This window comes from Erithacus rubecula (assembly GCF_903797595.1).
Source record: "Erithacus rubecula genome assembly, chromosome: 10".
Taxonomy (NCBI): domain Eukaryota; kingdom Metazoa; phylum Chordata; class Aves; order Passeriformes; family Muscicapidae; genus Erithacus; species Erithacus rubecula.
Window position 1 is genome coordinate 23,599,477 of NC_136662.1, and position 143,141 is coordinate 23,742,617.

At 42.6% G+C, this 143,141-nt stretch overlaps 4 protein-coding genes across 10 annotated transcripts; 2 read left to right on the top strand and 2 right to left on the bottom strand.

Moving 5' to 3' along the window:
- The first annotated feature begins 223 nt into the window (after positions 1–223).
- PRG4 (proteoglycan 4) lies at positions 224–18,374 on the top strand. Its single transcript, XM_079314060.1, has 13 exons — positions 224–322; positions 829–927; positions 3,141–3,263; positions 5,319–5,438; positions 8,731–8,826; positions 10,312–12,533; positions 12,912–14,202; positions 14,813–14,902; positions 15,270–15,409; positions 16,061–16,217; positions 16,775–16,954; positions 17,084–17,209; positions 18,178–18,374. The coding sequence occupies exons 1-13, from the start codon at positions 307–309 to the stop codon at positions 18,279–18,281; spliced, it is 4,764 nt and encodes a 1,587-aa protein (XP_079170186.1). The 5' UTR covers positions 224–306; the 3' UTR covers positions 18,282–18,374.
- Positions 18,314–51,018, bottom strand: TPR (translocated promoter region, nuclear basket protein). 5 transcript variants are annotated; one of them, XM_079314587.1, is made up of 51 exons: positions 50,833–51,018; positions 49,045–49,149; positions 48,557–48,630; positions 47,576–47,672; positions 47,245–47,348; positions 46,454–46,618; positions 46,133–46,225; positions 45,951–46,031; positions 44,889–44,976; positions 44,264–44,404; positions 43,404–43,495; positions 42,452–42,649; positions 41,849–41,956; positions 41,102–41,328; positions 39,888–40,051; positions 39,669–39,808; positions 39,430–39,578; positions 39,007–39,169; positions 38,624–38,758; positions 37,780–37,920; positions 37,453–37,621; positions 36,837–37,003; positions 36,468–36,620; positions 36,214–36,330; positions 35,365–35,568; positions 35,088–35,272; positions 34,755–34,902; positions 34,297–34,434; positions 33,559–33,690; positions 33,174–33,304; positions 32,616–32,826; positions 32,316–32,462; positions 31,759–31,957; positions 30,919–31,124; positions 30,439–30,500; positions 29,349–29,557; positions 28,772–29,044; positions 27,840–27,988; positions 26,971–27,054; positions 26,452–26,652; positions 25,985–26,116; positions 25,383–25,470; positions 24,764–24,948; positions 23,784–23,852; positions 23,097–23,191; positions 22,361–22,467; positions 21,649–21,744; positions 21,340–21,496; positions 20,435–20,553; positions 19,442–19,540; positions 18,314–18,533 (listed from the first exon to the last, which is right to left on the bottom strand). In XM_079314587.1, exons 1-51 carry the CDS (start codon positions 50,981–50,983, stop codon positions 18,478–18,480), a joined length of 7,104 nt encoding a protein of 2,367 aa, XP_079170713.1. In that variant the 5' UTR covers positions 50,984–51,018; the 3' UTR covers positions 18,314–18,477. The 5 variants fall into 5 exon arrangements, with proteins under 5 accessions (XP_079170713.1, XP_079170710.1, XP_079170712.1 ...); XM_079314584.1 differs by having other exon boundaries at positions 23,097–23,206; XM_079314586.1 differs by having other exon boundaries at positions 23,097–23,188; positions 25,380–25,470.
- A 69-nt stretch (positions 51,019–51,087) lies between these two features.
- Positions 51,088–66,722, top strand: ODR4 (odr-4 GPCR localization factor homolog). Of its 3 annotated transcripts, none has more exons than XM_079314615.1 (14): positions 51,088–51,464; positions 52,343–52,476; positions 52,575–52,706; positions 53,073–53,168; positions 54,303–54,409; positions 55,347–55,383; positions 55,506–55,646; positions 56,179–56,274; positions 56,746–56,811; positions 58,106–58,234; positions 58,897–58,987; positions 59,939–60,124; positions 64,657–64,749; positions 65,602–66,722. In XM_079314615.1, exons 2-14 carry the CDS (start codon positions 52,378–52,380, stop codon positions 65,667–65,669), a joined length of 1,341 nt encoding a protein of 446 aa, XP_079170741.1. In that variant the 5' UTR covers positions 51,088–51,464; positions 52,343–52,377; the 3' UTR covers positions 65,670–66,722. The 3 variants fall into 3 exon arrangements, with proteins under 3 accessions (XP_079170741.1, XP_079170743.1, XP_079170742.1); XM_079314617.1 differs by having other exon boundaries at positions 51,318–51,394; XM_079314616.1 differs by having other exon boundaries at positions 51,318–51,368.
- A 4,243-nt stretch (positions 66,723–70,965) lies between these two features.
- On the bottom strand, positions 70,966–74,490 carry PDC (phosducin; the record flags this gene model as incomplete). Its single annotated transcript, XM_079314430.1, has 3 exons — positions 70,966–71,641; positions 72,620–72,780; positions 74,430–74,490. The coding sequence occupies 3 exons, from the start codon at positions 74,488–74,490 to the stop codon at positions 71,117–71,119; spliced, it is 747 nt and encodes a 248-aa protein (XP_079170556.1). The 3' UTR covers positions 70,966–71,116.
- Between the last annotated feature and the right edge of the window lie 68,651 nt (positions 74,491–143,141).

A 143,141-nucleotide genomic window follows, 5' to 3' on the forward strand; every position in this document is an offset into this window, starting at 1 on the left:
CCTGTGATGATTTTTTATTGCTCTGCAATACTCTCTAATGCCTTCCAGCTGCATTGAGGACAATTTGTTCATTTCTCTCAATAATCAAAATGTGTTTTGACTAGTAAGTTCCTATTTAGTTTTTCTTAATGGGAGTATTTTCCAGATGTTGTGTTAGTCTAGTCATCCGGGCCCTCTTCCAAGCCCTGTGGAAAGTTTGCTGTCATGAGCTGTCATTGGTGGTGTGTTTAACAAGCTGCCTAATTACCTGACCCCAGCACAGTTCCAAAGCAATATATAAGGACTCTGGAGCAGCCCTGCAAGCAGATGCACTCTCTGCTAGGTAAGTGCTACACCTGTCTCTATCCAGAGCTCTTCTTCAATAGGAAAACAAGCAACTGGGACAGAAAACCCAGAGTTTTCCTTCTGAAAGAAGATTGACTTTTAGCCTGTTTTCACTTGACATATTTCTGTCAGTATTTGGTTTTATTAGAGATTTTCTTTTATCAGTATTATAACTTTAAACATTGTTGTGCTGAAATGTACCCATGTCAGAAGACGACTGTGACTGTCATCTTCATGTAATAGAATTCTGCAAAAATTTATTTCTATTACTTGGTAATAATGAATTTCTATAGTCCTACTATAGAATTTAATGGCTAACTGACTAATAATCAAGAGGGAATTTATGGAGTAATAATAAATTTGAACAGTTTTATTTGAACAGTTTAATTATTTATTTTATGGGATTTTTTTATGAAACTAGTCATACATAAAGATATGCACTGCAATTTTTAAATGATGAATTAAGTGAATTGCTGATAGTGATGTGAGATTATTTCTTTTTAGGAATGATGTCATACCTGAAAGTTATGATCATATGGAACATACTTTGCTTATCCCTGGTGGTCCTTTCACTGTCCTTGATTCCAGAAGTGTCTTCTCAAGGTATTGTAACACACAAAGATGAAGGAAGGGTGTCTAGGAGTGTGAATCTGACACACATTAGGAATATTTCAAATGCATCTTCATAAAACTACTAAGTTCTAGAAGTTTATTCAGACAGGAAATATAATTCACTTTTATAATCGCTGAATATTTTCAAAAATAAATTTTAGTGTAGCATGGTCCTCTATTTTTGAGGAATAACATAAAAATATGAATACAATACAAAATGTGTATGAACCTATTACTTTTTCTGTAGACAATCTACAGAGCCTCTTGCCCTTACACTGATGTATTTAGCCCTAGTGATTTGCAGGTTGATTGAGAATGAACATGAGAATATCCACAAAGATTGGCTAGAAATATTTCAATAATATACCCTCATTATTACAGCACTGAGGCAAATTTGGGGAATTATTTGTCTAATAATACTCTGAGTCTATAATTGATTCCTAACTTAAGTAATACAGTTATGGGGAAGCAGAACATGCCACCTGGCAAATCCTGTGCTGTTGCAGCTCTCTGTTAGCTCCCAGATTTTCAGGAGGATAACAATGGGTTATTATTTGCTAGTAGAAAATGATTTATTACTACTTAATAACAGAAGGCACAATATATATCTGAGCATCTTCTCAGAACATGCCCCATGCCAGATAGGACCCTACACTGGCCCTTTGATAACTGATGCCTTCCCACCAGTTTCAGCAAAAATTAAGACACTTGCCAACAGCAACCAGGACCATTCAGGCATTTTCCTTACGAGAAACTCTGTAACTTACAAGTCATAAACTTAAAAGAAACAAATGAAGTGATATAAAAATTGGACTGTATATTAACTGTATAACTATTGGACTTATTTTCTTTCTAAAAAGGAAGAAGGGTTCAATATATTTGGCATATATTCATAAAGGAAGATGTCCATCTTGTCTTGTCAACTGCTGTATTAATAGCCCAGTAACTCAAGTCCATTAATGTCTCCAGTTATCCCTTGCTTTCACTTTTCTATTTGCAGTAAAGTGGTAACAACCATTACAAGTACTGGCTGAAAATCACAGTATAGGTAATAGATAAAATATTTGTTATCCCATGCTCTTCCTTCAGACACACAGATGTGGAATGTACACTGTTAGAAATTGTCTTTGGTGTTGTGTTGTGTTACATGTTATTTCCTTGTTGTTCCTCAATGTTTCAGCTGATTATCTGTTTGAGATTGCTGATTGTTCAGCTTCTTTGTTTGTATTTAGGGACGCTTCATTTGTGGTCCTGCATGTTTCATTTCCAGAAGAAGCTGTTAGCTGGTTGTGTTGGCAGATATTTCACAGAGGAAGGGGAGGGTTGCAGAGTGAATACCTGATTTGGCAGCAGAATGTAGCAAGGCACTGCTGAGCTGGAATGCTCACAGGTTAAAGCAAGACACCTCCTGACGTCTTGCTTTAGCACCTGTTATCTGCACCATTTCTTATTATCCAGCATTTCTCAGCAGTCTGGCAGTAAAGCCATTGTGGGATGAGCTTTTCTGTTAGTCTGCTAGTAAGTAATTTTCTAATTAACAAACTGTACTTCATAGGAGTTGCAGGGCTAGATCCCAACTGTTCTTAACCTTACAGCTGATAATAAATTCTTCCCTGACATCAGGGAAAAAAATGTAGTGTAGGGAGTAGGCAGATTTTGAAACTTCTGATAAAAATGGTTTCAGGGAGCTGTATTTATTATGACAATGCTCTCCAGTTTCCAAGCTAGCCTGATTTGATAGGTTAGAGGAACAGCATTACCAGCAGTAAAAATCAGACACCTAGGGGGTCTGTCAGGTATGGGTGTGGAGATGAGCACACATTACCATACAGAGGGTGAATAAAATTGGAGAATAAGTCAGCAAAGCTGACATACTGTCTAAGGGGCTAGTTTGGATGCCTATGGTTATACTACAGAACCAATCCTCAAGGATTCCTTCATTTTCAGAAGAAAGGGGTTAAGTTAGCTCAGTGGAAAACCCCTCTAACCTGAACACATGATGCTGCTGGTCCTCAGGCTGGCTCAGAGCAAACCTTCACTCCCCACACCTTCAGGAGGGGTCACACCAGGCCCTCAGCATCTGCAGTACTGAGTGAAGAAACCACATTCCGTAGGGGAAAAAAAACAAACTCCTTTTCCATTCAGCATTTGCTTAAAGACTGTTGTGGTTTGGCAATGCTTACACCAGTGTTGTGCGATTTTAGATGTATCAAGCTGTACAGGGAGATGTGGGGCAGGGTATTCTAGAGAGCATCACTGCCAGTGTGATTTTAACTGTCACCACTACATGGAGTGCTGCCCTGACTTCAGGAAAGTCTGCACAGTGGGTAAGTTCCCAAATACAGCCAGTTCTTCTCCTCAAAACTCCCCTCCCAACTCCCTACCACACCAGTGTCTTCTCTCTGAATGCTCAAATGTCTGTTTGTTTGCTGTGTCCTTGTTGCCTCTAATACATGTGTTGTCGTTCCCCTCAAGTACTCAGGATATTATTGTAATCCAAAGAAAGTTGTATATCCAGAGATTATTGCCAAGCAAAGAATTATGCTTTTTACAAAAGCATAACTATGCAAGATAGGCAAAACCAGTTTACTGTTTGTTTTCAACTCCTTAGTGCATTTGTACTGTATATGTCTGTCTCTTACACAAAGGAAAAAAGGTGGTAAAAGCCAATTCAGGGTTTTGCAGAAAGAAATTCTGACATACTCTAACTCAAATTTAAGAAGTATGGATGCTGTGGGGTCTAATCCAAAGCCAGGATGTCCTTCCATGGACAGAAATTGACTTTGGATCAGAACCATGCCTAGAGTCTTCTAGAAAAGGTGGTTGGATGAGTATTAATTTATGCTTTATTTATAGGCAAAACTGTACAATGTAAATAAACACAGGTTTTTCAAACTGCTTTACTGAGCATTAAAGGAATTTTCTTAGGAATCACCAGTGTCAGAAATGTCAGTGGTTTGGATAACAGTAGTTTGTTACACTACACTGTGGTTCCAGTAGGATTACACAAGTGGCAAATAATTCTCGGAATCAGCAACACCACGGAGTGTTGTTCAAAATACAGACCTAGCATTCCCTAAAATTCTATTTCTGCTGTTCCTGACATACACTGGGGACACTTTCTTCCCCATCCTCATTTTGCTTTGTGGGGAGACAGCAGCATTTCTCACAGCTGAAGATGCAGAGTGAGGCATTTTAATTATGTAGGCTCTTTATTCATTGTGGGTCAGATTCTAAAGGTATTCTGGCTTCTACACAACATTTAACCAAAAGTTTAAGGCTAGAGGAATTCTTCCCTGCTCTACTCTAAATCAGTGAGTCCAGGCAAGTACATTAAATGCCATCCTGAAAGAAAGCAGGCAGTTTGGCTAAGGACTGTTTACCAGTTAGTGTGGAATCAACACTGACTAAATGACAGAAATGCCAGACATCATTTATGAATAAAAATTTCTCTAAGAAAATAAAAATAATTCTCACCTGTGCATGTGGGATGGATCCACTGGCATCAACACTGATTCCACAACTACACTAATCCAAAGACATTCAGAATCTGCCTATACAGTAATCCTAATTTTTCTAGATAGTGATTAAACTATAAAACATGATTTTATCCCTTGTGTGCCACAGAGACAATGACTTCAATAGAGATTTACGTAGAGAAAGTGCTCTTTCTGAAGTCTTTAATAGCTGTGTATACTCTTTCTAACACAATGTGGTCATTATTTGATATGAAAAAGCAGTTTGGCCAGTGAAGTTTCACAAGTTAACCAAAAATTAAATATTAAAATCATGTGGTTATTAATCATGCCAAAAGATGGTATGTAGTCCTTTAATACTAATAATTTAAGAACTATAATAAACAGTTCCAAAGCAGTCTCTTGGGGTAACTTGGTTAACTTGTTCACACAATTAGGTTGCAGTGTTTGCCTGGACACACTACGTACACTCGGTTGTGGCCCAATTAGGCCAATTGTTTTTTTTCAGAAATGCTTTGGTAGACCCATCATTCTTATTGCAAAGGGATACCCTGGTGAACACCTTCCTGCAAACCCAGGCTAGAATTTAAATATTGCTTCTGCCACCACTGCTCTGTGGTTGGGGAAGCAGAAGCCTCTAACGGTGGGACCTGGCTAAAGTGAACGCGGCGGTCACGTTTTACTGCACTGTCAATGCAATGGTCTCGAGTCCCTGCCATGGCACAGTGCCCTGCTGGCAGTGCTGCCTGATCCAAACCCCAGTTACAATCCTGGGTCAGACCGGGATAAGCACCTGATTTTCCCGAGCTGCTCTTGGCAGCAGCTCGAGCACACGACTTCACTGTAGAGAGGTCCCAGCGTTCCAGGTGAGCTGGCCGCAGGCTGACTGTGTGCTCTGCCCCACAGCCGCCTCCTGCGAGGGACGCTGCTTCGAGTCCTTCCAGCGCGGAAGGGAGTGCGACTGCGATGCCGACTGTGAGCGATACGGCAAGTGCTGCCCGGACTACGCCAAGCACTGCAAAGAGGGTAAGACATTGCTCCGTTACTGCTTGTCAAAGATGTATTTAAACAGAGGTGCTTTGTTTTATCATAAACAAAGCTGTGTAGGCTTTGGTAACAACTGGACAAAAGAAAACACAACAAAAATGATGAACCCTCATTTCACAAACAAATCGGCCATTTTCTCAAGCATGAACACTTTATAAAAATATACAGCTAGATACCCTGGAAGACATCACCAAGATATGAATTCTGAGGGTAAAGTTGTATTTTACATTAGGCTCTTTTATCACTAGCCGTGCTCTAACTATCAGAGCCCTTATTCAGAATACCACATGTAAGGACAATGTCTGCTCATCAATAACATGATTCAATGAGAGAAGCTGGGGAATCAGAACAGTTTTGTTTGGAAAAGACTTTTTGAGATCATTGTATCCAAGCAATCCCCTAGCACTGCCAAAGCCACCACTAAAACACGTCCCTCAAGTACCACATTCACACAGCTTCTAAATCCCTCCAGGGATGGGGACTCCGCCCCTGCCCTGGGCAGCCTAGTAATCCAAACCTCCCCTGGTGTTCCTAGGGGTCAGTTCCTCTTGTCCTAGTCCATGTCCCCTGGGTGCCGAGCCTGACCCCCTCACTGCTGGCCCCTCCTGTCAGAGAGCTGTGCAGAGCCAGAAGGGCCCCCTGAGCCTCCTTTTCTCCAAGCTCCCCTTTCCCAGCTCCCTCAGCTGCTCCTGGTGCTCCAGCCCCTTCCCCAGCTCTGTTCCCTTCCCTGGACATGCTCCAGCCCCTCAAGGTCTCTCTGGCCATGAGGGCCTAGAACTGGACTCAGCACTCAAGGTCCCTCAGCTGCACCAGCACAGGGCACAGCCACTGCCCTGGGTCTATGGCCACACCATGGCTGGCACAGCTTGGTGGCCACTGGCCCCTGGTCTGCCTGGGTACACCTGGCTCACATTCAGCCACTGTCACCAGCACCCTCAGGGCCTTTTCCACTAGGCAGATGAATAAATGAATTGCAGTAAAAAGCTGAGTTCATCCTAGAAAAACAAGAGGGATGGTTCAACTTTATAGAAGGTTCAATTTCCTTAAAATCCCCACCCATCTAAAAGTGGGGAATGGCTACTCTGTGCCTGGGGATAGCACTACCTGGAACTCCAGACCACTTGCTTGGGGTCACCACAGTCACTGGCAGCATTCTACAGATGCACATCCTAGATTCTCTTTGTCTCAAATCCAATATAGGAAAAGCAGCCCAACACAAAAACCCACCCTGTGAGGCAGGAGGAAGGAACTGGATATTACATGTTCACACTGTAGTGAGAAAATTTAAGAAAACACACATTTTACCTTTAGGCTGCAAGTTCAGTCCAGGGCAGAATCAAACTGACCTGCAATCACTTCTTTTGTTCTATCCTTTTCTGCAGAGCCTGGTGGGGTTTCAGCTGAGCACAAAAAAGGCACAGACGTGGAGGTGCAGTCCTGCCCTCATGTAGCTTTAAGGACACCAGCAAATGAACTCTAAAAAACAACAACAGAATATGTTTAATTTCATCATGTCGTTAAACTTTCTCATAGCTACAGACCTAAACTAGCTTATGTCAACACACTTGACAAATGTGGCTTGGCACTGGGTCACAGAGCAGCCCATCTCCAAGGCAGCCAATTCCCAAAGCCTGCAGTGTAACACACAACATAAGTCACAATTATCATTTAGTTCTCTTCACCCAAGTGGTCCCCAAGAGCTGGGATAGTGGCTTAGCTTTGCCACACAACTGCACAGTTATTCAGACTGAAATAGAGTCTGTATTCAGCATTTTTGGCTGAATGTCTAGAGAAGTGTCTTGGAAGCTTATTGAAGTGAATTTGCTGCTTTTGAGGCTGCTTAATATTTCTTGTTTCTGTTGAGTTTTTCACACCCAAACACTCACAAAACACTATTAAACCCTTTCACTTCTTCAGTTAAAATATAATGAAGAATTAATCAACCATTCCTAATCTTAAATGGTTTCTTCTGTATTGTACTAAACTTGGCTATCAATTTTTGTCAAAAAAATCCAGCAGAAATCCCCACTGTACTCAGTATTTTACTATTTATACTATGTCTGAATAACTGAGAAATCTGTTAAACCTCTTGGAATAAATTTATTGTTTCAGCATCCTCTGAACATTTTTTTTCTGTACAGTAAAGCCAAGTGTACAATGTATATACAGAGCTTACTCTTATCTTCCCTGTCCTCCAGAAACATTTTATTTCCTGAAAACATAACCAAAAGGTTCTTCTGCCCAACAATTGGCTTTCAAAGGAGTCATTCAGCTTCAACAATAACTTCTCTCTCTTCCTCAATGAAGGTTTCAGGACGCAGTGCAATACCCAATCTTTCTTGCTTTGAACACTATCTCACTGTGAAAGTAAACCTTTTGACACCATGGTCATCCCTTGGAGACAAAAATCCTGTTCCTTTTGTAAAAAGCTGATTACACACACCTCTGGCAGTTACCAGTTACCCTTGGTTGGATCAATAATTTGGCCAGCTCCCTGAGCTCCATCACATTCTCTTCACAACTAACAAGTTCCTTCTACAAGGAGATGCTAGTAGTTCATTTCCAATTGTACAATTTGACCAAAAATTAATTACAATATATTATCTGGCTCTTACTGGATTCAGCTGAAATTCCATTCACTCTTCAGAGCTGGAAAATCTGAACACAACCTCCTATTTCTCCTAAAACTCAGTGTACTAGAAGTTAGCTTAATACCCATGTTGTTTCCTTGTTCCATGCTTGCTTTGTAGCTCCTGTCTCCTTCAAGGAAACAATTTCTTTTAAAATGTTTCCCAAAAACAATCATTTGTGTAGAATGATCATATCTGAAGAACAGTGAGGGGATTATCAAAGCAAATTCTTGCCTAATGTGACAACTCTCCTATTTCCGTTAGAGTTAGTTATCTGTAGTGAAAGTCAAGTAGTGAAGTCATCTGTACTGAAAAAACAAAAAAAGACAACTTTTCAGAACATAGAGCTCCACTCAGAATTACTTTATTTTCCCACCTCAAAATTGCCATTAGCTAATAATGCCTCACCTCAAACTTCTGGGAAAAATATTATTCCCATCTGTGATGAAACACTTCAGGATCCAAAGTGTATTTTTGCTCTTTTCCACAAAAATAATTGTGCAAAGAATCCTATAGATAAAAATAAACATACTTTTAAATGGAAGATAGTCACTGAAATTTTTAAAACACTCTTATACAGGTGACACTAACCACCTATAAAAATAAAATAATCTGTTAATGGGACCACTTCTCTCTTTCAGCACACACAGAAAAGCCAAGCCCAGAGACTCCTCCAGATAACAAATCTAAAAGGTCCTCCACAGATGAGGAAGAGTCACCAGAGGAACCTGTGGAAGGTAAGCAAGTATATGGATGTACCAGAATGGGTGTTACCTGAAGGAACATTCAAGACCATTTCCCTGCTCTGGAAATAGAAAGCTTATCCTAGACATTACCAGACAGTTACCAAGCTTGGAAGCACTTGGTTTATAAACTGATTACCTCACCAAGCCCTCAGGTCTTTGAAGAGTTCCCTCAGCACAGATGATGCAGAGTGGTAATGTCTCCTGTGTCCCTATTGGATTTTCACACACATCCTCCAAAAACAGGGTGCAGACCATTGTCAGTCTTGGACAGCATCCGTGGAACAGGAAGGGTGGGACAGTGGTGAACTGGCAGCACAGTAAGCACAGCACAGCTAGGTTCCTCTAGCTTTAATCAAGCCAGGCCTCACACTGCTTCAGAGAACACATCATTTATTCATTCTGACTGGAAAACATGCTGCTTTCCTGTGACTTTGGTACTGTGTTCCAGCATTTGAAGTGATAACTCAAGTGATAACTCAGTTTGGAATGCAGTTGAAAGGACACTAGAAGTCAGTCAATATTTTAATCCTCTCCCTATCTGTTTGTTTTAGATTCGGAGTATTTATTTTCTGGTATTCCAATTTCCTATTACAAAAAACAAAACAAAACAACAACAACAACAATAACAACAAAAAAAAACCCCAAACAAACAAAAAAAGTATAGTGGGTTAAATGAAAAAAAATCAAGGAAATTCAAATAAACATTAATAGGATCACAGCTGGCTTATGGTATTTCAGACACATGGCATGTGAGTGAAACCTGTTCTGCAATACTCTGCTTATACTAAACACACAACATTGGTGAAAGCAGAACTAAACTGCACAATCTTAGAGAGAATACTTAGGGAGAGATTGGAATGCAGAAGCATTTATTGTTCTTTTTGCTGAATATCAACAATTTGACTCAAATCAATGTAACTATAAATACAGGTAAATAGAGCCTTAAATCCATACATCACAATGAGGAAAACAATCCAAGGAATAAAGATACAACAGGAGATGCAGTCAGAGCTATAAGTTCAGGAATTCTTTTCCTCCTGCTTCCCTACCTCTCTCCCCCAATTCCAGGTTGTTGGTGCAGACTAAGTTATAATGTAGGGCAATGGAATAAATCAAATAAGACTGAGAAGGGAAGTGTTTTGTTAGAAGGACTATTTTGTATTGTGGCTTCCTTTCCATGGAAGTGGTGGGAAACCCCAGGCAGCCTCACCTACAAGCACCAAACTAAACCCTGAACCTGGGCCAGAGCCAGGCTGGCCAAAAGGGATTACCCAAAACTGAGCTGAGCTGCTGAAAAGTCCCATGCAGACAAAAGGAACTCCCATTTCACCCAGTCCAGGTTAGTTTGGTCATTCAAAAAAGATCTTGCTATTTGAAAGCAAGCATTTTATAGCTAATGGGTATAATACATTTATAGGCAATACCTACCCTTATGGTAATTTCAACGGCCAAACCGAATTTGTATTTGTTTTGTAGATCCTGAAATCCAAGTGACAACTCCTGCTCCAACTACAGAACCTGCAGAGACAACCCTTGCAGCCACAGAGGCACCAACTACCATGGAAGACAGTCCTACAACCCCAAAGGTAGAGGACACAACCCCTGATGACACTGAGGAACCAGTGACTGAAGCTGAACCTCCTACTCCGGACACGACAGAAGATGTGACCCCCGATGCCACCAAGGAACCACTGAATGAAGAGGATCCGACCGACCTGCCTGCAACACAGGACCCAACCCCTGACGCCACTGAGGAGCCAGCAACTGAGAGCGAGCCTGCCAGCACCCCCACGCCTGAAGAGACAACCCCAGAGGAGGTGACAACCCCCACACCAGAGGAGACAACCCCAGAGGAGGTGACAACACCTGCACCAGAGGAGACAACCCCAGAGGAACCAACAACCCCTGCATCAGAGGAGACAACACCAGAGGAACCAACAACCCCTGCACCAGAGGAGACAACCCCAGAGGAACCAACAATCCCTGCACCAGAGGAGACAACTCCAGAGGAATCAACAACCCCTGCACCAGAGGAGACAACCCCAGAGGAGCCAACAACCCCTGCACCAGAGGAGACAACACCAGAGGAGGTGACAACCCCCACACCAGAGGAGACAACCCCAGAGGAACAAACAACCCCTGCACCAGAGGAAACCACACCAGAGGAGCCAACAACCCCTGCACCAGAGGAGACAACCCCAGAGGAGCCAACAACCCCTGCACCAGAGGAGACAACCCCAGAGGAGCCAACAACCCCTGCACCAGAGGAGACAACCCCAGAGGAACCAACAATCCCTGCACCAGAGGAGACAACTCCAGAGGAGCCAACAACCCCTGCACCAGAGGAGACAACTCCAGAGGAACCAACAACCCCTGCACCAGAGGAAACCACACCAGAGGAGCCAACAACCCCTGCACCAGAGGAGACAACCCCAGAGGAGCCAACAACCCCTGCACCAGAGGAGACAACTCCAGAGGAGGTGACAACCCCTGCACCAGAGGAGACAACCCCAGAGGAACCAACAACCCCTGCACCAGAGGAAACCACACCAGAGGAGCCAACAACCCCTGCACCAGAGGAGACAACCCCAGAGGAGGTGACAACCCCCACACCAGAGGAGACAACCCCAGAGGAGCCAACAACCCCTGCACCAGAGGAGACAACTCCAGAGGAGCCAACAACCCCTGCACCAGAGGAGACAACTCCAGAGGAACCAACAACACCTGCACCAGAGGAGACAACCCCAGAGGAGCCAACAACCCCTGCACCAGAGGAGACAACCCCAGAGGAACCAACAACCCCTGCACCAGAGGAACCAACAACCCCTGCACCAGAGGAGACAACCCCAGAGGAACCAACAACCCCTGCACCAGAGGAGACAACCCCAGAGGAGGTGACAACACCTGCACCAGAGGAGACAACCCCAGAGGAACCAACAACCCCTGCACCAGAGGAGACAACACCAGAGGAACCAACAACCCCTGCACCAGAGGAACCAACAACACCTGCACCAGAGGAGACAACACCAGAGGAACCAACAACCCCTGCACCAGAGGAGACAACCCCAGAGGAACCAACAACCCCCACACCAGAGGAGACAACACCAGAGGAGCCAACAACGCCTGCACCAGAGGAGACAACACCAGAGGAACCAACAACCCCTGCAGCAGAGGAAACAACCCCGGGGGAACCAACAACCCCCACACCAGAGGAGACAACCCCAGAGGAGCCAACAACCCCTGCACCAGAGGAGACAACCCCAGAGGAGCCAACAACCCCTGCAGCAGAGGAGACAACACCAGAGGAACCAACAACCCCCACACCAGAGGAGACAACCCCAGAGGAGGTGACAACACCTGCACCAGAGGAGACAACCCCAGAGGAACCAACAACCCCTGCACCAGAGGAAACCACACCAGAGGAACCAACAACCCCTGCACCAGAGGAGACAACCCCAGAGGAGGTGACAACACCTGCACCAGAGGAGACAACTCCAGAGGAACCAACAACCCCCACACCAGAGGAGACAACTCCAGTGGAGCCAACAACCCCTGCACCAGAGGAGACAACCCCAGAGGAACCAACAACCCCTGCACCAGAGGAGACAACCCCAGAGGAACCAACAACCCCTGCACCAGAGGAGACAACCCCAGAGGAGCCAACAACTCCCACACCAGGGGAGACAACTCCAGAGGAGGTGACAACACCTGCACCAGAGGAGACAACCCCAGAGGAGCCAACAACCCCAGAGGAACCAACAACCCCTAAACCAGAGGAAACAACACCAGAGGAACCAACAACCCCTGCACCAGAGGAGACAACTCCAGAAGAGCCGACAACCCCCACACCAGAAGAGCCAACAACCCCTAAACCAGAGGAGACAACCCCAGAGGAGGTGACTACCCCTAAACCCGAGGAGACAACCCCAGAGGAGCCAACCACCCCTAAACCAGAGGAGCCGACAACCCCCACACCAGAGGAGACAACCCCAGAGAAGCCGACAACCCCAGAGGAACCAACAACCCCTAAACCAGAGGAGACAACCCCTAAACCAGAGGAGACAACTCCAGAGGAGGTGACAACCCCTAAACCAGAGGAGACAACAATACCCGCAGCAGATGAGCCAACCACCCCAGAGGAGTTGACAACTCCCAAACCAGAGCAGACAACCTCAGAGGAGCCAACAACAAAGGCAGACTCTCCCACTACCCCTAAACCCAAAGAAAAAACCCCAGAAGAAACTACAACCAAGGCAGACTCTCCCACTACCCCTAAACCTGAAGAGACAACACCAGAAGAAACTACAACCAAGGCAGACTCTCCCACTACCCCTAAACCTGAAGAGACAACACCAGAAGAAACTACAACCAAGGCAGACTCTCCCACCACCCCTAAACCTGAAGAGACAACACCAGAAGAAACTACAACCAAGGCAGACTCTCCCACCACCCCTAAAGCAGAGGATGCTGACTCTCCAACCAGCCCTGCAGCCCCTGAGGCCAGTACCCCTGCCAGTAAAGCCACGGCTTCTCCAAGCAATGCCGCAACCACAACACCTGGAATGGACTCCACCACACTTGAGGCAGGCACGATGCTTTCAGATACCACAATGGAGAACAAGGAGACAACAACAGCCAAGAAAGACAGAACTACTCTGCTTAAAGACATTTTCACAGCTGCAATTGGGAAAGACACGGTTACTGTAGCTATGGTGACAACAGCTAAACCTGCTGATTCTCCTAAAGATATGGATGACATTCCAAACACAGCTCCTATGACCGAGCAACCTGCCACCACAGCAGCTGAATCAGAAACAACTTCTACAGACACCAAGACTGCAACAGCAGCAGCCACAGCTTCCTTGTCCAATCCCACCGTGCTGGTAACAACCATCAAAGATTCAACTCCTCAACCCAATGAGGCTGTAACACCAAATGAAAAAGAGACAACTACAGACAATGAGCAGGCTGGGCCAGCAGCAGACAAAGAGAGTCCAGGTGCTACTTGTGTTATTGTGGAGATGACAACAGCTGGTAAAAAAGAGGTAACAACCATCAAAGAAATGGACACCACACCTGAAAAAGAAATGGAAGATGTCACTGAAAAGGCCCCTGGTATTGCCAAAGAGGAGGTAACTACAGTTACCAAAGAAACCACTACAAGGGATAAAAAAGACACAATAGAAGAAATGTATCTTGTGTCTAATGGGACATCCAAGCCAACAATACATTTCCAGGAGGTCACTGAGGCCAGGGAAGAACCTCACCCAACTGAGCCCCAAACTCTGCCAGAGAAAGAAGAGCCAGAGATAAACAAGCCTTTAATACAAGTTGGGGACCTGCCAATGTTCCCTGGAGAAACACAAGGTAAGTGCATTCCAACAGGTACAAAAGCATCAGTAACTCAAGGGAACGTGGCAGCATCCCATGGGCAGCCACAACCACAGCTGCCAGTGGAATACTGGAACCTCAGTTCTCAGCCGTGGAGTTAGTTAAATGCACCAGGTAGTTTAGAACATGATCTAAATTAATTGGTTTCAGTGATTGCTCCTACTGAAAATTGTTTACTAAGTTTCTCCTCCTCCTGTTTGCTATTGTAGAAGATGCAAACAGACAAAAAGTAAAGGTAAAAAGATGACGAATTTCTAAATCCCATGAAAAAATTGCTAGAAGTCAGGCTGCACATCCACTCTCATTCATGGTACCCAACCTGGTGTTTTCTAGCCACCTACTAAAAATGTCATATAAAGGAGAAAATAAGTTTCTTGCCTCTGTTCTTTTTGCCACAGCCTTTTTCATCCCCTCTCTTTATTTTAGTTAGACACAACCCACAGGTTCTTGGGCAATTTTTCAGTCTTACACTCAAAGATATTTTGGGGGGAAAAATCCCCGAGGAGGAATCAATCCCTGGGGACCAAGGGGGAAAGCTAAGGCCATTCTTAAACCTTTAACAAAGCCAGCTGGCTGTGTTTTGCAGAGAGCAAGAACGACGAGAAGGACCTGTGCAGCGGCAAGCCAGCGGACGGCATGGTAGCCCTGCCCAATGGCACCCTGGCCGTGTTCCGAGGTGAGGCTGCTCCGAACGTGCTCCAACCGCCCTCCTCCTTCTCCCCCATAGCGCCCGAGCTCCTCCCTCACCTTTCCCGACCTCAATCCCTCACCGTCACCTGTTCCTTCACCCGCCCCGCCTCTCTTCCTCCTCTTCTTCCTCCCTCCCTCGCCCCGGTGCCCCTTCGCCCCTCAGGAAACTCTCCCGAGCCCAGAGGCCGCCCCCCCACATCCCTCACGGCGCCGGTTCAGCCGCGTCCCCGGGGAAGAAGGACCTGGTCCCCCTGCTGTCCCCCGGGAAGGATGGCGCTGTCCCCTCAATGTCCCCTCGCTGTCCCCTCGCTGTCCCCTCGCTGTCCCGGCGCCCCTCACGCCTTTCCCCTCAGGTCACTATTACTGGCTGCTGAACGGCCGGACCCCGCCGACCACCAACCCCCGCCGGATCAGCGACGGCTGGGGCATCCCCTCGCCCATCGACTCCGTCTTCTCCAGGTGCAACTGCGATGGGAAAACCTTCTTCATCAAGGTGGGAGCACTGCCGGGGCTGCAGGATGGGGCGAGGCTGATGGGGAGGCTCAAGGGGAAACATTTTGGCCCTGCACAATTCCCTAACAGGAGGGTGCAGCCGGGGGGATTCTGGTTGTGTTCCCAGAGAACAGCAACAGGATTGACAAGGAATGGCCTCAGGTTGCACCAGGGGAGGTTTAGATTGGATATTGGGTGAAAAAATTGCCTAAATTTATTCCTAGTATGTTTCCTGGTATGTTTCCCAACCTGAAATAAAATGCTAATGGGATGCCCATGCCTGGTTAAAGCTGTTATGCAGTTATTTCCCAATAAATCACTCAGTCTTGGAATACAAGCTGCTTGTTGTATCTATGAAAATTTAAGAGATTTAGAAAGGAAACCCCTTTGTTCAGTAACCCCTCTTAAAAATTAGCTTCTAAAATACTCTAGCCTTATTCAAAGGTTAAAAGGCTGCAGGAGGTACTTAATGAAACTGTAGTAGTTTTATTGCATTTGTAATGGGCGTATGAGTGATTCCAGTCAGTTTTACAACATAGCTATCAAAGTGTTAGTGCTTATTTATGGTTTATTCTTCATGTTTGTTTTGCAGTTCAATAACCAGGAATTAACTTCCTCTAAAGTTCCTTTTTTTCCTCCCTTAAATGCTCAGGGTCCCCTGTACTGGCGCTTCACTAATGGTGTTATGGATAATGGCTACCCCAAACCTCTCGCAACTGGATTTGCAGGGTTAAGTGGGAGAATAGTAGCAACCCTCCCTGTGGCACGATACAACAGCAGACCAGAATCTGTTTATTTTATCAAAAGAGGTAAGTCTTGTGTACCTGAAATTCAGGGAACATCAAAAGCTGCTTGAATTGCCTTAGGAATAAAACACTGTTTCTCTTGACTCAAGACCTGTTTCTTTCAAAAACAGAAATACAAATGATGCCAGTGATCCAGGTGCTCAAAAATGGCTTGAAGCTTTAAAAAATTTCTATTAGTACTTGGAGGTCTTTCAGTGCATTTTAAACCAGGTCTGCAACGGTGAGAATCCAGGAATCCAGGACTATAGTGACTAAACATTGAAATGAGTTTTATCTGGTAATAAAGCGATTTTAATCTCAAGTTAATTAGATAAGGGAAGGCTTTAAGATTGTAGTTCATAACTATATGTGGAAATTTTCAAGTCAATTTCTGGTTTCCTATTTTAAAGTAATTTCCTTGTCCTACATGAATGCTATACTGCCACCACAAGAATGCTATTTGTTATTGATTTCCTGTGTGTGATACGAATATGACATTTTCATACCTGATCAAGCAGGTGGGGAGGGGAGGCGGAGTTGATTTATTTTTTTCAAACCAACAAAACAAACGTGTGTTTTAGATGGAAACATGCAGCAGTACGTGTACAGACAAGAACCAGCCAAGAAGTGTCAGAGAAGAGCCCGGGTCACCATCCGGTACCCAGCCTTTGTGCCCAGAGTCGTGATCCGGCGCCGCTTCCAGCGCGCTGTGCGAATGCCGACTGTCATCCGCACCGTCAGGATCAACCCCCACCCCTCTGGTAACGTGGGCACTGAGGGTCTCTTGCACAGATGCTGTCACCTCTGCAGGGTCTGACACAACCTTGTGTGGAGGGTTTTAATGGCTGTAGGTGGCACAGCTCTTCACGGAGGGTTCCCTCTGTTTGCAGGTGTTCTGCGCAAGGAAGTCCAAATGACAACGTACTGGAGAGGGCTCCCCAAAGTTATCCACTCAACTCTCTCCGTGCCCAACCAGAACAAGCCCGATGGCTACGATTACTATGCCTTCTCTTACAGTAAGTAAAAACTAAAGCACATCACTATAGACCTCAAAAGACATGGGGAGGGCGGGAAAGAAAGAAGTTCCTGTTACCTCTTGTGGTACTACTTTCAGCACTACTAAAAAGTCCTGAGAATTAAAATAATAAGCAAGAGATGCTTCTATTAAAATTCAGGAGTTACAGGACAACGTGCAGCAATGAAATACAGAGGTTCAAAGCAGACAAAAGGGGAATGCATTGACAGGAAGTTCACCCTTGTAAAGTGACAAACTTTGCACTTAAAGAAAGATTATGTTAATGATAGACTGAAATATTTGGATCACTACACAGCAAGTTTTTCAATGGCTTCTATGGAACTATGTTTCTGACAAAACACTAAAAGGAGGGAGATGACCCACTTGACTTAGCTCAAAAAAAATATTTATGAACCTAGTTTAGGTAGACTCATTCGCCAGCCAGGATCCCGTATAAGCATTCCTCAGAATTTTCTACATAAAAAAAAAAAAAATTAAAATCTTTAAGAACAAACCATACCCAAATATAGGCTATTAAAGATCCTGTGAGTAAGATCCAATTCCTCACCTTGGAGGAATCAGCCTTACAGGCCCATTCACACTCAGGGACCATGGACTTCCCACTTCTGTACTGAGTGCAGGACTGTTGTGGAGGTAGTTTGTTTGACTTCCAAATTCTTAAGACTCTTTCTATGTTCTAGCAATGCCAGAATATTCTTTTCTGCTTCTGCTCTTGGGACAGATTTAATTATTAGCAGAGCTATGAAACTTACTGCAACCAAGGGCACCTGAAAAATAAAGCTGAGGACAGGAATTTATTGACAGCCTCTCAGCTCCCTATATGCACATGGAATGGAAAATCTGTTATTCAGGCCTAAGTGACATTAAAATGCAGGCTTGAATTGGTGAATTCTTCCTGTGTATTAGATGTAGTTTCTGGAATTTAATCCTGACTTCTCTCCCTTTCAGATCGGTACTACAGTTTGGATGTTGGCAAAAGAATAGCACGACCTGTTACTGCTCTCACAGGAAAGACTGTATCCAAAGACTGGTACAACTGTCCCAGCAAGTGATGCACAGCAGAGAAGTTTAAAACAAGACACCATTTGAATGTCAACTTTTTTTCTAATTTTATTAATAAAAGACACTGAAATGTGTGCACACAACTCTAAGTATGAAATGCTGCTTCAAGCTCTGGCTTCATTACACTAAGCAACCACAGGCAAACTGGCACTTTGTATACACAGCTGGAAGTACTTTACATTTCATTTAACTGATGTTTCCTCTGTTCAGGCCTCCTCTGCCTCCCATGGCATGAGTTACACCTGTGCAAAGGAAAGAAAACAAGTGCATTAGTATAAACCCTACTTCCCCTTTTAATCAGCCATTACACAGATGATACTCCATCCTTCCCCAAGCAACTGTCAGGGCAATGCAGTGGTTCCTTTCTCATACAATTCAAAATCCCCTCTCTCCCCTAAGCCTGGTAACACATGTACACATCACCTGTGTCATACAAAAGGCTGGGGGTGACTTGTGATCCTGAGCCAAACCAATGACCAGAGGATTATTACCACACCTTAAATCAATTACCCCCTTCTTTTTGTTATTAAAAAAGTGGTGACAGATGGAAGAAAATCTATCCTAGTCCCACCTCCTTTTTTCCCCTTAAAATACCAGCTAATCTACATTTCAATGCTAACACTGAGTCTTCTACAATGTTAAAATAATGCAAAACAGAACAAAAATCCATCTGAGGCTTTTTCTTAATACAGAAGTTACAAAAATAATTTCTTGTCATGGTTTAATTCTATTGCACTGAAAAACCTGTAATACTTCCAATAAAGCTTTTCTTTCAATGAGTACACATTGATATAACTGGAACCCTTATGTACCAAATGGAAATTGCTCTAGTGCTAAAACCAGAAGTTTCTAAACTGCTATCCTAACAGCTTTGAAACGTTCTTTTAAAACTTTGAAGAGTAAGATCTAATCCTCTTTACTCTCTCTACTGATAAGAACCAGGTGTAGAAAGAAGATAGGCTGAGCAGGCAAACACACTAAACCCAAACTAGAGCTCTTAGCGTCACACACCAAACTCAAGGGCTGGGCAGCTGTGTCACTCCCTGTCTGCCAGCAAGGCCAGCCTGTCAAGCTTCAGCCGTGGTGCCCACGTGAGGAGAGGGCTGGAGCTGTTTGCAGCAGCCTGGCTGGAGCAGCCAGCAGCACTTACCCCTCTGCCTGTTGAACTGCCGGCCACGCACGCCCGTCCTCAGCGTCGGGGGCTGCAGCCGCACACGGCGCAGGGACTTGGGCTGAGTGCTGCTGGTGTCTGTGGAGAGAGCCAGTGCACAAAGGGTGGCTGAGCCTGCCAGCCTCTCACTCTGCAGCTTTATGTGTTTGGATACATGCTGTGCTTTCTTTACTTTACAATGATGAAGGTGCCTCCTTATTTAATTGACCTCTCCGCTAATATAAATAAAAGCTTCAAAACAAGTCTGGGATTTCTTTTGCTATCTATACAAGGGGTTTAATTGATAACTCAATAAAGATCAGCTTACTGGTGTTTCATAATTTAATTCAAAGTATTTTTAAAGCTGACATCAAATATGCCAGTGGAAAAATCACCAAAGTATCAGTAATGTTTTCTCCTTCAAGTATTACTTTTATTTGGCTTACTCCATTTACTGTGGTCCAAGGAAAAATGGTTTGCCAAAGTATCAATGAATTTATAAGCATAAAAATATGATCTTGCTCTAAGAGAATCTGGATTGACCTTAAAGCCCCTTCCAGTGATTAAAGGGGCTCAAGCAGAGCTGGAGAGAGACTTTGGACAATGGCCTGCAAGGACAGGACAAGACAAGGGAGAATGGCTTCCCATTGCCAGAGGGCAGGGTCAGAGGGGGTACTGGGAAAGAATTGTTCTCTGTGAGGGTGGTAAGGGCCTGGCACAGGGTGCCCAGAGAAGCTGTGGCTGCCCCTGGATCCTTGGAAGTGTCCAAGGTCAGGATGAACAAAGCTTGAAACAACCTGGGCTAGTGGAAGGTGTCCCTGCCCATGGCAGGGGTGGGCTTTAAGATCCTTTCTACAACAAACCATTCTATAAGTCTGTGATTCTAAGAGTTTTATCTTATTTTGTGTATCCTGGCTACCAGCCATAATGTTGGACAAAGGAATTCCCACTCTTAATGAAAAGGTATGAACTGTTATTGTGATTATCCTGTACCTGCAGATGAACTTGAAGGAGGATCCTGACTAGTTGAAGGAAGATCTGACTCATCAGATGCTTGAATAGATTCTTCTTCTTGCTGGCTATCGATTTCTAGACCTGCTTCTGAAGTAATGCTAGAAGGAAAAGAGGGGGAGGAGAACCATGTATTTGCATAGCTTTAAAAAGATCTGGAAAAAAATCCATCTTGGAACCCAAAGATTCAATAAAAATCAAAAGTAAAATATAGCATAAAGGGATAAACTGTCCCTTTTTAGATTTTCATCGTAATATAAAATATAGCAATTATTATAAATATAAAAAGCTGCAGTTGTAAAGCAAAAGACAAAATTATTTTTCTATAAAACTCAGTAAAAATTGCTTATTCCAGCCCTGTGCTTCATCTTTAGTACATGCTCTGTCTTAACTGTGTGACTTAATGATACATGTGTGCTTTGCATGAGGAGTGATTCTCTATATTACACAAGAATACCTTAATCTTTATTCTACAAACTGATCCTTCAACCTGTGCCTTTAACCATCAGTATTTGACTACTGCAGAGTCCTTTGCATTCTTAAAAAGTACTCTTTGGTTTTTTTGGTGACATGCACATTAACTTTGTTAAATCTTAAGGAGAAGATTAGCAGAAAACCATTGGTTTTGGATAAAGAGTCAGACTGTCTTGCTGCATAGCATTACAAAACGCTGTCCCTGGGTGACAAAGGGTCAGGCAGGAATGCCCCACAGCATTACAAAACGCTGTCCCTGGGTGACAAAGGGTCAGGCAGGAATGCCCCACAGCATTACAAAACGCTGTCCCTGGGTGACAAAGGGTCAGGCAGAAATGCCCCACAGCATTACAAAAAGCTGTCCCTGGGTGACAATGAAGGCCAGAAGTGCTGCAAAGCAGGCAGTGGTTTACCCCTCAGACTCTGCCTCTGCAAAGACCTCGTCGGCGTCGTCGGCGGCGCCGGGCTCGGTGGTGGTGGACAGGCTGCCGGTGGAGGTGGTGACCATGGGCACGGACTGGGACGCGTGCTCCGAGGCATCGGCTGAGGCGCTCTCCGTGAACACGGTCACTGGGGAGCACAGACACCCTCAGGCCCTGCCCACAGAGCCCTGGCGCAGCACAGGCACCTCAGACAGGCTGAGGAGCTCCTGAGGAGCAGCGGCACTGTGCTGACCACGGGGAATCATTCCCTGCTCTGCTCTGCAAACCTCTGCCACTTACCCGGTGCTGCCACCTGTAACGGAGTTGTGGGGACACTGCGACCCCCTGATTCCTCCTCGTGGGCAAGGAATAGTGGGGTTTCATACATCCCTAAACCTGCAACACAAAGTTCTAGTGACAATCCATCCAAATTAACAGTTTAAAAAGGATCAACTGGTGTCTTCCCTCTGGACACTTGATAAAATCCAGTCACGTGTATTTAAGCAGATTTTTATTATTTTGTTTTGACTTACTGTTAGAGCTGGTCATAATTTACTGGAAGGTAAAACCTTGATCAAAATATTACTGCTTGTTTTTTAACTTTCCTCCTTGCCTTATGCCATTATTTTGCTGTGAGCTTTCTTCACAGAACAGCTTGTGTTCCATGCCAACAAGGATGCCGGGAAAAGGGACAGATTCAGACCAAAAAAAAACCATAACAGTCTGGCCATCTCTGAGCAGATAAGGATCTATCCCAAAGATTTCTTTGCATTTGTTGTTTTCCCCTATTATTTCACTACAGGGAAGCTACCATTCCTTCAATATTTCATTCAATTTTAAAACCTTAACACAACTAGAAATGTAACAGCTGGAAGATAACACCTTCTCACTTTCTGTTATTCTGTCTTTGCTGACAATTATTTAAGAGTTGCAGGTTTCCACGCTTCAACGGTTTGTTGACTGAATTAACTCTTTTTCACTCAAAGACCCATGGAAAAGAGAATTGCTTTACCTCCTTGTGATGCCAGCTGCCCAAGATCAGAGTGGCTGGAGCTGGTTTGTGGCATATCTTCAGGGGGCCCAAATCTGAACCGAGGAACTCCAGCTACCTGGGGGGAACTGGCAAAATACAGACTTAAGTAATTCTGCAACTTCCCCAAAGATTGGGGCAGGGGGAAAGAACTTTCTGACCAAGAGAACAAAATATGCATGAGACAAAATGAGCTAATACTGACCATAAAAATCAGCTGAGCTACTGCTAAATAAACAGAAATTAGCTTCTCAAATCATTAGGAATGCGTTCAAAATCAACAAAACAGTCTTGAAGAGAATATTCTTTACTTTTCCATTCTATAAACTCTCACAATTTTAAGTGGATTGCTGGACATGTCCAGAAAAATCCCAAAAGCAAAAATGGAGGTAACTTTCCTACTTTCATTGCCAATATTAATGGGGAAAGAGGAAATTGGATAGAACTTTTTTTGTTTGTTTAATTTCTTCTTAAACACCGGGTTACAATACACTGGAGAATATTTACTTCCTAATTTGCTGATCAGTTACATGACACACAATTCAAACAACAATTACTTATCTGCACATGCAGTCATCTATCCTACTACCTAGCATGTTACTCCAATCACAAGTTCATTTAATTTAAATTTAATTTCATTTCACTGAAAAATAGAAAGAATAGAATAAAGAACAGAGAAAAGCCTTTTTATTCCCTTTTTATTTTCACATCTACTTACTGAATGGCTTCTGCAAATCCATCTGTACGATGTGGAACTACAAGAGTTGGTGTGCTTGGAACTGTTCTGTCCTCATCATCAAAGAAGTGCTGCTGCTGGAAAAAAAGAGACTGATATGAGAGCCTACAATGTATTTTCAGTTTATACCAGCTGAGTTAAAGGTTGAATTTTCCACATAGTCCAGCAAAACAAAGACACGTTTAGCTCTAACAAAATTCTTGTTTAATTTCAGACATCTAAAGCTGATGCCTTTGATCTCACAAAAGTCAGTCTCTCTCTTTTCTCTCACTGAACCTGCATTTGTTCTTCCAAATACAGCTGAATAAAGGGTTCAAAATTAGCTGATGGGGACTGCATAAATTAGCCTTGCTCCTTAGGATGAAACTGAACTTAGTATTATTTTTTCCAGCAACACAGCCACTTGGACTGACTCTAAAAACAAGCAAATAAAATCACCTTAGACAAAACCAATTGAGCCTCTTTTGAAACCTTTTGTTTTCTGGAGTTTTCTAGTCTTTGCTTTCCATTAATACAGGAATTAACAGGAGTAAGATATTTTCTGCAAGACTACAGAAACCATCCCCCCTGAAGTCAGCAGCCAAGCTTCCTTAAAAACCAAAATAAACCCCAAGAGTTAGGAATGCTCCATCAAAGCAGGTCTTTAGTAGTAGGTTCTGATACACTCACCATTCCACCTATCCCAGGGGTCAGCTGAAGTCCTCGCCCCACTGACTGTCTTCGAGTCATCTGAATTCTCTTTAAGGGAAAGAAAAGAGGGAAGTTGTGTGAATGGGGTCCTGGAATTCTAACAACATACAAGTGTTCAGTCAGAGCCAAGGATAGCAGCTAAACTAGTAAGTATAGCAATCACCATGGATTCACAGAATATCCTGAGCTGTAAGGCACCCACAAGGATCATCAAGTCCAACCCCTGCATGAAGGACAGGCCCAAGAAATCCAGGAAGAGCATGAGTGCATTCTCTAAACACTCCTGGAGCTCTGGTAGCCTTGGGGCTGTGCCCATTCCCTGGGAAGCCTGTTCAGTGCTCCAGCACTCTCTGGGGGACAATATGTATATTCTGGGCAAGTGATAGTAATATTTTACTCAAGTCTTTACCAAATACAGAAAACTTGCAAACAGAAATATTGTGATCCCAAGCCTCAGCACAAGTTAATGGTAAAGGATCATTTCAGTCAGGATACTTCTTAAGAATTCCTGTTGTGGTGTTTTAATTTAAAAAATCTACAGGCCTTCATCAAAGCATAATCATGGGTCAATCATTGACTGAGAAAGGTTTAACTTGGAAAATAAATGGCAACATTCCTTCGTGCCATCTACATTGGGGCAGAGACAGATAAAAACCCTTCCAATCTGAGCTACAACCTGGCCAAGAAAAGTTTTTTAAGTGGAAATATCATCAGCCACTGGCTAACACAGTACTGGTATAATGTATTAAGAATTCCAAGATAAAAAGCAGTAAGGAACTGGGGATGGATTTATATGTTCCCTGTCCAGCCATCATCTGCAGGATGACACACACCGAATTGCTTTGCTCAGCTACCACTTCTATGATGCCAAACAGCTGGCAACACTTTTCCCAACAGATTTGATTTTGCAATTCTTTTTCTCCAAAAAATTCTTCTGCGGTGCTGGAGCTGGTGTGTACCTGCACTGGGGGCCCCAGCTCCTGGGGAGGGGCGTGGATGGTGAGCCGAGGGGGCAGGGGGTGCGGGGGCCGGCGCGGGGACTGCGGGGGCCGCGGGCCCTGCCGCTCCGACGCCGACGACGGCTGCTGCTCCCTCAGGCTCTCGTGGGGAAACGTGGACTCTGCAGCACTCGTGCTCCCTTCTCCTGCAACACACATGCACAGGGGGAAACAATAGGAACCAAGTTCAAAACATGAGGGCAAATCTTCCAGTTCTGCCATGCATTATCACATTTTTCCCTTGCAAGCCTGCGGACAGCCCAGTATTGTTATTTCAAATCATTTAAGGAGGATTTGTGACAGCTATACCACCAGCATTGAAACAAAGTATTAATCATCCATTAATTAATCCACTGAGTCAATAAGTTTCCACAGGAACCAGAGCTTGCAGGATTTTCAAAGGAATTTAGCATAAATCCAGAAAACATTTCAAAAGAATCCATACTGCACATTGAAATGGCCTTTAGTATTTCAATTATATTTTTACTTTTAAGAGCAGATTTTAACACATAGGAAAGAGCATCTGCATTTCCCTCCCCCTATATACACAGACTAAAGAAACATGGAATAACTGTACCACTGTTTTGGGAATCTGCTGCCCTCTGGTTGCTTTCAGCTCCTCCCATGCTCTCTTCAGTCTCTGTACCAGGATCTGTACCATCAGCACCCTGAAATGCCACATAAACAGAGTATGACTAAACAAATTACAAGTTGTAAACAGAATATAAAAGCAGTACAAGAGTATTCAGAAAGTAAACAAAGTCAAATACATGACAATCTTATAAGTATCTACAGCATCAGGTAAATATATTCAACTGTATGAGATTTCAGGAGTTTTGAGTACTTGTGCATACACAAACAGGAACAATATAGCCACCATCATCTAATAACAACAGACAGTGAAATATCCAGCTCTTCAAAAGCCTCACCAGCTTTGCAACTACAGTATTTGCTGCTGGCTCCTGTACTTTGTATTTTCATTGAGTCCTTTTAAACATTCCAAGTTGATTTTTCTTGTGAAAACACCAGTTACAAGAAATTACCATCACCCAATATCAGTCTCAACCTTTGGGGATGAATTCATACCAAGATTTTCTCTTCCAAGCATTCACATCTGTGCATTACAGCACTGACTGGTTGCAAGAAATCTAACAGGTTATAAAAGAAAGGTACAAATCTCACCTCAGCATCATCTGCTTCATATCCATCATTGCCATCAGCACTACCAGTTCCTTCATTGCTGTCATCTCCTTCATCTCCCATCCCTGTGTCTTCATCATCATCCTCATCCTCCTCTTCCTCATCATCATAATCCTGTGATGAGACAGTAACAGAGCCTTAGGGGAATTCAGAAAGGGGAGTGGAATAGGCTGCATATGGTGCACAGATCAACACCCACTCAGACTCTCCCTCTTTAACAGGACAAGGGTAGGAAAGAAGGTGGAAAAGCCTGAGGGTTCAGATAAAGGAAGATTAAAGAAAAATTCAAGGTGAATTAGCAGATAGCTTTAAAACACTACAAGTTCAGGCAACATAAATACAGATCACTTATCCAGTCAAAAATATCTTGATTATGTTTAGTCCTGACTGGTGAGTTTTATGTCTGACGAAAAAGACAAAATCATAAAGGAATTCCATGATATACATACTTCCTGCTCCCCTTCATTTTCTTCATCATCATCATCTTCATCATCACTATCAATTACAATCACATCATCTCTCTTGGACTGGCCATCCTGAGATGAAGAAGTGTTTTGTTGGTCTGACTGAAGGGATCCGAGGTCTATTGGGATAGACTGGGAAGTCTCCTCACTGTCCTCCATGGCCACGTACTCCCCCTGTGTCACACCCTGCCAAACACCAAAGGCAATCACCAGAACAAACAAAATTCAAAACTACACCATATACAACAGCAAGAGAACCAGACTCTGATGCTTAGAGGACAGTTATTGCTGTTTCTTAAAAATGACCAGAGGAGAGGACAAAAGAGAATGTGACAAGTGACCATCAGTGGCTGAACAGTTCAAGTCTAAACTTTAAAACACTTTAAGTGATTTCCATGGGAAACCTGCAGGATTACATTTGAGATTTCACTTCTAAATAAACTGAGAATTTGGGGGGCAGCTGGCTATTTCTGCTGAAGATTTTTGCTCTTCAAATATGCTTACTTCTCCAATGGAGTCTTGTGAGTCTTGATTGTATGTTTGTGCCTCGACCTCTCCATCAGTGCTCTCTTCTGCTGCCACTTCCTCCTGGAAGAACAAACATTTTTCGTCATTTAAAACACATCATTAGCCTTAAACATGTTTAGAACTTTTTTTTTGCTTCTTTAATAAAAATTATTTTTTCCCATAAAGATTATGGGCAACATTTTCTCCTGCTTCCTTAGCAATGCTTTTATCAAAAATCTCACTTCCCTACCCAGGAGAAATACAACTCCCCCAGCTCACTGGACCTCAGCATATCTCAATCTTTTCAGGACAAAGCTTCTCATTCTACCTCCAACCTCCCAGATCCTTAAGAGGTTATGTTCTTACACAATCCTGCTCTTTTTCTCTTATGAACATTCCTCTGGCACAGAGTTAATAAAACATCTTTGGCATCCTTAACACTGTGAGGTTCTGTCTCAATTTCATCCCTTTTTCACAGCACATCCCAAATCCCTCACACCAAAATTCACGTGAATCTTTTATAGGCTCTTTCAGCAACTCATCTCCATTTCCCAGCTCCTAAACACCCTGCATTTTGGTCCAGAATTACGTAGATAAAGACCCTCCAAACCACACTGAAAGAAGTTTGAACTTCTTCCTTCTCAATCCTAGGATATGGCACTCTCTCTTCCATCCTACAGGTTAAGATTTACATCATTCATTCTAACTGGTTTAACCTCTGCCTTTTTAGATAATTGTTTCCTTCCCAATAGATTAGAAAATCAATTAAGAATTCACTGATTTGCTCTGAAGTAACACTTTTTTACTTCCCATTCAAATCCTACAAAGGGACAGATTAACTAGTAGCACTTTATATTTGTGCAAACCTCAGGCCCAACTCTCTGCATGATTCTCAGTTTCTTTGAAGTAGGTGCATCCACTGTTTCCTCAGAGATCTGGTCTGAGTTCTCCACAGTGTTGTCCTCCTCTTCCTCTCGGGAGCGTTTTGACAGTGAGGAACTGGGGGTAGCTGAAACTTCAAAGATCTCTCAGTTATTTTCAGAACAACATATATACAAACCAGAAATCAAAAGCTTTGGTATTTTCCTCTGAAGATCACTTTGATTCCTGCACTGAATGACAACAAACAATCTGACTGCACTAAGCTGTTTCCTAAGTCAGGAAAATATCAACCCCCTAAGTTACAAGTCTCAGGCTCTCAGGCCTTTATTCACAACTTAACTGACCTTAAATATAAGCTTCAGGGTACAACCCAAATATTTCTTCCAACATCTTTGCTATGGACAAGAACACCCAAAATTTTTACCAGAGTATCAGCTGGAAAAAGAGAACCCCAACAGTTTGCAGAAATGTTTTTTTGGGGAACAAATGTTCTATTTACACTGTGTGGGACAAACAGATGTGCAACAGTGTATTACAGTGAGTTGCTTTAGAGTACTTCCTAGATTTTAAGCTTAAGTAGCTTACTCATGGCTCCTAAAATTAATCTTGCTCATAGTGCTATGGAAACAGAGCCAGCAAGGTTTAATGCATTAAACTCCAAAGCTGCTCTGAAAAAAAACAAACACAAAGTTTTATTTTCTTTCTACTTTAAGGAATGCAGTGCCAACAGCATTTCAGAGGTACCATTTCTGACAGCTCAGGAAGGATGGCTAACTTCAAAAGTTCTTAAAATGTGCAGTAAACTAAGAGAGGGGAAAAAGGCCAGAACTGAAGTGAGGCCTGGTTGGCCAAGGGTGCAACTGGAGCTACTTACAAGGAACTATTGAGCGAGGCAGGACTACAAAATGACACCAACCTGTGCCAAACACGGCTGTGGAGGTGGAGGGCCTCTCTATCTGGGAGCTCTGCACCACCTCCACGATGGCAGGGGCTGGCTCCTGAGCTGCAGGCTCGATCTGAGCGTGGCTTTGCTGGGTGGGCTGCACAAAGGCAGTGGCCTGGGTCTGCTGCTGCACAGTCAGGATGGGCTGGGGCAGGGATGTTTGCACGTTGGGGCTGGTGGAGCGCACGGAGCCGCTGGCGCTCCCGAACACTGGGACGTGCTCCACGGGTCCTTCCGACTGCATGGCTGGAAGGCAAACAGCACTGCAGTCAGGGTCTTCATTCATCCAGAACAGCTCACATTCTCCTTCTCAGGATGCCCTGAACATGCACAGTCAGTGTTTGGCAGATGAATTCATGTTATGAACACCTCCAGCTGAGGAACCATGAACTTTGCTGCAAGTAGAATGGTCATGGAAGTGCAACGCTCCAAGAGATGCAGGGACAATGACACTGTCTGAGGCCTTTCCAAATTGACTGCCACCAACATTTCAAGACAAAGGTAACACTACTGAGTACTAAGGATTCTTATACTACACAAAAAAGCTCACCTTCCTGAGTCTCCACCTGTGTTGTTGGCATAACTGTGGCTGTGGGGGTAGTGGTGGGATTGGTGACTGTGGCAGGAGTCACCATTGGACGGATGCTGGCCCTTGGGGTAGACTTATTCCCAGCTATTGCAGCAGCAGTCACTTTACTAGGAGTTGACACAACAGGAGTTGGTTTAATGTTTGCTGTTGGGGGATCTGAAGTGCTGGCACTGAAAAAAAGGAGATTGGTTTCATCGTGGTACAGAAAGCAGATTTTAAAAATAACAAACAAATATATTTTCATAGCCAGAAATACTATTTTTTAAAGCTTTAAATTTAGAAGCCTGACAACAGCATAAAGAATTGTCTTCCAAACTTTTTATAGCTGAAAGAAGAGAGACACACTAAGCCATCAATAGATTTTTATCCAGCTTGGAAAACTGACAGGTTTCTTCCAAGGTAATCAAGTGGGAATCTAGTAACAGATCAAAGTGTTTGTACTGTTGGCTGTGCTGGGACTTTATTACAGTAAGTAACACATCTTACATCAAAACTGGTTCATTCAATACAGAGCAACATCCTCTATTGGCTGAGACAAGGGGCAGCCAAATTTTAGCAGACATTTTTGAAAGTCTTGCTGTCTAAAGGATGCATTTATAATGGCTGAGAGGGAATTTCTTATCCCAGCTCATCTGTATAGCATTATTTCCAATTTAAGAGCTTAGGCAAATGACTATTTTATGCGTCGTTAGAATTATCTGTTCAGTCCATTTCTCATTCTTGCACAAGGAAGATCCTTCCCAAAACCAAAAAATGTTAAAGTTAACAATCAAAATTATACAACTTCAAAATCTTGAAGTCTGAAAACAATTTTTTAAAAATCTTCCATGTTTCCCAGATACCATGTTCCTGGTAGTTAATATGAGAGTTTACAGCTTAAACCCCTATTGATTAGACGTAGCTGAGAAAACAGGATGAATGTATTATTGCCAGTCAGTATCTTTGCAGTTGTTTAAGAAAAATTATGAAAAGTCAGTGGTTTGCTAAAAAGAGGAGAACTACATAATGATAAACCCAAGAAATATCAACCACAGAAGCTCTGTGAACTCACATTCCTCTTTCACCTGAAGCTGGAGTAGACTTGAGTGAGATTTGCCTCTGCTGTTCTGGGACCTATTAGGTAAAAAACAGAAGTATCATGTCATGTACACATGAAGCAGAGCAGAGAACACAGAAAACACTTCAGCACTTTGCTTACAAGTCTGTGAGAGAACTTGTTGTTGGGTATTTACCTGGGCACTCTGCAATTATGGCGAATTCCCTAAACCAAATCATGACAGCCATTACAAGACTGAAAAAATAATTTGGTAACTGCTTGGGTATTTTCTCAAGTTTTGAGACATGAACCCATTACACTGAATGAATGAGTAAAATACAAAAATAGAGCGCAGAGCTCCTTGGCTGATTCACAGTGAATTTAAATCAAGTTCTGAACCCTTACTGAAGCCAACCTGTGTATTTCCAAGAGCTGGGCAATGGTGGCCTGGCTGTTGTCCCAGGGCTGCCTGGCAGGACTGTGCACACTCTGTACCTTGTTTGTGGACTCGGGGGGCTCATCCCGCTGCTCGTGGTGCCGCTCCTGCTGCTCCCGGAGCTCCCTCTCCAGGCGGCAGATCCGCCCCTCGTACTGGGACTTCAGGGCGCTCATCCGCACCTCCAGCTCCGTCTTCTGCTCCTCCAGGGAGCTGCTCTTCTGCTTCCACTCCTCATTTTCCTTTGTGAGCTGCTCCTTTGTACCTGGTGGAACAGGAAAGGATTCAGTGTGTGCTGAATTTGCACACTGAACACTCGAGTGTTTTAGCAGATCACTGAAGTATTCTGAAATCCTAAAAATGCTAAGCTGTCAAATAAAATCTGGGAGGCAATACGACCATTTTTTTTAAATTGCAATTAAATAAAAAGAAACTAAAGACAGAAAAGTAAGTAATAAATACAGATAAATAAAAATTTAAAGAAGTAGTCAGAACAAGATGTTTCCAGCAAGCTCTTACACCATCATTCCTCTCAGTGATGTTTAAAAACAGAGGAGACACTGTGTTTTTCACCTGTACATTTAGGGAAGGGGAGAATTACCCAAGCTGTTAGTAGGGCCAATCTGCTCTAATCAATGGAAGGATCAAAAATGAGAGTTATCATGCTGGCCAGCTAAAAGTAAGCAAAACTTTTTCTATGTCCAGTGTGCAGCTACTTATGTACTTATATTCCCTGGAGGAATTAAATTTTAAATTTTAGAACAATCCCTGCAGCATTTGGAATAGAAAACACTTTCAGTAAACTATGAAGCAGGCCATATTTTTCAAGTATCTTGTCTAAAGTTTTTTCGATAGAAATAATTGAAAATTTCTAATGACAGAAAAAAAAATTACAATACCAGCTAACTGTGCAATTTTCTGTTTGGCTGCAAGCAAGGTCTTCCTTGTTTTCTCTTCCTTCTCAGTGATCTGTTGCCTGAGCTGTTCTTCCTGCGTAGTCTTCTCTTGCAGATCTTGATGGAAACGGGACAGTTCTGCCTGTAACTGCATTATCTGCTCCTGGAGATTTCTAACTTCAGTTTCCTTTTCTGTTATTGTCTAGGGAGAGAGAAAGATTGCAACTGTTGGCCACAACCAACTACTTTGGCAAATATAGGGCCCAAGTTCCAAGGAGTTGCTATTAGCTGACCAGTGGGTTAAGGTTAAAAGGCAATAACAGTTCAGTTCCCTCTGAATGCAAGAGCTGGAGTACAGCAATCTCCTTCCCACTTATTCCAGGAAATAATGTGAGACACACTAGACACAGGATTTACACCAGGAAATATCCCTCTTTCCCAAGAAAGCAGAGGCACAATTGGTCATTTCCCACATTTCTGTGACATACATTAGAACACCCTCCCATTCTTCACTGTTACACACTTAGGATGCAGTGGAGAACATTACTCACTGTTCTTACCTTTTGCAAACTTTCAACCTGAGTCTCCAAATTCTTTGTCTTCACTTCAGCTTGACTGAGAGTATCTTTTAGCTCTTGTACTTCCTGGGCAGAAACTTGGTCTTCCTGTGGTTCTGCCAAGGGCAGAGTTGATGCTTCAGCAACCATCTGAAAGGCATCAAGGGGTACTAGGCTGAAGGGAACTATCTGATCACAATGTCACTACTTTCACAAGATGCTTTTGTGCATCAAGTGATTCATTTAGAAGTTCTAGGCAAACCCTAGGAACTCTAAGGAATGCTCCACTTCAGTTCTATCTACCTTATCATGCTGTGCTTTCAGCTCCTCATACTGAGTCTTGTACCTGCGACCAATTTTCTTGACCTGTGTTATAGTTTTCACTTTTTCCTGTATGTCGGCCACTTTAGCATCCAGTTCTTTCTGCAAAGTATCCTTTTCTGTTCTTATTTTAGTTACTTCATCCTTCAGGCTCTGAACAAGATTCTGACTTGAAGTCAAGGATGCATTAGTTCTAAGTGAAGAGATCAGAGGGAGATGCAAACAAGATGCTTGAAAACATATATACATTTCAATATCCTTTATTTACATTACATCACAGGCATTATCTGTAGTGGATTATGTTTTCTAGCACTCTGCAATACAGAACAGAAATTATTCAACAATATATTACTTTGGAATAATTTCAGCTAATAGACAGCTTGCAAAACAACTCTGACTTCACCTTACCTGCTTGTTATCAAGCCACAGAAAGAATACAAGTTTCACAGTCACCTGGAGACACTTAAGAAATTACACTTCCAGATACAGCTATAATTAGAATATTTTGCTCTGCACAAAACAAATTGACCAATACCACACCTGGCAACTTCTGCTTTCAGCCTGCCTGTTTCTTCACTCATCTGTTGGACACGCTTGGCATTTGCCTCCTTCTCAGAGAGCAGCTTTCGATACTCCTCGAGATTGGTGTCCTTCTGCTGGCTCAGTAAGTGCTGAAAGGGGAAGAAAACAGGGGAATTTTTGTAAAATATTTGTACACTTACAGCAAGAAAATCTCTGAATTAGAGCCACTGCTTTTGCATTTTGATATGGAATAGCTAACTTTGAAGCTGTGTGAACGATGCTTTATAATTTAAAACATATTTCTTAGATTTTATTCTTCATAAGAAAATTTAGCACTTTTAGTTGTTTGACTGGTAGGCCTTTTTTCCCACATTATATTCTTTGAAAAGAAGCATTTCCCCACCTGAGTACGGGCTTTCCAGCGTTTAACATCCTCTTCCAAGAGCTTTTTCTCTGCCTGCAGCATCCCACTCTTCTCACTGAGCTCAGCATTTGACTCTTGCAGAGGCAGGATGTCTGCCTCGAGCTTGCGTACCTGAAAAAACATGGTAAGGGTTACACTCTGCATCTCAGGAGACTGAAGGAACCCCTCAAGAAGAAGTCATGATAGAGCTTCTTTCCTAACTCTGCCTTCCAGTGGCCAGATAGAGGAAAAGGACAACAGCAGAAGATGATCCTACAGAATAAAAAAAACATTGGTGCAACATCCCAATCTTAGATGCTCACTCTGTACTTTGGTACAGGAGAGATTATTAATGTTAAAATCCAATGTACTGGATTCCATTAAAATAAACAGTATCTCCCTTTTAAACTCTTAATAAAACTGTAGTCTGTTTTATATGTATTTTGGTGCCATTTTTCATTTAATTGCTGATAATATCCTTGTTCCTGGTATACCTCTAGCCAAGGATAAACACTGACTCTCAGGTTCATCTAAATGGAACTGAACTTCAAGCTTTCCAACGCTGTAGATGGACCAATGTCTTTTAAAATTCAAAATGGAAAGCTTCCTCATTAGTGTATGAGTTCAAGGAATGATTATAATGTAGATCATGTACTTACTGTAATTAGCAACGGTTTATCCTGACATTTAACTGATGCACTGAATATCTGAAAGGTTTATGTGAAGCTCAGTACTAACCTTTGCTTGTATCTGCTGTAGCTCTTGCTCCAGCCTCTCCTTCTCCTCCCTTAACATCTTGTTGGTTTCTATGAGTATGTTCATGGTCTCAGTTTTCTTCATTAATTCTTCATGCTGTGCAATGGTTTTTGCTGTTACCTGGGCAAAGAGTCAACTCAGTCATTTGTTTTGCTTGGACGTGCACACATACTCCACCTGGATCTGGTATAACATCACCTTGGAAAGCAATCATGGCATTCATTATCAATGGAAAGCAGAAAATGGGGGGGAAAAAAATTATCTTTATTTTCCCTAATTATGTATTTTGGAATTGCTACTCCTTCACAAGACTCCATTTGGTTATAAGAAATCCCAGTTAAAAAAAAAAAAAAATCCTTTCAAGAACTTATTTTTGGCACAGGCAGCCCCAGAATAGGCCTGTACTCACTGAAATCATAAGCATTAACCCCCAGGCATACCTGCACCTTCTCCCTCTCAGCATTGAGGCTGTCCTGCAGCTCCTGGAGCTCCCTCTCCAAGTGCTCCACTCTCTGGCGGTACCGCAGGCTCTCCACCTGCGCCACCTCGAACCTCGTCTCTGCAATCTCCTTCTCCCGACGGATAAACCTGCAGGGAGGAGTCCAACACCACATCACACCAGGAAAATGTCCTCATGTAGCACAATCATCTCCCACCAGCAAAAAAAGCACTTGAATTTTTAACATTATCCTTCAAGGATAAAGTAATACAGAGCTATTTAAGTTAAATCGAATTTATAACCCGCAGGAGAAGGAACCCAGAGCTATGGTTACCTAAGAATTTCCAAGATTTGTTCCTGGGATTTGCCTTCCTCACTAAGAGAAACATTTGCTGCAGTTGGGATGGCTTCTTTCATAGAAGTCACCATCTTATTGCTCATGCTCTCCAGCTGCTCATGTAATAATCGATTTTGTTTTTCCAGATCCTCACAGCGGGATGCAAGTTTTGAAGCTTCATCCTACAACAAAATCATTCACTGGCTGTGATTTCTGTGCTTCAATTTCTGTTAATTGAATAAAACCCACTGAAACAACAAAGCCCATCACACACCTTGATCATTCTCTCTCTCTCTTCCCAAGAGGCCTTGGATTCCAAGAGCTCAGACTCTGCTTTCTGAGCAGCCTCCTCCAGCTGCTGCCTCACCGCTGCGTTCTTGGCGACTTGCTCTTTGATGGCCTGTAGTGCCTCCACATCAGCAGCATGAAGCATCAATTCCCGCTCATATTTGTTCTGAGCCTCAGAAGCCATCATAGCCTGCACAAAACCAGAATAAATCAACTCTGTTACCCTTATTTTGTATGTTTGACGTGCACAAAGAGACAAAATCAAAGCAAAAAGAAAGCCACTGCCCAAAACATCTGCTTTTCTCAAGCATAGGAAACATGGAAATGCCCATCTACAGCATTTGGGGCTGGATTAAATAGCCAAAAGTTTTTCAACATCCTTGACACCAATTAATGCTGCTGGAATTCTCCTCTGCAGAAAATTAAATTCCCTTTAAAAAACAGTTAGTAACAAGACAATCTTATCAGCTGTTGCTAAATATCACACTGCCCCATAGTCGTAAAAGATGACAATTATCTTTTGGGACAGAAAAATACTTTCCTCATTGTCTTGTTGGCAGCATTTTCAGCTCCCTTCTCAGGGCATGGAGGCAACAATTCATTAAAACCAGTTATTTACATTCCCAAACAAATCTTTTTACATAATGAAACAGAACTTAGAAACAGAAATCTATTGTATTCAATAAACAGCTGCTTCCAAAATAGAGAATGTGCTCTCCCAACGTTTTTCCTGCCTCCAGCAGCCCCTGAGTAACTAGTTTAGTTTTGAGTTGAACTGAAAGCCAACAGAAGCTTTGCTGATCTTGGCTAAAATAGGCAAACACCACAAACATACTTGTTCCTGGCAGTCCCTCCTGGCCTGTTGTTCATTATTCAGAGCTGTGCTGGCTCTCTGAAGAGCTTCCTGAACTTCTGCCTGCACAGCTGACAGGCTTTTCTTCAGCTCTGAAAGCTGCAGTGACAGGGGAACAACGAAAACAAAGTAAGAAGAAACCCAGGACTAAGTGGCAAGGCATTTGCAGAGTACTGAAGACAGTAATTCATAATGGTGATTATTTTATTACTTATAGATTAACAGTCAGTGCATACCTGTAGCTCCATGTTCTCCACAGCTTTACGCTTCTCCTCCTGCAACTCTTGTTTTTCTTTTTCTGACTCCATCAACTTCTTTTCCAGCTGTGCCTGATATTCTGAAGACTCCTTCAGACGAGTTTCAACTGTTGTACGAACTTCCTCTGTCACCTTCATTAAAATCCACAATGAAATTCATTTTTATCCAGTTAAATACATTATTCTGATACAAAACTGGAATTTTATTAACAATTTAAAGCCAAAATTAATATTCTCAGCATCTAATTTAGAACAACAACATTGAAAAGGTGGAAAATCACAAACAGCATCAAATTTTTGTTCTAACAAACAATTAAAGTAAATAAAAACAAGTAATTAACTGCTTACTTGTTTTTCCTTATTGAGGGATTCCTCCAGGCTAAGAACCATGGCCCTGTACTGTTCCACATTACTGGAACTAGTCTTGAGCCTCTCTCTCAGGTCATTGACTTGTTCCTCAGCTTGTCTCAGTCGACTTACAAGATCATCCATATCTTCATTTGTACTAGACTGACCTGCAATATCAGAACACATGAATTAACTGAAGTTTAATTTAGTTTTAAACCCACTGTTCTCTTGAAAACTGAATCTTAGGATAATAATGTAGTAAGAGCAATTACTTTCATAAAGTTTCCCTAAATAAAACTCACAAAAATAAAGGCTTTACAATAAACACTGTTGACTATTTAAAACTATATAATCTAAAACATTTAAGCTCCTCCAAATAAAAAAAAATGAATCCTTTAAGAAGTTTTGCATTATTTTCCTCTTTTGTCAAAGACTGCTTGGATGTGAATTTCATATTTACAAATCATGATGGTTTATCATCAGTCTGAGTATGTGACTGCAGTAAAAAGTGGTTTATTATTTAATGTACTGTTGTCCCAATTCTAATTATTATGGACTGTGAATTTTACCATGGCAATGCTTAGCATAAAGAGAAATTAACTGTAGAAGATTTTACCTTTCCCTGGAGGCCTCTGTGAGGACTGGGATGTGAGCTGGGCCTCAGTGTTGTTCAGCTGCTGTTTCAGCGTGGCATTTTCTTTCTGGGCGTTCTTCAGCAGCTCCTTTGTGCTGGTGTGGCGGTTGGTCTCTGTCTCCAGCTGCCTCTTCAGGTCCAGGATATGAACCTGCAAGCACAGGGTTCTTCAGTTTGCAACTATTCCCAAATGGCACAGAGGCCAAGTATTGTTCTACATGTCAGGTATGGAGAAGAACATGCTACACTCTGGCAGAAGCACCTGGGGCTGTATTTTCCTCCAAACAAGCGCAGCACATTTACACTCACCTCTTGATTCTTGGTAAGGGAATGTCTTTGTTCCACCTCACTTTCCAGTTTCTTCTTCAGCTGAGATATCTCACGCTCCAGCTTTTCTATCTGATTGTTGAGTCTCTGCTTTGTTTCTGTCTCAGATCTCTCAAGTATTCCCTGAGAAAACAGAACAATGCATTTTGTTTACAACACACCTCAATAATTTTCTTCTGAATTATTGCAGCACTTCATACAAAGTTGTCTCAACACTTCTCCCACCCCAAGAATAATTAAATAATAGAGACAGAAAATAATTTAAAATAGCACTTACAGTGTTTGACTTAGTTGTGAAAGGTTTTATTAATAATGTTAATACAATGAATATTATTAGACAAAAATCTATTACCCATGCAGTCTAATGCCATGGACTAAAACACCTCCAAAAGATCTGCTAGAGAAATACAGTTCAGTCACATGATAAAATGTGCATCCTTAAATACATTCTGAGTATCAATATACATTATAATAAATTTATTGTAACAACAAAATCAACTACCACAGCAGGCACTGTTAAATTCTGCTATCAAAGAAATTACCATTACAAATTTTTTCCTTTCACTTTGTTTCCATCTGGTTGTGAAAATCCTTCTCATCAACTCATAATTCTCAGGACTTTGTCCAGGTAAATAGTGTATCATAATGTAGGAAAAGAATCCCAAACTTGCTGAAACAAGTTGCTGAAGTATTTTATATTGTGTTGATTTGTAACCACATAAAAATCCACTTCAAGACTCAATCCCATGAGTCTTATTTGATTTTCATGGGTATTTATTTAAAAGCCTGACAGACCCAAGCTAGGCATAAGAACAGCACCACAAACCTGAATTGTTCTCAAATTGGTGAGCAGCAAGTTCTGTCCTCTTTGTTCAACCAGCAGAGAGTCACGTTGCTGAGTCAGGCGCACATCTGACATCTTCAAGATGTCCTTCTCTTTCTTCAAATTTTCTGCTCTCACCTTTAAGACAACAAATAAGAAAAACCTTGTTGTCAATCCCAAGTCGATCTATTGAATTTAATATTATTTTTAAATCCAGGTGAATTAAGTCAAGAATAGTAACAACAAAACTATTGGACATTCTGCTTTCCCTGCAGACTGAAACAGCTTGGAATGTTCTTACATCTCCACTCTTCACTTGGGACATTTCAGGATAACCATAAGGAAAACTCTTGTGCTACATTACAATATCCTGCAGTGTTACTGACCTCTGCCACTGCCAGTTTTTCATTAGCTCCCCTCAGGTCCTGAGTCATGGTGTTAATGATCTGCTCCTGCTTCTGAGTGGTTGCTGTGAGTTTCTGGGTTCTCTCGTGCAGGGAGGTGATTTCCCGGCGATAGCCTTCCACGTTATCCTGCAACATCTCGTACCTTCCAGGGAACACAGCAAAGCAAGTCTGCCACATTGCACTGTCCAGCTCAACAGGGGCATGCACACAGCTGGGTGTTTCATGGCTTTATGCTTCAGTTTGCACATACATGACTCACTCAACTACAGCTTCTGCTCTTGATCCCACCTGCACTTTCCTTTATGTTCTTACACAGAATAGACAGTATCAATGTTTAAGTGAGCAAACAATATCAAACAGCCAGGGAACATGAAAGGGAATGCTATTTTGTAGCTGAATTACCGTTTGGAGGCAAATTCCAGCTGTGTGGATATCTTGGCATTTTGTGACCTCAAGTCTGTGACCTGCTCCTGAAGCTTTTCATTCTGTTCATTCAGAAGTTTGTCGTTCTCTGCCTTCTCTTTTTTATAGTTCTCAAAAACTTCCTGCAACTGCAGCAAAGAACAGACACAAAAGTGCTTACCAAAAGCAAGTGAAAAGAAATAGAGACAGCTTTGTGCAGTGTCTACTGAAAAATATACCTGCTTAAGAGCAGCCTTGGCCTCCACAGTCTCCACAGACTCACTCATGGACACTGGAGCAGGAGTTGCCATGGACTGAGGTAAATTCGGACGCTTTGGAGTAGATGTAAGACACATCTCCTCTGGTAACATACCTGAAGCTACAGGAAGGTAAAGTGGGTTTTAAAGCAACACTCCTGCTTGCCAGAGAAGATCATACAGCCCCTGCAGCCTGGGTACCTTGCAGAGGAATGATGGCCCCCGTGGTCTGGGTGAGCAGGATGCGGAACAAGTCCCGCTGGCGGATGATGGACTCCACGAGTTGCAGCTGGTGCTGCCGCGACTCCCGCAGCTGCTGCAGTTCATTGACAGCCTCATCCAGCTGGCTCTGCAGCTCAGAGATCCTGAAACAACAACAGCTGCCTTCAGCATCCAGAGAGGCACATCCAGGTGTTCTGGGCCCCTTCCTTCTCAAAGGATGGTGAGGGGCTGGAGTGTGTCCAGGAAGGGAATGGAGCTGGAGAAGGGGTTGGAGCACCAGGAGAGCTGAGGGAGCTGGGAGGGCTCAGCCTGAAGAAAAGGAGGCACAGGGGGGACCTTCTGGCTCTGCACAACTCCCTGACAGGAGGGGCAGCTGTGGGAGGGAGAGTTGGGCTCTGCTCCCAGGCAATGAGGGACAGGAAAAGAGGAAATGGCCTCGAGCTGTGCCAGGGGAGGTTCCAGTTGGACATCCAGAAGAATTTTTTCACAGAAGGGGTTGTTGAGCATTGGAAGGAGCTGCCCAGGGAGGTGGTGGAGTCCCCATCCCTGGAGGTGTCCAAGGAAGGCCTGGACATGGCACTCAGCGCTTTGGGCTGGTGACATCTGGGGCACAACTGTGTCTTGATCCTGGACATCTTTCCCAAACTTAATGATTCTGTGAACCTATAACAGAATCCTGCAAATTTCTAGGAGACCAGACTTTGGGCTGCCATCTGCAGATGAAAAAGAAAGCAGGGCTCTTTCCTGGACAGCAGAATTCTGTTCATGTGAATAACTTCAAAAATTTCAGTAGCATGAATAGACAGTCTGGCTAAGAACCTTTCACAGAGAATTCACACCTGTGACCTTTACAGTAGTGATTTAGATATGCACACATGCAGTTCCTTGTTCAGCTAACAGGAATAAAAACTTATTTTTTTGAAAAACAGCTCTGTTGTGTGAAATCAGTCACTAGAAATTTATAATTCTTTTTAATTCAAATTTTGATGACAGGACCTATTACAAGATAAAAAGCTATAAAGCTATTTTAATAGAAACCTGAAGGTCCTGCAGCTTAATAAGAACTTGTCTTTATGAGTTACATAGCTGCTGCACACAGTTAATAATAATCAGAAGTAAAAAACTGAAAAACGCTTGAATGAATCCTTGTTACCACTCAGTACAAAGTTAATGAAAAGGAAGAGATGACCTACTTAGATGATGTTGTTTCTTGCTCCTCTTTTTCTCTTGCCTCCCCCAGCTCCCGAAGAGCCACCAGGAGACGCTGATTTTGCTGCTGAAGCTCTTGGATATTTCTGTAGGAGACCAGGTGTTGAGTGATCACTTCAGAAGAGCTGCTGATGTCAGCAGAGCTCACTGCTTCATCACGGATCACGTGGTTGCCTCTGGCTTCTTCCAGTTCCATTAACAGCACACAGATCTGAAAGAAAACAGTTCTCGTGTAAGGCCTGCACAGACTGACTAAAGTTTGCTCTGAAAAACAATATATTAGGAATAAAGGAGATGGTAATTAAGGGGTTTTCCCTACAATGTGCAAACAATTATAATCAATAAATCCTTGTAAGATAATTATATGACAGAAAAAATAGCACCACAAAAAGCAACATATCAGAAGTACATGAACTATTCAGTTCTGTGAACAGAACACAGGACAGTCCAATCTAACAAAGACATTATATAGGTGAGTTTTCCATGTCAGATGCTTAACAATATTATCCTAAAGCAGCACCACTTCTATCCAGCTAAACTTATTCTGGTTTTGAAAGTGGAAGTACCATGCTGTCCTGAGGAGAAGCTTTAATGTCACCAAGGTACTTAGGACAGCCAAAGTCTCCATGACTGGGGCTGAACACAACTTGTAAGCAAATATTTGAAATGCAGCAGCACATGAATATACCAACTGCAAACAGCACATTTAACCACAGCAACGTTTCTTCTACCTGCTGGGAGAGATCCTTCACTCTCACTTCCAATCTCTGGCTCTCCCTCTCAAAGAAGGAGGCGTGTTTGTTGGCTTGGTCGGCGCTGTCCTGCAGGCGATGGATCTCCTGCAAACACAACAACAGGAGCAAACATCATACCCCAACTGGACACATTCCTTTCTAGAGATGACAGCATATGCAAACAAGCCTGGGGAACCAAACCTCTCCTTAAAGTTACACTCTCAAGGTTAAACTCCAGGTGTTCCAGAATCAAAAGCCACATTCTTTTGTAATGTATTGGTGTATGCCTTAAAACCAGTAGGAAGTGAGCACTGAAGTCTAATTTTATGCCAAGTAAACACTAAACTTTACAGTGAACCTACTCTCTTAGAAAATCAGAGACTGTAAATCACCACTATAAAAAAACTATAAAATACATTGGTTCTACAAAATACTTTGTACAGTTCCAGAAATCGCAAGCCAGAAAGTCCAACACATCTTTTCCCATAAAAAAGTCAACTGAAAGATCCACTTCATACACTTACAACAGCAATTAGGATTAAAGATTTGAAAATTAATTTGTTTTCCAAAATTATACGTGCACTTGTATTTTATACCAACCTTCATAGCTTGTTCAAGCTTTGCAGACAGACTTGCAACAGCTTTTTGGGAACGCTCAAATTCTTCACGCTGACGTTTTAAGATTGGGGCTTTAGCTTCTACTTCCTGAACTATTTCATCCAAATATTTATTGATTCTCTTATTCTCCAGCTTCTCCATATGCAACTGATCCTGAGTTTCTACATAGGCATTGTACAGCTGCAACAAAAAAATTTTGGTTTGTTTTTGATATGCCTGTAGAGTTCTCTTTAAAAAGAATCACTGCTAATGATATAATTCCTACCTTACGGTGCTGCAATTTTATACAATTGAACTAGTTAATTCAGAAAAACAAACTGCACTTTTGAAATATGGTTCCAGGACTCATATCACAGCAAAGATGTCACACATATTAATTTTAAAATGGCAAACTTTATGATGTAACTCTCTGAAATAAAAGATTTCTAGGTAAAAGGCATAAGTTTTAAGTAAACTTGAGACAGAAATATCAAAACCAGTAACACAGCATAAAGGAATTTAATGGCTGGATGAAACAATCAGTAACAAACAATGACAACACAAATTGCATAAACAGAAGTGTAAAATCCCCTAGAACCTGTATGACCTATTGTTATGTTAATTTTTTTGCAAATATAGGCCAAAAGCACAGCAGTACAGATTAAAAAGTTATGTAAATAAGCAAAAAAAAGGCTGCTCCTGCCAAAAATGCATATAGAAAGTAAGGTTATATTAACAAAACCCACCTATTTATGAATTTGATCTACTAAAGAAAAGCTGTAAGGCATGTTGAAAAAAATCCCAGTAACTTAGCAAGAGGTCTGCCTCAAGTAAGATTTCCTTGCCTGCATCAGGCATGACCCCAAACCCAGAGAGTGCCCCTGAACCCATCCATTCTCAGTGTCACTGATGGCATCCAAGGGCTTTGCTGCTGGAGGGGTTTGTGCTCACTCACTTCAGTTAACTTCATGCCAGGCTTGACCACTTTGGCCACTGCTGCAGCAGTGGGAGACATGGCTGCCAGCTCGTCCTCGGACAGGATGGCTCCTGGAAGCACAACCCCACAATTACCATCCAAAAGCTGCAATAATCCCCACCAGAAACACTCTTAAATATCATATCTGACTGGCTCTATTTGAATTGCTGAAAAGCTGGTGCTACTGGGACTCCAAAAATTTAAATAATTTCAGAATATGAATATTAAAATAGCTGGAGTAAGGCTTAACCTCTATTTTTTTATCACACTGACAGATGTCTGGAGTAGCAGAGCACTGGTTTATTTTCATTAAATTAACATAGGATAGAGCAAATGTACTCCATGCCTCTACTCCTTCCTGCTCCCTATCCTTTAGAAACTATGGATATGTAGCAATCAGCATAAAAGACAGAGCTAAAACAGTGAATGTTAAACAAGATTTAATGTTAAACAGAAATGTAAAGGCCAGAAGTTACTGCTGCATTTTTTAAAGAGGAAAATAAGACTAGTTTATCATCTCCACTTCCCTCTCCAGTAAACCACTAAAAGCATGCTGATTCAACCTTGAAGAAAAGGCTCCTCTCCATGTTCTTTGAAAAGATAACAGATTAACAAAAGAACTCCAAATAACTATGAGAGATGCACTTTCTGCTGCGAGAAGCATATTTATATACACATATAAGCATATGCATATATATATATAAAGCTTCTAAAATATATTATTAGAAATTACCAAAGATGACAATTAGATTAATGCAGCTGGTTCTTACAGAAATTCAGCACAATATCCTTCCACAAAGCCCAAGAGTTTGTGTATTTCAGGTGCCAGCTTATCCCACCTTTGCGTTTGGTAGCTGACAGTAAATCATTGGCATTCTCCAGCTCCTTCTCCAGCTTACTGATCTTCTCTCTCAGCTCCTTTTCCATTGCAGCTTTTGACTCTTCCACCTCAGCCAAATGCTCCTGGGCTGCTTTATTAGCTAAAATTAAATCAGACAAGCAGCTTGTGTGTTGTGATTTTTATTTTAGAAGTATCAAAATTTACCTGTGTACCTTAAATTTTACTTTATATAATCTATAGAAGTTCATGCTGGTAAAAAACTCCGAAGTGTGAGCAAAGAATGAACCACTGCCTATCACCTTTGCTTAGAAAAGGGCAAAAATATGAACTGTCCTTAGCAGTGAAAAGGAACTAAAGGAACTAAAAAGCTAAAGTGAAGACATATCTTGCAAAATTAGACCCTTTCATCAAAATCCATAGTAAAAGTCCAGGTGTATTTGCAAATAGTTCCCCAACCATCAGTGAATTCAACTAGTCAGGTACAGTTTTTATTACAAAGGGACTGGTATTTCCATCACCCCAAAAGCCCAATGAAATTCCTTTCAGGAACACAAAAATCCCATTTTTCAGAACATTAAGGTACACCAAGGAGCCCAGCTGCTCTCCTCCCTTTGCCATCTTACCTTCACCTGCTTCCTTGAGGAGCTTGTGCAGCTCTTCCACTGCTCCTGTCAGCTCATTGCTCTTTGCCTCTGAGTCATCAGCAGCACTCTGAAGAAAGCATTTTAGCTGACCTTTAGTACACAGCAACAGCAGCCCCATGTTTACAAGAAAGCTTAACCTGACATAAATTATGAAGAGTTTCCTACATAAAATGCGTAAAGATTCACCTAAGCTGGTCAATCTTTTCCATGTGGATTGTCTCACTTTGATGCAAACTGCCTGAGAACAAGAAGCATCAGACACACTGATTTGATGTGACAATTCCTAATACCATATATAGCCTTTAGCTGTTTACAGCTGCTGCTGGCTTTTTCCTTCTTCTGACTAAAGAAAACTGGGAATTTTCAACACTTCATTTCAAACAGTCTGAAAAATATAGTATTTTTAGGGACTCACAGTACAAAGCAGTTTACATGTCTTTGCATCCAGCTTGAGATCTCCCAAGTGTAAAGCTGTAAAATGTTTATTTGGGCATCTGTGCAAGAAAGCTCACACAGCTTTCAGTAACCTGCACACTATAAAGTGCAAACCAAAGAGCAAGCAGTTCTACATTTCAGCAGACTTAGAAGGTAACAGAGTATTTTTCATTCTTTGAGCAAACAGAACAAATATTATTTGTTCAAATGGTGTGCCTTTGACACAGTACAGGACAGTCTTAACCAAGAAATGAACTTCTAACTCAGAAAAATCATTTCCACAGTCATACTTTCCACATAAACTCTTACCTTCCAATAGATCCTAAGACATGACCACATTTTTACAACATGAAGACTCAAAATAGTTGGCAGAAAATTACTATTTCAACCCCAGTTTTGCTCATTCTCCAAGATAATCCAAACAATGTAAGAGTAAATGCTGACTACTACAGCAGCAAAGAAAACAATGTTTTGCATGTTTCATGAAGTCCTGCAATGGAAGTCAGCCTTTCCACATCCAGATTTTGTGAGGAATAAAACTCCAAATTGGCTGCATTACATAAGATTTGGCCAATACTACAGCTGTAATGGAATTAACAAACTCACCTTATACAAGTTGGATAATTTAATGTGGGCATTCAGTTCATTGTGGAATCTCTCTTCCATGCTTGCCTGCTGCTCTTTTGCCTGGTAAATGGAATAAGAGACAGGGTAGGGGAGCATTCCAGTATTTCTGTTTCACTCATTTTATTGTTTGATTTGTAGAAGCAACTGTAATGCTGTCTCACCTCCTTCAGTTTATTCAAAAGTTCTTCAACATGCTTCTGGAGGTTTTCATTTGACTGTTTCAAGCTATTCACCTGTTCCTCCATTCTGGAAACCTATTCAGAAAAGAAATAAGAACACTATGTAAAAATTTTAGCTCCTAGTCCAGTTTATTTGGAAAATACTTGTCCCATTGTTTTTAACTAAAAATAAAAACAAACCCAAAAGTTGCTGAAAGAGCATAAAAGGCCTCTTAAATACAGTCATTAAAGTATTGGCTTTGTTTAATACAGTTAATCAGGTGGTACAATTTCTAAGAAATAACAACTCAGTAATTACATTACCTCCTCCTTTTTGTTCTCCAGGCTGCATTTGAGCTCCAGGATTTCATTGCCTTTCTCCCTGGCAGTCTGGAGCAGTTCATCTGTTTTGGCTTTCAGCTCAGCATTCAGCCATGAGTTCTGGTTCTGCAGCAGCTCTTTTTCCTGCTCCAGCCTCTTCTCCCGGTACTGAAAAGAGAATGGCACAGTGTGATTGTAATAGTTCCACAGAAAATAAAGCAGCCAATTTAACTATTCTATTAGAGGAGGACTTGCAAAAATGCACTGTAATTTGGCAAATACAGGCAGTGTTTCCTATTACACTGGTAGTAGGTTACAACTATCAAGCAATGAGAAATTCCTGCCATTTGAGTTAGTTTCCTCTGAGCTTACATTAGCTGGGAACATGAACTAGATTGGCAGCCCTTTAGAGGAAATTAATTATTATTTTGAGGATTTTGTCCTTTCTTCCTCTCTTTATGGAGTTTATTCTGCCCACAGAGTCATGGTACAGGTTCACAGCTAATTATTTTTCTCCTTTCTACCTTCCTTTATGGATCTGGAGTCCTTCCTAGCAGGGAGGAGCAGCCAACACTCCACCAAGAAAGCCTGGACATACTTGCCCAGCCTGATATCTCTGGTCTTCTAGAAACAGATCTCACTTCTAGTCACAGCCACCAATTTTATAATAAAATAATTTGCTATAAATAACAGGCACTCACTGGACTTACTTTCCAAGGAATCCTAACAAAATGATGATTCCATCACACACAAACAGTGCAAAACACACACTGTGCTTATAAAGCTCTACTCACCTTCATGGAAACATCTGATGTTTGAAGCTCATCCAACTTCAGCTGAAGTTTTGCCTTTTCTGTGTTTGCCTCTGTGAGCTTTTCATTTAAGCGTTTAACATCCTCTGGAGGAGGGAAATCAGTGTTAGAAAAAGCTGTTGTGTAACAGCTTTAATTACTAAATTGTAAAGAATGACAACAGGCAAGATGACTTTGTATGTAATTGTATGTTGGGCACTAAGATACTGTATAAGGCACATTTTTAAATTGAGGAAAACAAGCACCAAACTGCTGTTTTTCTGCTATTACTGTGTTATTTCCTGGTATTTATTGACTGTGTGTCTGGCTGTACCATTTAAATGTTCAACTTCCTGAGATCTCCTTTCAGTTGTTCGGACCAAGTCTCTCTTCTCAGCCTCCAGCTCTTCCTTCTCTCGACTTAACTGGCTCTGAAAAAGTTTGCAGAAAGGCAAAAAGGAAATGTGATCAGCTCTCTGGAACAGTTTATAGCCACTACTTACACTCAGAATCACACAGCAGTGAGCTAAACTTCATGAGTTATCCCAGCCAACTGAACACTGGGATAAGAGGCTTAAAGTGGGCAGATAAATCACAATGGAGCTATTCAAAACTGCATTTCAATTTAATATTCTTGGAAAGACAGCTGTGATAGTCAAGAATTTACTGAAACAGCTTTATTTGGTTAAATAAAAGGGGTAACAGAGTAAACAAGGAATGAACACATACATTAATGAAAAATCAAAGCAAAGTCAATAATCTCTGATCATTGACAAGCTACACTGTATCTGCCCTCAAGGTATCACTTCAGTCAGACCCTGGTCAGCTCCTCTGGGGAAACAATTAGATACATCTCATTGTGGAAAAAATCTAACACACTTGTTTTAGCTTCTGCTTCAAAATTACCCTTCTGCTGCATCACTCGGCTCAAGTGACTCATCCTGCAAAGCAGTGACTTTTGGGCATAACACAAGCAAAACATGGCCAGAGTGAGGGAAAGGAGGGGGAAAATCAGAACTCTTGTTTATATCTTTGTCTGAATTTTAGGGGTTTGGTTTAAAGTCACTTCACAAGTTTCAGCTGGAATAGAACAATCCATCCAAACTGAAACAAAAGCACTCGCTCACCTGTCATTCAGTTTGCTAAAACAACACCTTTTACTTGAAAAGTTCCTGCAGTTTTCCTGCACACATGCCCCAAGGACATGTAAACATCTCCATGAGCTCATACTGGTACTGATCCTGATATACTCCACTGGGAACTGAGTGCACTCTGTGCTGCAAAGGGCCAGGGGAACCACAAGGGCCAGCAGTACCTGAACGGCCGCATTCTGGTCCTGGGCAGCCTCCAGCTCCTTGTTCTTCTCATTGAGCACCTTCAGCTGCTCATCTGGGGGGAAAGGAACAGCACTGAATGTGACAGAACTCCCTCTCCAAATGCAAGAGTCAAAATTTCCCTGACATACCTTTTTAGCAAAAGAGAGAGAAGAATGCCAGACCTCACCCTGGATGGACCAGGGGTACTGAGGCACACTAAGGCAATCCTTAGAGCAGAACATCTTTTGTGAGGATCAATACACAGCCCACTGTACTGTTACTAGCCAGCAAGGGGCTTTTTTTCCATGAGAACAAAAGATTCCATTAAAAAAGGGTGACTTGAACACACCACCAAAACACATCTCTACAAATGCAACTGATGACAGATGTTCAGCTCCTGTCTAAACCTGAAATCAGTTCCCACAACATTGGACAGAAGGGTGAATATCCTGCCCAACACTTAAGGATGTTACACAGTTACACTTACGAAGCTTTTTAAGCTCCTCCCTTAGTGTTTGACATTCCTGGGTCTCATTTACAAGTCTTTCCTGACTCTGAGCCAGTCGCTTTTCCACTTCAAAGTACTGTTGTTCTGCAAAATAACAAAGTCATCTCAGTCATAGTAAGCATTTTTTTCCTTCTTACCTTTACCAAGGATCATTCTAAAGAAAATATATAAAAATAATAATAAGATGCAACAGAATTCGAAGAAAGGAAAAAGAAAAAAAAAAAAACAGCCAAAAAACCTCCAACATTTTTGAAAGCGAAAACCTGCATTTCCACATAGGAGGAACATGGTTTAAAACACTTTGCTAGCATGGCAAGTAATATATTTCCAGAAACTGTGATATGTTTCAGCCTGGTCTAGCAGAAGGTGTCCCTGCTGATGGCAGGAATGAGATGAGATTTAAGGTCCCTTATGTAGTGTGGGCTCATCAGCTTAGAACTCCTTTTAGTCCTGGGGTATTTCCATACATATACAATAAAATCCACATAGTCCCAGGCATCAAGGGATTTGATATGGGGAAAGTTTTAATGAAGACTTCTTAAAATTAATTCCTGGGCTTTATTCCCTTAGTAGTCGAAAAAAAAGAGAATTAGATGTGAATTTCTGTGATCTGGAATAGTAATAATGTTATGGAGCTTCAGTCTAAAACACTCAGTAAAAGCAGAACTAATCCCACTCTTGGGCAGGATGGGCTTCTAAGGAAGTACTGAGGGATGTTTGTTTATCTTCTTCCTCTCATACATTACAATTTCAAATAATGTTGCCCCTCCTGCCACACATGAGAAGAATGGATCTAGAAGAGAGTAACTGGCTAAAATCTGTGGGTCACCTTTATTTACACCACACCTTAGTAACATATTTACCAAGATTTCTACCATGAAAGAGACAGAAAAGCTAAAAGGGAGAAGTAAAGTTTACATCAGAAATGTGTCACATCCTCTACAAATTAACTCATATTCAGAACCTGCTCTCTGCTGGTATTACTGTTCTGTGATCAACTCATCTCCAAATCATTTTAAAAATATTGATTCCATCGGGGTCATTTTATGGAATGGAACTTAACAGTAAAGTGTAAACTTAATGCTGTTTGAGAGCTGTGTGAACAAAGCTGTATTTCTCCTCCACAACGAGGACCAAAGCAGACTGAAGCACAGAACTGTTTAGGTTGGAAGAGACACCTGAGATCAGAGTCCAACCATTGCCCAGCACTGCCAAGGCCACCGGTGACCCATGTCCCCAAATGCTACATCCACACAGCTTTAAAATCGCTCCAGGGGTGGGGATTCCACCACTGCCCTGGGCAGCTGTGCCAGGGCTGGACAGCCCTTTCACTAAAGGATTTTTTCCCCAATATCGAATCTGAACCTTCCCTGGTGCAACGTGATCCCGTTTCCTCTCACCCTGTCCCTGTTCCCCCCGGCTGCTCCCTCCTGTCAGGGTGCAGAGCCCCCCTGAGCCCCTCCTCATCAGACCTGTGCGTACCGATGGTAGGTAAAAACCTGACGAAAAGCTGTTCTTTAAACCCACTTCATATACAGCTTTAACCCTGAATCTCCCTTAGCAAAAGATAAACAAAAACAAGCAAACCAAATTAAACAAGAAACAAAACAAAACTCCAGGAGGCAAAGCGAGAGCTAAACACCGATCAGGTTCCACTGCAGGCCCCTCACAGCGCCCAGGGCACGCTCCGAGAGCCTCTGGAAAACCCCGCGTTCCGTGCGCTGCCTCCCCTGAGCCCGGGACCGCGGGCCCGCCGCCCGCACTCACCACTGTCCACCTTGAAGCGCTCATGACGGGCCCGCAGCCCGTCGATCTCGCCCTGCTGGTCGCCCAGGAAGCGCTCCAGCTTGCCCTGCACGGCGCGGGGCAGCTTGGCGAGCTCGGCCCGCTCCAGGAGCTGCTGCAGCACAGCCGCCATCGCTCCGGCACAGCACGGCCCGCCGCCGGCCGCGCTTCCGCTTCCGGCACGGCCGCGCCGGCCGCCATCATGAGTGTGGCGGTAGCGCCCCGTCACCGTCACGGCTGCCGCAGCCAGCATAGAAAACCACAGCGCCTCGTCGTCATGACGGATACGGAGCTGTCTGTGCTTCTAATGTGCCCCGTGTGCGGGACATGCCGGGGAACCGCTGCCGCTTCCGCCACTCCCAGCATGGCGGGAGTTTCCCCTCGCGCCCCCTTTTCCCGCGCTCCGCTCGGCACTGCCGTGCGTCATCTCGCTGCGCCGCGGCGCTCACCGATGACATCGCCCGGCCAGCTCAGTGCTCGGCTGGGGCGCGGGCGGCTGCCGGGAGCCGGGGGTGTGCGCGCTCTGAGTCCCGGCGCTCTGCAGGTACCGATCCCGGGGGCTGGAAGTGCTGAGCCCGGCTTATGGGGACCCGGCTGTGGGGGCATGAGTTGAGGTGTGTGAGCACCTTCCATGTGGAGGTTCAGGATGCCCTGTGCTTCCTCAGGGTTTCAGCTTTTTAATGCTTAATTCAGCTTGAGAGGGCTTTCCAGGCATGAAGGGGTTTTCAGACCAGCCCTACAGGGAGGGAGGGGAGTCTGTGGCAGCCCCCGTGTCCTGGATTCTGGGGGGATCTGCAAAGGCAGCTCATTGGGATGTCCGCAGATGCTGTGGACACTGAGTGCATGGGAATTGGAATGGAAGTGGTGCATGGCATGTTCAAGTACACGTGTGGAATTTAGCAAGTCCCTGTGTCAATGGAGCAGCACATCCTTCAGAACTGTCATGCTGCAGGATACGGTTTCTTGAAGGCATTTCAAAATTCAAATTCTGGGTTCGGTGTTGGGCCCCTCATGACAAGAAAGACATAGAGGGGCTGGAGAATGTCCAGGGCAGGGAACGGAGCTGGGGACCCAGGAGAGGCTCAGTATGGAGAAAAAGAGGCTCAGGGGGATCTTCTGGCTCTGCACAACTCCCTGACAGGAGGGGACAGCTGTGGGGTCGGGCTCTGCTCCCAGGAACAGGGAGTCAAGCTGTGCCAGGGAGGTTCATGTTGAACATTGGGAAAGGTTCTTCACTGAAGGAGCTGTCCAGCCCTGACACAGCTGCTCGGGGCAGGAGTGGAGTCCCCATCCCTGGAGGGATTTAAAAGCCATATAGATGCAGCATTTGGGGTCGTGGGTTAGTGGTGGCTTTGAGGGAATGGTTGGACTCAATGACCTTGCAGAGATTTTTCAATCAAACATTCTAAAGGATCTTTGTGTGAGACTTGTTCTCTTGTACCCATTGCAGTGTACATACCTTCTTTCACTTTATGCATTGTGTGTTTTATAGGTTGGAAATACAACACCTCACTTAAACCTGGAGCCATGGGTAGAACTTACCTTGTCGAGGAAGGTATTGGGCAGTACCTGACAGAACTCAGCACGAAGGTGAAGCCATATGTCACTGGCCTGTTGATAGGGCAGGTAAGTATGGAATTCTCCTTCCATTCATTCCTGTGGATTGGGGAAACCCCTGTTCACCAGTCTCAAGGTGTCTTTGCTGTTATTGATGTTTTGGCAAGTGTTCCCCACAACGGGACTATGTCATTCGGGCTGTGCGAACCCCTCCCAAGGAGCAGCAGCAGGAGGAGAGTGTGGGCCCTCCCAAGCTGGCATCCCTGGATGAGGAGTGGATCACCACACATGCTAGTCAGGTGAGAACTCACCCTGGGAGGTGGCAAAGGGGGGTTGGAACATGAGGGGAAAAAAAGATGGACACAATGATCTCAGCACTTGTGTCATCTTAAGCCTTCCTAACCATGCTGGGCACAGATGTTTTAAACCAGAAACAACCTTATTGTTTTCAGGTTTTTTGATGAAAGAACACTTGATATTACTGAAAGGAAAACAATTGCAGGATGTATTCCTGCATGGAGAGGGTCCTGTAAGTGAAAACCAATCTCCCTTAGTTCACTTCTGCTCTTGGTGCAGACTCGTCTCACCAGTAGTTTTTGATACCTCAAGTTATGTGGTCTCTAGATTGCCAGTCCTATTAATAAATGTCCCTTTTCATTTTCAAGGTGTCCAGAATGCTCCCTGGAGGGTTGCTGGTTCTTGGTGTGTTTATGATTGCAACTCCAGAGCTGGCAAAAGATGGTCAGAATGCTTTGCGTAAGGTAAGCGAGTTCCTGCTGGAAGAACAGCAGCATCTGTAGCTGTGTGTGTGAGGAATTTTCTGTTCTTGGTGTCACTAAAATACAGTTGTTTTCTTGTGTTATTTCACAAGTGCTGTGCTTTGATGTGTGGGTTGGAGACTGGAACCTCAGAAATCCTGGTCTTGTGGGACACTATTTGTTAACCTCTTCATTGTTACTGCAATAGCAAATCTGAATTTCTATTTACTGTGTTTATCTGTACTTACTGAATGTGGCTTCTGAATTCTGGCTTAGAGAAAACATTCTCAAGGTTTATGTTAAGCTAAATGCTTGTGGCACATGTGTTGGTGATGTTAACATGTTAACATCCTTGTCTGAATGAATCCATTTCTTGTCTGAATGAACTCCATTTAGAGGTGTTTACAGTAGTGAAAGGTCTATAATTCTGATTCTTTTAAGAGAAATTTCTTGTCTAGAACATGCACACTTGATTTAGGGGTGTGGGATTAAATTGAAAACATGCTCAGAACTATCTGATAGACTACAAATGTATTTTTGTTACAGTATTGGGGCATCTACTTCTATATTTGGTTTCTGTTCTGAAAATATATATTCATTTTATTGTTTTTCTAATATGATCATGGTGAGTATTTTAACCATGAGCAGGTTTGGCAGCCTGAGGTCCAATAGGCAATTTTGGCAGTTCAGTGTAATTGCATCTCAGTTGTGCCTAATGAAACTGGTAGCTGCCTAAAAGGTGAGTCCAGATGATCAGTGATTGCTGAATTAAAAATTGGAGGGGATTTGTTTTTTTATAATTAGTAGATATTTTGCACAGCTTTCCTGACCCAACTGATAGGCACAAAACTGTAATATGTCTGTAAGGGCAAAAGCATACAGGTTGGACACATGGGTGTGTATGCTTGCTTTGGTTTATAAGGGAGTTAAATTAAGAGTTCACAAGCCTCTTTCACTTTGGGGAGAAGTGCCTCTGAATCCCTGCAGAATGTTCTTTTAACATGACATTTTGGTGACATGTGAGCTGTGTTTCCTGCTTATGCATAATTTTGATATTGCTTGGACTTAAAACTTTAGTACAAGACTGTTTTCCAGGAATTGTAGTGCATGTTTTTGCAATGTATTTTTGGTCTTTAGCTAATCTTCTCAGTGGAAAAGTCCTTGAGTAAAAGAAGGCTCTGGCAACCTGCTGAGGAGGAGGTCTCAGACAGAGCAGCACTTCAAATCTGTTCTGCTACAAAGAAGTATCCTTTATGAGCAAGGTTTATTGATTGAGGCTTCTACTCCAACTTCTTTTATCCAATTACTGCTGAATAAATAAGAATTAGGGAAGAGGAGGCTGTGTAAGTTTAGCTAGACATGTATAAGTTGAAATAATTAAGATTTCTGATTAACCAAGGTTAAGACTATTGACCCTCTTGTCCGTGCAAAATTTCCATCATTTCATACGAGGGCTGTGTGTGTGATGGCATCAAATTACACCTTTCCCAGTCAGTCTTGACTTGCATAAACTGAAAAACACCATCTAAATTATTGTTTGGTATCTTGAATTGCTGTTACCAGTGGTGCTTGCATGGAATCCCACAGCAGGCCTGTGGGAGCAATACTAGAGCTGTAGCAGAATGCAGGAGCTGTTGTGTCTTGGTTTGAAAGAGAGGGGCCTGCTAGGGAAGGCAGAACCCTCCTTTGGAATGCAGAATATAAACCCCCTCCCTCCAAATTACTAGAATTTTGAAATTAAGGGGCTGTCAGGCAAAGATATGAGGAAAGGAAAAACAGTTCTTTACTAGTATGTATAACAAGACCAACAAACAACAACTATGGCATTAACAACAAGCAGAAGCAGGGGCCCCTGGGGGTGATATAATAGAGGAGAGAAAGCAAGGATTTTTCTCTGAGAGGAGAGGGAGATGAGGACAAATTACAAATTGGTGCCTTGGTGCTTCTCCTGTTAATACATACTGATCTTAATTTGTTTGTAAGAGATGGCACAGCATCACTGTGGTAGTTAGTGGTTATGGGCCAATGCTTTCCCACTTTTTTACACTGAGGAAAGGTAAGGACTTGCTCCAGAGCATAAATTAACTCAACAAGGAAGTTTAGTAGAGGACTAAGTTAATTGTGAACTGTTCTTAGTTGTTCCCTTGCTTTTCACTGGATCTTTTTCTTTAAGTAGCACAGAGTAGTTTGCCGAACCTACGACGTGCAGGACCCAAAGGTAAGCTCATCCTGCTGTGTCACATGCAGCTTTTAATGCATGGCAAATCGTGCTAACACCCAAAAAAGCCTCAGTACAGTGCTTTGGATAGGTGCTTTATGGCTTTTCTTTTCTGCTCTCAGAGTTCAGCTAAACCAGCAGACTGGAAATACCAGAGTGCTCTGACTTCTTCCTGGGTAGCTTTGGGCTGCACAGTAAATGTGAACATCCACATTCCACTTCTTGCTACTTCCCCCAACCACGACCTGGAGAAGAATACCAAGGTAACTCACTGCCTGCACCAGTTCCTGCACACCAGTACCCGCACCCATTTCTCTGCTGAAAATTAAATAAGAGAGAAAGAGTTGAACAGTGCAGGAGAGGAGTAGGAGTTATCAGTGGAGAATGATTAGCAATTTTTCCTCTTTTAAATTTAAGTGCTGTGCTCAGTGAGAAGTTTCCTTTGTTCAAATTCACTTAATAGTTGTCATGAGTATGCTGCCTCACCTGGTGAAAGGTTACACCAAATTCGTGCAGGGCTATGGGGTGCTTTTGCTATGAGTTGACTTTCAATGGGCTGCAACCCTCTCTACAACCCCCAAATCCTTGAGGGGGCACTTCAGTATTTTGCAATGCTTGTTTCTTAATGTGTTCTGAGCATGGTCCATTTAAGGTTTTTCAGAGTCTTTAAAACTCTCTGAGTAACTATTAAAACATAAATTTCAGCATGGTACCGTCCAACTCTTCAGTGAAATTCTTTCCTCTTTCTTGTGATTTTTTTGTTTGTTTGTTTGTTTGTTTTCACTTACTTTAAAGAATGGGTTAAACCGATGGTCAAAACAGATCGAAGACAGTGTTTTTCTGATCAATGGCCAAGTTAAAGATGAGAATACAGAGCTGCTGGAAGGGCAGGTGAGTACCAAACAAGGAGGAATTGAGCTCTAATGTACGGTTGGGACCTCTGTGACAAAGCATTGACTGAGACATCTCTTGTGCAGTATTTGTTGATCTGATTGACTGTCCCAGGTAACCAATACACAGAACTGCTCCTGTTCTCAGCTCCATTCCTGCAGGTTGCCTCTCCCTCCTCGGGCAGTGAGAATGCAGTAATTATGTGTGAAGTGACTGAAATGTTCCTATTACAGAGCACGGAATGAGGTGTGAATGTGGGTGATGACATTTCAAAGACCTACATCTGTCACCTCGGCTCATGCATTCATCTCTTCTTTTAGTTTTCTAGTTCTATTGTGGTTGGTTTCTAAGTGCTATTTTTCTCTCTCAAAGGCTATAAACTAGGGAACACGTTATGCCATAGTGAGAGGAGACTGCTTCAGGGACTTTTTTTTCGTGTTTCATGACACCAAGAATTTTTTTCCCCCTCAGAAAAAGTTCAGAGGAAATACTCAGCCCAGCACTCAGTTTTCTGATGTCAAGGTTCTCACACAGCTGGTAAGTTTTTAGTGGTTTGCCAAGTATCAGCCTATCTTTAAATTATAAAATAGAGCAAAAAATAAAATAACAAGGTTCTGAATTACTGCCTAGAAATCTTGCTTACTTATTCCTAAGACTTTTTTTTTTCCTACCAGGATATTGAATGTGAAACTGATTGTCAACAGATCTGCATATTTTGTGCCTTTAGGAATTCTTGTGGTGTGATAACCATGTTATGCATGAATTGCATAGTATTGAAAGACTGGAAAAGAGATTATGGAAAAGAAGTTCTGTGACTAATTCTATTGGTAGTAGGATACCTGTAGGTACCTGTGTACATTGATTTCAAATGACTTTGCATCTGAAGTTCATAGTCACCCCCACACTTCAATCCACAGCTTGCCTTGGCTAGCTTGGACATTCACTTGGATGCTTTTGTTAGAAGCTCAGCTGCCAGCTCTGGATTAAGGTACAGATCCCATGAGCTGAATCATCATTTGGAACTGCTGGATCTATGTCAGAAGTTTCCTCCCTATACCAGAGTTGTGAAGAACTGTGAATTTGATGCCCCAGCCTGGGTCCTGAAGCCTAAATATGTCCAGGCATTGTTTCATAGCCTTCTGTGTTTTGTCAGGTGGTTCCTGTATTCTCAAAGTTATGTTCAGCAAAACTAGAAGTGTTTCCAATGCCAATTTAAAGACTCCATGAGTATCTCAGCTTCTTTTGTTGTTATTGTCTGTTGTATTGAGCTTAGTTGCTGCAGGGAGAGGAAAACTTTTTTTTTGGCAGGAGTGGTTTGTGCAGTTGGTGTGGAAGTTGTGCATCCCAGTGTTTCCAGGTGTTGTCCTGGAATGTTTCATGCTCACACTTGTTGTGGTAATGAGGGAGAGTGTTTCTAGGCAACAGTTTGATGCAGCTCTCAATGTGACCATGTGTGTAATTTGGTACTGAGTGATGGGGTGACTCCCAGCACACCCTGGGTCACACTGATTATGGCAAATATGAAAACTTTATTGTTTAAAAAAAATCTGAGAAAGATTTGTCAGTTGCAATACTGTTATTTTCCACAAGCCTGGAAAGTTCTAAAATCTCATAGACACAAATGTTTGAAACACCTGGAGTGATAAAAGCATTTTCCGTAGAAGAAAAGAGATTTTCAGTCTTACCTAATCAAACAACTAAAATAAAATTAGTTATACATGATAAAGGAAACAGATTGTAAATGAATACCTGCTATCAGTTTGCTGGTCCTGGTGTTAGTGACTGCTGCAAGTGCCTGTTCTGGGATAAAAGTGGAGTGTTTGCTCCTCAGTGCCAGGGTGCTGGTGCCAGGTCCACGGCGACAGTGCAGGTGTGCAGCGGCTCCATCAACCTGCGGGGAGCTGTGAAGTGCAGAGCCTACATCCACAGCAACAAGCCCAAGGTTAAAGAAGCCATTCAGGTACTGAGCAGGGTCTTAGTCCATCACAAACAATCTTCTGAAATGCATGGGACTTGGCATACTGGTTTTTCTTTGCCAGAGGGGTCTAAACTGGGGTCAAAATGTTGGACGGTGGGATTATTTTAGAAACCATCCATGTGGGGTTAGTTAATTTTTCTCTTCTAGAGGATATGTGTGCTGTGGGTAAAGTTGGGCTTTGGAGAGTCTTTGCATAAATTGTCAAAGAGATTAGGCTTTGAAGAATTCTCTTAAAAAAAAAAAAGTTGCAGGCTATATTATTATATTTATAAAGTTCATATTTCCTTGCTCAGTAATTTTTTTTTTTCCCTGAGTCAATGCCTCGTGATTATTTTTATTTGGTTTTACTGATAAATATCTAGAGGTTGTCAGTTCTTATCCTAAAAATCCTAAAACTTTCCTCAGCTTTTCAATTATGTTTTGTGGTTTTCCTTCTTGAAACCAATTATTTTGATGTTAGCTTCTCTTTATTAGTAAATTATTATTTATTAGTTTGAAAATTCACGCTAGTTTTATTTTCTGGGATAGAACTATTCTTTCATCATGGGTTAATGAATGTATGGAGCTTCTTTGGTTATTTCCTCCTGGTTAAAAGCTTTGCAAGTGCCTTTGATATTCCTGATGATCTTACTGTGTCCTTGCAGGCTTTGAAAAGAGACATAATAAACACATTGAGTGATCGGTGTGAAATACTGTTTGAAGATCTGATTTTAAATGAAGGACCTCAGAAAAAAAGTAAGAAATGACAAACAAAAAACCTCACCAGCTTATATTTTGGTGGTAGTAGAAAATTCTGTTATTGTGAAGTTCCAGTATGGTTAGAGCAGAATAAAAAAATAAAATGTATAATTGCTGCTTGTCAGCCTTGACTTTTTCTTAAATCTGGAAATTTTTTGGCTAAGTGTGTCCTTTGGCATCACAACTTTTGCACCATGTTTGTGTTCAGTTCCTGTGACTACAGAATACAATCCCAGCTTCTTCCTGACTCATTAGAAATTTTGTGATTTTTAAAACTTCTATAGTTGGAATTCTTGTCTCTGAAGTTCCAACTGTACCTTGCACACTTTCAATTTTTATTTCTATTTTTATTTTTTAAATCAGTATATGGTGTTCCTGTTAATATTGAAGTGTGTTAAAAGATAGAGACCAAATCTCTGAGCTCGTGCCGGGACTCTTTAAACTTCTTTAAGTCAGTTCAGTGGTGTCATTGTCTTGTTGTTGTGTTTAAACCGAAAAATAGTTAATTGTCCAGAGTTAATTGGGCAGAGAGAGCCTTTTCCATTGCACGTAGTTCTTAGTGCACTCTCTAGGTGGCACCCGAACTTTGTGGCTCTGAGTTTTACACCCCTGCCATCCTTTGTGCTGGTGAAATCCTGCTCCTCGGGGAGCTCTTACCTGCAGGCTCTCCCAGAGCCCTCCTGCAAGTCATTCCAAACTGGAGAAAAGCTCTGCTTTGCGTTTATGGTCTGTTTTGGAGCTGCTGTGGGTATTTCTGGAGAGACTAATAGTGTATGGACATAAATCCATATAACAGCAGCCAACTAAGCCAGGCATATCTGAGAACAGGGTTTCTACACAGAGACCTTGAGGTCTTCTTTTGCAATTACTTTATCTTATGTTCAGAGATTATAGAAGAATCTTATCATAACTTTTATTGGGATGGTATGTCTCCCTCTTTCCTTTTAGATTTTGGGAGAGAATATCATGTCTTGCCTCAGAGGCTGTTTGTCCCAGTTGCTGGATCCATTGTGATGCTCTGTGATTATAAGTTTGGTGATGAGGCTGCTGGAGAAATCCAGGAACGTTTTGTGGAGATGTTGGATCAGCCTGTCCAAGCTGAAGATATGCACATAGCTGAGGACATTAGCACAGGTAAATATCTGAGAACCAGGGCAGGCTGGGTCAGGGGCTAATGGCATAAACCAGTTTTATCCAGATATGGATATGCCTAAAGTCAATTTACTTCTAAGGATTTATAACAATTAATTACAACTAAAATATATTGTGGAAAATGGTCTAGTTTCTTACAGTTTGTGTTTCATGTAACAGACTTTCCTTTCTCCTCTATGCTATGCTCTTTCTCCTCCAGCTATGGAAAGATGAAGAGATGGTTAACCAAGGTTTGTATGTGCCACTCTGCTCATGACTTAGAGGGGATCCTTTATTGACAAGTAAACTCTTAAAAAAGACCCTGTGAAGCTTTATTTTTTACATGAATATATTTTACATTTACATTCAATGTAGAATTCAAGTATGGCGTTGAAATGCACCCAAAACATTTCCCGAGGCCTTGTGTAAGAAATTTTACTCCCCCTTTTTCCCCCCATCAACATGCATATGAACTGCAGGTTCCAGTTTTATAATTTAAATAAATAAAAAATCCAACACTAATCCTCACATAGGAACTATGAACACTTTTTGATGTTGGTATTTAGGGACAAAAACTGAGCAATATAACCATGACTTGCTGTGCAGAGTGAACTGAGAGTATTGATATTCTCCTTGACTTGCATGTTAACTTGGAGGGAGTTTTGAGTTTCCTAATTTCAGAGCTAACCATAAATTCTTGTCTTTCTAAATGAATCAGCTCCCCCCAGGCTTTAATTAGACCTGTTAGCTGTGAACTGACTCATCCTTTTGAGGAGTAAGAGGCATACAGGAACCTCAAGGAAAACAGGAAAGCCAATAAAAATCTCTCTGGCATTATTAGAGTAACTTTAATACTCTTAAAACTAATTACTACTGAGCTTTAAGGCATCAGTGTAGCTTAGAAAAGCAAATAAGTATTGTTGTAGCAGTGGAGAGGTGTGGGAGGAGAGAGGTGATGATTCAGTTCAGCTTTATTGCTTATGTAAGGTTGTGTGAGCTGCAGGTAGGAAGGAAACACCTTTCTACTCACAGCAGGGCATCCCAAAGATTAAAGCCAACAATAGGTGTGAAGTGATGGCTACAAAAGGAGCCTGGGTGTTCTCCTAGTCTGCTGCTTGTAGAGTTAACTGGGGGGGATTTATATTCCATTTTTTTTAAAAAGAAAAGCAAATTAAAGTAGATGTGTATTTTCTTTTAAAAACCTACCAAACCCACAAATTAAAATAAGTGCATAGAAGAGGAGAGGAAAAATCATGCAAGGGGGTTTGGGGAAAGCCTGGCCTTGTCCTGGTGACCACCATAGAGTTTGTCCATGGAATGGGCTCTGTTAATAGCAGTGATATCACTAATGCTGTCAGCACAGCACTGTTCATTCTGGCAATTAATGTTGAGGCATCAGTCACTTGTGGTTTATTAAAAACACAAGTTATTTATACACTTTTATCACACCAGGAAGGTAATTTTAGAAAGAGTCCTGATAAATGCATACAAAGTGTTCTGCATTCTAAAAACAAACCCCCATTAATTATGGGATTTGATTTCTATTGTTTTGGTATGAAATGTCTAAGTATTGCTGCAAACATGTTTTTGTGTTACAATGAGAGTTGTGGTTTCTCTTGTGCAAAGGCTTTTCCAGTGCATTATTTTGACTTGGGAAGCATGTGTTATTTCTTGAAGCTTAGCTCTAACTTTGTTAATAACTTTGTCAATATTTGTTAATAACTTTGTTAATAACTTTGTCAATATTCAGTAATTGGCTTGTAGGGAATTTTGTCATCTGCCTTTCTGTTTGTGTCACAGTTCCTGTGGTCTGAGGCACCTACCTCAAATTAACTGGAAATGCTGTTCATACTGAGATTCTTGGGAAACTGATAAAAATAATTTTTTGCTGATAAAAAGAATTCTCTAAAATTCAAGAACACAAATGGGCGTTTGAAATAATTTGGGGTTTTGTTGCTCTTTAAAATATGCACTTTAGAAGAAGAGGATCTAATCAGTATAGGCAAAAGATTTATTTTTAAAGCAGCTTTTAGTCAAAACATGAATTTTTGAGGTCAGTTTTATGTGTTTACTGAACTTGGGCTCTCCTGCTGTCTCCTGCAGTTTTAGTCTTTTGACTCCTTGTACAGTTCTCCAGTGGGGACACCACTGGGTCATGCTTTAAAATTGCTATGTGGAAAACAGAAAGTAAACCCCAAGCTATTTATAAATGAAAGCCTTAAATAGCTCTAACACTGTAATTTCAAGCTATTTAGTGCTCTAATACAGGCCACTGAAAGCTCTCTGATTGGCTTTACTATATCCCTGCTCCTCCTTGGTGCAGGGGGTGGGCTGTTAAATACCCTGAGTGGATAGACAGAAATAGGACTTCAGCTTTGGTAATCACTTCCCCATCTTGGTTAGGAGACTGAAGAATTAAGGATTTATCTAATTGGTACTAGAAAGCATCTGCTATGAAAACTCTTTTGTGTGATTTTGCTGCTCCACATGCAAACCTTCCAGAATGTGACAGCATAAAAGCCTGTGATAACTAAATAGCTCAAGGGTGGCTATTTTTTCCTTTTTCCTTTATCTTTATATTTTTTTCCTCTCTGAACAGGTGAGGAATGTACAGCTGCTGTGATGTGCAGCTTCCAAAGGTCCCTTCAGCACAGGGAGGCACAAACCTCAAGTTAGAGGGCACAGGCCATCCTACCTGCTCATCAAATATACAGCAGAAAGGAGCCTGCTGGAGCTAGACTTCAGAGGTGGCCAAAAAAATGCAGTCAGATTATCCCAAAGTGGGATGATTTTCAGAATATAAAACTCTGTGCTAGTTAAGATACTTATGAAATACCTATATTGCAACAATTAATGATTTCTCTACCCTAGCTGAAGGCTTCTACTCAAATTTTAGGCAGCTGAGGGAGTATTTTTCTTGGCACAAAGAAAGTAATGATCTAGCCATGGCCTCCTGTGGGATTCAGGGATATTTGATCATTTCTCTTCAAAAAACACACTTTGCACTGAAATACTGTTATCTTGATTTTACATGTATGTGCTGCTTGCAGAGAGATCTCCAAACAATGTTTGTATATCTATATATCTCATTGTCCTGCTGAGTTTCATATCAGACAGTTTGTGATTTTTTCTGCTGCAGTACATCCTGTACCAGTGCACTGGGTTTAGGGATAAAAAACCTAAAGACAGGTTTTAAAAGCCTAGTTTGGGTGGGTTTTTTTTGTAACAGGTCTTGTGCAAGTTTGGCTTAAGGAGATTTTGAAGACAATTATCCCCATGACTCAACAGAAACAACCTTTCCAATCATGTCTAGATTATCCATTTCCACCATAACTAATGACAGAGAAAGTACTTCATGAATCATTTGCATATGAATCACACAAAGGATGTGCCTTATTACCCAAGTAGGTAATTTGTGATTTATTGCTGGTGGACAGCCCCTCTGTGGAAATGGAGATCTGGTTTTATTCAGATCAGTGTCCCATGGCCTTCTAAACCCTGATATCTGGTACTGCTGGGGGTTTCTTTGTCTCCTGAGCAGTCTGTGAGGTTCATTCTTTTATCTGAGCCTTCCTGTCCTGTTCTTTCCAGACACTTCCAGCTCTCACTTCCATGACAAAAACTTTGTCTTACCCTTTGCTTGTACAGAAGGTGCCTGTGGTTGTAGATACTGAATTGTAATCCAAACTTTTGGCAGGTCTTAGCAAACTCCTGGAAACAGGAATGCTGCAAATTGAAGGCCTTTGGCTCACCACCATCAAGCAGCCTTGTACTCAGGGGTGTATGGTGTATTTCCATGCTGCCTCTGTGTGGCTCAAGTTGGGCTGAAGGACTGGAGATTAATCCTCTTCTTTCCTGCCCCTCCAGCAAGCTGGATATAGCCAGGGGATTAGGGAGATCTTTGCAAAGGAAATAGATACAGGTTTGAGTCCCACCTGCCTGGAAATAGACTCAAGCTCTCTCACATCCTGGCTGGGCAGACTAAGGATTTTGTAATTACTCCAAAAATGAAGGAGTCCACCATGCCTGCTGTGAAAGGATATTTTTAGGGGATCTTCAAAAAGAAACTTTTGTGGTTGGAAAAATGCATCTCTGTCTGTTGGGTAGGGAAATGCTGCTGGGCTCATCCTGTCTTGGCAGTGGGATTTGCATGTACCCTGAACAGATGGCTCTGAAGGGAACCTTTGATCTTGGAAGGTGCTTAATGGTACATTTTAGTGGTTCTCTCTTGAGTAGTCAAATTCTCCCAGGCTATGCAAAGAGAGTAGGGAATGTTGCTCTGGAAGCAGGGTTTGGAAAATGAGTTTTGGAAGAGGAACTTCTCCTGAAATGTATTTTGTCTCTTTAGTTTTAACCTTCCATCCATACAGCATAGTTCAGCATTGTGCTATTGCTGTTGTACACTTCTACTGCAGTTAACTGGTTTTTTTCTACCATAAATAAACTTTATAAAGTTGATTTGAAGTTCTTGTCCTTTTGCATTAATTCACTGTAAAGCACAATTGTTAATTTTTCCCTTCTTGATTTCCATGCAGTTGATATTTGCCCAGTGACTGAGAGCCCAAGTGAAACACAACAGGCACAGCTGACAAAAGCAAACTTGCTGTTGAAGCTCCAACAAAATATGGGTATGTTCCTTCCCAAGTTTTTGTTATGCTACTCCAGAGCCTGCAGTGGGCCCTTTCAGGACTGTTAGCTCCCACAGCATCCTAATTCTCAGCTCAGGAATTCAGGGAACACCAGCCATGGAACTCTCCATTGCAGCCTCTCCACGGTGCTGCCTCATCCAGCTCTCAGTGATCTGTCTGCACTTAGTACAGCCCTCTTTGCTCTGGGTTTGCTTGTATCAAAACAAAGCAGTTACTTCTGGTTTCTATGAATTATTATAAATAGAATGCAGTAACTGGAAGATTAAATAGGAGCAGTAAATATGTGTTTGCTTTGAATGGAAAAATGTTTTCCCTTACATCATCACTGGGGTGTTTTGGGGTTTTCTGTGTCTCCTCAGCTGCATCAGTAATGAGAATACTGATAAAAGTAGTTTTTGATGTAGCACTTTTTGTTTCTTGTGCTCATTCCCCCTGACCCACTCTCCCCTCCCTGCCTGCTGCTGCTGCCTGTGCTGCTGTTCCCTCACAGCCTGTTCCCTCTGGATTTAGGGCTGGTTGTGCTGCTGTTCTCTCACTGCCTGTTCCATCTGGATTTAGGGCTGGTTGTGCTGCTGTTCCCTCTGGATTTAGGGCTGTTTGTGCTGCTGTTCTCTCACTGCCTGTTCCCTCTGGATTTAGGGCTGGTTGAGCTGCTGTTCTCTCACTGCCTGTTCCCTCTGGATTTAGGGCTGTTTGTGCTGCTGTTCTCTCACTGCCTGTTCCCTCTGGATTTAGGGCTGTATGTGCTGCTGTTCTCTCACAGCCTGTTCCCTCTGGATTTAGGGCTGTTTGTGCTGCTGTTCTCTCATTGCCTGTTCCCTCTGGATTTAGGGCTGGTTGTGGCAGCTGCTGTTGCAGTCCTGGCATCGATTTTCTCCTTCAACTACTTCAGTGATTGATCTGCAGTGATTAAACTCCAGCCACCACAGCTCCTGGGAAGTGTTGGCCATTCACAAGATGGAACTCACTGGGTTAATATATTAGTAATTAAGAATTGTTGCCTAAATCTCACCAGGCAGATGTGCAATGTGAACTGTAATGGTAGGTTCAGTTACTTTGTTCCATCATATATTTCTTAGATCAAGTAGAATTATGCACTTAGAGAATCAAGTAGAGGGTGAAGCAGGTTTACAAGAAACTAATTCTGTTGCTCTGTATAAATGATTATGACATTTTCTGGGGAGGTCCCTTAAACAAATATAGAACCTTCATTTTCTTCCTCTTAGCTCCTTTAATGCAAAATGCTACTCCTGGTGTTTCTCAGGGTATTGGTAAAACCTGCATAATGACCTGGAATGGCAGTTCCTGCTTTAAGGGTTCCTTTGCTAAGAGAATTCTTATTTTATTACAGTTAATTGGGGAAAAATTAGTATTTATGCATTGTATTAGATAATACTGGCTAGCTAGCAAAAAATGCATACAAAGAGTTTCTAAAAGTTTCAAGACCAAGGCAGCCTGTAAATAGCTTGGTTCAAGACTGGGGAACTCAGAAATCAATGAAATTGCTGAGCTGCTGCCTTTGACTCAGTGCCTCCTGATGAGGATTTCTTTATCCAGCTGCAATGCAATCATTGTGATCTTGGAATTTTAACTATTTCAGCAACAGTTACACCTAGGCAGGCTTTGTGGGGTATCTAGTAGATACAGTTAATTTATTAAAATTATTGCTAATCAGGATTTTTAGATTATAAACAGAGAGCTTTCCATTATGAGAGATTCTCCTGGGGATGTTGGCCAGTTATATGTTTACTTGACATGAGAAAGGTGGAAGGAGGGAATGAATTCTGGTAAGGCTAAAAAAGATAATTTGTATATGAAATGTGATGCTTACTTGGACCTGAACTACAACAGAAAAAAAATAAAAGCATTTTAATACCAATGCTAATTCCTTTTTTGTTTGAAGGCAATGGAACACAAAGAAAAAAAATAAACAGTTTGATTCAAAAGCATAATCAAGTATGTACTGGAATACCTTTATTAAAGGCAACTGAGAAAGATGTCTTGAGTACTGTTGCCTCACCTGTGTATTCTGTTTTTACATGCTTGGAAAAAAAGAGCTGCTTTTAGTATTTTAAGTATATTTTGAAAGACAGTGTTGATCTTCCATGCTCAGCATTTTTCAAGTGGGGCCTCCTGGAGGAAGGTGGTGAGTGTTGTAATGGAGGCACTGGGTTCAGCTGCTGTGGGTTTTATAATTGCTTTTTTATCAGTGACTGGAATCAATAGGCAGGAATCTGGAGGTAGGATGACAACCAGGGGAGGGTGAGAGTTGTCCAGAAAATGGGAGTAATTTTGTAACATTCAGAATATACGGTTGCTTTAAAAATTGTTCTGCTGCTGTCTCTGTTAGAAGGAGGAACAGGGATGTAATTAATAGCAAGGCACTGTCTTTTGGCTTTCTCTCTTTTTTTGAGAATAGGGTGTGTTTTTGGAAGTAAAATACAAAATTATTATTCTTTAGTTGCCTGTAACACAAAACTCAGCCACAGAAGTGAAGTACAGCATCTCTGACACCAGAGAAGAAAATTGTCCTGAAACACTCTTCCTATAGTTGTTCTTATTTAGTACATATGGTATCAAAAATAGTTTATTGGGATGTATTATTCCAGTGATCCCCTTGCAAAAAACTACCTCTTTCTTCTTCCTCTCTGCAGGTTTTTTCAGTGCTTAGTAAATGATCCTTTTCTTTGTGGTAATGGTTAAATTAATCCTTCCATTTATAACTAACTAGGTATTGGGGATCTAATTTTCCAGTTTGGGCTTGGAAGAAGGCAAAGAAGGAAGTTGCTCTGGTGGAGATTTCAGGTATAATATAGGAGAGAGTTGAAGTACCATCTGTGCAATAAAAAGTTAATCAACCCTGTCAAAGAAAAAATGAGTAATTTGATTTGTACCTACAGATTGAGCCTTCCAGTCATCCTGCCATGAGGAAATATAGTGGATGTAGAAGAAAACGGGTTCTCACTTGTCTGAGAGTTACAGGACTAACCAAGAGGGGGTTTCATTGTCCCATCCTTTCTTGTACCATTTTGTACCACTGTTAGCATAAGAAAATGAGGGCTTTAGGATAAATGAAAATGTGTGTGTAAGAGAAAAGGAAAACAACCCTTTAAAAATCTATTTCCTGACTACTGAATAACTAGCTCAGGTTTCATTGTAGATTTATTCTTTTCCTGTTTGTACAGTACTCTGAAGCTTTCAGTTTGAGAACTCCACTGTGACTGATACTGAGCTTTGTTAGCTCATGTCCATGATTGCAGATATATATTTATTTTAATATGTAAGTGTTCAGAGGAATGGTTTGGACTTTCACATCTGAAAATCAGGTTCTTTTAAGTTCAAAAATTTATGATATGAAATAGTTTTACAGAATCACTATTTTCTGTGCCATGGGGTTTTAAAATGTAGTTTTAAAAGCCTCAGTGGTCTTGGTCAGCAAGGTTTATAATTCCTCACATCTGAGGGCAGCACTTGCTGTGGTAAGTTGTGACAGGTTGTGATGGTTTGACCCCAGCTGGTAACTAAGGACCACACAGGGCTTGTTCACATCTCTGGGGCAAGGGGCAGGAGGGTTGGAACAAAGATAAAACTCTTGGGTTGCAATAAGAACAGTTTAATAATTGAAATAAAGTACAATATAATAGTAATAGCAGTAATAATAATAGTGAAAAGGGAGATAACAAAAAGAGAGAGGGGAGTACAAGCCAGACAGATGAGTGATCCCAGTGCAGTCCCTCCCCACCCACCCACTGATGCCCAGCCTGTCCCCCAGCAGCCTCCAGCCCCTCCTGGCCATCTGCCCCTGTTCTCACAGTGGCTGTGACATCCCCTGGTGTGGAATGTCCCTCTGGCCAGGGGATCTGCTGTGCTGGCCATGCTCCATCCCAGCTTCTGGTGCAGCTCCTCGCTGGGACACTGCAGAGTCCTTGACTTGGGGTGAGCTCTGCTCAGCAACAGCAACATCAGTGTGTTATCAAAATTATTCTGTACTGAATTCAAAACACTGCCCTATCCAGGCTGCTGGGAGGAAAAACAACTGTCCCAGCTGACAGCAGGACACTGGCATCTACCAGAGGCTTTGCTCTCAGTTTGGGCAGCAGTGACACCAGTGATAGTTTGCTCCCTCCTCTGCTCCATCAGAATATTTGGGGACTCGGGGTCTCTGTGACTTTGAATCAAAAAGAAGAGTAACCACAGCCCAGGGTAGCAGGAAGACTCTTCCCATGTGCTTATTGAAGCATTTACCCTTTGCTACTCAAAGTCATAAATGTTTGAGTCAAATCTTGCTTTCTGTTTTTAAGGTTGGGTTTTTTTCCCTGTAGAAACTGATAACTGCTGTGATCAGAATTTTATTTGTAACTTCATTAGTCATGAGCTTCTGTTGAGGCTTGGTGCCACATGTGTTTGCTCTTTGGTTCTTGTTTTTTAAATTACAGGTTGAAAATCCTGCTTAAGCACGTTCAATCTGTCTCTTAAGTTGGAGTTTCATCTTATTCCTTAGAGTAGCTGCAGGTGCAGCTTCTGTGGTGTTATTGTTGGGGTTTTGTGCTTTCAGCCTTGTTCTCAAATAAATGAAGTTTAAGTGATGAGGCTGCTGATGTACAACCTAATAGCTTTTAAACCAAGTTGGATAAAGAGGAAAAGTTCTCACAAAAGTTAATTTTCTACAATTTACATGGAGATTTTTTTGGTATGCAGAAGATAAAAATTTTTCATGTCTCTTCTTCAAAACATGTCATTAAGATAAATACTGTCTTGCTACTCAGGTAACTGGTGACTTTTATGATGGAAAAAGATAATTCAGTATTTTCTACCTAAACTCCTTTAAGATCATTGGAATTTCATGCTGTTGGGTGTATCTGCAAATAGTAGATCTGCAAATATTTTGAAGAAACAAATGAAATGTTAAGATGAAAGTGACTTCCTGAGGGGTCAACTTCATGCTTTAGTAAGGGGAGAGAGGACTGCTCCAAGGGAAAAGCTTTATTCTCCTGGAGTTCTATCAGAAAGACTTGGGACAATCTCTCACTCAGCAATTTACAACATGGAGATCGTGACATTTTGGGAATATACTATTTGAATTCTTGGTGTAATAAAGTAATGAGTTGTTCTACTGGTAAGAGAAGATTGTATGAGAGGTAAGGAACTTCATTTATACTAAGTGTACATAACATGATGTTTCTGGGCCTCTGTTAAAATAGTCATCCATAGCAAAACAACGTTAAAAGTAGCAATTCTTAGCATTTTGATAGTTTCTAAAAAAGAACAAAAAAAAAAAAGAAAAATAGTTCTTTAACATTCTGATAATCTCAAATATTATCAGATAATCTATGCTGTTAAGATTTTTAGTAAGATACAGATACTTCCATCCCCAGCCAAATCCAGCCTTTAGCTTTGTCAGTGTGCAGAAGTCACTGAAGTGCTTCCAATGTTTTGTATTAGAGAGGAATGTTTATAGTGAGTTTTCCCCATGTCTTCCTGTCAGTCAGACTGTTAAACTGTAGTTCTCAGCAGCTTCCCTTTAACAAAACTTAGAACTTTGAGTTTAGTAAATATCTGGTGAGTACTTACTAATATTTCACATGTTTGTAAGGGTAAGGTTATGTGCTACCAATATATTTCACACTTCCAATGGCAGGTTTTGAGAGCTGATGAGCTTTATTCAGAGTTATTACATAAGCACAACATACTTTTCCAGAAACTCACAGGCATTTTAAATGCTATTGCTCAGCATAGGGAGCACTGATGAACTGAAATCAGCTGATGCTGTGTCTGTGTCAGCTCTTTGGATGAAAAACTTATAGAAGCACCGATCTAACTTCTCTCTTTGTTTCAGTATTATGTGTTAAATGTGGAATAAAATAATGAGCTAGATACTTGAGCCATTTAGGAATGCAAAGAATTTGGGCTGTTTGTCTGTCCTTAAAATTGCTTGCTCTTGCCAAAGGTGGTAGAAATGAATCAGGACCCAGGACTTGCTGTAACTCCAGAGTATAGAGATATCTTTTAGTGTGCACAGAGGGATGGACCAGTCCTGTCCCCACTGAGATGGAGGACGTGTGCTTTGTGGAGACAGGGCCCTCAATTTTTAATTGTTTTTTCCTATATTTCTTAAATTCACTGCTGTTCTTCCTATTACTCGTGGCTGGCATAGAAATATGTACAAGACTGCCAGCTGTATGTGTGATAAGCAGAATCCACGTGCTAACAGTTAAGCAATTTTTATATCTTCATTTGTTAGAAGTAAGTCAGCAAAGAGAGCCTTCTCTAAGTGGGATGGGTGTTACTGACATTCATTTACAGCTGAATGAAGAGGAAAGGGAGGCAGTGAGGACTCTGACTCTAATTATTCAACATCTGGCTCATCCGTGCCATTTCCCAGCGCCGGAAGCTCCCTCTCAGGTAGCAGCCCATACTCATTTAGGAAAGCCTCCACATCTACAGCAAAGAACTCCTCATTGAACTGTTCAGAAACACTAATGAAATTGCTCAGGAGCTCCCCTGCCTTGTAGACCAGCAGGGAGGGCAGCACCTCGCTGGAGAAGCGATCCCCGGCGCCCGTGCTGGAGGCCTTGATCTTGCAGAACTTGACGGTGGGGTACTCGGCCGCCAGGCAGGTCAGGCTGCTGTTGAGCGCCTCGCAGCCCTTGACGCCGTCCTCGTAAATGTGCACGATCACCGTGGTGGTTTTGTGCTCCTTCTCCACGGCCTCCAGGAACTGTTCCCCGTTCTGCAGCTCGCACAGGAAGCCAAACTTGGGCCCGAAGCTGAGGCGCTGGTGCATGTCCTGCATGCAGCGCTTGCGGTACTGCTGTAGGCAGCTTTCGTCCTCCTGCGCGGCGTGGATCAGCTCGTACTCCTGCATGCTCATCTGTGACAGCCAGAGAGTCACGTTAGGGACTGGGAGCCCCCTCTCTAGAGAGCACCAAAGCTGGGCCAGAAGAGCCATCACTCCCTACTGGGACTCTGGGAGGTGTTGTGGAGAGACAGGTGAAGATCCTGTCTCAACACGTGATGTACTGAAGGCAGTGGCCACATTCGGCAAAAATTTATGGATCTCTCGGAGTTGGTGGAAATTTTGCCAGTAGTGGGGCAGGTTTAATTCCTGTGTTATCGAGGGGTTTTGGCTCCCCCCCATTTCAGAATTAGTAAATGGTGATAAGTGATGTTCAGGCTCAGAACTCTATCCTGACTAATAGGTTTTTAAAATGATAGAGCATTGTGGCAGGGAAGGGAGGAAGAAAGGTTGAGCTGTGCTGTGATAGATATGAAACACACTGCTGGTTTTACTAAAGTTACCCTGTACTTGAGAAAGGACAGGATAAAGAACATCACAGAGCTGCTAATTAAGGTAGGAAAAGCCCTCTAAGATAATCAAGTCTAACTATTAACCCAGCACTGCCAAATTTAACTCTAACCTTTGTCACTGAGCACCAAATTCCCATTTTTTTGGGATTCTGTCAGGAATGGTGATGCCATCAATGCATGGGCAGCCAATGTTTGACCTCCTTTATGGGGAAGGAATTTTCCTGATATCCAATCTGAGACTCCTCTGGAATAATTTGTGGCTGTTTTCCTCTCATCCTGTCTCTTTTCCCCTGGGAATAGAGCCCAACCTCTGTCTGCCCCCTCCTGTCAGGGAGTTGTGCAGAGCCAGAAGGTTCCTCCCTGAGCCTCCTTTTCTCCAGGCTGAGCCTCCCCAGCTCCATTGTTTTGCATATGTGTTCTGTCTGCTTTGTGAAAGCTCTGCTAAAGTTATACAGAAATTGAGTGGAAAATTCAAGATTTCCCATCTTAAAACAGGCATGTTTTATATGGAGCCAAAGTTAATTCCTTTTGCTTCTCTTACCTTACGGCAGAATCTCTCTCTGGAGTCTTTATCATCTCTGCTGAAAGATCTGTGTGGTGAAGACATTTGTCTAAGTATTTCCTTCTTACTTGGGGGTAAGGAATCTCCATCTTCACTCTCTAATTTGAACTTCCTCCAGTCACTGATCACACCTTTGGGCCCTAAGAGAGATGAAATTGGTTGAAAAAGTGGCTTTAACAAGAGGTTTCCTGAGAAATTTGTGGTTTTGCTGGTTTGTCATTCTGTACCTGAGCATATCTGTCCTTACTCTTTCCAAAGAACTCTGCAGGAGTGCTGAGAAACCAGAGCTTTTGGATCAATGTGTCCCAGAAGAAAAAGCAAGAGGGTTTTTCTCACCTGGATCACTTTGGTGATCTGGTTCTCATCAGGATATTCTGGAAGGATTTTGGTGAACTACATGAGCATTTAATATGGATGAGGATGTTGAAACATGATAAAACTGCCATGTTGGCCAAAGGTGGTGTTTTGTAGACAAATATTTGATTTTTATATAAACAGGGTATTTAAATATTTAGTTAAATTTAAATATTAAATGTGCATAAGGACTCAATAAAACTAAGAATGCAGGAAATTTGAGATTATTTTAAAAACCCCAAACAATACATGTTGCACTGGAAGAGTAACCCATAAGGGAAATGCTTATTCTGATTGTAATGCAGATCTCAGTCTTTGGAGCTGCTTGATTAAACTGCTTAAGCAAAAAAATTCAAAATTCCAGTGCTGTTTTCCAAAATGAAAACATTTAATCTGCATCTCAGACTATAAAGCAAAACCAAAGAATATTTCAGTGTTTTCAGAGGTGAAGTTTCCTATGGAAAATTTAGTAAAGGCTGGGAAAGCAGCTCTCATTTTCACAAGGAAAATGTGATGATAGTGAGATGTCGTATGTATGTGTGTGTATATATTATATATATATATATGTATGTATGTATTTTTCATAGAATGGTTTGGGTTGGAAGGGACCTTAAAACTCATCTCATTCCAGCCCTTGACATGGCCAGGGACACCTTCCACTAGCTCTGTTGCTCAGACCCTCATCCAGCCTGTGTAGATATCATAACCTTGGCCAACAGCAGCAAGTTGGTTGGGAAAGCACCCTAGAGTTATTACAAGAACTGCATCCATTACAGCTCCAAGGAAAAGAAGCCCTTGGAGCAGAGGGAGGGAATGATTGGCATCCTGTTACCTGGCAGTAACAGGAGCTGTAGAGTTGAACACAGTATCAGTACTTGTAAAAATCCTGATGATTGAGCACTGGATTAAAAAGAATGATCATTTTGAGGGAGACTTCTTTTAAAGCTTCTAAATGCAGTGCTGTGTTTGCCACAAGGGACATTTTTAGCACAGAATGTTTCTTCTGTAAGAAGAAAAAATAATTTTACCTTTCTAGTGAAACGTTATGACCTAATTCTAATGTGGGAGAGTGGGTTTTGTTGCTCTTTTGTTGTCTTCTCTCTTCCCCTGGAGACCAAAGTGAAGCAATAAACCACAGGAGTGAGGCAATAAACCAACAGGAGCCATGCTGGGCCATGACTCTTGGTGGCTTTTGTCAAGTGTCCCTGCATTTGCCCTTTGCTTCAGGTTTGAGGAGGAGGAGCAGCACAATGTTTGGTGTTACCTGCCCCCCATGAGGGCTGTCACTTGCCCCAAAATACCTTCTCATTGCCTTAGGAACCTGTGTTTTTGTGTAAGAGGCTTGGCCACTGGAACAACTGGAATTCTGGGCTTCCCCAGTGAACACTTACAGTTTATCTTATTTTTGGGAAGAAAACCCAGTTAGTTTCCTTGCCTGTGTGTGATGCTTGTCCTTCAAAGTCTTCTTCCAAGCTGGTGTTGATATTTTCTTCCATTTCAGTGGCTGGAGTAGGAGATGCTGCAAGTCCCAAAGGGAGAACAGTTAATAACAGGATAGTAAAGGGATAAACTTGCAGCAGGCACAGCACAGTGTGTAATTTCCTGTAGCTGGTGAGTATCAGTGAAGATCAAAATACACATGGTAATTATGGAGCTTGTCATTGACCCACAGAAAACAATTGGAATATATGTCAGTCTCCTTAAAAATGTGTCTGGCCTGATTCTCAGGTGAGGGTTCCTTTATTATGCTGTTCCTTCCCAGTCACTGGAGAATATCAGGGACATGGTGATGGGAAATAGTGGGTGTAAAACTTCCTGCCATGGAAATGTGTACTGAGCATTTTGTTACTTTTTTTTTTTTTTTTAATTTATTTATATTTGTCTTGGCACTGGGGCCCTATTAATTTTCCAAGTGCTCTAAGTATTTCTTTTTAAGGGTTGCCCAAATTGCTCATTTCACATACAGAAAATGGAGCCAAGTATTTGAACCTGTTGTGCAAGAGACCTCTGAACATCCTGGAGCTGTTTGGGCCATGTTTGTTGCAAAGCAGCAAGCTGATAGTGGTTATAAATCAAAATCACTTTCTTGTTCTACTCTTTCCATAAACCAGGCAACCCAAAGAGCCAGATGACACTCTCAAGGCACTGTGATTCACCAACACCCTTTTTGTCTCTTACCATGGAGTTTTTGATGGAGAAACACATTTGTTTTGAGTGTTCCCACCGAGGACATGATCCCAGATTGGTAGTGCCAGAGCACTACAGAGCACCAAGAACCCTTAAGGGTTCCCATTAAGTCTAGATAGTTTCAGCTGTTCAGGTGCTAAGCTTTGTTTGACTTCACAGTAGCAAATGTCATCTCTGCCACAACTGCCTTATTTAAAGGCTGTTAGACTGGAACAACAAATTCATTTTTCCATAGCACCATCAAGGGATAATGTGGAATAACGGCTGGGCATGACACAAGGTATCTGATTCTTGATGTATTGGGACTAAAGCTGATTAACAAATATGCAAGTAAGTTGTTCCATGCATGTACCCATGGCAATTAATCAAAACTTGTGGGAAACATTGCAAGTAAGTTTGGAAGAAAAGCAGGTAATGAATTAAGCTTCATTAGTATAAATTCTCTAGGTGGCTCTATAGATAGGTTGTTGTTGCTTCATAGATCCAGATTACCAGATCACTTGCTATTCCCTCAGTTCTGAAATAGAAATCTGCAGCTAATCCCTTCTCACTAGGCAAAACTAAGAATCTTTGCCATGTCAGGGATGAACAGATATATATATATGTGCTGGGTCAAACCCTTAAGTCTTTTCCTTGCCTTACACAGACATTGACAATAAGCTCTTCTGGCTGCGGATTTTCTTTTTTTTGGGGGGGAACAAGAGGGTTTGATTCTCTGTGTGCTTTGGTGTTTCAGAGCTTTGAGCTGAAAAGCACAGAGTATGAAACTCAAGCACTCAGTGGTAGGCTCAAACCAGAAAACTTGACTGTGCTTTTAGTGAAACATCTCTCTTCCCAGAGGTGGGAACGGATTGCTTAACAAATGAAAGGTCTCTGTAAAATTTATGTTACTGATCTATTGTGCCCCATAAATCTGTGAAGATTAGATGAATCATAACAGCATAAAGGCTGAGTTTCACCATTCTTCTGCAGTGTGGCACGAGGCAACAGCCCTGACCGTGCACATGGACTGGGAGTGGGAATTCCTGAAGCTTAATGCTGTCCCTGTGGCTGAGTCTGGCTGTGAGCTAGGAGCCAGGCATGCACACCGTTCCCCTTTCAGCTCAGTGGGGCTGTAAATCCTTGTCATTCTTATCTCAGCCCTGGGAGAATGGGGCTGGCTGAGCCAGGTGTTTCCCAACCAGGCAGCTGAGGACAGGGCACATGGACAGGGTGGTCCATGGGCGGGTGTTCCAGGCTGAGCTGGCTCTCCTTGAGGAAAGTGCAGCGGAAGCTCTTGCGTGTGTCATGTGTGGGCAAAGCCAGGCAATCACCTGGGCAGGGAACTCTCCCACATCCTCATCAAGGCTTGAGGTGGAGCTCTTGTGTGGCTGGTTAGGGGGTTTTTTGGGATGGTGAGGAGGTGTTCTTTTATGTGCCATGCAAGCAGCATTTTCCAAAGTTAAAGATGAGCTTCCCAATAACTGAGGAAGTGTGGGTGCTGCCAACTGTGGAGGTTGTTGTTATGCAAGTGCCTCTGTGAGGAAATGTCCATGTGTAGGGCTGAGTCAGCACAGCAGAGAGTGTCACAGTGTAGGTCAGGATGGCCCATCATGAGTGTTTCAGATGAAGAGGTGCCACCTGCTTGCCTCTACAGGTGTGCTGGGACCTGGTGGGACCAGAATGGGGATGGCTGGAACCCCTTGTCTGCATCACATGGCAGCTCTTGAAGAGCAGCAACCCCATGGAGAGGCTCATGTGGGTGCAAGTGGGTCATAATTTGTTGATTGATAGTCAACAATTTCTTTTAGAAATTCCTTTAAGGTCACCTGGCTAAGAGAGAGAGCATTGTTAGTGATTCACTGCATGGGGATGATTTGATTAATCAGGAATGGCCTTGTGTCCTGGAGAATGACCATCCCTGGCCATCCCAACCTCCTTTTACAGATTCCTTACTGCTTTACAGCTGATCATTTAATTTAATTTAGTTTAATTTCATTTCATTTCAATCATGTAACTATGCAGTCTCTCAATCTCAATAAATAACTGGCTCAGGGTAGGAGCACAGAGTCCCCTGAGAGGGTGTTGTGTCACACAGCAGGAAGATGTGCAGTGATGGTGACATGATGATTAATGTCATCACTGGAGTTAATTATGTCTCCTAGTTCTAAGAAAGCATCCATGGCTTTTCCAGCCCATCAGCTGCCATTGGTATTGATCCCAAGCTTCCCCTTTGTACCATTCTGACATTCCAGATGAACAGCAGTCTCTGGGGAGGGGGAAATTGCCAATTTAGAAAATCTTCTATATTTTCATTAGCTTTTCTCATTGGTTTTGATGACTGAAAGTGGCTCCTGAAAAGTTCAAATGAGTGTAATAACTTCTCCTTATCAGGTCTGTGGGTCATCAATGCACTAGGTTCTATTTTGTCATGCATGTGGTGGCTTCACATATGTATTTTATGAGACTGATCATTCTGTAAGTTCTTTACTGTCAGATTTTATGAGTGAAGAAATGGAGAAGATTTTTGTGTCCAAAAAATCTTCTGCAACAAGAAAAACCCAAATGCAAAGTATAGGCCTGATGCTGCCATTTTAATTTCTATGAGCTCTGAACCTATTGTAGATCAAAAGCAGAATTCTTGTTACTGCTGCTCATTTCTCTGGTGTCATTAAACTGGATGGGTGTGCTGGTTTTGCACTGAAGCCAACCCATGGAAGTTTTCTGAGAGGAGCTGCTGAGAGCTTCCTCTGTGTCTGACAAAAACCAATCAGTGATTGGTTTTGAGAACTGACAACTCTTATACCACTGAGAAAGCTGAGCATGCATCTGTGAGCACATTTTAAAATGGAAAAAACCCTGGGAATCTCTCTTTTGGTTCTGGCTTCTCAGCAGCCCTCAGGCAAGATATTAATTATTTCACTGTACAGATGAAACCTGCACACATTGATTCTCTCCCTTGAATGAAAGAACAGAGATGAAGACACACAAATAAACAACATGGAGACATTAAGGTCAGACAAGAAGGAAGAGTCAGGTCCCAGATGACATAGGAAGATGAGGAGATGCCTTAAGCTGAAATTCTCTTGTAAGCTATGGTGATGGACTATGATATATTGAATATCCCTGTAAGTCATAGAAGAAGCATGGGAGGGTGCAGACATGAGCAAAGGCATCCATGCTGAACAAGCAGATGTTGAATTAGCTGTGATCCCATGAGAAATCTGAACAGAGAGAGACAAGAGTGATGAAGACCCTTTGCCCCCAGGGAAGAAGAAGAAAGCCTCTGTTCCCAGAGCTGAAGATAATCTCAGAGATAGATGAAGGGAACCTTTGCTACTGAACAGCTCATCCTTAAAAGTGTACCCCATTAACCAAAGACTGAGCCCTTGAAAACAGTTGTGGGGAAAGCTGTAAATTGAGGGGAGGGACTTTACACAGTGATCAGATTTCCATTCTCCCAGACAGCTGATTTGCTGTGACTTTGAAGTCATTAGAGAATTGCTTCTTGTGAAGTCTCCATAGCATGATGAGAGAGATTTTTTTCTCCCTAAGTGAGCTGGAAAAAGACTATTTTAGAGATGGTAAAGTGACTGATTCGTTTTCTGTACATTGTCAGTGTGAAAGAAAAGAGGGTGTGGGGGGAAAAGAAGTGTTCTGAAGGTCTTATTCTGATTCTTATTATTTTTACTTTTAGTTTTTGTTAATTAAGTTTTTCTTTATACCCTTTAAAGTTTGAGCCTGCTTTGCCTTCCTTCTAATCCTATCTCACAATAGGAAATGAGTAAATAATCCTAGTGGGTGCACTAGTGATTTAGCCAGCACTACACCCACCACAACAATTGGTGCATTGGCTGAGAAATCTCAAATTAGCAAAACAAAACCACCACACAAAATTGGTTTCTCTGCCTGGTTTTGAAAAGAAACCACCACAAGGGGCCAGCCTTACTACAGGGTAGAAATAACCATTTAATGAAGTGGTTCCTTTTTATCCAATATGGAATATGGTTTTCTGCTTACTTGCAAAGCACAGAATCATGAAATGGCTTGTGATGGAAGGGAATTCAAAACCCATCCAGCCACCCCCGGCCATTGGTAGGGACACTTTCCACTATTCCAGGTTGCTCCAACCCCTTATGCAAGCTGGCCTTGAATACTTCCAGGGATGGGGCATAATTTGCTGCCTTTGGTCTTCGCAGAGATGTCCCTGTTTACCTAAAATTACAATTTTACTTTTTGCTCTTTTTCATATCTTCTGAGGTAGCTCAGGAGTAAAGCACTGTAGCTGTGTGCTTGTAATGCAGCCTTATTTAATCCTTGTAAAAGATTGCAGCTGTAGGTACAAAACAGTGTCTCATAGTTGTGAGTTATAGTTGCAGAAGAGAAGGAAATTAAAAGAAAAGTATCCCTGAAGAAACTGTAAAAGGCAATATGCATTCTGCAAAGGACAAAGCCAATAAATAAAACTTGCTTTCCAATATAAGAGTTTTGCTGCTACTCCAGTAAGTAAACATGAGTAATATTTTTCTTAAAATATAAACATGTTCTAGGCACAAATGTGCTGCTTTCCATCTGTTTGTGTCAGGGTTTAGGTAAGCAGATCAGCAGCAGGCTGTGAGTCCCCAGTGGTCAGTGGGACATTGCTGGTGAACTGGGAAGCTGTTTTGGGGACCCCTGAGGGGGAGAGTGAAAACTGGACTGAAGGGTGTTTGGCAGTGAGATGTGGTTGCATATTTCTGTGTTGAGCTCCATGTGGGTGGGCACTCAGCTGGGATGTGCTCCAAATGTTCCCTTGGCTCTTGGGAAGTGTTTGAACTTGAGCAGCACTTCCCTCTCCCAAGGAGTAATTTGAATCTTGCTTCTCTGCCCATTTTCCCTCATTCCCAGTTGCAGAATTCCCTCCCTGATCACTCCTGTCCTCTCTCTCAAATGGCAAGTAATAGTCACAGAGGTTCCTGACACATGGGCAGCTTCTGAAGCAAGCAAGACAAGAGAAGGAGCAGGCATGGATTTAAATGTTCAGGTTCCTGAAATTTGGGGGGATTAGATAAAATAACATGGAACTGGAGAAGGCATCATTCCCCCTGCCTGGGCAGTAGCAAGTCCTCCCCTCTTCATGTACCCTTGGGAGGGCCATCATCCTTCTGTGCCTGCAGCAGGGACAGGTTTCCAAGAATCCTTGGTCATGGCTGCCCTGAGGTTTGCAGGAGGTATTAGCAGCATTATGTAACCAAGATCAATGCTGAGGTTGGAGTTCCAGCCCTTTGCTCAAGGCCCTACAGCATCTTCCATGATCCTCTCCTGGGCCCTGAGCCAGGGGACAGCAAATGCAGAGCACCTGCAGCTCCTCTTGCATCACAGGCAATCAGGTCCCTTACAGGAAAGTGGCTAAAGGCAGACTTAAGAGCAAACCTGCTTGGACTGCTTGTGTCATCCCAAGGTGCAAAGATAGGCTGATTGTGTGGCAAAAATGGAAACATCATGGGCTCACCTCAAGATAAAAATGTAGTGTATCATGGAGTGATCAAGTCACCGTGGCTAGGAAAAAACATCATTTCAAAACACCACGCCAGGACTTGATTTGCTAGCAAGGAGGTCATATGATGGGAATAAAACATAAAGCAGACTGGGCTGATGCAGGGAGTACGTCACTGGGACTGATGAGAGGGTTATGGGATTGGATTATTCCCTCTATCCTCTTTAGCAGAGTTATTCTGTTCTTGATTTGTGAGGTCGAAGCATTTTAAATAGATGAGTCCAATGTTTCATTTATCCTTAAGGCTTTGCCAATTAGGAAATGCCTTATGTGACTACAGCTGTCTTCAATGTTATGTTGGACTGCGAGATCATAGGATTAAATAAATATCCCTTTCTCTCCCTCTTCATTTTAGTCTTTCAAAATTTGGCAGATTATTATGCACCAGGAATGATTCATCTTTTCTAGATTGCACATTTATTTCTGGATATCACTCTGAAACAGGAAATCAGCTCAATGCCTTCTCAGCAATCCGTGAAAGGAGAAGAGGGAATGGCTTCAAACATGCAGAGAGTAGCTTTAGATTAGATACTGGGGAGAAATTTTTCCCTGTGAGGGTGCCCAGAGAAGCTGTGGCTGCTTCTGGATCCCTGGCAGTGTCCAAGGCCAGATTGGATGGGACTTGGAGCAACCTGGGCTAGTGGAAGGTGTCCCTGCCCATGGCAGGGGGTGATACTGGATGGGCTTTAAGATCCCTTGCATCCCAAGCCACTCCATGATTCTGTGGTTCTATGGTTCACTTCTACCAGAATACCACAGTTTCGTCTGGAAAGGTAGAATGCAGATATTTTAAAACAGGACTTGTTTTATTTTTTAAGGAAAAATTACAGTTGTCATTATTATGGCAATAGTATTAGTATTGCCAGTAGTTGCCCCATCAAATTTTCATTTAGCATTAACCAAAAAGTTTTATTTGGAAAAGCTTGATTTTGTATATGAAGTAGAGAATATCTTCTGAAACTTGGGATACAAATTTTGGGGCATGTCACCTATTTGTTGGAGCACCTCCATCATTGTTACTTTTAAAAAAGTATTCTGCCAGGAAACCCATTGATTTATCTTCTTTTTAAACCAACTTGACTGTGTCAAGCAGGGTGGAAGAGGAGGGTGGCTGGATACTGAGAACATGTCTGCTTGAAGTGAGAGGGAACAGCCAACATTTCCAAATGCAGACTATTTAAAGGGCACAAACCTCAATCCATGTTTAACCTCAGTGCCTGGCCCGATTTGTCAGATGGATTGGACAGTTTTTCCCATTGCTCTGGAGTTTGGGCAGAGTTTTCAGTTGATATTTTAGTGTGGGCTTCTTTCTGAACTCCACATTCATGTTTGCTAAAGCTGGCACATCCTTCAGAGCCTTGGTTGGAGTTTGTTGCTGTATTTAGCAAAGTCATGATGGATGGCAAAAGCCCAGGGGAGAGATTGTATATATTTTTTCCCAAGATGAACAGATGTTTGCAATGTGCATAATCCCTGTAATTTATCAAAAATCTGTGTCAGAGCTGTAACTGGCAGTAACTGGAGACAGGAGCTTGGAGAGGTTGATGGCTAGGATTTTATGGAAAAGGGAAGGAATTTGAGTTTGTTGTGAGATTAATTGAAGGTCTAGAGAAGTTACGCTGTGAGGACTTTGAGCAACTCTTACTGCTTCTTTCCATCAAAAACTAAAAGATGCCTGTGGGCAGGGTTGAGAGGAGGGAACACTTGTGAAGCTGGAAGAGCATTCACTGTCTCTTTTGGGATGGGCTTGACCAAGAATGCCTCCTAAAGCTCTGGATATGCAAAAAATTACCCACAATAAATAGTTAACAAAATAGTTGCAGAATTATAAATTTATTTCTGGTGGGGTTTGTTCTTTTTTCCTCCTTAGGTGGTTGATGTTCTTTTCAGATGTGTATTTGTAACTATAAATCAGTAGGAATATTTGTTTTTTAATATCTGCACTTTATTACCATCATTTGGGAAAAACAGGCTTGACTTAGCCAACAGGCTTCTTCTAAAGCAGGATCTAAACAGTCATTATCTCAAACTCAAGAGCTAAGCAATTAAAAAATGTAATTATTCACAATTTTTTAAATTTTTTATTCCTGGCTTTATTTGAGCATTAACATCTATCTCTGAGATGTGTGAGAATCTTGTTTGCTGCTTTCCCATCATTAAAAGTTCAGATTATCTTGTAATTCTGACCCTCTCTCACTGAATTAGTGCCTTTCTCTGCAGCTGGACCTCCTCTTCCCAGAGAAAGTCCCTGAGTGAAGGGAGAAGAGTCAACCATCTACTGCTTAGGGCATTGGGCAAATACCCCTGACCAGGGATATTTATTGACTTTGTGGCAGCTGAATTAGATTTACTGATCTTGTGGTGCTGATTGAGTGTCAAATAAGCCACAGCAGAGCAAGTCCTTGCTATGGCAGGGAAAAGGACAGGTGACCTTGGGTGGTCAGGCAGTGCTGGAGTTCCCATCCCTGCAGGGATTCAACAGTGGCTGCCCTTGCCTTGGCAGTACTGGGTAAATGGTTGGATTCAATCATCTTAGAGATCTTTCTCAACCTAAATTCTGGGATTCAACTTGTGCTCTGAAGAATTTATTGTGTTTTCCAGCCTGCTGCCTTGGAACTCTTCCTGTTGGACTGGCAGAGCCAAGCAGTAACTCTGGCTTGTGACTGCCTGTTGTTTCCTCTTCCTCCATTCCCTTTTTTATTCTTCTGCTAAAGTGTCCTGAGTGCATTTCTGCATCTTATAAGATCTGACAGATTAATTTCCTCATTCTCTTAAATGGGAAGATCCAGAGGTAAAAGTAGTTTATCTGTATTTCTCAAAGGCAGTGGAGATGCTGTCAAGATGCTGCCAGTCTAGAGTTGGGTTCAGTATATCCAAAAGAGAAAAAAAAAATCCCTCTATTGAACTGCAAAGCAGTGGTCAGCTGGATGTGATTTTGGCTTGACTTGTTTTAGAACTTGACCATTTACCAAAAAATGGAGTTACCATGTGATTGATTAAATGATGGATGCCCAGGTCCTGCTCTCCTGCTCCAACCAGCTGCTCATTTGCTTGCAATACCAGAAATAACATTGTCTTCGCTGAATGGTCCTGACATCCCTGTGGCAACTATGGCTGCATGAAGTCAATGATAATAGGAATGTATTCCTTTCACTACCTTTATTAATCAGAAGATGAAAGCCAAAGTAGACAGGATTGTGTGGCCACTGAAAGCCCTGGAGTGTTTATATCAGGTCTGTAATTTCTCTATAGCCCAGAATCACATCCTGGCTCCAAAACACATCTCACATAAACAGCAGAGCAAATCCTTTCCCAGGGACTTGCTTTTATTTGTGTAGAAACTAGAGCACAAATGCTGGGCCAGTTTCTCTGTGCACACTTGGCTGTTTCTAAGACTTCTTCACTGGGACTGCCATGGCTCTATAAGAAAATTATTTCCAAATATTTTAGCCTTCCCTGTGCTCAGGCTATAGTTGTATCACCTCTTGAGAAGCCATCTGACAGTGTTCTTGGAGGCTTCTGACATTCACTGAGTGCAAGAGCATCAGCAGCAAGACTCCAGCTGTGAAGGATGTGGCAGCTGTGGGAAATGGATGGAGGTGCAGCCCTACCAGTGTGCTGTGCTTGGGAAAGAGAGGAACTCCATGAGCATTAGAAGTGATGAAATCTGATTCTAGTGATAAAAAAAAAAAAAAAAAAAAAAAAAAAAAAAAAAAAAAAATTTGCTGTGGCTTCAGCACTAAATGAGGCTCTATTTGTGGATTCTCTGGTGCTAGAGAAGAAGAAGTGAATGCAAGTGAGAGAATTCCCTCTCCCTTTGGGGGAATCAGATTCAGATACAAACCCAGAGAGTATCATACATAAGAGAAAATTTCAAATAATGAGAGATAATAAATAATAAGAGAATATTTCAAATAATGTCAGAGATTTGGATTTATTTGCTAAATGACTGTTGCAGCATTAGCTGTCCCAATGGAACAACTCAAATATGAATCAGTTTGTAAGAGCCTCATTTATTGATGTGTTCCAACAAGGTCTCTTAAAAAAAAATCAAATCACAATTCATTTAACTGTTTAACAGCACCAGATTAGGCTATATGGATGAATATCTATATTAAGCCTTTTACTTTAAACATTGTAGGAGAGTCTTGGGTGATGCACCACTATTCACACTGAACAGAAGTGTATAATCAAATTTTAAAGTCCTAAAATAATTGTAACTCTGCTTAAAATAAACAGCCACTTTCATAAAATTAAGTAAGTCATGGAATCACAGAATGGCTTGGGTTGGAGGGGATGTTGAAGGTCATCATGTTCTGGCCATTCCACTGGTCCCCTAAGGCAGATGTGGATAAACAAGTCCTGGTATGAGGTTTGCCATGGGCTATGGGTTACTGACATTGCTGAGACAACTTGGTGTCATGGCCTGAAACCTTTTTGGATGAGCTACAGAGCTTGACACAGCTTGAGAGGATGCAGGTATGGATAATGGGGACCAAAATTCACTCTCCTTGGCAGAAATGGTCCCTGGAAACAAAGAGCTGGAGGTGGCAGGTGTGGGTGCTGAGGAAGCCCCTAAGCTCTGAAGGCACTGTGTTTAGATCTCACACATCCATGTCTGGCTTGTTTCCCTCTCTGGCAGAGCCTGACTTCTCCTAACTCTTCCTGAGCACTTACTTCATCCTCTTTGGCTTAAGGCATAGCTTAGCTATTTTTAGCTAGGCCATATTTCCAAATGTGCCTGTGACCAAATGTGGAGTGTCACAAAATAAACCTGGGCACATCCAGCATGGAATGGGGCAAAGGTGAGCAGCTGGCAGGTGCTGCTGCCTGGGATCTCAGGACAGAATTGAGGCCTCCCCATGACTCCCCATGGTTGTGCTGTGACACTGAGTGTTCACAGGACCCACCTCTGAACACTGACCCTGGACCTGGATTTGACTTAGAGCTGCCAGGAAAGCTGGTTCATCACTGTGTGCTTGCAGAGAGGTGAGGTCCAAGGGTTTATCTCATCATTTCCTTTGGAACACCTTGCTTTAAGGCCTTCCTTATGGGATTGCTGTGCTGGTACTGCTTTAAGCCTGGACAGCACCCCTGCTCCCAGGAGGAATGGGAATGAATGGCTATCCTTGGGTTATAGCTGTTTTCATGGGATCCCAGCAATTCAGAAGGGCAGGAATCAGCACCCCATTGTTTTATTTGGTACTTTGTGCCAGAATGCTAAGCCTTTATGATAACATGTTTTCATTTCAAATTACAGTAAAGTCTTTAATTCCACGCAGAGCAACTCTGTAAAGAATTGCACAAATGGAACAATTCAAGAATATTTTAATCATGTCACATTATGAATGATTTACACTGCTAAAATGGCAAGGATATGCAAATAGAAACAAATGCCATTTCCAGATGCCATTTGAATGCACTCCTTTAATGTTTTCAAAACAAAGAGATTGCTTTAGTAGAAGATCAGCTCTGTCTGCAGGACTCACTGCTCCTGCCATCCCTCCCCCTGACAGAATGCAGCAAGATAAACTATATGGTATATGCTCACTGCAATTTCCTGCATTTTTCTAATTTGTCTGATCTCTGATAGATTGGAAAGGCCTTTCACTTGAAGTTGGAAGGGGTGGGGGTTTTTGTTCCGATTTCTATTTTGTTCTTTCACTCAGAAAGTGCAAATCCCATAATTTTGGCCAACTCTGCTCATACCTGGTTTTGAGGTAGACCCTATTTCTCACTTTCACTTTCTTTTCCTCTACTCATATCCCTTTGATACCCTTATTCCAGTAAGCAGCAAAAGAGGAGTTTCTCTGGGTTGGGATGCTGACTGTGGAGATGCCCTTCAGCTTTGCCTGGAATTCTGTAGGCACTGAGCCTTGAAGGAAGGAGCTGTGGGGTGCATTCTGCTCAACATAATAATATGTTGGTTTATAACATGCTCCAGCTTACATTTAAATCCATGAGAAGTTTCTCTGTATTTGGACTGAGTCTGAAGACTGCGCTCATTCAAGGAGCTCAGAATTAAGGGTGTAATTCAGTCTCACTGGTTGGCCATGTGCTCTAGAGTGAGCCTCTTATGGAGTTTAAGATGGGATAGTGATCAAAGCCAGTTACCAAAGGCTTCAGCTGAGTTCCCCATGTCCTTTGGCTAACTTACACACACCCAAACTCAGAGGCAAGCTGATTTTCTTTCCTCTCCTTGCTCACCAGTGCCTAATTAAGTGGGCAGTACAGTCTCTGGGGGGTTTTCTATCCACAGGTGCCTCGTGGGGTTGTTAATCTGGTGTCCTATCACCAGTTATGTGAAAGACCACAATAGGTTTAGAGATGGGGTGGGAAGCTAAGGATGATGTGGACTTTTCCTAAGTTCTTGCAGTTCTACTTTTAAGATTTTTCTGAAGTTGCAGAGCTGGTGCTGAGTGACAGTCACAGCCTCCCAGAGCTGTAGGTATTACCCCACTGAGCTGCCTAATCCTGGAATCCAGTGCAATATTTGTGGAGAATTATTTCTCCACTGATTGCATTGGTCAGGCTCTGGCTTTTGCTTTGGAGGGCTGGAAGGGGCAGGAAATGTCCTTTGGTGCTGTGATTCACCCAGGGAAAACCATTGCAGCCGAGCTGAGGGGATGACCAGATGACACCATGAGGTGTGAAATGTCTGTAGGGTTTTGAACTTGTAAATGGGGAATATGGGAACCCTGTGATGGCTTTGAGACCCACTGCTGCTAGAAAGGAATTCCCTTTATCACTGGAAACCAGCAATTGAACATCCTGGTGTATAGTAATCATCTTTAACTATGTTACTTGCTCTCAAGCTGTTTTATTTTGGTGATTATTTGTTATGTCCTAAAGCATTTCCTCATCTTTTAGCTGTGCTTTAATTATAATTACTAGGATTAGGCTTTAATATTTATAACAAAGATCAGCTTAAAATCCCACTCTGAAACAGGATGAAGCACTTACATATAATTCTAGCAATCTGGTACAGATCAGCTGCAGAAGAACGTGTTAGGTTGAAATAATTCCCTCTGGTCAAAAAGATGTCAAATACTTGCAGGAAACCTGTAAAGCCATTGATTGTGCAAATGATACTATTTGTGTGAGGGGCTGGAAGCAAGAATCTAAGGTGTTCTTTTGCCCCAAGTTTTCTTGACCACTCAGACCTGTCCTATTAAAAATATGCTCATCTTTTGGGGATCTCAGCTTTCCAAACCAATCTCTCAGGGCCCAAAAATTGGGTTTTTTCTCCATCTTTTTTTAATGTAATGCATCATTTTTACCTTCAGTTACATACCTGTCATCTGCCTAAAACTAGTTCTGTTGTGGCAGCTACAGAGGGAATTGTCTTGTCTGTGGAACACTTGGGTTATTATTCTTTCACACCAATATTTATGCTCACCAAAACATTCTTTTGCAAGAAAACAGGTTATTGCAAAACCAAGCTGAGATTAGATACCTGGATAAGAAGGATTCATTCTAAAATTAGCATTTGGGGTTCCTTGGAAGCTCCAAAATTTGCCCAGACATGAACATTTTCTGCAGATTTCCCCAGCTATTTGAGTCTTTCATTCACCCTTCCCCAGAACACACAACTCCATCCCAGCAGAGGCAGAAGGAATGGTGTCTTTATATTGTCTTGCAGATCCTTATATCCAGGTTAGTATTCAAAGGTGGGTTACAAAAGAGTAGAAATCCCATTTTTTAATCAAATCCATGCCAAAATCAAATAAAGAGAGACATGATTCCATGCAAGGAATATAAAAGCCCTGTTAAATTAGATACAGGTGTCACTTCCAATAGTCTGGGCACACACTGTCAGCAGATTCAGGTTGTGATTTCTAATATATTTCCATTTTCCACAGATGACCCCAGCCCAAGTGAAGCACCCCTCACTGCCCATGCATTCATTTAAAGCACAAATAATGACAGCTCTGGCAGCTCCTTGTTCTCAGGTTAGTGAAAGCAGCCTGCCAAATTCACAGCTGGGAGCCTGGCAGTGGTTGTTACCTCATCAGCCCCATGTCAACCATGCTGCCAAATGTGAGGCTCTTCTGAGAGACCCCATCACTTACATTTCTTTATTAGAACTTTTCCTGTACCACTAATACCTCTTCAAAACACTATATTTCCCCCACTACTGAAATCAAACTTGAAAGGCAAGGTTTGGACATACAAATCACAGTACCTGAGAGGCTCAGTCCTCAGCTCTGCTGTTCCCAGGTGCTGATCAATGTCCTTGAAGTTTCCAGGAGAAGAGCTGGATTACAGCTGACCACAGTGAGACCTGGCCCCAGATTTACATCCCTCTGAAATGATGACCCTTGCAGAAATAGCTTTGGACAGGTAATAGGATTATCAGGAGGGAATTAGAAAATTCTGTTCATTAGTTTGAGCCAATGAAGCTGCAGGCTGGAGAGAGGTTTAAAGGATTTGGTGCATAAATATAATTGGGCAGGGAGAAAAACAACTGTGGCCCAAGAGCCATCACAGATGGCACCTTGCTATTGCAGAGCCAGGTGTATTTAAAATGCTGGATATGTAGTGATGGATTATAGGAATGGTGTAAGAACCCATTACTGGGTGCAGGAAAGCTGCCCTGACAACCCTAATGGCCTTTTCAGTATTTCTGAGCTGTGATGGGACTCCAGTTTATATAAAGGATAGAAGTATTTACAGAAATTATGCTAATATTTAAATAAATCACCCAGTCATACCCAGTTACTCATTGAGCACTGACAGAGCACAAATGAAAAATGGGTAAGGGAGAATTTTTTCTATGGAAGAATATAAATGTCTTACATGGCATTAAGAAACATTAAATTCTAAGCAGTTTTAAATGGAAGGCTTGCATTTAAATACCCACATCTGTGGCTGTGACATGTAGCTGGATACTCTACAATCAAGGATATCACAGAATCCCAGAATGGTTTGGGTTGGAAGGGACCTTACAGCCCATGCAGTGCCACCCCTGCCATGGGCAGGGAACACCTTCCACTAGCCCAGGTTGGTCCAAGCCCTGTCCTTGGACACTTCCAGGGATACAGGGGCAGCCACAGCTTTCTCTGGGCACCCTGTGCCAGGGCCTCCCCATCCTCACAGGGAATAGTTTTTTCCTAACATTTAATCTAAATCACTCATCTCTTAGTGTAAAGACATTCCCACTGTGCTTCCACCCTGTCCAACCAAAATCAGCAAACTTGAACCAGTTAAAAAAAACTTATACAGAGAACATCCTTCACCCTCAAGGTGCAGTCTTGAGGATTATTGGCTCGTGTGAATATTGAGCAGGAGCTGCAGGGTAGCCAGAGATTCTGGAATTGTGGCTCTGGTGCCCAGGGACAGGACAAGAGACAGCAAATACAGACTGAAACACACAAAATTCCTGTAAACTGAGGAAAATGCTTTTTTACCATGAAGGTGGCAAAGGAGAAATTAGGGAGCCTCTGTCCTTGGAGTTTCTCAAACCCAACAGGTGAGTTCTGGGCAGCCTAGTCTAGCAGTTCCTGCTCAAGCAGGGGCTTGGACTGGAGCCCCAGCTTTAAAAAAAAAACCCACATTATTCTGAGAAAGCTAAAATAGCAACAGTTTATTTTAAAATGAGACATTCCAATTCAGCAACACTTTTCCCCCAACTTCCAGCATTTCTGTACATTTATAACTTTATATACAGTTGCTCTTTGCTTGTTTGCCTGGTTTTGTTCCCTATTTGGCCCAGTGGAAGGTGTCCCTGTCCCAGGCAGGAAGCTGGAATGAGATGAGCTTAAAGGTCCCTTCCAAGCCAATCTGCTCTGGGATTTAAGGACTCTGTGTCTCTCTTTGCTAACCTGCCCTGAGTTATTTCCTACCTGATGTACATGAGCTGCCAGGGATTCCAGGTCCTTCACTCCTTTCACTTCCTTATCTAAATGTCTTTTATGAGATAGTTGTTAATTTTTAATGAAAGATCCCATTAAGTTGAGAATCTCACTTAGCTCACTTCCAAAGAGGAAACCAAAAAATTTAATACCCTGTGAAAACATATAAAATCATAGCATTGTGTAGGCAGAATTCAGTTCATCAGTGAAGTAGCTGATGTAACATTTCCAGGCCCCAAAGGAGGACACAGAGAAAAGGGGCCAGGCAGGCAATTCCTAAATATAAACTTTTCAATTTCCAGTTCTTTGAAGATTTAAGCTGGCATTCCATTGGATGCTGCTTTGTGTTTGAGCAGGATATTAAATATCACAGTTTCTAAATGTTAAATGTTCTATTTTGTTCTGTTTTGTCCATTTTTTTTTTTTTGCAACTTCAGACTGTGAGATCTTCTCTTTTCTTGGTGCAAGGCCTGGATATGGTTTAACTCCACCACCCTCTAGGTTCTCCCTGCTACAAATCACAGGAACATAAAAAAACATTAAAAATTTCCACTGTGCCCTTTTAAATTAGCATGCCCAAAGAAGCTTTGTCAGGCCTAAAAATGACATTTTGAAATAATTTAGTTTTCTCCAGTTGGTAAGCTTTATTAAAGTTTTTGGGTTTTCCTGTGTTTTTCTCTCTTTTAAAAAATTATTTTTACTATTATTATTATTATTGTTGTTGTTATATATATATATATATATATATATATATATATATTTATATATATTTATATATGTATGTATGTATTTTTTTCTTTCCTCCTTGCTTCTGGTGAGATATCATTTCTACAACTTTAAGTTAAAACATGCCCTTAATATTTTTATTTTCATTTGCATTTTCACTGCTAGGGACTGCACTGTACATACCACAATTTCAGACAAAATATCTATCCAAAAAATTGATTACTGGTGTTATTTTGTAATCCTTTTATATCTAATGATGAAGAATTTGCACTTGCAAAAATATCTACAAAAATTACAGTTGTTCATCACTGGCTCAAAAAGCCCATTTGTTGCAAAAAGATGGATTAAATCTTGACGTGGAAACTGATCCTAAACCAATTAGGAAAACTCTGTTTGTTTGCATCCTTGTCATTAAGTTAAGGAAGATTAAAACGTAGAGCAGGAAAAGGAGCAATGTGTTTCCCATGCCCAATTTGTCACAGAGCTGCAGCGTCCTGCCCTGTTGTAGGTCTATGGCAAAACAAGGCTTAGAATTGTGGCCCATTTAGTTGGTTTTTCACTGCAGAGATCAGAGCAGCCTCCTGCTGCCAGGGAGAGACTGGTGCCACCTTCCCACTGCCCTTCTGTATTGCTGCAGTTTGTGTCACAGTCGCTGCGTTTCCCTTGTGCTGTGCCCAGTCTCCATCACCCAGGATGATGGCTCTGCTACTGCTGGCAGTGACCTTCCTGCCTGTGAAGGGGGAGGAGGAGAAGCCATAATCCCAGCTGGCCAGCCTCTGGCATGGGACTTTTGCTCCTTCATCCTGGCAGCCCACCCTGCGAGCCCCGTGTGATGCCAGGGCAAGGCTGGGCTCAGATCTTGGTGTGCAGCCAAGTCTTGGGTTGCAGTACAGGATGTGGCCAGCAATGTGTATTCTGTCCCCATCTGTTAAGCTGGGTGGGGCAGTGACCCTGATCTCCTGGCACATATTATCTGCTAATGGGCCAGCTTTAAACCAGCTGGGGCAATCATCTTTATCTTCCCACAGCCCATCCTCCCTCCAGGAGATATCATCTGCTGCTGGCCCATTCAGTCCCACTGCATGGCTGATAAAATTCCATCATCCCACTGGGAGATGCTCCAGCCAGGGGGAGCAGCCAAGCCTTTCCTACCCAGAGAAAAACTGACATTTTGGACACTAAGGGACCTTCTTTCCACTGGATTCCAGAGGAAAGCCAGACCTTTCCACATCATCCCTGGAGCTTCAGAGGAAACTGCACCTTCTCCAGGAGCACTGCTCCAGCTGAACCACATCTGCCACTGCAGGAGGATGCAGCCACCATTGAATGGGACTGCTGCCACCACCCTGACTGACTGACGGGTGTCAGCTTGGATTCTGACTCTGCCAGTGTTGGGATTGTTCTTTGTAATATTGTATTTCTATTTTAATTTTCCTAGTAAAGAACTGTTATTCCTAATTCCCATATCTTTGCCTTAGAGCCCCTTAATTTCAAAATTATAATAATTTGGAGGGAGGGGGTTTACATCCTCCATTTCAAAGAGAAGCTCCTGCCTTTATTGGCAGATACCTGTCCTTCAAATCAGGACAAGTGGAGATATCCACGTTCCCTCCTGGGCTCAGGAACACCTGAGCTGTGCCAGACTGGCAGTCAGTGGGGCTCGGGCACTGGAAGGTCCCTTTAGGGAGTCATTCCCTGGGTTTTAGGAGGGCTTTGTACATTGAGTCAATTCACCACCAAAATCTGTCCCAGCAAGGGTCAATACAAAAGGGGTGTAACTGCTCCTAGAGCTCATCACTGCATCCAGAGGGAAGATCCTTATCCAGATCCTCCTTCAGTACAATGACTTTGTCTTCCAGACAAGTTCACCAAGCTTTTGATTTTCCCTTTTTCCTCCAGCATTTGTCCTTCCTGCAGTCCTCTGCTGTGCACAGCTCTGTGCTGCCCGTAGAGGTCGGTGTTTGCCTGGGAAAGCAGAGCCTGCAGTGTTGCACTCTCTGTCCTTATTCCTCTGCTTCACAGATGTTCCCCTCCCTTCCCTGTGATAAAAGTGTTACATTCATCTCTTCTCAGCTTCCAGAGCTGTACCTGAGAAGGAAGGTGCTGGCTGTATATTGGTACATCATCAGGCTTTGCTGCCTCTAACAGATTTTAGAAGATGAAGCATTGTATTTAAAAAAACTCCCAAGAACTTGACATTTCATAAAACATTTGCATATCTTAAAGAGGAGTAGAGGATCATTCAGAGTGATAACAGTGTGTGTAGTTATCATCTTACATACATTTTATGCAGTCATTTGCTGGCTGAGCACATGAAACATTTTCAGTGCTGTGCTTGTGGAATGAAGTGCTCCCTCTTTATCCTGCCACCCACCCCCCGTGGTTTGTCAGGGATAGTAACAGCATGAGAGCAATCACACCAACTGTCTGACAGAGATTATTTGGGGACATAAAGTCTGTGGAGTGGTTTTGAGTGAGGAAGGTATAAAAGCTGTCACTCAACAACCTGGTTGTGTTTTGTAAGGCTGTCTGCTCAAATGCTCTTTATATAAACCACAGGTAATGTTCCTAAATATATTTAATTATGTTATTTTAAATTAGTTTCTGTGTGCTTTCACATGGAAAGTGAGGTGAGAATTAATAGTATTTCAATTAATAGTTCTGTGTGTTCCTGTGATTAAATCAGCCTAATTCATTTTGAAGAGTGACAATTAATCTACAAAAATCAAACCAATTGATTTAATTGGATAGTTTTTGGGACTCCATTCATTAGGAAGTTTTTATGAAGGATAGGTTATCAATGAAATTGTTATGGAAAGTGTGGTGCACCCCGTGCTTTTGGAAATGTATTTGTGGATATCTTCACCGAAAAGTTCTTCTACATAATTTGTAATATTGATTTTCCCTCCTTAAAGGTATTGTCTCCTCCTAAAGCATCTTGGCAGTGGCTGAGTGATTCTGAGTGTTCAAATCCCGTTTGCACTCAGGTATCCTCCCCCTCACTTTTTATTAAATTAACTTCCCAATTCTACTTTTTAATTTCTTTTTTTTTTTTTTTTAATTTTTAGGTAAGTGCATAGGACAGCACGATGCAGGGCTTTCTCAGTTTACATCTAGACAAATGAAGATTGCTGTCTTTCAGATTTCCTTTGGAATCTGAAGCTGGAAGTGAGCACTGTTACCTAAGGCACTGAAATACTCCCCTTACACCTCAGTTTCTGTTGGCTTGGTGTGTTTAGGCAGCAAATTCTTTTATCAGAACAATGGGTGAAGGGTGAGGCTGAGAGCTGTTAAATGATGCAGTTTCTATACTGATTTATTGCCACGTAATGAGACTTTTGTCCTCTTTCAGTACTGCTGATAGCCTCTGCTTGCTAACATTGAATGGCATCTTGGAGTCAGGTGAAGCAATTCTCCCTTTGTCTTCTCAGAGGGATTTGCCATGTATGTGTTTCCACAACACTGATGTATGACTTTCTTTTTGCCACTCCTCAATATGATCGTATTTTCAAGTTGGAAGAGACATTAAAACTCCTCCAGTCCCACCCTTTCCATGGGCAGGGACACCTTCCACTAGCCCAGGGTGCTCCAAGCCCCATCCAACCTGCCCTTGGACACTGCCAGGGATCCAGGGACAGCCACAGCTTCTCTGTCCCAGGGCCTCCCCACCTACAATCAAAGAATTTCCTCCTAAAATCTAAATTTCTCTCTTCATCCTAATCCATTACTCCTTGTTCTGTCACTACAGACCATAGCAGAAATCTCTCTCCACCTTATTTCTAAGCCCTCTTTTGGCACCGAAAGGTTGCAATAAGGTCTCCCCAGAGCATTTTCTTCTCCAGGTTGAACAACCCCAACTCTCTCAACTGTTCATTAGAGGGAAGATGCCTATAATTGCTTTCTGACAATTTTTGTGGTCTCTCTGGATCAGCTGTAACAGGTCCATCTCCTCCTGTGCTGGGCCCCAGGGCTGAGGCAGCTCTGCAGGTGGGGTCTCACCTGAGCAGGGCAGAGGGGCAGAATCCCCTTTTCCTGCTGTCCACACTCTGGGAATGCAGTCTGGAATACCATTGTCTTTCTGCATGCCAGCACTCATGGCCAGGAATATCCCATTTGCCACCCCACCAGCATCCCCAAATCCTTCTGTGCAGGGCTGCTCTCAATGCCAGTGGGGATTGCCCTGACCCAGGTGCAGCACCCTGCACTCAGTATTGCTGAGCTTCAGAGTCTCCATTTGGTATTTGCAGTGTCACCTAGGATCTCAACAATGGCACTGCCATGGGTGAGGGGTAAAGCAAGGATTGCAGAAATCTGTTGTGAACATGTGTAACAAAATGAAAACATTTTCACAGAGAAAAGCATCAGGTTCAAAACTGAACAGAGTAAAATGATCCACCAGTCATTATTGTCCAAATATATTAAAAAAATAACAAAAGCCATTATTCAGAAGCTTTTATGTTTTTATAGGTGACAGGTTTCATGTGTTTGTTTTCCTTCCTAGGACTAACCAGAGCTCCACACATGGCCCAGTGAAGGTTTTAAAAGCAAATTGGAAGTTTTCCCCTATGGGGGTCCAGGTAATCTCCTGTAGATATTAATTTGTCACACAGACCTCTGTCAGGATGAGAGGCAGCTGCACCCTGCAGTAGGGGGATGTCTGCACCCAGGATGTCACTGCCCTGGTACAAAGAGTTTGGAGCTGAACCTGCTGTTTCCTAGAGCCAGGCCACCCAGCTCCCTCTGCTTTGGGTGATGATTCCAAGGGTCAGAGTACATATGGGTGATGTGTGGAGAGCCACCCTGTGTGTGGTAAGTCATCTCTGTGCATTTGTGAAACCACAGAATATTCTGAGTGGGAAGGGACTCACAGGGATCATGGACTCCAGCCCCTGTCCCTGCACAGAGTCCCCAACAATTCCACCCTGTGCATCCCTGGGAGCATTGTCCAAACTCTCCTGGAGCTCTGGCAGCCTCTGTCACTGGGAGCCCAGAAGGGCCTTTTGCATCTCTCTCTTATTTGCCTGTTTTGAAACAAATTCAAACAAACCATTTCTGGTCTCCTTAAGCTCCTTCTCAGATTTCTCTTCAATGTCCAGCTGCTCCTCCAAAGTTTATTTGAAGTTGAAAGCCACGGGCAGCAGTGAAGCTCTGACTGCCTGTGCTAATGCTGTGGGGGTTGTGCAGTTCATCAAGGGCATATTTTCAGCAGCTCTTCAGAGAATCCACCGAGGAATGTCAGGCTGCAAGCAGGGTCTGGTGGGAAGTCTGCATGAGGACTGAGAGAGAAAATTATTATAAAACCTGGGGATGGCCAAAAAAAAAAAAAAAGGCATAATTTCCTGGGGCAGAGTTATTTATAGGTCCTGATATAATACTTCATATCATAAAGTGATGCAGGGCCAAGGCTGATGAGCTTGGAGCAAAATGAGGAAATAAGGCAGCAGCACACGCAGGTATTTAATCAGCACATCATCACAGAGAGGTCTTGGAAGGAGCCCTGTTGGTCATGGGGCCCCATCCTTGCGTCATGGAAGAGTTTGAGTGTGCTGAGAGAGCCCCAGGGGTCATCACAGACAGCAAAGAGCCTTCTTGGCAGCTCCTGCACTGTCCAGCTCTTACAAACAAAAGCACTGTGGTGTAGCATTACTGAACTCTGGGAAGTGACAGTAAAAAATGGGATAGCTTGGGCTCCATGGTTACTGCTTCCCAGGAACTCCCGACCCAGTGCTTTTAGTGGAAAAGAATACTTTTATATATTCAAAAAGTAATTTTGCCTTCTGAGCAGGAGTCATGAACATGCTCCCTGGGAGCTGAAATTCAGGGCTTTTTCTGTCTGAGTTTTTGCTCAGATGCATATTTTTATAAATATATATATGTGTGTGTGTGTGTCACCTGAATATGTTTGTGTTCCACACACATTTAGACCTGGCAGAGTGTGAGTTTCTTGAGTTGCTTCTGCTTCCTTGGAGGAACTGAAAAATTACAGAAATTTAATTAATTGAAAATTACTTTTCCAATCAAGAATTGCCCTTTTGGTGCAGTGAGTTATCCAGACAAGACTGTGTCGTATACATGTATGATACTAGATAAAGTTTGTGAAGATTTTTTGAGATTTTAGGTTCCAGTTTTGTGTTCCGTGGTGCAGGTCCCAAGTTCTTGGTCTGGTCTCACTCAAATAGGTACCCTGTCACCCATCTGCATCTCCAGCCACTTCCTGCTCTCTTTGTTGCAGCACACAAAATCATTTTTTGTGTTCTATTGCTGCATTGTGACTCTGCTCTTTTCTGATTGAAAACTCCTTCCTTGAGGTGAGCTGTTTCTCACAGAGAAACAGAGTTTTCTGGGTAGCTTTTACCCTTCACAAGGCTCTTGAGTCTTTCTTTACCAGTCCTTTTCATGGATTTTTCATAGTCTTTAGCTCTCTTTCAAGTCTTTGCCTTTCCTCAGGTACCACTACAATAATGGGCTAATTGCTTTCTTTGGCAAGTCAGATTTCCAAACAAGAGACTATAAATAGTCTCTTGGCCTTTTCTGCTTTCCTTGGGCATTTCTGTTGCTTCATCTGACTTTTGAAAGAGTTGCTTTGTAGAATCTGCCAGTCATGACCTGAGGAGGAGGATTCCTGCCTTGTCTGGCACCTTGTTAATGGCAACATGCCCAACTCTAGAATATGGCAGATCCCAGGTTTTAAGGGAAAGAGATTGTTTTCTCTGTTTCCTGGGGCTTTTCCTTTCTCTGTTATTTAAACTAATGCATTTCTTAAATCATACTTGTGTTGGTTCCCTTCTTGCCTGATTTATGTGTTAACATGTCTGTGCTGAAGGCTCTTTCCTTTTTCCATAAGCCTCCAAGGCTCTGGATCTTTTCTTCACCAGCACTGCAGCCTAATCTAAATCATGCCTTAAAATCTTCCAGTTCTAAAAACTTCTGTAAAATAACTCATAAGCAGCTACTTTATTTTCACTGGCTATGGAAATCTGCAGCAGTTAGATTTTAGATCTGAGAAATAATGTTTGTGAACATCTCTCACATGTTTTATTTCCTGAGCAGTGGGAATGCTGGCAGTGGCATGTTCCTCTGCTCAGAAATGTGCAGCTGTAGAATAAATCAAAATATGATACTTAGATGAATGCTTAAAGGCTGGCTTCAAGGAAAGAGGTAATTCCTGAAAAATAATCTTTTACAGATTATTATAAATGGACCTGTCAAGGTCTAATGGAGGCCCTTCTAACTCAGCTCCTGAAGAGGTTGTAGAAATGCACATAGGAATCAGTCTTGGCACTATTTATTCCTTTACCAACTGAATGATAAAGCATCTAGGGAAATGCTGGCAATTATTGCTTGGTCTTTATCATTTTATCAGCAGTGATTGCCTGGCTAATCACTGTGAGTGTGTAAATCTCAGGTTCTTTTCCTCATAAGATGATCACTATCCAGCAGAAAGAAGAGGTCTGGAGTACTTTAGTTTTCATATGTGCTTACATATTTTTTCTTACCTTTCTGTGGATTTGATATTGCCAGATTGGATGAGCTCACCAGATCTTTTGCTCAAAGATTTTAATACAAAAATTGAAAGGCAGAAGGGCATCCATGGTCAAGACTCACTGAGCTTGGAGTAGGACCCTCCAGTGTGATGGCATTGTCTCTTCTGGCAATCTTTCATCTGACACCCACTCTCTAGGGAAAACTTGGACCCCTCCCACCTTGAGATTTAGATATTAACAGGAGTGGCCTTTGGAAACTCCTGTGCTGTGTGTGATCCTTGTAGCTGTCCTGTGTTGTTTGTAAGTCAGGAGCCTGAAGTCTATGACATGAGAAATAGGGATTTGCTTGTAACCCAGCATCTGCTCAGGACATACCAGAGGGTATAGGATGCATGTGTAATATTGCAGCTGGGTGCCCACTGGAACCCCCTGGTCTCACCATCTCACCCCCTCAGCCTCCTCTGAGAAATCCCAGGCCATGAAATCCAGGGGGGGAATTAAATGTTCACTGTCATCAGCCATCAGTTGAGAGAGGAATGTGCTCAGTGCATCACATCACCACCCCACTGTCAGCAGTGATTCATGAAGTGCAGCTGAACTCCAGGGTGTCCTGAATAAAATGAATCCATCCAGGGGAGTCTCACCAGGACATGTACATGAATCTTTGTGTGTGAAGCAGCAGCTGAGTATGAGGGTGGGGAGGCCCTGCTATGGGGTGCCCAGAGAAGCTGTGGCTGCCCCTGGATCCCTGGAAGTGTCCAAGGCCAGGCTGGATGGGCTTGGAGCATCCTGGGCTAGTGGAAAGTGTCCCTGTCCAAGGAAAGAGATTAAACAGTAGCAACTGTGTGGTGCCTCCCAACCCAAACCATTCTGGGATTCCGTGTGAAACATTGTACAGGGGTTGCCAGTGGGGAAATCCATGGAGGTGTGTGTGGGGTTATTGTCACACCTTTCCTCTATTGCCCTTGCAACAGGAGGAAGAGGGAAAAAGCAAGTGAGATTTCAGCTGTTCTCATAGTTACTATCCAAGGATTCTGAAGAGCCTGCACAGCAGTGTCAGCAGCACCTCAGACTGGGTGTGCTGGGCCAGCAAATGATTTACTGAAGGAACTGCAGGGAGAGAGAACTGTATGTGTAAATGTTTGGTTTTTATGGCACAGTGTTATTTTTTATCTCAAGACAAATACCAGTGAATTATTCTGCAGAGATGTAGCCCTTCACAAGTAATGTGACTTCTATGTAGCAGAGGCAGGATGGTGATGAGGAAACACGGTGTGGATGATGCAAGTACCTGAAAGGAGGATGAGGGAAGTGAATGCTTAGGGTGAAATGAATGTATCTTGCTCTTTCCAGGTGTAATAAAGAATCAGAGTTTTAAAAACAATTGAAAATAGACTAAACACTTTAAAAAGACATCATCTTCTTCCTCCTTGGCAACAGATGGAGAGTGATCCTGCAAGAAGCACTTGCTGCTCACACGCTTTCAGCAGCCCCTAGGGTAATGGATAGCTGGTTTAAATTCCATCAGGATGCTGTAATTTATGTTCCATGGCTGAGCAGACACATCTGGCTGGGCTTAGGGGACCCCAGAGAAGGCTTAAAGCTTCCTTAACATTGTAATCCCTCTCCAAGTTGAATACATCCCACAGCTGTTACCAAAGGTTGTGGTCATTATCTTCTAGATTTTTTCTGCCTTTAGGGTTTGCTGTGTAGTTTCATGAACTGAAATAGGTGAAGCAGGAGCTGTTGGAAGGAGATAGTTTCTCATTTTTGCTGACTTTCCTCTAGTCTCTCACTGGTAAGGTTTGAGAATCTTTTGCAAAATGGTAGATAAGGCTCGATCTAGTAATGGAAAATTCTAATTCCCCTGTTCCAGTGGTTTAAGTGGAGACCCCATCCAGATGTGTATTTTGGCTTCTCTCTGCTGCAGCAAGACAACAAGGAGATGAAGGAGGTAGGACTGGCTGTCTCCTCCTGCTTTAGGGTTCTTTGTGTATACATTTGGATATTTCAGTGGGTTGCTCCAATATAAATATTTAAAGAAAAACAACAGAAACCCCCAACTGAAGTGGAGAGCAGCTCCAGAGCTGCTTCAGAGAACATCTGTGTCAGGACAGTGTCTTGACTGAGAAGGAGGAGGGCAGGGCATGTTACCAAAAGATGGGAGATAATTGCTAGGCAAAATCACAACCCAGCCTGACATTCCCACCCTGATCTCCAGACAACAGGAAAACAGGCTTGGTGTCAGACTGCAAGGGGCTGGGAGGAAAGCCACAAACCCCCCTCCTTCCTCCCTGCTCCTCAAAATGCCAGAGTGATTTTCCCCCTGTCCTGAGCCCCCACAGCTGTGCCTGTGTGGGGAGTCCCTTGGAGCACAGCATGGGATGGGAATGGAGCCCGTGCAGGGCAGCAGCACCACGGATCAGCAGCAGCATCTCCTCAGGATCAAAAGTGTCTGAACTATTGCAAACCCTGTGGGGAAGAGCTGCTTTCCCAAAGAAAAATTAGAAAATCTCCTGTAATCCCTGTACACAAACACTGGAGCAAATATTGCCAATGATCAATAGAGGATGGTCACATAACTTTATTTATTTTAAATGGTCTGGGAGATTTTTTCCAACCATAAGGATTCTATGATTTAATACTTACAGCCAAAGAAACTTTCTGCTTTCCTAGCTCAAGAGGCCTCAACACAGGGGTTTAGGGATCCAGTGCAAGAAAAAGGAAGGATATTTCTGGTTTTGTTTATCTTATCATTGACCTGCTATGACTTCAGTCTCTGAAATAAAAGAAACAATTGTGCTTTTAAGTGGAATGTGGAATGGGGGCAGCTGTCCTGGGGGGACTTGGGGTGATAACAGCTCACCTCCAGCCCGGCTGCAAGCTCTCCATCACTGGACAGCAAAGAAGAGTCAATGGCAGACTTTGGGAGGGGCCAGGGACATGTAAGGAGGGTGTTTGAATATGTATGATGGTTTATGGATATTTATTTGGCTGATATTTTGATATTTATTTGCAACAGCAGAGGTATGAAAGGTGAAGCTGCCTTTTTGTGGATGAGCCTCTGACGTTTTGCCACACTCCCAGCACTGTCCCTTTTGCTTTGAGAGTTTTTTGTTAGCTGTCAATAAAACTTCTTAAACTCATTCCCACTTGGGGTCTGAGTCATTTATAACAAAGCCCACAGGAGATGCAATCTATGGGAAAAGTGCTCACACCAGAGCAGGTGGGTGTTAGAGGAAGCTGTGATCTAGTGGGACACCTGAATAGAGAGAGAGAGAAAAAGCTTCCAGAGGAAGAGAAAAAGCCCTTGCTTCCAAACTAGAGCAGCCTGTCCTTAAAAAACTGCACCCCGTGGACCAATGGCCCATGCCACAACAGTTTTGGGACAGTGGTTTGTCCATGGCATAGCAAAGACTCCTCTCCCTGAGCAAACAGGAAAAGATCTCAAGTGATGAACTGACTAAAACCTCCATGTCCTGTCTTCCTGCACTGTTGGTGGGAAAGAGAAAGGGGCTGAAGGGGAAAAAATGTGTTTTAAAGACTTATTTTATGTCTGGTTATCCTCCTCTGAGTCAGTTAATAATAAATTTGCTTTATGACTTTAGATTTGAGCTTATTTTGCCCTTGAAGTTTTTTTTCTCTCAATCCTTAACTCATGACCCCTTCATTAAAATTTTTCCCTCTCCTCTGACCAGCTGAAGTGGAGGAGGGTGAACAAATGACTTTTGTGGATACCTAGTGTTTGGCCAGTATCAAACCACATCCATGCTTGCTGTCATTTGTCCAGTTTATGTGCTGAATAGACTAAAGATTAGGGCTGGGCAGAAGAGAGATATGGCTCAGCAAGGTGACTGAAACTTGAAAAAAGGGCTTTTTAAAAATTCAAAATAGCATCTTCAATGTTTTTTTGTTGAAATGAAAACATTAAAAAGTGATTTTGACTTTTTACTATATGAAAATGTATTATTGAATCTTGACATCACTGATACCTTTGGATAACCTTTTGATTTTACCTTCAACCAGGTTTTAAAGACGTTGCTGTGTTTAAAGTGAAAATTTTCAGTTAAAAATGTCCTGATGGCTTCTAACTCCTTTCCCCCACCAAGATAAAATAATCAACAAATAAAACCAGAAGGTTTCCTCTCAGTGGTAAATCAGTGCCTGCCTGACCTCTTGGAAGGAAAGGATTCACCATTTTCAATGCCAGCTGGAGCTGGCAATGACCACAGAGCCTGTTATTCACTGGATTTAACATAAAACATCATGCTGAGGAGCAAAACATGTTGCCCAATGCCTGGGAAGAGATCCCTGCTGTGAAGAGATGACTCCATCAGCTGAGCCCTCTTCCTTTGTCCACTTATTTTCTGACTGGATTCATCATTTTGACTGGGTGTCAAAGCACCCCTTCCCTTGTGGAGCCCTGCAAGCTGGGATGTGTCACAGACATTTGCTGGTGCAGATGCTGCCTTGGGTTTCTCCTCTTCCCTCACTGCCCTGCTCTTTCTCCAGTGTGTCCTTCAGTGCACATGGCCCCTCAACAGTCAAAAAAAAAAAATGAATCACAACCTATTGTACTTTTTGTTTTACTCACTTTGTTATTTTTCCAGGTTACTGATTCATTCAAATTTCTGTGGTAAGATCTAAGGTGTCAAAATATCTTCCCCCCATGCTTGATTATCTTGGCTGCTGCAATTTCCTTTTGGAGATGTTTTGACTGGAAACAATGATGATGGTGGACTCAAGACTAATGACTCACTTTCAGAGAATGGAGACTTATTTGAATTCTTGGAATTAGTAGGAGAATATGCAAAGTACCTTCACATTTTCACAAGGGTTCAGTGTGAGCAAGCCAGGTGGTGACCAGGGATAGGTTTCAAGAGGATGACTTTGAACTCATTCATTTGAGAGGAGCAGTGTATCCAGAGACAGAAGAGGGTAGAAATGTGACCTTTACTTTGGCAGTGATTAATAACATTGATTGAGTTAATGAGATCATTAGAGTTTATGCAGGGTCCACTCAGTCCAGCTTGTTTGTCCTACTGTGGCACAGCAGGTAATTTGTTCACTGCTCAGCAACTGTTCTAGTAAATGTTTGGCTGTTGCTCATTCTGCTTTATAAATCACCTGGCAAGTGATGTGATTACAAAAAAAGTATTTCTAAATATGTGGTAGCAGAAGGGTAACTAAGGGAGAGGCAGGGGGAAATCTCTCATTAAATGTTAATGCCACTACTTTTATACTTTCATGATCATCTAACTGCCTCAAGAGTGTTTCACACTTCTTCTAAGTCACACAGGGATGTCTTTGCTTTCTGCTTGTTTCATGTGGCCCAGTCCCTTTCTGGCTTTTCAATGTAAAGCTCAGTGACAGATCGAGGTCCCTTAGGACTTCCACATCCAACTTTTGTCTTGGCTTTAAGCACAGCTCAGTGAGTTACACCTCAATAAAACTGAATTTATCCATAAAACTTGGGTTATTTATTTCTTTGGATTTTGGACAGCACAGCTGTGACCAGGAGGATCACAGACATAATGCAGGTTCTTTTGCAGCACCATGTTTCTCACCTGAAACCTGACCTCAGTCACTCAGGAGCAACATCAGCAAAAGAAAAGATAAACTCATGGTTCTGGGCTCCCTTTTGTCACCCACTGTCTGTTCTGCATTGATGCATTTTAAGCATTTTGAGTGTAACTTGAGTGTAAAAATTGATGCTAATTTGACAAACTGCTTCCAAGCAAATAATTAACTGCCCAAACCAACCTTTGACTACCCATCATCAAAGACAACACATCTGAAACCAAACAAGATGGTAATTCTTCATTTCTGCTGGGCTGTCTGTGCCTGACTCAGAAGGCATGACACAGGTGTAGCAATGACTCTCTTTTAATTTCCAGTTTTCTGTTTTGAGGCTGGAAAATCCCCAAATTACACAACCTTTCACTCTGCCTTGGTGTTGGTACGTGGGTGATGTGTAAATGTCCTGCTGCCCCTTCCTGCCTGTGTGGAACCTGCTGGGGCATCTCCAGGCACCTCCTGCAGGTAGCAAGGTGTGCATGGGCTCTCCAGATTGTATTGTCCCCCTGACATCTTGCCCAAGGTGCATAATCCAGTGGGAAGCATTTCTGCAATGAGTGGGCCATGCCTGGAAATGCCTGTGCTGGTGGAGTGGGTCCTACTCACATGAGAAACCTGGATTTAATCACAGTTTTCCACAGTGTGTCTCAAATTCCTTACAACAGAATAGGGGTTGAATAATCTGGAACGTCAGCAAAGGGCTGGTTGCTATTATGACAGTAAGATGAATTTGCTTCTTCCAATAATTTCACCTTGCATCAGATTTTGTGTGCTGAGATTCTTCTGATCTCTGCTCAGCTTTGCAGAAGGGAGCTTGTAAAAGAGGCTTCTTGTCAGATTTGTTCTGAGTGCTTCAGCCAGTTCAAGAAATTTAGCTTCAATTGTTCTTAGAATCCCAACACAGCCTTGGTAACTGGTGAATTTTTTAGATGTCTGCACAGTAGCTTTGAACACCACCCACAGAAAGGAAATTTGCTGTTCTGACTAACCTATTGCAGCTGAGGAGTAATAAAGAGAAATCATCCAATATTCTCGGAATTTGCATGAATTTACTTGATTTTAAACAATTCTTCTAATTTTAATCCTTATTTAAAGCAGAACACACCCTGCCAAACTGTGCTATGGTGAGGGTTTAATTTTTCCTTTCCCTTTTTCTAGTCCTGTGGTTGCTTTGTTCCATAATTGCAGCTATTTGAATCTGAAACTCAAATTAGAAGGACTTGAAAGAGGGAATGCAGGAGAAGACATGAACATAGCCTGAATTCAACCTTCCTCTCTGTGAGTTAGAAGGGTTTATAGTCTAATCTCTTCCCTGAAATGTAGCAAATCTCATTTTAGTATGAGACCAAATAACTCCTTTTCTTTTTTTCCTTCAGTGAGGAAAAGTTGCAAAGTCCATTTATGCTGCTCTGGCTGCAGACTTGCTGCCCCAAATATTTTAATGTCTGTCTTACACAGATGTTTAATATTGTGATCACAATTCTTTTTTCAAGTGTTAAGAGAGCCACTGTCCTGTTTGCTGCTCTTTGGAGTAGGTATTTATTTATTTTCTAGGCATTTGAGACACCTGTACATGGCAGATCCCTCTTGGAAAGCAGCAAATCTGCCATATCCTAAAGGTCTGATGACTTGTAGATACCAATTTTCCTGAGCAACAACCTCCTCCCATCATGATCCAGATATAATTAATCCTGTCTCAGTTTCCTAGCAATGTAACTTAAAATGAACCTGACTGCTTTGTATTCCACCAATCCTTGGTCCAGGACTTTTTTCCATCCTTACAGCCCCTGTAAAGAGCTCCCACCCACAAAGCAGCTGCTGCTGGGGCCACCTTGAGCATCTTTGCCTGGAGACACCATGGAGACAACAGCATCCCACTTCTTTTGATATTTTCCCATTTGTTTGGATAATCTCCTGATAAAATTCCAGAGGAAGATTCTTCATGTGCTCCCTAGGAAGTGCACAATTGGTTTTGAAGGAAGTCTGGAGAGCAATGAGATGGTTTTCCTTCCCCCAGGGCTCTCCCTGGGGGCAGACAGCAGCAGTTCCACTGCAGATGTTTGAGTTCAGTGTAAACCCTTTTATGCCACATGTCCTTCCTTTGGAAAGCAGAGAGAACTGGGATCCAATTTTGATTCACCTGCTGCTGATCCATTGTGGCTGTCTTAACTGTGAAACAGTTTTAATACTAGGTTTTTTGTCCTTTTTTTAATGAGTTTCTTCCATCCTTTTCTGTGTCTGTGTTGATACAGGGGATCAATAACATCTTGAGCATTTACAAAGTGGAACTTTTGAATTCTTGTCTTCTGCATTGAGACAGATGGATTTTTGTTGGAAATAGGCACTTGAAGGCTGGGTGGTTATTAGTGCTTCACTATTAGACTGAGGCTGGAAGGTTTTAATGGAGGAAATTAAGAATCAACTTCCTTTAGCAATAATTGTTCTAAAATTGTCTGAAAGACTCTTGATGTGATTCATTATGACAGTTTTTAGCCCCTCATTTCGTTGTTTTACTGAGAAAAAGAAGAGAATGGCATTCAACTGTGCTAATTGAAAATCTTTCCTCTTGAATCAAGCATCTGGCAAGTTTTCCCTGGTGAGCTCCTGCTGGGCTGAGTACATGTGAATTCACACTCTGAGAATGCATCCCTGCACTGGGGTGGACTGCTCATCACTCAGCACAAACTGATAATACCCCTTCATTTTCATGTTCTATGCTGCACTTGGTTGCTTAAGTGCTTTGGATGGACTCACGCTGACCTTACTCATCAGAGAAGGTTAATCCTGACCAAGTGCTGGGGTCATGCTGGTTCTGCTCAGGGATGAGAAAAACTCATTTTTCTCTAAGGGAGAGGGAGTGTTGTGATCAGATTTACAGATTTCTTCTTTCACAGTTTATTCTGTTTGCCACATGTTCACAGCAAAGTCCATTTTTCCTCTGTTCAGCTTATTAAAAAGAAAGTTTGTGAAATTCAGTTCCTGATATCAGGCCAAGTTTTTTTGTTTTTTTTTTTTTTTTGGTTTTTTTTTTTTTTTTTTGTGGAGTAATGAAGATACAAATTGCCTGTTCAATTTATGGCAATCCTTTCCCTACCTTCAGCTTAAAAACAATTTAAAATCATGCTTTTCTAGCCATGATTCTTCATAAACCAACAGCTTTTCCATGTGCTCTGTGAAACTCTCAGAGAAATTGTCTCCTTCAAGTCTTGTTCCCAGGAAGGGAAGTCTGAACACCAAAATGATCCAAAGCTGCCTTGGAAGGACTCTGTAAAAGGAGAAAATATGGAAAAATACTTTGTCTGTGCCTATGAGATTTGAAACTGAGCTTTTGTTCCTCAAATACAGACAGTATTGCTGACTACATATATTCTTTATTTTTTAATACCTTACTGGGTGTTCATTGTGTGTTAAAATGAACTTTAAATGTATTTATTTATTGAAAATAAAGAAAACTATGTTATTTATTTAGTTTATTTAGTTCATATTTATTTTATGTTGGTTATTTTTTTGGTAGGATGTCCCATACAAAGTTATGGTTTTGGACTATCTGCTTTAACTCCCTTTTAAGTAATTTTTACCCGATATGAGAAGTTTTATATTTGATGACTTTCTCTTTTCATTTGTGCAGAGTGACATTCCTGGTGTAACTTCTGTTGGCAGCTGGAAACAGGCTGTCCTTATTAAATCCAAATTGGCTGGAAATCTCTTGAAAAGGAAAAGTGAGCTAAAGCCATTACTGAGAAAGGCTGTCATTTTTATAAGAACTCCAAGAGAAATAAAACAATAAACTAAACATGCAATTGTGTAATTGCCACACAGAAAAGAAGAGGAACACATGGCCACACATGGAAGAGGAAAAGAAAAAAACTCTTCAGGAGCTGGAAAAAATTTTGAAAAAAATTAGAAAAAATATTTGTGTGGGCACCTTAATTCTCCACTAATAAAATGACTCTGTTTAGCTTAGAAGTTTGGAGATGGTTGGAAGAGCTAAATGTAGAAAGAAGAATCAAAAGCTGCAGTGATAAATCTTGAAAAGTGGTGTTCTTGTGCTAACTCAACATTGAAAAAATAGAATATTAATAAAGAGCTTGACTGCACAAATTCCAGGTATTTTAATTACAAATCAAATTTTTATTGGCTCCTTGCCTGCAGACAGGAAGGGGTTGGAGCAGAGGAATTTTGTGTGCTGAATAAAATTCTGGAGCTGTTTATTCTTCAGAGGTAATATTGCCCCAAAGGTTTTCTGTGTGTGGCTATTTTTAGTGCTTGCAGTTCATTTTCAGAGACAGATACTACATCACAAAAGATGTATTAATAGAGATATTCCTTCATTTCTTGGTTTGTGTGTGGTTTAAGCTGACACCAATTATAACAGTTTTATGAGGGTTTTTTTTCCTCATCAAACAGAAGTAATTGTTCAGGGGAAGATTAAATCTTGGGCAGGTCCTTTTGCAAAGGAGAAGTTGCTTTCAGGAGTTTCCCCTGAAGAACTTTTAAGTTCCTTTGGGGTGAACCACTGCTTTGGAAACAAAGCACTAAAGTGGATGGAATTAAGTCATAAGTTGAAGGCAGAATTGCTGTTTCAGGTGGATGTTTAGAGGATAAATACAATGTAAGACCTTCCACAGGACAAATTTATTTCAATGGACTTTTACAGTTTCTACTTATTCCTCCTAATTTCTCTGGTTTGTCACCTTTGGGCTTCAGGAAAATCTTAAAATGCCTCTTGTGCTTCTGTTCCCTGTTCTCCACCTTTAGAAAACAGGAGTAAAATATTTGCTGATGAGAAACTTTGAATTTTCAGTTGTAAAAGGTGTTGGGGCACACCTTTTTCAAAAGTTTCTTTTCCATACGTTCATTAAAGTTTCTGTTTCACCAAAAAAAAAAAAAAAAAAAAAATTCCAAACAAGTAAGCAATACTTGAAGGTAACTCAGTGTTATATTTGGCTTCTTATAAAAACCTCCACTGAAGTTGCTTCCTTATTTCATCAGCTGAAGAGCCAGATAGTATTTTTCTGTGAATTTCCCCCTAATTTCCTGCAGGAGCCACTTCTGCTCAGCCTGGTGCTCTTCTCCTTCCTGTGAATGTCTCTGGGTACAGTCCCTGCTATATGTGTTCCCTTTACATCTAAAACCTGGACATTTGTAATTTGGGACACATCTTGGGATGCATCTTTGCATCCCAGAGATGCTTGGGAGCATTTTTGGCCATAAAGACCCAAATCCTTTCCTCTCTGTTCTCCCCCAAACCACACCACAATCCTCATTATTTTATTTGATGGGAACATTTAGTTTGGGCAATTATGGAGACTGTTGCAGAGCTGATCATATGTTCCTTTCTAATGAGTTATTCCATTCTCAGAATTAATTTCCTATATTCATTCATATTCTCTCATTTATAAATAAAAGGTAAAAAATTACAGCAGGGAGGCTTCCTTATGCCCAATCTCTTGCAAATTTTTGCATGTGAAAATTTCATCTTCCATCTAACAATGCAACAACCATGTTTGGAGTTTCCCTGTGTTCTGTAGATTTGAATGTCAAATCTGTGTCCTAAGCATGTGCTCTGGATTTTGAGTCATTCCTGCTTTTAATGTGGCTCTGCCTGTGCTGGGGGAGAAGGATTGATGAAAGTTGGGTGAGTGAGTGGTCCTTTGGTTACAGTCCTTAGATGGACAATTTATGTCCTTACATTTACAATTTATACAGAAAGTATGAATTCTTGCTTCACAGAATGCTTAATTATTGAAACATTTTGGAACAGCTCCTACAACAAACTTGGAATAGTCTGCCAGGAGAATACCTGGAAGCCAGCTGGCACTAGGAGCAATAACCCTGTGGGGAAGCTATTTTTACTATAAATACAAGCTTAGAACTGTTTGGGGGGTTTTTTTGTGTCCAAGATTCACACATTTTGGTGAAAAGATGCTTTTGATATGTTGCTTTTCTGCTGGGAAATTTCAAACACATCCCACTTATTTACATGTGCAGATTTATGAGTTTTTGTTGGACCTTCACATTCATAGGAAGATTTTGGCTGAAGGATAGCAGAGGTGTCAGAGGCTGTGGGAGTTGTTCTCTTCAGTGGCCTAAATAAGTGTGATAAACAGCAGCAATGTAAGGCTGGGCTTCCTGGGTTCCAGTACCCCATATTTATTTAATCTCAATTAAGATCTCCTCAATCTTCTGTGCTCCTTCAAAAATGCCATTGACACCAGCTGCTCATGGGAGGGGAAAGTTGTAAAAATTTTTCCTTCAGCTGCATTTTCCACGTCTGGGGACTGAATTTGGTGGTGGTTTTTGTGGTTTCTTTTTTGTTTTTTGCTTTTTCCCCCTGTAAAGCTCTATTTTAAGCTTTAAATTGAAAAGAAATGTTGGAAAATTCCAAAGCTTTTTTTTTTTTTTTTTTTTTTTTTTTTTTTTTTTTTTTCTGTGACTTGTACATTGCCAAGAAGAGGCTGGTGAAGCCTCCAGTGTGAGGAAAGGTTTCCTCATCAACTGTTTAACCTTAATTTCAGTGATATTCTGCCATTGAGGAGCCCAGAAAACAGTGAAGCAAATAGTGAGCTGTGCCCTTCTGTTCCCTGGGCATCCTCTCTCAAAGTAAAAGGGTCTGATTGATGCCAGGGACTGAAAAAAACCTCCCAACATCCAGTGAAAAGGGACTCTGAGCAAGGTGAAATGGGAAATGACCCTTGTAGGGCTGGTCACAGTGTGGGGATGGAAGGGGAAAAGCCCTGCAGGAGTTGGGGACATCTGGAAAACCTCAGCACAGACAGACCTTGTGATTTCTGTCCCCATAAGGGCTCAGGAATGTGAGGAATGAATCCCAACAAAGCTCAGATGTTGCAGGGAGTGAGGGGGGGTCTTATCCCCATTCCTGCTCTCTGGTCCAGTTCTCATTTAGTGTATGGACAATAAAAAATGGTCTGAGGTAGAATTTCACTTCTACCTCCTCTGAGACAGAACTTCAATGGGTTGGACCAAAGATTTGAATGGGGAGGCCCTTTCTGGGCTCTCTGGCTGTGTCTTAACCCTAAGCCTTAACTTGCTGCAGGAGAAAAGGGAAGATGACAATGAAGAATATTTTCACAGTGATTAAAGCCTTAAAGAGAAAATCTCCAAAGGGTAGCTTGCATTTTCCAAATTGAAATTTTGAATGGCTTTAGCAAAATACTGCTGCCATTTTCACCCCTTGAAATTAATTTTAAATACATTTTTCAATTTTAGATTATAAGATTTTCACATTAAACTTTTTTTTTTTTTTTTTTTTTTAAGCTAGCTGATGAGGCCCATGTCTGTACCCTGCAATCTGTGTGTTTCCAGCTGTGGTTGTGCAGTACTGAAATGACAATTTTTCTCTTTGAAGAAAGAAAAAGAGAAAATTTTTTTCACCCTGTGCTCGTGGTTTTGGCACTTAGTGTGGGGGTGCTGTGCAGGAGAAACAGGACTTTTGGACAGCAAATTAACATGATTTTGTAGAAGCTGATTTATTGTTTAGCTTTAATTATATATTTTAAGACTACTGTTTATGTGATTAAGCATTTTTTGATTGGTGCTTTTATGCTGTTTACAGATTTTGCACGGGTTCTTCAGGTGCCATGATTGGTGGTTGTTCAGAACTTTACTACCTACTTTTATTTTGGGTTTTTTAATTTCAGTATTTTGCTTTTTAGTTTTTTTCTCTTGATTTAGCACAATTTATGTTTTAGTGGTTTTGAAGGATTTTAACAAGTTGCAGAAAAAAACACTTAAAAATGGCTTATTTCGTGCAGCTGTTATAAACATTGGTCTAAACTAAGAAATATACAGAAAAACAGCTAAGTATGTGAAGAAACAGTGAAATAAATTGGTGTTGCCACTGCTGTATGTGACTGTGTGTATGAAATAACTCACTTGGTGATATGATCCAGCCATGACCATTCCTAAGAGCTGCTTTGCAAGCCAGAGTGGTCTGTGTTGCCATCATCCCTTCTGTGGCTGGAGAGAGTAAATCAACAGGAAATAGGATCATGCTGCCCTTTCTTCAAAGGTTTTCTTTCTAGAATTTGGCAAGCTGCACAGCAAGGAAGTTTATTCTCTACTCACGCTAGCTCTAGCTCTGGACTTTCTTAATTTATGCAAGAGATGGTTTTACCTCATCCAGGGTGATTCATGATTGGCATTCTGGTGTTTGACAGGCAGAGTGTTAGGAGGGTCTAAGCAAAAGGCTCCCTGCCTTCCAAGGACATGGATCCCAGATCCTGGAGATGCTTTTGAGCACGGGGGGAAAGCAGAGAAAGCTCCAAACAGAAAGTGTTTGTCTGTGCTTTCCTGTTTATTTGGGACCATGAACAGTCTGCAGGGAGGAGTCTGAGGCCCAGTTGCCTTGTGCACAGGGCTGTGAGACACTTGGATCTTCTTTCATCCAGCTTCTTTCATGGGCTTCCAGCACCAACCTGAGGCTGGTCCTGGAAATCTGTTCCATAGGCACAAGGAGGAGCAAGTGCAGAATTAGGTCACCGTAGCAGCAAGTTTTGCTCCAGATTCTAGAATCATCTAGAAACAGGGATTTCAGAAGCTTCCTAGTCTGCTCCAGGGCTGGTTTTCTTGGTTTCATGGATGTGTGTTCAGGCTGCACAGGGGGAAGATATGAGACAGTTCAAGAGCTGGGGTGTCCCCAGTGAGAGAAAGGCAGCAGATGAGGTGAAGATGATGGTTTCTGAAGTGTGGGCAAGAAGGAAGAAGAGGGGGCAGATGGAACATGACAGCCAGAATTGGGTAGTGTCTATGGAAAAATACACCTTCTCAGTTTCTCTCCAAAGCCTTATGGAGCTGGTGCAATCTGAGGCATCCTTTTCCCTAAAAAGCTGTCCACATCACTTCTCTTCGGTATCCACTATATAAAAAGGATCCTGATTTCTAGGAAACTAGCTTGAAGTTTGTCTCTCTGATCAGTTTGTGCTACTTGGCAGAGTGTGAATGGCCCTACAGAGAAGCTAACAAAAAATAAAGTGGAAAACCTCTCATCCCATTGCCAGCCTTTCCAGGTCTCTAGACTGGCTAATGCATGACAGCTGCTGGTTTGTTTGCTTGCCTCTGTCCTTCTGTGTCCTGCAGACAGCCTGAGGCCAAAGCCATCTGGGTGGGATGAGGTAAACCATCCCAGGAATTATTCAGTCTGAGCCTCAAGTGCCAGGGGGAAAGGGTTGTTTGGAAAATACAGTTTCCATGCTAAGAATGAGAAAAGGTGGTTTTTCCTTACCCACTTGGTATTCTGCAATGTGAGCTATTCCTGCCTGGGGCAGAGCTGCAGATGACAGAATGTTTTCCCAGCCATCCCCTCAGAGTCCAGCCTGTGGTTTGAGGGAACCCCATGCAGAGAAACCTGCAGGCACCCAACCCAGGGGTCTGTGCTGCCCATTCCCTCCTTCCCAAAGCAAGGTGTGGCACAGGGATCCCAGGGAAGGTGCCTTCCTGGGGGTGATGGTGTACTGGGCACGGGGAGGTACTAGTGGTGTCAGCAGGGCACAGCACACACAGTGGAGCCTTTATTTCTCATGCTGAATTTTACACACACTGTGCCTGCTTGAGCTGGCATTAAACCATCTCAACCCCAAAAACAACCACTAAGGTGTTTCTTTTTTTCCTCACAGATACCTCCTCTTTTGCCTCTGTCTCATTTTCATTGCTAAAAGCATCTCCTCTATGTGTGATTGGTGTCTGCTGTACAAATGATTGCACATCAATCATTGCCAAATTTCTGCACATAAAAGAGGAAGAAATGGGATAGATTTAAATGGCAGACTTAACCCAGAACATGATCTGAAACAAAAATATTTTTCCTGGTGGCCTTATTTGCATTTTCCCAGGTCTGTTGTTGCTGGAGCACCTGGGTGGGATGATGTTTGTCCCCTGACCATGGGAATTGCTGAGCCCTGGAAGGGGATGGTTATTTCTGAACAGGATTTCCTAGTTAGTTCAGGTTAACAAGGAAGAATTGTGTGGACTTAGAGAAGCACTAGAAATGGGCCAAAATAGGACAATGCATAGAATATCTTTGATATGTAGAAGTGAAGAAACTGTACTGTTTTCCACAAAGCTGTTTCACTTCTCTGCCATCCCTTTCCAGAAAAGAGCCATTTATGACCAAAATGTGGTGACAGATGCCTTTTCCCCCCTCCTACTATTTCAGACAAGCTTCAGAAACACCAAAGCCAAGCTCAGACATCTATTTTTATCCTCCAAAGCCTGGCATTGTCCTTGTGCTGCACATCCAAAGGGCTGCACGCCCTGCCCTGTCTGGTCCAAGAGGTGTAACAAAACCAGGGAGCCACAAGGAACACAAAGGTAAATGTAGGAAACTTAGTGTGGTTCCCTCATGCTCTTCTGCAAAGCTGCCTTGCTTCATTTTTTACATTTTTTGGGTTTTCTCCCATGAAATTGCAAGTTTTGTGCAATTTTTCTCTGGGGAGAATCCCTGCAAAGGAAAAAGAGGTTTTGGATAATTTGCTTGTAAGACTGAAAAAGCCAACTTCAATTTATTAATTCTCCACGTTCTCATGTTTTATTTTCTGGATGGTGAGTTGGTAACAGCAATTAAATTTTATTTTTCTCATTATCATGACCATGTATTTTAATAGTCCTCTTTCTCCCTGAGGTAGGTTTCACAAAGAAAGGCAGCTGATTTCACAGACTGGAGCATCTGCTGCCTGAAGAGTTTTGTCTCTTTGGCTGACCTGGCCCACCACACACTGCTCAGGGTGCATCACTGAGGTAAAAATAATAAGATATTGAAACACAGAGCAAATCAAACCCAAACATCAAACCACATCAAGCCTGTATTTACTGAGTCCCTTTGTTACTCTGAATTGTTGAGAGCAAAACAATGTGTTTTTTCTGGAAGAAATGAGTGGCTATCTACTGATTCCAGCAGAGGAGACACAGCATGGGATAAAGGTGCCATAATTCTAACAGGATGAAGAGTAACTCTGCAATTCTGATTTTAAGTTAAAAGCCCCTTTCACATAATGTGTGTTCCTCTGATCAACATGACTACATAAGTGATGGAGAGATTGGGCAACTCAGAATGTAAGTGCTGGTGGGGAGCATGACAAAAGTAATATAAAACTCTGGTTAAAGCCAGAGTTTTTTACATTAAATAAATCTGTGGAACAGCCTTAAGTTAAATAAATCTGTGGAATAACCTTCAGCCAGAAGGCTGATAGTGCAGTTGAAGGTTATCCCTTCAGCTATAACCTGCAGAGTCTCATACCAAGTGGAATTAGTTAAATCACATCATTATTCTGTGCTGTTCCCTCCTGGAGAAGGGGCTGACAAAGCAGAAAAAAGCTGTGGCAGATCAGCTGTACTTCAGATGGAGGATTTTGAGAGAAAAAAACCCCGAAACAGCTCTGGCTGTAGAAGATGTGTTAAGTTTCTCTTTGTTTAACCTTTATTTAACCCTACTATTTTCAAAATAGGACACCAACTCCAAAGGAGTTTTGTGTGGAAAACTGATTTTTTGAGTTTTATCTCCCCTCCTAAGATCTCCTAAGTGGTGTAACATTGCCATGGTCCAGAGAAAATGCAAGAGGTATTCCCATCCATCCATCATCCATCCATCCATCCATCCATCCATCCATCCATCCATCCATCCATCCATCCATCATCCATCCATCCACCATCCATCCATCCATCCATCCATCCATTATCCATCCATCCATCCATCCATCCATACATCATCCATCCATCCATCCATCCATCCATCCATCCATCATCCATCCATCCATCCATCCATCCATCCATCCATCCATCCATCCATTATCCATCCATCCATCCATCCATCCATCCATCCATCCATCCATCCATCATCCATCCATCCATCCATCCATCCATCCATCCATCCATCCATCCATCATCCATCCATCCATCCATCCATCCATCCATCCATCCATCCATCCATCATCCATCCATCCATCCATCCATCTATCTTTGTGTGGTGTCCCTGGGATAGCACTGATGTGACCTGTGGGTCTGGTGTCATTCCATTGGGGGTCTGATTTTCCCTTTCTTTTCTGAAGCCTACCCACTCCAAATGCTGGATCACACTGTCTTACAAAGACTTTTTTTTTTTGTTTAAAAAAAAAAAAAAAACTTCAAGTTTTTTTCTTGGCCTCCACACAACCAGCTACCCGAATTTTCCAGCATTCTGTTTGTTTTCCTGATTTCAAGGGTCATCAGTGCTCCAAAATATTTGTCTTGAATGTAGATGAATCTAATGCTGAATTAAAAAAATTAAAATATTTACTAAATTTCTAAAGAATCATTTGTTATTTCAAGCAGACCTGTCTGATTCTCCTTATGAGGCACAGTTTGAATTCATTTTAAAAAGTAATTCAAGTGTTTAGCTAAGTAAGACTGTAAATATTTAAAGATGTTCTGCCCAGTGCTGCCTTGCAGATTTAAAGATGGAGCTGTTCCCTCAGCTGTTTCATGAAGCTAAACAAAGCTGGAGCTTCAAAGTGAATTTTATATTTGATTTTTTAAAAATAGCTGCTGAAATAATGAAAGAGTAAGTGAAAGACTATTCTTGAAGGGTTTTTTGTTCAAAAGAGAATTTATTTTCCTGATGATTTATTTTTTTCTTGAAATGGATCTTTAAAGAAGACAAACATGGTTGGTTGGTGGATTCAAGGCCAAACACTGTTGGGCAAATTCAGACTGCCCAATCCTGTTCCCTCTTCAGGATCAGGATAATCAGAAAATAAGAGATGCTAAAAACTTGTTGTCTTGCTGTCAGCTGTTACTGAGGCTCCTGCCAGAGCTGCAGCCCCCCATTGACCCCATTTTGGAGTTTTTGGAGTGTTGTTCAGCAGGATGCTCAGGATGGCAGCTGGTAGCCTGGGACACGAGCAGGAGAGGGGTGAGGAAGATGTGCTCCTGCCTTTGAAGCAGTTTGGTTTTTATTGATTATGAATCTGCTGCCTTGAACTTTTATGAGCCCATTAGAAGTGCAAGGTGAGTTCAGGCTTTGAAGGCAAGTCATCTGGTAAAACTGCCTGCAGGACTAAGGCACAGTAATAATTTAATAATATGCTTTGCTGTTCCTGGTGCTCTTTTAAAAACATTTCTTTTATGGAAACATTTTGTCTCCCAGGAGTTTGTCTCAGCTGAAGTACAGTTCTCTGCTATTTTTTGATTCAGGCATATCAACATTGATGAATTTTATAATAAAATTAAAAGTATGTTTGTGAGTGCAGCTAGTACTTTCAGGAAAAGAAAGATTTTATAGGGTGCTGTGATACATAATGCAGATGGATATTCAAGTTAACAAACCCCAGATACTGAGAAGGATGGAAATACCTTTAAAAGGTGATTTTGAGAGCTAATAAATGTGTTCACAGGGAATGTGGAGTGCCTTCAGCTGGGTATTCTCACCCCTGCCCATGGCCCCAGGCCACCATTTAGGCTCAGCCATGAAGCTCCAGACTGGAAAAACAGACTGGTTTATACACAGCTTTTGAAGTTTTTTTCAGCCAATAATGTTTTCAATGGATATGGGAGATCCTGTAACTGCAGCACTGTTTCTCTACACTGTATTTTATAGACTTTGCTCTGTAGGCTTAGTTTTAAGCTGTGTTTTATGGGATCCTGGTGGAAAGAAGCACATCCTCTAGCTGGGAAAGGTCTCTGGGAGGGATTGAGGGAATGAGCCATTCCTTCCTGGCTACATGCAACAAGACAAGAAGCTGTGGGTTTAATTTCCAATAGGAAACTCCAGTGCCTGTCTCTGATGGAAGCAAAGCATGGGTCTGAGGGTGTGGTATCTCTGATGTTTTTATGAATAGGTTGGACCAGAATCTGTCAAATTATTTGGGTCAAATTGATCATGGCTTGGGGTCATGGGAGGGAGCAGGTTGAGACTCCTTGGAGCTGAGTGTCACTGAGGGAATAAGCACCATTCCCTTTCCTTGGGCATCTTTTCCTCACTTCTAGCCAGGCCAGCTCTTGCCAGCTCCTTGCTCTCCTCCATACATAAAAATTAAGCAGATTCCACCCACTTTGGGTATTTTATTTCATCTGTTCTTGTCCCTCATCAGAAAACCTTTTATTAGCAACTACAGGCCTTACAATAGGACATTTTCCCATGATTAAGGCTGCAATGGCATAAACCCCCTAAATGCAATTTTTCTCTTTCATTTTAAAGTGCACCATGAATTTTTTAAAGACTTGAACCAAATCATAGGAATTCACGGGTATGGAATTCACAGAGAACTCATGCTCCACATTTCCCTGAGAGGTGCAGCCAAATGGGGTTTGGGCTCTGCACCCAGGAAACAGGGACAGGAGGAGAGGCAACACCTCAAGCCGTGCCAGGGGAGGGTCAGGATGGACATCAGAAGGAAATTTTTCATAGAAGGGGTGGTCAGGCCTTGGAAGGGGCTGCCCAGGGAGGTGTTGGAATCCTGTTCCCTGGAAGTCCAAGGAAGTGGCACTCAGATGGGGATCAGGCACAGCTTGGACTCGATGACCTGGAGGGCTTTGCCAGCCTTAATGATTTTATGGTTCTGTGGCTCTCTTGCCCTAGGCAATCCCTAAGGATCTTTGAGAACAGAAAAGGCAATGAACTCCAGAGCCCCCAGCCCAGGGGCCCCATCTGCATTGAGGGATTTAGCAAACACCTGGATGCTCAGGTGAGCTTTGTACATCTGAGCACCCTCAGCTAAATATAAAGCTGTTCTCTTAAGGGGAAATGTACATAGGAGAAAACCATTCCTTTGGTTTGGGGAAAGCAGAGCAGGGATGGACTGGGGAGGGCAGAGCAGGAGTGGATTGGGGAAGGGAGAGCAGGGATGGATTGGGGAAAGCAGAGCAGGGATGGTTTGGGGAGGGCAGAGCAGGGATGGATTGGGTAAGGGAGAGCAGGGATGGATTGGGGAGGGCAGAGCAGGGATGGATTGGGGAAAGCAGAGCAGGGATGGATTGGGGAAGGCAGAGCAGGGATGGTTTGGGGAGGGCAGAGCAGGAGTGGATTGGGGAAGGGAGAGCAGGGATGTTGTAGATGCACTGCTGCCTATGCAGGAACCCTGTGACTGCAGCAGCTCTGGGCTGATGGGGAAGCATCTGGTGCTTGCCAGTTCCACCCTACAGCTCACCCACTATGTGTTGGGTTGGTTGTGTTGGTGAGGGAGGTGATAAAATAGGGTTTCTCCCCTGGATTCCTCTGGCTGAGAGTGCTTTGGTCATGGAGTTACATGGGACAATCTGTGGGCAAAAATGAGTAGGAGAAACTTCCACTAAAGCTGGCAGCATCCAGATCTCAGCAGTGAGGCTGGACTCTCTATCACTCATCCTAGAAAACCCATTTTTAAATCTGCATGCATTCTTTTAAGAGGGAAAAAAAGCTAAAAAGGAAAGGGAGTGGGGGAAAGCCAGAAACAAAACTATGTCTCTTGGAGCTTGAGTCTGTGAAAAAATAAAAAGAAAGGGAGAAAGAAATCAATTACTCTGAAGAGATACAGATGGAAGCATTGATACAAGCGTGCTTTGGTTTCAGCAGGGCTGTCATTTGAGCAAAAACAGAGCTGGGGAAGTTGGACTAACCATGAATTTGGGAAGAGCAGCACCTTCCTGTGACTGCTTATTCTTATTGTCAAAGTGGACCCAAGACAAGCTGAATTTCCTCAGCTAGCTTCCCTCTCAAATGGTGCTGGAATTGAGTTTTTCTGACTGTGGATAATTTATCTTTTTTGGCTATTTGTATCATACTTAAATTTCCTTTCTTCCCCTGGAGAGTGAAGCAGTGAAAGGCTGTGAAATCCAATACAGCTCTTAGCTGAACTGATGATCCCAACATGGATTGCAGCGATTCAAGCACTAGCAATTAATTTTATGCAATTAACCCATTTAGTTAATTATTCAGAACAAAATTAGAACATGACTCTGCTGTCTGTTCACTGACACAATTTCCCAGTCACCAGCCAGAGCTTTGTACGTGCTCAGATGTGAGATCTCAGCCTTGGCCAGTGGGCAGATTGGCTGAGCTCCTGAGCCAGCAGCCCTGTGGGGCTGATGTGCTAAATGCAGTAAAACCAACAGTGATGGTTTGATCTCACACAGAGCTGAGTGTTTGCCCACCACAGCCAGGCAGGGCTGGGAGCTGGGTGTGCCCTCCGTGCATCCAGGATCCATCCTGGATCCCAAACACAGATCTGCCTTTCCTGCTGTCATGCCTGGTCTCAGCTGGTCCTTCCTGGTGGCTCAGGGGTCCTCACATCCAGAGATCCTGCTGGATAGCTCAGCAGGGAAGGGGTGGGTGGAAGCAGTGCAAGAGGAGCTTTAATCCTGGTTTTCTGCGTGTGGCGCTGCAGTTCCTCACTGTCATCAGCTCCATCCCCTCACTGCTGGGAATCAGCCTCTAACAGGGGAAAAACACCTTCCTTTGTGTCACTGTGCAGCAGCTTCTGCTCCACAGGCCCCCCTCTCCTCTGCAGCATTTCCTATCACAGTCAGAAACTTGGCAGAGGGACTCAAAGGAACTGAAAGAAAGAACTCTGTCCCTTCTCACTGGAGACTTGCTTTCATTTCCTGGGAGGACTCTTATACAAAAAACAAGCTCTGTGTCTTCTTGGTGCTCTGTTAAGTCCATTGCATTGCAGAAAGTCAACCTTACAATGAAGTGAAGTGATCCTTCACATCCGCTCAAGCAGTGGCTGCAGAAGTGCCTGGCTGAGCTGGAGCTCCTCATTCACTTGCACATCTAAGTGTCCATGAGAGACAAACTCAGCCATTCTCTCCCATGCAAACCTTGAGCCCTGTGGAAAATACACTATTTTCAAGTACAGACTAGGAAATAATAAACTTCCTCCCACCCCAAGTTCCTTCTGTTATTTTTCATTTTGAAGGGGATGCTCAGTTGTGGGGTTTAGAGCCCTGTGCTGGGCTTTAGAGCAGTTCACTGAAATTAACCTTTTACAGCTGGATTCAAAAGAGGATACTTTGATTACTGAGATAATGAAGAGAATGTTGAACCTTTGTCACTGTTGACTGGATCAGGAATTTAGAGGAAATTATTCAACCAGCTTTGGTCTTGAAAAGGATCTGCTGCTCCTCCTGTGTGGCCCAGCTTGTTTATTTAGGTGTTTTTAACAGATGGGATAATTGCAGAATTGAGTAAATTTTATGCTTCCTAGAGATCTTAGTCTAGAGTCATTAAGATGGTCAATATTGCTGGAAATCAACCACAACTTCTGCTGGTGTAGAAAAGGGGAATTTGGTGTTTGCCTCGGAAATCTTGAGGATGATTAATCCACCACTGGTAACCAGCATGAGGCAGAGAAGGAATGAACCCTGGATTTTGAAGAGGCTGTTCAGTGGTGCTGGAATGCCAACATCTGCACATCAGCACATCTACTGCAGCCTTAAGAGGGGCAAGACTTCACAGGTTTGGAGTGAGATCATGGCTGGAGAGAATGAATGCAGTCTAAATTTAGCCATCTGAAAGTCTTGTCTAAATGGGGCCGGGTACCACACATCAGGAACATCTGCCAGTGTGTGGGTGACTCACCAGGGAGCATCCACCCCTTATCCACAGCCCAGGGATGGAGCCTGGCTGGCCAAACTGGTGAACTTTGGCACTGATGAGGTTTCTTTCACGTGTTTGCTATCTCCAGGTGCCACCTCTGCTGCCAGGGAGTTGATCTGAGGTCTCTGCAAAGCCTCTCTCAGGCACTGCTTTACAGAGCTGCACTTTTATTGATTTAAGGCAGCCTGGAATAATTAAACTTGGCTGACTGGAACAAAAAACATCTGTTTTGACCAGGGCTTGACCTTCTCCTCCTTCTCCTTGCAGAAATCCCTCTCCCTGTCTCCCTGTGGGGCTCCTCCAAGCGAGGAGCTCAGAGCTTTTAATTCCAGACTGGTGGAAACCCTGTGCTTTTTACCTCTCTGGCATTGCAGGGAAGCAGCTGCCTTGGGATGGTTCTGTTTCAAAAGGAAGAGAGGAGAAAGGGACAGTAGAAAAGGAACATGTTGAATAGGCAGGGAGATGCTGGGAATGCACTCCCCATGTGTCTGGGAAACAGGGACACAAACTTTTCTCATTTCACATGCTGGAAATCCAGAGTCAGGCTCAACACCTGACTCTTGAGCTCTTCCCCTTCTGGGGGCTCAGGATGACTCTGTTGGATTAAAAAAACTCTCTCTTCTCCCTGCCACTTAAGCTGCTTTTAAATTGACTTTCTCAGCAAGAAACACTGCTGGAGGCACACAGCTAGCCCAAGGTGCTTTGTGTTTAATGGTTTCTAGTTTAATTAATTATTAATAATGAATTAATGTCTAATTAATGATTTCCTGCTGCTCTGATCCCTCCCTGTGCCAGCTGTGGGCAGTGCAGAGTGTTCCTCTCCACTCTGGGAAGATGCTCCTGTGTGATGCTGTGAGGGAGCCCCACATGCAGCTCATGCCACCAGCTCAGTCCCATCCTGTGCCTCTGCATTCCCAGCATGTGGATCACACCTCTGGCAGCTCCCTGCATGTGTGTTGTAGGTGGGGTCTGCAACTACAGGCTAGAAATAAAAATGAAATGAGGTTTTATGGGGGAGAATATGAACTTTCATGTATTTTGGTGGGGCTGTGGGAGTGAGGGAAGGTCTTTTTGCAATCTGACATGGATGCAGGGACTGCCTCGTGTTGATCCTGCAAACCACCTTCCTCTGGTAGCTGGGAGGCAAAGCCATTGAATTACCATCAAATCAGTAAAATCAGTAAACATCAAATCTGTAAATCTGAACTTTGTAAGGTTGGTACAGCTCGGGTTTCTATAGTGATTGTATTTTTTATAGAGTTTGGGCAGGTTTTCCTGTGTTCTCAGACCCAAAGCTTCTGCACATGTACAAGGAAAACAGCTTGTAGCTATAGCCCTGCTCTGATCACATTGGGGCAGCCTCAACAGTTTGAAGCTTTTTGGGTTTTTTCTTTTCCTTTGGTGCATTTTAAAGTCAAGTTAAGTGGGTTGGACTCCTCTGTCCTGGTAGCTACAGAAAATAAAAGTAAAATCTGTTTCTGGCTCTACCCAAATCAGCTCCTCTTGCACCAGCTTGTTTTGCTCCATAATTATATTTAAGTACTCGCTTTAAAATTAACCCAAAACCACAAATAAAGCAGACTCCATAACTTCTACCTTCAGCTGAGGGGAGGGTAGAATCCCCCAAGTAAAACAGGAACTTGAAGTATAACAGTTTGAAACACTAAAGTGCATTTCCAGCTCCCAAATTTCCTCTTCTGTGTATGTTATTGAGGTGCTTAATTTGATGAGCACTGAAAAATAGTTCCCTCTTTCTGTGTGATGCATATTTCATGAACTTTTGTGTTTCCTTTTGTCTGAACTCTTCTGTGCAAACTTAGGGATGTTAGGGAAATAAAAAAATGGCAAATGGTGCTTGACCTCAGATTTTTCTAGGAGAGGAAGTTGATTTATTTGTCTGAAGTTATTATTAGGCTAGCTGGAAATATTTAAGGAGAAATTGCGGATTTCAAAAAAATCCTCTTCCAGTTCTATGAAATAATTGGAAATACCTCATGTTCCTTGTGTCTGTTTCATCTGTCCTGCTCTTCTATCTCCCATCATTTTACCCCTTGGTTTAATTGGCAAAATCACTTTCAGGAAACACATCAGCACTATGGTAGAAAAAGGTGATTTCATTAAGAAAAAACCTAAACTGCTATTTTGCAACAAAACAATCTTAAAACCATTGATTGCAATGAAAGATTTCTAGAAGGAATTGACTTGTTATTCTCCTCCCTGCTGTATTTTTATTATCACTTTGAAGCTGAACAAGACCTTAAATAATTTCTGCATAATTTTATAACTACTCGTTTCCAGAGCTCTCTAAAATCCCAGGAAGAGGAAAGTAGATATACAGCACTGACCAGGCTGCAAAATTGGGTTTTGATGTTGGCTTTTGGCATGGTTTAGCTGTACTGGATTGAAGTTATGGTTGTGGGTGTAAAATGTGAAATCATCTATCAGTACAAATATTTGTTTACCTGGCTTACATCAATTCTTGGTCAGCTTTGTATCCATCCAGCTTGTTGAATAAATACAGGTGAGAAGCTTAACTCTGCCCTGAGTAACAGAAGAGAAGGTGATATGTAAATAAGGGAGGTTGAAATTCCCATTGGTTTGCTGCTTTCCCATGACAAATTGGAGGCAATATTTAGCATTTTAGCACCTGCTGGCACCTAGGGTTATTCCACTGTGTTTTTTATTCAGTTACATGATCAACAGTGAAGCAAAACTCTCTGTTTCACTTTTCTGAGGGCAGGAAGATCTTAATCCATATGTTTCAGCACCTGTGAGTCAGGCACAGTCAGATACAGCAGGAATGTTGCACGCAAGTTGCTCATCAATTGTTTAATTAAGAAAAAAGATTATCTTTTGTTTGTTTATTTGGGGCTTTCTTTAGGTTTCCTGGGGCTTTTGCATGTTTTCTTTAGTGTCAGAGTTCTGGGTTATGTTTTAGAAATCTTCTGAGAAGTTTTGAAAAGAAACCACATCCTGGTTTCTCTTCTTTCTTATCCATCAGAAATACAAATGGGGCTGCTCCCAGCTGCTTTTTGGATTCTGTAGAGCTGTTTAACACAGATTTCCTATCACAGGGCATGCAGCTCCCTCCTCTCTGATTTTGGGTTTCATTCAGCACAAGGCAGTTCATTGATCAGTGGAATCCATCCCATTGTTTTTTTCATCTCTCAGTGCTAGCCTTATCTACCAGCAGATCCACAGCTCATTTGTAAAGACAAATCCATCATTCCTCTCAATCTCATTAAGAAAAATTATTGACCACGAAGTCTACTCAGAGCAGTCTGGGTCTGGAAATACTATAAATATTGGGTTTTTTCCATATGCCTCCATGCTTTCATGTTTGACCTTTACAATGAAGGACTGAATTGAATATTTCTTTTTAAATGATTGCTAATGGTCAACTATGTGCATAAAAATCCTAGCTTTATAAATAGTTGCAATGAAAGATAAATTGATTGGTAGCTGCTGGTTGTAGAAGCACCAAAAAAAGAATTTTTTTTTTTGAGAGGGTAAAAATAAGTGGAAACAGGTTTGATGTGTAAGAGCACCTGCTTGAGGAGCTAAGGCTGTTTCAGATGTGATAAAAGCAGACAACCCAGATTTCTGGTGGGTTTGGAAAGTAAAAGTCATGAAAAGGGGACTTTTCTCCTTCCATGCTTCCAGTCCTGAAAGGAAGGTGAATGCTTGGTCCAGGAGGTGCAAACTGCACTTGTGGAGGACTGACAGTGCAATGGTCCCATTCCAGAGCATGAAGGACAAATTTCTTTCCATATTGTGCTTCATAAATATGTAAATGCTCTTTTGCTTTGGTTGGTTCATATTATCTAACTTTGCCTTCAAGCTCCCTATTTCAAACTGAAGAGGGAACCCAAATATCATTCATTTGTTTAATAACTTCCTTCCCCTGCCACTGTAGTGTCAAAATGGGGACCTGTTGATGGCTGAAACCTGTATTTGGCTGTTAATTTTTGAGCCAAACTCTTCATTAATGTATTTAATGAGTTGTCACTTGTTGATCTGTGTATGTTGTATTTGAGTGCACTCCATGCTCAGATTGGAGGTTAAAATCTTACTTGACAGAGATTACTGCCAAAAAAGCCTCTAAAAACCAACAGAGATTCAACATATCATAGAATCCAGACTAGTTTGAGTTGGAAAGGATCTGAAAACTCATCCAGTTCCACTCCTGCCATGGGCAGGGACACCTTCCACTATCCCGGGTTGCTCCAAGCCCCATCCAGCCTGGCCTTGGACACTGCCAGGGATCCAGGGGCAGCCACAGCTTCTCTGGGCACCCTGTGCCAGGGTCCCTTCACCCTCACAGGAGCAATTCCTTCCAAATATCCCATCCAGACCTGCCCTCTGGCAGTGGGAAGCCATTCCCTTTGTCCTGTCACTAAGGTTTCCCTGGGAGCCTTTTCTTCTCCAGGCTGGACACCCCCAGTTCTCCAGCCTGGCTCCAGAGCAGAGGGGCTCCAGCCTTCAGATCATATCTTGATTTTGGAAAGTTCTCAATCTAGTTTTTAATCTGAATGTTGCCAGGAGGGCAGCAACACAAACACCACAGTATAGCTTCTGTTTCAGAGTTCTGCCTCAGTAAAGGTTTTTTTAAATGCCTTTCTTATAAGAGGACCTTCTTCTTACTGGAAGAGATTTGCATGAACTCTGCCAGTTCCCAACAATTATCCTCCACTTGCAGGCAGTGGTTTTCCCCTTCTCCTAGGCAGCACATCAGCCAAGGTGTATCCATGTCCCCACCATGGTATTTACAGCAAACTTCCAGGATTTTGGGTTAAACTCAAAGATTGTGACATCAATCTTTTACATGAGGTTTTGTGGTGACAGTCATGCACAAGAACGTTTCTCCTGTCAAAAGTGCTTGCACATTAGGGAGAAAAGGGTGGAACTTCATGTTCCCAGTGAGGACTGTTCCTGTGCTGCCCCTACAAGGGGATGAGCAGTTTGGAGATTTCCGTTCCCAGTGGGAGAGGAAGGGGATCAGCACATCTCCTCTGGGTAACTTCCACTGAGCCAGTGCCAAAGGCTTCATGCTGATTGATGCACAAAAAGCACCACTTCAGCTGCATCAGCCTGGGGGATGATTCTCTGAAGCATGGAAAATTTCCAGGATTCATCCACAGTCTCAGCTTAGCAGCTCCTGCTGTGGCCAGCTGGGTGATTTCCTGGGGGACAAGCTCAGCCATGAGGTGTCCAGCAGACTTGTCTTTGGGACATGCTTTATCTTGGTGTAAACAAACATGAGGTAAAGGAGATTTTTCTGGCAAGTCTTACTCCCCACATAACCTCTGTAACATGTCTTGGTGTTCACTTTTCCAGGAAATATGTGATAATTTCAACTTTAAGTGTCCTGTAGGAGATTGATCTGAGGTTTTGTGTCAAAAACAGCCTCTCCAGGTGAGTCTCCCAATGCCCCATGTTAGTCTGTGGCTTTTTCCCCAGGATCCATCTAGGATGCCTTCCCGGAGGCCTCTCTGTTTTTTGGACAAGGATGTTGTGAATGGACCATATGTAAATCAGACTGACAGCATTGTGGAGTAACAGGATCTGCTGAGTGGGAAGGGACCCACAGGGATCGTGGAGTCCAACCCTGTCCCTGCACAGACACCCCAGCAATCCCACCCTGTGCATCCCTGGCAGTGCTGTCCAAACTCTCCTGGAGCTCTGGCAGCCTCGGGGCTGTGCCCATTCCCAGGGGAGCCTGGGCAGCTCCAAACACCCTCTGGGGCAGAACCTTTCCCTGATCTCCAGCCTGACCCTGCCCTGCCCAGCTCCAGCCATTCCCTGGGTCCTGTCCCTGGCACAGGGGGACCAGAGGTGCCCCTGGGAGGGGCTGCAGCTCCTGGTGAGCTCAGCCCTGTCTCCTCTCTCACGCTGGTTGGTGCTGCTGCCAGTGCTGCTCCCTCTGTCTCACCATGGTGCTCCAGCTAAGCCTGACAGCCCCTCACTCCTGACTCCTCTGCCCACACAGCACATTAAAGGCTGACTGAAACCAGCTGTTTTCTCTCCTCACTGGGAGAGGCTGGAACACCCAGGCAGCCCAGGAAGTGCCCCTGTGGGTGCACAGAGCAGTGCCTGGCACAGAGCAGTGACTGTGCACTGCAGGGTGTACAAGGTTCAGGCATCTTGCATCATCCCTTGGCTGGCTGAAAAATCCCTCTCCAGGGAATTCAGGGGTTTCCCTTTTTCCTAGTCACTGCTCTCACACAGCCAGTCTGTTCAGGAACTGTTGATATTTCGCTGAATAATAAAAATAGTGCCCTTAACTCCTCTTTGAAGAGAGCAGGGATGATGAATGGAGCTTCCGCTCTTCTTCTAAAATCCCACTCATCCTGCATCAGCTGGGTGATTTTTGGGAAGCTTTCCCTTGCTTGTCCCACGGTCCCAGATACAGGAAATGGGCAGGTATTTGCCATACTGTAAATTCCCAAACCCTGCTGGATGAAGAGAATATATTAACTCTGTGCAGTGGCAAACCATGGTATAATAACACAATGGAAGGGCTGGGGGACTTTAAACCCTGTTGATCATCAGTGATTTCCTTTCAGAGGGCTGGTTGGGCTCCTTTATATCCAGATTCACAGTGGGGGATATTTAAAAATTGCTCCTTACTTGCATTAAGAAACAGGGAAGATTTTTCTAATAAAACCAGCCTATTCTAACTCTTTCTATATAAAGTATTAGAAAAACTGAAGTGACACAGTTTTGGTCAAGCATTAATGTATTTGTCAAGCACCAGCAAACAGATAGGTACAAAAACTGCTCAAAAGGTGCAAATCACTTGCATTTCCCTACACTGACTGCTCTGGTTAAGGACAGAGCCAGCAGAAATGGTTTATTGCACTCCTACTGGTGTGTAGAACTCGCTGTGCAAGTTCAACACTTGATATGAATAACTTGATTGAAATGCAGATATTAGGGAAGGAGAACATTTAATGCCTCTAGGAACAACCTTATCCACTGACCTTACTGACTTATATGAAGGGAGAGATTTGGGGTTTTTGAAACCCTTCCATGTATCTTATCAAAGTCTCAGGAAAGCCAAATAAGTGAAATCGCTGGGCTCAGAACAATGAGTTCACCAACAAGGAAACACTTCCAGCACTGAATAGGAAGATCTGAGAGGAAAGGCAGAGTGAGGGGTGTGATACAAACCAGTTCAGTGAATAGTTTGTTCTCCTGTGTAACTTGAGCTTGATAACAACCCCATGTGGGCTTGATATGAGGGCTCGTGAGCCGTGGTGGAGCTGGAATCAAGTTTCATCAAGTTCTTCTGGTCTGTCTGTTCTAAACCTACCACCTCAATCAAGGGAGCTTTTCCTAGCAAAGAGAAAGAGATTTTGGGCCCCCATGATACTTGTGGGTGTAGTGTGGGCAACCCCTCACAAAATGTGTCTGCAGCAGGTGATGGAGCTCAGTGAATGCAAACACTTTTCAACAGCTGCTGGAGCCAGCCTGGTGTCTCAAACACCCATGTCACTCTTTGGGACAGATTTCTCCAGGCTTTTGCTTCTGTGGTCAAAAATGCCTCTGCTGTTGGCTGCTGAGGTGGATCACATGAACTTTCCACATGGATGTTGCTGCAGGAATCCAGTGACTGCAGTTCCTTCCCTCTCATGCTGCTGTCAGGGATCTACATACAAGTGCCAGAGTTAGCATGGTGTGCAGGACATCCAGATTCCTCAAGCATTAAACCAAAATATTTACTTTTCTCTCCATGGATTCAGCTATTGCAAAGCCAATGCCTATCAGCAAATCATGAGGGCTAAAGGAGCAGAGCACCCTGGAAGTTTTCATTGGACCTGGTGACACCAGGTAATGTCTGGTCCAATGTCTGGTCCAATGTCTGGTCCAAGGGACCTTTGGAAATGGTCAGCATGGGGCTGCTCCTTCTACTTTTAGAGACCAGATTACAATTTCAGCATTTCTTTTTCTCCATGGGCTTTAATGGTCTCCCAGGTCTTTTTCATGCACAAAGCTAGTTACAGCAATCAAAATGTGGATCAGAGCTGAAAAGCAGGATCTGACCTTTATACAGCTATTTTTTCCACTCAATTGCACAGAAAATGGATGCAGAATTAACAGACCACTAATAACTGTGACCAGCACTGGGTGTTGCAGCAGAGGTCAGCACATGCAGCCAGTGACTGCGTTTGGTCACGGCACAGGGCAGTAAATCCAGGAAAGCTGGTGTTTCATTCGTGGAAGCTGGGAGGACGGACGGTGCGCAACCCCGCGTGGGTCACTGGTTGTGTAATGTGAGGAAGCTGCTGGCGTGGCCAGCTGAGCATCCTCCTCCTGCAGGGTCCTGCTGAGGAGCACATATCCTGCAGGGAAATGGCTTTGCACAAGTGCAGGAAGTCAGCTGTGTCAAAGATTGGTGACACACTGAGTGATGGGTGCACGGGGCACCCTGTCCGTGCCATGGGGTCACAGATCACTCAGCCTGGAGGTGACACTGGGAGTCCCTGTCCAGCTCTGGGTCACACCAGGTCACTCAGGGCTGGCAGCAGCATCCATGAGAGCCTCCATGGATGGAGCCAGCCCTTGGGAGCACATTGTTCCTTCCTGATGCCTGGAATGAGCAGTGGGGTCAGACCTCGTGTCCATATGGCCACTGTAAAGCCTGATCCTAATCAATTCCTGAGCTGGTAATCCTGCTCAGCCTGGGCAGCCTCAGACCCATCTGAGGTCTGGCTTCAAATGCACTGTTGTTACTCTGTTGTCTCCTAGGCAGAGTGAATAGATTACAACAAAACTAAAGCTGCACTGAAATGTTCAGTGTTTGAACAGCAATAGCAAGAAAATGCCCTCAAGATAATTCCAACAAGACCCCAGGGAGCTCACAGATGGTTGGGAGTTGAGGTGAGAAGACTGCCAGGATCTGCTTTGTGGACTTCCCACGTGGCTTCCCTCTCTGTGCCAGGCAATAGGAATTATAAGAACTTTTCCTTCTTGGGACAACGCTTCTTTTCCCCCATGCACTTCTTTTCAAGACTCTGTACAGTTTGTTTTAAGGAGGCTTCACATTCAGAGGCTGCATTGCATAATTCCTATTGTCCTTGCTAAAGCCTTAAAGGAGAATAACTTGAATTAAATATTTTTCCCCTTGCCCCAGGCAGGATGTCAAACAAAACAGATTCTTTAAGCCATGGATGTCAAAAGTATTTTCATTTACTTTTTTTTTATGGCCGGTTTAATTGTCATCAGTGACTGGTGAAGGGATTAAATGAAATCCACCTGTTTTGCTTGTGGAATTATTATGTATGAAGAATGTTTTTATGCACATGATAAACAAAATGGGGGTGATTTATACCAGCTACTGTAACAGGAAGCATTGCAGAGTGAAATGAATTGCAACATAACACGCAATTGCTGAAGGCAACGAAATTAAAGTAAAATTCATTCTTCTCATTGCAACTTTTTATAGTACTTTCATTGCTTAAGAAAATTGTGAAATATCTGGAGAAGTTTCAGAGCTGTTTGAATCCTTTGAATACTCAAATAGTTCAAACTGACTGAGGGGAAATTTAGGTTCAATATGTGGAAAGAATTGTTCCCTGTGAGGGAGGGCAGGTCCTGGCATAGGGTGCCCAGAGAAGCTGTGGCTGCCCCTGGATCCCTGGCAGTGTCCAAGGCCAGGCTGGACAGGCTTGGAGCAACCTGGGCTAGTGGAAGGTGTCCCTGCCCATGGCAGGAGTGGGACTGGATGAGTTTTTTAAGGTCTCTTCCAACCCAAGCCATTCTGGGACTCAATTAAGTTATTTACTTTCCCCACCCTCCTCTATCTTTTTTCAGGGAACAGACCCCAGGAACGACATTTGCCTTGTCCATCCCCTGGGGCCTTCCCTGACGTCCATGACCTTTCAGAAATGATGTACAGATCTTGCAGGGACACCAGCCAGCACTCTGGGCACCAGTGGATGCCACCCATAGATCCTGTTGACTTTAGGGGAGAGCGTTTCTTGAGAGAGCTCGAGCCAGTTCCCTTCCAGCACTGGTGGATCCTCCCCTCCTTGAGTCCCACCTCTAAGCTCTGGAGCCTGGAGATCTTCCTGGTGAAGAGTGGTACAAGACAGAGTCCCTCATTCCCACCTGCATCAACAGTCTAAATCCTCTGCCCCACTCTGACACATTTTTCCTTGTCCAGCTGTACTGCCCATGTAGGTGTAAAAACTCTTCTTGCTGCCCTTGACCCAGTCCATTGAGCTGTGGCCTTCCTGATGATGATGATGATGGTGATGATGATGCTCTCTTTGCAGACTGTCCCTGCTCCCAGCTCTGTGCCTGATGGCACCCTGCATGCCTGGTCCATGTGTCCTACTCTCTTCCTTTGCAGACTGTCCCTGCTCCCAGCTCTGTGTGCTCCCTCCTCCTTCTGGACCAGTGTAGACCGGGCTGCAGTGAACTTTCACATCCCCAGACCAGACTTCCTATTTTTGTGAGAACTTGCTTTCAGTTTTGAACTGAGAAAATGTCTCAAGACAGAGGATTTCTTCTCTGTTTAGACCTAAAAGCCCATTGTGACTCTTGAATTTCTGCTTTTTCATTGTACTAGGGGAGCGCCGTGTCTTCAGCTTCTCACCTGGCTATTCACCCTGTCAAATAATCAAGATGGTATTTGCATGAATGTTCTCTTGTAAGTGGTGCTACTGAATCAGAAATTGCTAGGTGAGAGTATTTAGAGCTGCCATGAATGTTTATAGAAGTGAAGAAGCCTAAGCCTTTGCTTACACATGAAAAAAAAAATTTAAGTGTTTATTCTAGAAGGCAAAGTTTAATTATCTGATTATATGATGTTGATATTCTGCAGGCCTGGGCAGATCCCTGGACATTTTTGCTGTGACCATGGTGACATTTACTTGCCAGGTTTAAGGGAAAATTTTATTATACTCATTTATTTGTATACATTCTCGTCTAATGGATTAATCCATGTTTACATACCTAGTGTGTGAGCCACCCAGTAAACACTGAAACCTGAGGAGAGCACAAGATATTGGTCCATGGCTCTGCAGAGCTCCTTCTGAAAGTAAACAGCCTGTGCTGCTGCTTGGTGCCCAACAGTTTGATTTCCATTGTCTGGAAATGAAGCCTGGCTAAGGAGGAAGTGCTCAAGCAGATGATTGATGTTTTCATATACTTCTAGGTGCACATTTATTTGCTCTTCAGATATAGAGAATTGAATCAGGTAATTAATTAATTGAAGCTGTGGCTGCTCCATCCCTGGAGGTGTTCAAGGCTGGGTTGAACAAGGCTTGGAGCAACTTGGTATCCCTGCCCATGGCAGAGGGTGGAAGAGCTTTAAGGTAATTCCAACTCAAACCATTCTGGGATTCTGTGATTTGTGAGTGAGCACATGAGTGTGAATAGGAATTTAAATTAAGTCATTTTTTTGGTAACAAGTCTTGTTATGAGAGAGTGTAGAGCTGCATCACTGGTACATGACCAAAGCAAGATGATGAAATCCATCAACAGCTGCTGAAATCCATCCCAGCCACCCTTATTTCATTATTCCTGATGTTGGCTTTTATGAAAGCTCTTTTTAGCGAATTTCTACTCTAAGAGAACTCTTGAAAGCCTAATTTTCTTTGAATTGCATCAAACCCTCACTGAAAATGTTGGAATTCCCTGCAAATTGGAAGAGCTGCTGTTGACATGCCATGTGTGACAGGTCTTTTTCTCAGCCATGCAACAGGAATGAGTCAGTAGTGTGGACAACAACAGAGAAACAAAAGCAAGTGATGTGAAAGACTTTACTTCACTGGGGTGTGTGTGTGATGGGGTGTTGGTCATTTTTCCAACTCAGAAACCAGTAATTTGTTTCAAAGGTTTTCTCTCTTTCATGCCCTTGATGGAGATGACTCAGATGAAAAAATTTCTGAAATTTCCCTTGGCAGGTTATTGCACAGTTTTATAGCCTGCCACGAACAATAGTTTTGTGAACATGTTAAGGCCTTAAAAATACGGATTTGTGAAAGTTTGTGTGAGCTAATGAGGGTTCTATAATAATGTGGTGGCATAAATGGAATTTTCTTGGATTATAGTCTTGGGGCTGCTCTCTTCTAAGGAGGGGTTGTTTAGACAGAACAAGTATCCTTTCAGAAGGAGAGCCCTGCACAGCACTGGTGTGGTGATGGTATCAGTGCTCACATCTCTACTTTTAGAATAATAGAGGAGCTGCAGACACTTAAATGTGTTGATCCTCTACCTATGGCAGCAATTCTTACTTGCAGGATTTTGCTTGTGCACCCAGCCCAGGCCCATAGCATAAGGGTGATCATATTGGCTTACATTTATTTATTGTTACTAATCAATGAATGGCCCTTCTTCCATTAATCCAACTAGTTATTACATCTATTTATACTTTGGGCTTTGCCATTACACCAAAACGTCGTGCAGCTTTACAAGTCGTGTGGAAAATGTCAGCCCTTTGTTTTAGAATTGCATCAGGTGAGCTCAATAGGCCCCAAGCTGTGTCAGGAGAAGCAGTGCCAGTCACCTTCCAAATGCCACCTGCTCATGCCTGCGTCATGGGGGAAGCTCTGGGCTGGCCCCAGGGTGACCTGTTTTGAGCTGCAGGTTGGATCAGGGATTTCCTGAGGTCCTTTCCACACTGGGATTTCCTAGAAGCCAGTTTCTTCCACCAGCTCTCTTCTAAGAACTATAAAATATAATAAAAAATAAATAATATATAATAATCAAGGAATGGCACATTTCCCACTAAGTCTATAAACACAAATATTCTGAGTTGGAGGGGACCCAGAAGGATCATCAAGACCAACTCTTCAGTGAATGGCCCTATACAGACCTTCCTCAAAACCTTGGTGTAATCAGCACCATGCTCTGACCAACTGAGTTAATGTAATGTAATGTAATGTAATGTAATGTAATGTAATGTAATCTAATCTAATCTAATCTAATCTAATCTAATCTAATCTAATCTAATCTATATGTCCAAGTGTCTCAGGTGCTGGCCTGACTTTGTCTATGGCACTTGTGTTCCACACAAATCTTTGGCTACCTCTGCAGGCTGGCCAGTAGCCAACATTGAGATTGGATCTCTTCAGGTGACAACCTGAGTTTCTGTCGTATTTCTGCCAGACATACAAAGCAAAACTGATTAGGAAAATTAATTCTGTTGATAAAACTTTGCCCTGAAGGATTGTTCTGTCTTGAGAGCATTTCTTCATGTAGACAGTGCTCATGAAGACAAGGAATCTGGAGAAATGCATACGTGTCCTGGTGCCTGGGAGTAAATTACCTCAGGTCTCTAATGGCTTCTCCTGATGATCCTGAAAGGCATTTTTCTCCTCTGTCATCAGTTTCAAAAGTTAGCCAGTCCTTGGTATTTCCTTTAGGGATTTAAACTCATGGAGAAGCAGTTCTAGATAATTTCATTTCAGCCTGTGGGATGAACACACAGATGCTGCATTAATACCAGTGGAGTAAGGTTTTCCATCAGGAGTGAGAGGAGGAATATTTGAACAAGTTTCAGGCTTTGGATCCAGGCTTGCCTCATTGTGCTAAACTTGCTTACGCACACCTAAGCTTTCTGCTGGACAGCCCTGCTGTCTGCTTCTGGTCAGAGAAAGATTTGGGGCTGGTGATTCACAGCAGGCAGAGAAATCACTCGTGAAGGTGAAGCTTCTCTTAATTCAGGCTATTGATGTACGCAATCCATTGGATCAAAACAGGTCAGGAGCAATGGATGACATTTACATGTGTAATTACATTATACACGTAATCCACTGCTCTCAGAAACCTTTCAGGTGCCATTGTTAGAAGTCCTTTGCCTGGATTTAGACAGAGTTTATAACATGTCCATACTCTCCATGATATATAGTGTTACTGCACTCCTCATTTAGAGTTCTTCAAGAGTGTTAAAGGGTAAAAGTAAAGCAGATAAATCACATTTTGCCAGGCAGTTGCAATCAGCTGGGGTCACTAAAGCTTTCTTTTTCTTGGACAGGAGGAAGAAGACTCCACTCCTTGTGTGCAGTCTGAGCTGGGTGTGCTGTGCTAGGACCACGTCACCCAGCAGGGCAGCACATGGAAAACCCATCTGTCTGCATCCCTGCCTTTCCAGGAACTCTCACTTTCTTCACCAGCCAGCACCAGGCCATGTCAGAGTCCAGGAATTACAAAAAAATAAAAAAAGGCAACAAAAGAAATCATTGGTGCTGTTCCAGAGTGCTGGAACAGGAGTGCTGTTACACCACTCCTCCAGAGCTGGACAAGGAGGAATGGGGCTGGGAGAAGCTTTCCAGACACTGTGATACAACTTCTGGCTCTCAAAGCCTTCCTTCCACAAGGCCTTCCTAACCTCATCTCAGAGTGTTTTGGCTGTAAACAAGAGCAAATCTAGTTTACTGGGATTCTCTCACTACTTCTGGCTTGCAATGAGGTGATTATGCTCTTCTTCTTTATTCTCCCCATAAAAATATTTCACTCTGGGTACTTTCTTCCTGCATGAGTGACAGCATGAGAGGTCAGAAACAGCTTCTACCTTCATAATTTTTATCTTTGTTTGGTTATTCTATACATTCAAATCTCTCTAAAAGCCAGGAAAGTTACAATTCTACATTATGTACAATCATAGAATAGCAGAATCTGCTGAGTAGAGTGAGGAAACACTGGAAATGGCAGGAGGGAGCAAGGAGCTCTTCTGCCTTCATCCAGGAGGTGCCTCCTTTGCCCAGGCTTTTGGAGCAGTAGTCAAACCCCAAACAATTTAATTTAAAGCTCCACAGCAGTTGGATTCCAGTCTTGCTGCCAGGACACCTGGGGCCAGCTGTGCTGACTTTAGGCAGCTGCAGGGCTCCTACCTGCGCTTCTTCCCCTCTTCCCTGGTGTCCATGAACCCCTGGGTGATGAGTTCAGCTTGGTGCTCTGTAGGGGTGTCCTTTGATAGGTGCACAGGAGGTGACTGGGGTTTCCACACTTTCCTCACCAAGGGGTTTCCTTGGGACGTGCTGGGGTGACCCTCCCCATGGCATCACATCAAGGGCTGGGTTTTGTTAATATTCCCAAGTGTCTCATCACTCTGAGGTCTTTGCTGACCCCCCAGGCAGCCCAAGTCTCCCTTTCCTGTCAGAGCAGACTGCCCCATTCCCTGTGCACTGCTCTGTGACCAGGCTCTACTCCGTGGCTCCAGGGCTGGGGCCATGCTTGGCTGCATCCCCCCAGCATCCCAGGGCTCTGCTCTGCTCCAGCCTGGGGAAGGAGGGGAGGAGGGAGCCGTGGTGCCATGGAGGAACCTGCCCTCCTCACGTCCTGCCCTCCTGGAGCGTGCCAGATGCGCCACGTAGGGCTCCAAGGTATGAACGGGTTGGTGTCCCTATCTCCACACACCTTCACAGGCTGGCATCAGAGTCAGAGCAAACAAACAGGCAGGGTTTTCCCTACACAAATGAAATAAATTTGGGTTGCTTCCCTGAGGCAGTTTTGCTGTGCTCTAGCATGACTTTTTGTTCTCGACAGCGGCTCCATTTTGCATATAGGGGGAATTTTAAAACATTTCTCCTTGCCCCAGTTCATTTGAGGGCAGCATTAAATATCCTAATTTTCCTTAGGCTTTCAAACCCCAAACAGCTTATACATACCATGTGAAACATCCTTTATTTTTTTTCTATGATAATTAAAGAAATATGATCCAAGTGGTGCAATCACATTTTGGCCTTTTGTTTCCTTTTGGAGCGTTGTGGCCCTGGGAATAAACTGTCCAGGTGATGCTCTCTGCCAGCTAGGCCAAAGAACTCTGCTCCAAGACTAGTGGAAGGCAGGAGAAGATCTGTCATCCTACAAAAATGTTCCTATTTTATGGCAGAAGAGAAATGGAAACTTAAATGAAATGTAATTCCTTTAATGAAATAAAGGAATCGATGGGGGAAGAGTGACCTTGCAACAGTGATTTTATTGGGAGCTAATGGACCTACCTGGAAAATTGAAGCATCACAAAAGTTCACCCCAAAGGCCTCCAAGAGAGGTTAAACCTCAGATAAAAGGGAGGGGAAAGGCCTCAGCTATGTTTTGACCAACACATTCCATGCTAGACCTGAAAAACATTTCCCAAGGACACTTTAGTTGAACTTGGCTCATCTCCAAAGTAAGACTGATTTGTCTGAAAATTTTCCTGGGCTCAAGCTGAGAGGTTTCCTTGCTCCCCAGGACACAGAGCAGATGGAAATGAGCTGTGCTTGCTGCAGGGGATTCCAGCTCGGGGCGAGTGCAGCTCCACACGTCTGCTCCTTACTCATCCCGCGCCCGCTGAATGTGCAGGCTGAGCAAACTTCCCCCTCAAGATGCTTTTGTTGGAGATCAGGGAAAGTCCAGGGCCCAGCTGGAGTCCAAAGAAGTTTCCTCAGCACTGGCTGTGGCCCGTGACATCTGAACAGAGCAATTCCATCCTTGTGTCTGCAAACGGTGCAGGGGGGTGGAACAAGAAGATCCAAATCATCCCATGGTCCTATGGCTTTGTGCTTAGGGATGGGAAGGTCAAGAATTTGGCTAGCTGTGAAAGGACATTGTAAGGGGATTGTAACTATTTTTTTTTTTACAAAAAAAGAAAAAATTAATTTGAGAGCAAAATCCCACATTGCTTTTCTCAATTCTGCACTCAGCCAGGGGAACCTCAGCACTGCCCTCCCATGTGTTTTTCCTGTTGTGTTCCCCTCTTATCATTTATGTATTTATTTATTTTAAAATCTATTTCATTGCACTTTTGATTTCTGATATCATTGTGAAATAGGGCTGAAGCTGTTTATTTCCTGACATGCTGTTCTTTATCTCAGTAGGTCTGTATTTCCTTCAAACTTTACTTTTACCCATTGCAACATCTCTGTTATATTCTATTCTAAATAAAAAATGTTCTTTTTCTAGTAATATATTCTTACTTAAGTACTAAACAGATATTCTTGTTTAAATACTAAACAAGAAGCCTAAAAGAGGTTTCATCATAGTATGCAGAGGAGTATTTTACACTATAAAGATCAAAACTTGGAAGATGTTTATCATAATTTTTAATACTGGATTTGAAAACATGCTCCAGCTCTTATCTAAAAAGCAATAAACACAAAGCATCCCTGGGATGGTCTCCATATTCCTCCTTTAAAAATAGGTCTGAGGATAGAACTGGAAATGTGTTGTCTGTAAAAAAAGAAAGAGGGAGGGGGGCTCAAAGTCCAAATGTCTACATTTTCAAGCTTTTATATAGATTTTAGACTGAAGCCTAGCTCAATAAAATCACAAAGCAAGATTTGCAGAAAAATTTACTTGTATAAACTTGTTTTGCAAGTAAATGAACTTCACTTCTTATCACCTTAGAGTCTGTGCCCTGCCAGGGTTATGAGAAGCAAGGAGGGGAAATGAAGAGGGGGCTTGTTAGGCAACTCAAAGTGTGCAGTCATTAAGTTATTTTTGATTAACCATCACCAGTGGAGTGAGAAGAACTTGATTTGAGGAGAATCAAGCCTGGCTGTGAACTGGAAGGTGGGGCTCACTTTGTGCAAGTCAGGCAATGATGGATTGCTCTGTCAAAGTGTGTGCATTTATGGCCCTTTAATAATAAAGAATCTTAATCATAACTTCCCATGTTGTCTGCCCTTTCAGGTGCTGATTCATGAGTAATGCAGCTTCTTTTTTAAAGGAAGGATCTTCCTGCGAAAAGGGAGCTAGAGGCAAATAAATAAAAATTTTATTGGTCACTCAAGATGAATTACTTGACTTCCAGTTCCCCAGTATAGTTTCTAGTTACTGAAAATGAACAGATTTAATGTGATGGAGAGTAGCACATCCTTCTCTCAATGTATTTTTTTCTCAGACAGACTGTTATGAAATCATTCTTCACTCTGTCTTCTGGTTCCTGTTCTCTAAGTAAAGAGGACAAAAAAAGTTAAAAAAAAAATCTAATTTGAAGTTTAGTCTTGTAGTATCTGTCTAAAATCAGAAGTGATAGAAATCTCATGGGAACCTTTTCTAAGGAGTTTCCCTGGCCATTTTTGCAGCGTCAGGAGATGCAGACATGCTCTTGAGCTTTTCAGAAATCAGTTCTGAATCTGATACACAGCTGCAGAAGAGTTTCTCAGATTGATTCAGAGCATGGAGCATCCCAAGGTGCTGGTTTGTGTCGAATCCCACTGTCACCTTTTCAATCTATAACAAATTCTATAGGAAAGGGCTTTGCATCTCTCTTGCCATTGCATTCACTGAAGAAGGAGGGTGGGAAGTGCAAATGATGTTTACAACAGCCCAGTGTCATGCAAATCTTGCAATTCCACCAATGCCACCTCCAACGTGCCAGCTGAAGGCACTGGAGACCTGGCTGTTGAATAAACAAATATTAGGGAAAACGGTGGCAAATGTTCACTTATTTGCAAAGAAGGTTTAAAGGGATTTACCAGAAATATTTGCAACAAAGAGTGAATGAGGAAGTGAAAGAGGAAATCAACTTCCTAAAAAATCAGGAAGCCTGGGGACTTTCATTCTCACTTCACATGAGAAATGGTATTATTTTTGCTACTGCTTTTAGAAACATGGCTGTGAAACACTATTGATCTTTGCTTTCTGAGAACCACTGCCTGCCCTGATTTTTGTTTTCTTTAAAGGGATATTTTAACTGAAAAGCCTTACACATTTGGCACCTCCTTCCTAAATGATCAAGAAAACCTGCCTGCACTCTGGGGATGGTGTAGACTTCACTGTCAGACAGAAAATTTCCAGAGGTGCTTTTAGGAGTGCCCAGGAGCTGCAGAAACCCCCTGGGCTCTGCTGAAGCAGAGTCACTTTTCAAAGTCTCATCTCTCCTTGAGTGTTCTGGTATTTGTTCTGCAATTATGGGAGACATTAACTTCATGGACAGTGTTCATATGCCCCTCAAATTTTCCTCAAAATGAGGTAAGTATCCTTTTTCTTTCTTCAGACTGAGGAAAAACACATGGAACCTTCAGTTCAGTGTTTTATCCATGTCCACTTACTGTGCTGGAGATTCAATTTATAATAGAATGAAAACCATTCCTTCTAGAGAGTGAAGACCATGTAGAACATCCAAAGTTTCTTACTGTACAATAATGCCATCTTCCCTTTGGAATGATGCTAAATCCTTTTCTTGATTTATAAAAAAGTCTTCTTCTTCATAGTCAGATTGGGAAATCCTTTTTCCTCATCCAGCCTTGGTCAGTTATGATGACAAATACTGAAACACTTGCCCTAGCAAGCAGTGAAAAGATGGTTCACTGTCCCACTGCCAAAACAGATCTTGAGTTTGCCTGAAATTCATCGGGAACTCAGAAAATTCAGCACATTTCTAATTTTAAAATGTTTTCTTTCTTCCTGCCTTCATTGAAATTCTCCATGCTATAGAAACCCCAGCCCTGATTTAGTTGGAATGGTCTCTCCCTCTCTGTCTTTCTGTAATAGCTCTGGATGTGGTGGCATCACCACATGGAACATCCCTGCCTTGTGTAAGAGCTGCTATTTCACCTCTGCGTCAGCTCAGCCAGGATTTACATTAATGACTACCTACAACTGCTACTTAGAAACTCTGCCATTATTTGTTAGGCAGGATTAATTAATCTTGTCTAGGCAACAGGCTGGAAAGCCACAACTGCAAGGACACTGAGCTGTGTCAGTTCTCAGGGCAGGGTTTTGGAGCTGCTGGAGAACACCCATGTTTTGTTGCTCAGTCATGGCTCACTGGAGAGTTTCAGTGCATAAAATCGTATTAAAAGATCTTTTTGCTGGGTTTTTACCCCAAAGTGCTGGTGCTTCTCGTGGTCTTGGTTTCACCTCCCACCTCTAAGGACCTGCCAGCATAAATTTGGGGATATCCCTGTTAAATGAAGCCTGTGTGGCTTGCATGGTGTTTTGTCTGCTGCTCAGTGGGCATTGCTTTCACTCTTTTAACAATTTTGAGGTGTGTGTGTGTGTTTCAGAGGTTTCAGGTGCTCCCAGAGGAAAGTAGACCGCAAAGGCAGCGCTTTTGGGGCAAACAAATGGGTGTTAAATTCCCTGTCAGCAGGGCAGGTTTGGACAGGGATGCTTGCACACACCTACATCCACCATGGAGTGAGCCTGGGCTACACCTGGTTACTGGAGAAAATAAAATACACAGTAGGAATGCAGCTCCCACAGTACCTTGGAAGGGTTTTGGGGTTTGTCCTGAGACAGAAGCATGAGCTGATACTTTGATCTTGGATATCTTTTCCAACATTACTTATTCTGTGATTCTGTTGAGTAAAGATCTGAGGCACTTGCAAAGCAGGATTCTCCTGGTTATGTGACACTTTGTGTTTGACCAGTGCCCTTCTCATAAGTGTTAAGTAATTTAACATAAAATAATTCTTTCTTTCTTTCTGTCTACCTATCTATCTATCTATCTATTAGGGTTGCAGTTGGTTAGAAGATGCAAAGTATTTTCAAGTTTTTGTAGATGTGCTCTGCTATGGGCTAGACAGAATCATAGAAACCCAGACTGGCTGGGGTTGGAAGGGACCTTAAAGATCATTTTGACCCCCTGCCACTTCCAGGTGTCCAGGTTGCTCCAAGCCCAGTTCAGCCTGGCCTTGGATACTTCCAGGAACAGAGCATTGATCCCAAGATCCTCAGTGGGTTGGTTTAAAAGCAGATGCTTTGAATACTATTTGTCTTCTTTCCCCAGGTTTAGGGTTTCCCTACTTTTCTTTCTGTCTGATGGGGAATGCCTGCTGGATGAAAAATGAATAGCATGAGTCAAATTCAGAGTGCTCTGTACCTGTCCTCTCCCAGTGGCAAAGCAGTGAGATCTCACCAACTTTAACAGGTTCCCTCTCCCAAAGGTGCTCAGCTCTCAGCTTTCCCAGGCCATCTCTGGCTCTGCTTCCTCAAGCTTTGGCTGGATGTGAACACTGAGATTTTCAGCACAGACTCAGGATTTTCAGAAAAGAAAATTACAGAATGGAAAGTTTGGTTGGGTTTGATTTTAGTTGTGATCAGTGTCTTGCCAATATTGATGAAAGTATCTGGACTTACCCTATAAGTAAGCACAGGAGTCCCCCATTCACAGAAGTCCCCAAATTGAATCCAATTCTATAGCTCCTCAGTATGTTATTTGCAAACTGAAATCCCAGATTAAAGGAAGAGGAACACTCAGCTCTTCCCAAGGAGAGTTTTTTCCCTATGATATTCCTTTGGGATATTGCTGCATTTCTGCCTTCTGGCTCTTTTCATGCATTTTTGCAAAGGGAGT

Excerpts from the sequence above, each read along its gene's own strand:
- PRG4 (XM_079314060.1), top strand. Across the intron at positions 3,264-5,318 it reads CAGGAAAGTCTGCACAGTGG|CCGCCTCCTGCGAGGGACGC; the intron begins GTAAGTTCCCAA and ends TCTGCCCCACAG. Across the intron at positions 17,210-18,177 it reads TTACTATGCCTTCTCTTACA|ATCGGTACTACAGTTTGGAT; the intron begins GTAAGTAAAAAC and ends TCTCCCTTTCAG.
- TPR (XM_079314583.1), bottom strand. The coding sequence starts at position 50,983 with ATGGCGGCTGTGCTGCAGCAGCTCCTGGAGCGGGCCGAGCTCGCCAAG. Across the intron at positions 48,631-49,044 it reads GGAGGAGCTTAAAAAGCTTC|ATGAGCAGCTGAAGGTGCTC; the intron begins GTAAGTGTAACT and ends CTTTCCCCCCAG. Across the intron at positions 36,621-36,836 it reads CCCTCAATAAGGAAAAACAA|GTGACAGAGGAAGTTCGTAC; the intron begins GTAAGCAGTTAA and ends ATTTTAATGAAG.
- ODR4 (XM_079314615.1), top strand. The coding sequence starts at position 52,378 with ATGGGTAGAACTTACCTTGTCGAGGAAGGTATTGGGCAGTACCTGACA. Across the intron at positions 52,707-53,072 it reads TCACCACACATGCTAGTCAG|GTGTCCAGAATGCTCCCTGG; the intron begins GTGAGAACTCAC and ends TTCATTTTCAAG. Across the intron at positions 60,125-64,656 it reads AGCTGAGGACATTAGCACAG|TTGATATTTGCCCAGTGACT; the intron begins GTAAATATCTGA and ends ATTTCCATGCAG.